The sequence below is a fragment of the Barbus barbus genome (genome assembly GCF_936440315.1).
Source record: "Barbus barbus genome assembly, chromosome: 6".
Classification (NCBI taxonomy): Eukaryota; Metazoa; Chordata; class Actinopteri; order Cypriniformes; family Cyprinidae; genus Barbus; species Barbus barbus.
In genome coordinates, this window is record NC_136734.1 from 6,068,040 (window position 1) to 6,212,218 (window position 144,179).

A 144,179-nucleotide genomic window follows, 5' to 3' on the forward strand; every position below is an offset into this window, starting at 1 on the left:
CAAAATATTAGAATATTTACATTTGAGTTTCAATGAATGGCCATCCCTACAGTATAAATCCTGGGTATCTCTTGTTCTTTGAAACCACAATAATGGAGAACACTGCTGACTTGGCAATGATTCAAAAGACGACACCCTCCACAAAGAGGGTAAGTCACAGAGGGTCATTACTGAAAGGTGTGGCTGTTCAAGGAGTGCTGTATCAAAGCATATTAAATGCAAAGTTGACTGGAAGGAAGAATTTGGGTGGGAAAAGGTGCACAAGCAACAGGGATGACCGCAAGCTTGAGAATACTGTCAAGCAAAGCTGATTCAAACACTTGGGAGAGCTTCACAAGGAGTGGACTGGACCACAAGCTGGAGTCAGTGCATCAAGAGTCACCACGCTCAGACGTCTTCAGGAAAAGGGCTACCAAGCCACTTCTGAACCAGAGACAACGTCAGAAGCGTCTTACCTGGGCTGTGGAGAAAAAGAACTGGACTGTTGCTCAGTGGTCCAAAGTCCTCTTTTCAGATGAAAGTAAATTTTGCATTTCAGTGTCAATACACATCAGTCAGTGATGATTTGGGCTGCCATGTCATCTGCTGGTGTTGGTCCACTGTGTTTTTTCTGAAGTCCATAGTCAACCGCAGCCATCTACCAGGAAATTTTAGAGCACTTCATGCTTCCTTCTGCTGACAAGCTTTATGGAGATGTTAATTTCATTTTCCAGCAGGACTTGGCACCTGCCCACACTGCCAAAGGTACCAAAAGCTGGTTCAATGACCATGGTGTTACTGTGCCTGATTGGCCAGCAAACTCGCCTGACCTGAACCCCATAGAGAATCTATGGGGTATTGTCAAGAGGAAGATGAGAGACACCAGACCTAACAATGTAGATGACCTGAAGGCCGTTATCAAAGCAACCTGGGCTTCCATTACACCTCAGCAGTGCCACAGGCTGATTGCCTTCATGCTACGCCGCATTGATGCAGTAATTCATGCAAAAGGAGGCCCAACCAAATATTGAGTGCATAGAAATGAACATACTTTTCAGAAGCCTGACATTTCTGTTTAAAATATCCTTTTTTTTATTGATCTTATATGATATTCTATTTTTCTGAGACAGTGAATTTTGGGTTTTCATTATCTGTAAGCCATAATCATCAAAATGTCAAGAAATAAAGGCTTGAAATATTTCACTCTACGTGTAATGAATCTATATAATATATGGGTTTCACTTTCTGAAATGAGTGACAAAAAATATTGACCTTTTTCACGATATTCTAATTTTTTTGAGATGTACCTGTGTGTGTGTGTGTGTGTGTGTGTGTGTGTGTGTATATATATATATATATATATATATATATATATATATATATATATATATATATATATGTATCTATGACAGGGCCTAAAACTAACTTTTTGCCACACCTGCCAATGGCCAAATTGTTTTTGCAAAAACAGGCAGTTATTACTACTACAGTGATAAATATATTTACAATGTTTTAAATTTGTCCTTTACTTTACTTACAAGAAAAAAAAACAACAAACAGATTTATTGATTTATCTTTTTTTTTTTTTTAAAACATTAAGATTCTTGTCCTTTGCATGTTTAGAGCAAGATATATATATATATATATATAGATATATATATATATATATATATATATATATATATATATACTTACAATACAAATTAATCTACAAATTAATACAAAATGCCGCTGCAAGATTAATATTTAATGAGCCGAAAAGAACGCACGTCACGCCTCTGTTCATCAGTTTGCACTGGCTACCTATAGCTGCTCGCATTAAATTCAAGGCATTAATGTTTGCCTACAGAACCACCACTGACTCTGCACCCCTTTACCTAAATTCATTACTTCAGACTTATGTGCCCTCCAGAAGCTTGCATTCTTCAAGTGAACGACACATTATTGTGCCATCCCAAAGACGCACAAAATCACTTTCACGGACTTTTGCATTAACTGTTCCCATCTGGTGGAATGACCTGCCCAACTCGATCCGAGCAGCCGAATCCTTACCCATCTTCAAGAAACGGCTAAAAACTCATCTATTCCATCTTTACTTGTCCCTCTAACTCTAGCACTCTCTATTCTAATTTTATTTAATCTATATGTCTTTTTATTTAAAAAAATTAATAAAATAAATAATAATAATAATAATTATCTGTACCGCGTTAGGCTAACCAAGACTTGTAATAGCACTTGCACGTTGCTGCTCTTTTGTTGGTTTTGATTGCTTCTTATGTCCTCATTTGTAAGTCGCTTTGGATAAGAGTCTGCTAAATAAAAATAAATAAAATATAAAATGTAACATTTACTCCATTTATATATTTATAACAATAGTGTTTTTATGGTTTTAATTTTAGTTATAGTTAACTATAATAACCTATAATTAAACATACATTTATTTATATATTTATAATTAAATTGGTATAGTTTTATAAATAATTATATCAATATTTTTATGCTTTGTGATGTGTTTGAGCTTATGTCTCTATATTAATATCTGAGTAATTTTGAGTCTTGAATGGTAAACTCAAAGTATAATAAAGTGTCAGCTCTGTTTAGTCAGAAGGACTCATGAAAAGCAGTCTGTTGTAATTTAGTCATATGTTCCAGTTTGCTAAATTCTTGAAAAGCAGATAAAGTAATGCAGATACTGTGCATGTGGACTAACATTTAAACACAAAAGGAATGTTTTATTTCTAAATATCTCTTGAATTTTCCAATCTATCAAATAATAAGAGATGAGTAAGCCATTAATTCCACAAGAAGCAAGTCATCGGGACAGAAATAGCAGCGTTTGCTGAGAATGAGTCACAAACTGCACTGCAGTTTATGAACTGTAAATAATAAAAGCATGAACATAAGACATTGAACCTGCTATGATTTTCAGCTAATGCTTTCCATTTAGACACTTCATGACAGTAGAAATAAGACATGTAGCTGCAGAGAGCGAGAGCTGCCGGACCTGTGTTTGCTTCACATGCTCTTGAATCTCTGCCATAATCAATTCATCAGCATCATACATTACATTACACGCATGTCGACCATACAAAGCCCCTGCCCAGTCATTGCCAAAAACAACATTCTCACATGGCAGAGAGTCCTGCAAAATCACCATAACAGGCTGGACAGGCAGCTCTGAAGTGTCCGGTGCTGATTCAGGCCTTTGGGTGACATTTACAGTGACCCAGGGTCACCCACATATAAACCAGCTCACTGGAGAACAGATCAGTGCATTACTTAACACTTGCAGTGTGTCAAGTGGAGTTCACTGCACAAAACAAAATGAGACGTGCTGCACTACCAGTTTTGGGAGGAGTGTAATTTTGCATCTTAAACAAACAGATGTACACTTGACCAGGAATGTGTCTGAAACCACTTCCTGAAGCACTTTAAGTGATCCGGCTGCAATGCGTTTCGGTCTGTCTTTTCCTGATTGCATAGTTTTCCTGTCAGTAAAGACACATGAAGTGCATGAAGTTCCAAAACTCAGCAGTGTTTGACTATATGGGAAAAATACAAATCAGTTTGTAAGACTTTGAACCCTATAATGTGAATTCTGGAATAGCTTTAATGTGCCTTGCATACCATAGTTATTATGCTGGCCTGACAAAGTCAACATTAGACAATGGAGGAAACGGGAGTGGCATGCTTTTGTATTATTTCATAATTTTAAACCTCATAATGGCCTCACATTTCCATATTTGAAAGGAAACATGGCCAGACTTGTTGCTTCAGCTCAAGTTTCATTTAGCTTCATTTACAACAGCCATATACATTTTGTTTGTAATACTAAAAACATAGATAGATAGACATATTTTTAGTATTATAAATATTTTGTGCTTTATGCAATGTTTGAGCTTATGTCTCTATATGTGATATGAATATTAATATCTGAGACATTTTGAGTCTTGAATAGTGCCTTCTAACACATGGCTGAAGGCCAGGGCAAAAACATCTAAAAATGGATATAGTCACCTTTGTTTGAGTAACCCTTACCATTAAAAACAGTCTGTAAAACCTCAGACACAGTCGGCTTAAAGCCGCAGCAAATGCTTAAACAGTGAGCAGAAATCTCTGACTGTCATTCATACAAGAATCTGCTCTCAAAGCTTCATCTTCATTAGGAGAGCTTACTATAGCACTGCTCTTTCAAAATAGCATTGCAGCTATAGCAAAGACCAGCAGGACCAGTCTTTTGAGAACTCTGCATTTGCATGCGAGGCATGGCGGGTCACATGACCAGCTGTGCCGTCACAAGAAAAAGGGATCTGTTTACACTTGCCATCCAGACGCTCCAAGACAGAGTATTTCAGCCTGATCGCAGAACTCCAGAACAGTAAGACACTCTTTATAAGCTTCTCTCTCTCTCTCTTTCTGCTGTAGTGTATAGAGTCTTTATGCTTTATGAATCCTGTCTGGAGACTCGGTCATAGTGGTGGGTGTGTCATCGGAGTGTCACTAACCTCTACACTTGAACAGATGAGTGACAGAGCTGTTTCAAACCATTTATAACGCAGGGAACATGCTCAGCTGTTAGGCTGCAGTCAACTGTAGGTCTATGCAAGCCATGAATGTGATTAATTATCTGAATTATTTGCATAAACACATGTGAAACTAACTCCAACTTGAGACCAAAAAAAAAAAAAAAAACACCTCTGCAGAAATAACTGATGGTATAAATATATGTAAATGAGTGTTTGAGAGTTTTGAATTCCAGTTAACTTTACACTGTTTACAATGTCAGGCAGTAATGGCTCTACACGTCTATAAGCAGTGGGTTCCTCTTTTGGTTTTGTGTTGAGGTGTGACTGCTAACATGCGTGACCGCTGTGAGGAACGTCAGCTCGTTTATGCTTTCATAACATCTCATATTGCATCTGAATCTAGTTTTTGCTGTAAAGATGGGCAGATTGATGTCTCTAATAGTGTCATTGGCCTCAGGGTTTTAATAATGTTCTTCACAGCTGTATTTGTATGCCAAAAACAGCTTTCATCTGATGCACAATGCAGAATATTTCATAAGATTGCATAGACAGTTTGATTTACATGAAAAGTTCCGTCTTTTTTGAGATTATTATAGTACAGAACATACTTACTGCAGCTTTCAAAACTTCTAAAAAAGAGCTTTTACTGAAACTGAACTGTAAAAATAAGGCGTTATTGTTATTGTTATGTTGTGAACATAAACATCAACACATGAACCCATTTGCACTGCTCAGCAGAAGCACTGGTGATAATGTGGTGAAGTGTGTGAAAGCTTGTGCTGTTCCTGTCTGCGTGGAGCAGCTGAAGAATCCCTGATCATTTCAGTCTGACCTGAGCTGAAAAATGCTACGCTATTCCTGCATCCCAGTCCGGCTACTAAGTACATACTTTTGAGTGTGTAGCTGAGTATTGCATCGGCAAGATTTGAAAGGAAAGGACGTGACGTGTGGCCAAGTATGGTGACCTATACTCGGAATTTGTGCTTTGCATTTAACCCATCCAAGTGCACACACTCAGCAGTGAGTACTGAACAAACATGCGCACACACACACAAACCATGAACACACACCTGGAGCAGTGGGCAGCCATTTATGCTGCGGCGTCTGGGGAGCCTTGCTCAAGGGTCTTACCTCAGTCGTGGTATTGAGGGTGGAGAGTGCTGGACATTCACTCCCCCCACTGACAACCCCTGCCGGACTTGAGAGTCGAACACGTGACCTTTGGGTTACAATTCCGACTCTCTATGGGACAAACTACTCCATATTGGTGTTGTCTTAAAAAGTAGTGGGGACTAGATTGTTGAGGGGTATGGTTGAACACTCATTCCCTTTATGGGATGCACTGAAAAGGTAGCTAGAAGCAGGTTCAATTGTACAAAACATCATCAGTCTCCAGTGTCAGTTCTCACTTATTTGTGCATATTTTACAGTTGCTGCATCCTGGACTTGATACTTAATTTACAGTAGACACACAACATCAACAGTGCATTTTAGCAAGCAGCAGCACTGTTAGTTAATAGCTCATTCATTAACTAATGCTAACAAATGTGACCTTTCTGTGAAGTGTTATAATTTTTTTTTTTTAATATATATAAAAACAACAAAATGGTATATACATAAGTGGGTGTAAAAAATATTCCAAACCATGTTTTTACTCAAATAACTGCTCGAAACAACAACGACAAAACTATAGGAATGATTTATATTTTAGAGCTGTCCGGATGGATTTTGTGGGAAATTGCAAACATACGCGTGCGTCATGATCTGTAGTCTCAGGGACGGATTAACGCACGGGCCTACTGGGCATGTGCCCAGGGCACTGGACCAGAGGGGGGCCCAGCCGAAATACTGCTACTTTCAACCGAGCCCCCTCAGATTTTTGAGGCAAGTGGATTTTGAATGCAGCTTCCAAAAGACAAAAAAAAAAAAAAAATAGCCGAAGAATATTTTTTATATTTAATAAACAATCACACTGGTGTGATTAGATCATTCAGTGCAGCACATCGTCAGCTGCTAAATTAAAATCTGCGTTCGCTCAACTTTGCTGGCTGGCACGGAGCCAGAGACTGCCGTGTGTTTCTACAGCACTGCGCATTATAACCAATCACAGATGATTCTGTTGAGCTTATGAGTACAATGGCCAATAAGAGGCGTCCAGATGAGTCATCGCTGAAACAGCTGTTTTGTTCAGTGCGCGCTCCCTGAATGAATTCTGCTCTCTGCCGATTTCTCTCATCAGAAACAACAAAGTACAGAAGTGCATAGGATGTAAGCAAGATATTAATTTCACAATGTAAGCAACTTCAGTGATTAATGGGAGTTTTTGAGAGTGCTTTAATTCTGGCTAAGTCAATGATAATGTTCTTTGATAATGTAAATGGAGTGTCTATTTACACTTAGTGAAAAAAGCCCACCTTTTGGCAGAGGCTATTTACACTAATTCCGCCCACCAAGTGTGATTGGGATTGTCAAGATTATAAAAAGCTGCTATAAACCAACCGCCTCAGTGGCACAGATGGTAAAGCGCGTACTGTTGTATCTTTGACGTGATTGACTAGGGTTCGAACTTGCCTTTTACCAAACTTTTTTTCTCCCTTTTCAAATCTCATATCACATCGTAAAGGCATTTATTTTTAATAAAAATTAAAGAAATAACCAAAAAGTTGAAAATTAAGTATCGGGTAGGGTTAGGGTAGGTGTCGGGAGGGCTTTATTGAATCCATTTAATAATCTGAATTAAAATGATAATTTACACTCAATATGTTATTATTGCATACTGTTTTATAAACCCCTTTCAAACAGAGATTCTGGAAAATACACGGGTAATGTGTTCCAGCAATTGTTCCCGGATCGTTAGATTTTGGTTCATTCACACTGCCAGTGATTTTCCGGAATCTGTGCGTTCACACACAACCCATAAAGATCCCGTAAAGACACGTGACATTTCATGTGACGTGCATAATGCGCCGCGCACCATTTCACTAAACTGGCGAATATAAAAAAACTAAAAACTAAACTGGCAAACGAAAAAAAACTAAAAACTAAACTGACGAAAAAAAAAAAACTAAAAAAACTAAACTGCCGAACGATTTCAGCTTCAGCGCGGATAGTGAGGAGTTCCGATCGCTGCTTCATTCCAGTTTACACATTTTTCGTCGTGTGAATGTTGATCTGCCTTCAAAACACCCGGTAAAAGAGTCGCATGATAACGCACGTCATCAGCCTTTACGGCATTGATCCGGCATTGTTCACACAGCGCTCGTTCCGGGACTGAACCCGGCAATGTTACTAGGTCCCCAACCTGGGATTGATCCCGGAATCAATCCCGGGACGTGGTTGCGTTCACACAGAAGGCACTCTGGCAATTTTCCGGGACCAACGTGCAGTGTGAAAGGGGCTATAATGTAATACAATACTGAAGTGCAATTGCCACTATTTTGCAACAAGTAGTATAAATAGCAGAAAATCCTGCTATTTTAACAGTGTAAATATAATCTATAGCTATTTGCACTTAGTGAAAAGTGAAGTGAAGTGAAGTGAAAGTGACTTACGGCCAAGTATGGTTAGCCATACTCGGAATTTGTGCTCTGCATTTAACCCATCCAAAGTGCACACACACAGCAGTGAACACACACACACCGTGAACACACACCCGGAGCAGCGGGCAGCCATGTATGCTGCAGCGCCCGGGGAGCAGTTGGGGGTTCAGTGCCTTGCTCAAGGGCACCTCAGTCGTGGTATTGAGGGTGGAGAGAGCGCTGGACATTCACTCCCCCACCTACAATTCCTGCCGGCCGGAGACTCGAACCCACAACCTTTGGATTACGAGTCCGACTCTCTAACCATTAGGCCACAACTTCCCCAGAGTCGGGGGAATTACATATCGCTGTAATGACATATGTATGACATATGACATAGACATATAGTTGATATTTTTTCCATGTCATATAGTGATAGTGTAAATAACATATCGCTAAAATACTGCTATTTTCACTTAGTGTAGATAGAATCCATTGCTATTTGAATTGCTATTTCAACTGAGGGGGGCCTTTAATCAGTCCGTGTCCAGGGCACCTGTGTCATAATCCGTCCCTCTGTAGCCTACACTGAGAAAAGCAGCTCGGTAAAGACAACGTTTGTCACTAGTATGAACACGACAATTTACATGATTGTTCAAAATGTTAAATCTCACGCGAATCGCTGGTTGTAAAAAACAAAACAAAGAAACAGTAACTTACTCTGTCCATCTGTTCTGCATCCGCCCAGAGAAACCGAGCCGAAGCACAACCAAAGCAATGTTCTGCCGCCAAACGCGTGCAGTTTTATTTTTAACCGCTAGAGGGACCGATTTATAATAGCTTTAAAGGCACTGCAGCATGAAACGGCTCGTTTATTTGTAAGGATCATAATAGATAAGGGGGCAATGGTCGTGAAATATTAAATGAGTGTAAAAGCCACTGGCCTTATATTACAAGTTGACCTCAGACGAAAAAAAAAAATGCAAGTAAGATTCATAAATTCATATCTGGAGCAAAATTTATTTTCCTCACTCTTGGTAAATGTTTAGTTCAGACAGTAGGAAATATTTAACTTCACATACAGAAGCAGACAATGAAACAATGACACAGGCAGAAAGGTAAATAGATAAAGATGTGTGTGTGTGTCTGAGAGGGAGGAGTGTATAAAGTGCTGCTGGGTCAGTGTGTGACAGTGTTACAGGACTCTGTTGGGAAACACTGATGCTTTGAGCAACATTTCTCCTGGGAATTAATTCGGAATCTGCTCATCTTGGCCCCATCAGAAATGATTGTGAACTTTGTGATCTGTTAACGAGAGTTCAAATGAGAATGAATGAGTGACAGACTTCAAATCAACAAGACTTTCAACTCTTTATCTGGACTAATCTTTGTCTTTTATTGCTCTTACAGGATAATCACTCACATAACAGACAACCATGGCAGGTGAGAATATTTTATGATTTGATATTTTTTCCATGTGACTGTTCATGAGATGTATAGGTATTTTATGGAGTCCCATGAATGAAACCGCGCTCAGTAAATGGTAGAGTTTGTTAAAGTAGACTGGTGCAGGACGTGTGATGAAACACAATGAGGGTTTACAAACATGGGCTTCCTAAAGAGGGACTGCAGACAGATTGAGACGAACACCAGCTCTGACCTTTACACACACTCACACACGGGACTGTCACTGGATCACTGTGAGAATTGGACTCAATGACAATCACAAACACAGAGAACTGAAGAGCAAGTAAACAGTGACAGTCGAGATGATTCACACAACTGAACGTCTTCATCAGTCATCATCCTCATCATTTGCTGGTCTCTGGTGACCTTATGTGGACACTCGCTGTAGTGCAAGAAATTCTTGACAGTATGTGTACAGCACATTTCATATCACATTGGTTACAGCCATTGTTCACATGTCATGAGTGGTTCAGGATCAAACCTGTTTTTTGAAGCTGAACCTGAATGATGCTGACACCAGTTGCCATGGTGACCTCAAGCATTCAGGAGTAACTGAAGGAAAGAGCAGAATCAGTGTGAAGCAGAAAGACTGCGGTCAGAAATGGGGTTAGGCTGCTTGAGTAAATCAGCAGTCGTTGCTCTGAAGACAGATGGTAAATGATGGGAAAACATCAGATTTCAGAATCCAAGAGAGTCAGATAGCACTGATAGATCTCAGAGAGCTTTAATAATAACACAGTCTATGTTTATTCACGTTACATTTGGACTGATTTGAATGTTTCATTGTGTCACAGATAAAATTAAAGATGCTAAGATCGTCTTTGTGGTGGGTAAGTTGAATTGCCTGTACTGTACATATTTCACAGCTCAACAGTGTAACTCATCTACTAACAACCATTCATCAAAATGAGGCATGTTTTTGTGAATGTAAACTCTGATCATAAGTAGTTTGGAGGGAAATGTGTTGTGAAACCAGATCAGCCCCCCCATGTTTAACAATAAATATACAATACTATTTCAGTTTTTATACTTCAAAATTTAATGTTTACTTCAGTTACATGTCATTTCTTTGTCATTTCTTTTTTTGTAAAATGTTTGAACAATTTCTGAGTGATTCTGAGCAATTTTTGTTTGCTGATAAGTCTAAACATCATGCAAACCCCTAGAAACGCATACACCGCTGAGCTGTCTCTCCTCCTCGTTTCAGAGCGAATAACATAATTAATTATTAAAAGAAACATAATTAAACACATTTTAATTAGGACTGTGATTAAAGCAATATTTCCCTTGTTAAAACATTTCAAAAGTCCATTATATTTCAGTGTCTTAAGGTGACTGCTGGTCATAAAAGTTTTGAAATAATTAAGATTTTTTTAATATTTTGAAAGAAGTCTCTTCTGCTCACCAAGACTGAATTTATTTGATCAAAAATACAGTAACAATTGTGAAATATTATAACAATGTAAAACAACAGTTTTCTATGTGAATTTATGTTAAAATTTAATTTATAGCTGTGATCAAATCTGAATTTTCAGCATCATCACTCCAGTCTCCAGTGTCACATGATCAGTCAAAAAGCATTGAAATATGCTGATTAGCTTATTGTCAATGTTGAAAACAGTTGTTCTGACAAATATTTGTGTGGAAACTGTGATGCATTTAATTTTTTAGGATTCATGGATGAATAGAAAGCGCAAAAGAACAGCAATTATTTGAAATAGATTTAGTTACATTAGATGTCTACTGTCATGTTTGATCAATTTAATGCATCCTTGATGAATAAAAGTCTTTTTATTCTTTAAAAATCTTATTTAGCATATGAGTTTCCACAAAAATATTTGGCAGCACAGCTGTTTTCAACATTGATTAAAATCAAAAATGTTTCTTGAGCAGCAAATCAGCATATTAGAAAGACTTCTGAAGGATCATGTGACACTGAAGCTTTGACTAATGATGCTGAAAATTCAGCTTTACAATCACATTTACATTTTAAGACATTTAAATAGAAACCAGTGATTTCAAAAATATTTCACATTATATTTTACTGTAGTTCTGATAAATAAATGAAGCCTTAGTGTGTAGATGACTTCTTTCAAAATCATTAACAAATGTTAATGGTTCACATCATGCTGCTTGCTGAAATCAAATCAAAGCAATATTATATTAGGATCTGACCAGTGTTCTTTTGTCAGGTGGCCCCGGCTCAGGAAAAGGCACCCAGTGTGAGAAGATCGTGGCAAAGTATGGCTACACTCACCTGTCTTCCGGTGACCTGCTGCGTGCGGAGGTGGCATCCGGCTCAGAGAGGGGCAAACAGCTGCAGGCCATCATGCAGAAGGGGGAACTCGTGCCTCTGGTCAGTCCAATCGCCCTTTTCCTGAGGGATAAAAGCAATTCTCAGATGTCACTGCCCGTTAGCATGAGCTGATAACTGAACTCTGACACACTGAGACACTGCTCTGGTTTCTGCAGGACACAGTTCTGGACATGATCAAAGATGCCATGATCGCCAAGGCTGACGTCTCGAAGGGCTACCTGATCGACGGATACCCTCGTGAGGTCAAACAGGGTGAAGAGTTTGAGAAGAAGGTAAAACAGCAACTCCACGCAAACCGAAATCTCAGGAAATGGGGTCATTTTTGGGTTTAAGGACTGAAATAATGTCATCAGAAGTGGTTACTGCTGAACTGTGAATTTCAGATGTCATATTTTCCCATCTCAAAGCAGCTGTAATCACCAATGGTCAGTTTCATTGATTGACTCCTGTTTACTATCCTAATATATGCATATGAAGTTATTTACGATTAATAACTTAAAGCCAAACCATATAGCACTACATTTACATCACAATACTTAAATATTTTGTTGTTTTGATTGCCTCTATTGCCCTAATTTGTAAGTAGCTTTGGATAAACTTGTCTGCAAATGATTCAATATAAAGTAAATGTACATTATTTCAGATTTGGAATTCATCTGCTTTAAAATTTTGAAATTATAACTTTGAAATTCTATTAGTTTCACTCAGTTTCGCAGGGTCTTCTAATAAACCCAACAATATAACGGAATAAAGCAGATTTATACGATGGCCGAGAGAGCTCAAAGCGCTGCAATAGAAAAAAACCCACCTGCAAATTAAGAAAACAACTTCATCAATTTGACAACACACGTGCTGCAAATGCTCACAACACAACCAAATAAAGAAACGCGCTGCAAATAAAATTCTTTATTTGGTGGTGTTGTGAGCATTTGCAGTGCATTTCTTTATTTGTTCGTGTTGTGAGCATTTGCAAATGTTTTGCTTGTGCTTTTTCTATTTGCATGTGTTTTCTGAAGTTGCAGTGTGTTGAGATCTCTCGGCCACCGTAGATTTATTTATTTAGAAAGTAAAAATACACCAGCATTCAAATTTTTGGGCTAAATAAGAGCTTTAAAAGAAAAGAAAAAAAAAAGAAAATGAATACTTTTATTCATCAAGGAAACATTAAATTGAGCAAAAGTGACAGTAAAGACACTTATAAAATCACTTTTGATCAATATGTTATAATGTTACAAAATGTTTCTATTTCAAATAAATGCTGTTCTTTTGAACTTTTTATTCTTCTGTGAATCCTGAAAAATGAAATGTATCACCTTTTCCACAAAAATATTCGGCAGCACAACTGTTTTCAACATTGATAATAATCAGAAATGTTTCTTGAGCTGCAAATCAGCATATTAGAATATTTCTGAAGGACCATGTGACACTGAAGACTGGGGTAATGTTACTGAAAATTCAGCTTTGACTGCAGCAATAAATTACATTTTAACATATATTCATGTAGAAAACAGATCTTTAAAATTTTACTGCATTTCTGATCAAACAAATGCAGTCTTGGTGAGATGAGACTTCTTTTAAAAATCATTGCACCTTATAATGAATTGTACAATCTCATACATAATTTACATAATTGTAACCACAGTTAATACATTATAACAATTATCAATTCAGTGTTACACTATGCATTTTAAATTTCATTTTTATCAAGTATTTATGACAAGATATAATCTATTACAATGCACATTATGAATAATTATAATGTATTATACCCTTTAATAACCCTTTATAATGCATACAGGCTTTAAGTAAAGTGTTACCAATAATTCTTACCAATTCCAAATTTTTAAGTGTATATAAAACAACTACATAGTTAAAGTATTCTTATTCGGAAGTCAATTCTATATAACCCATTAAAGAATGCTGAAAATTTCTGGTAAAACAAACAAAGAAACAAACAAATCATGGTTTTAATTCACATTTGTGTCCAGTGCAAATGAGTGATCAATGAAAACATATGAGTAACATATCAGTAGTAAATCATAAGGCAGAAATCTCCCGAGAATGACCCGTATAGACAAACACACATACAATCTGGTTTACGAAATTGTTCAGATTGAGCATGACGTCTCTCTCTTCTCTCTGTCAGATCGGCGCTCCAGCTCTGCTGCTGTACATTGACGCTAAAGGCGAGACCATGGTGAAGAGGCTGATGAAGCGCGGCGAGACCAGCGGCCGTGCCGACGACAACGAGGAGACCATTAAGAAGCGTCTAGATCTCTATTATAAAGCCACTGAGCCTGTCATCGCTTACTACGAGAAGCGTGGCATTGTTAGGAAGGTGAGCGGAAACACTGACTGAAATAAGATTGACTCAAGCATTACTCTTTAACTGACTGATTTCTCTCTCCTCCTCCAGATTAACTCTGAGCTGCCGGTGGATGAGGTATTTGCTATTGTTGTAAAAGCTATTGATGAGCTGAAGTAAACAGCACTTGACAACAAACTTGTTTGGGTTATTCTTTTGCCTTTTCTCTCACATATAGGCTACTCTTCAATGCTGCCTTAATGTCTTTATTACACATAAAATCCATCCCGAGACTAAATCTATCAGATCTCTCCATTGCATCGTGTGTTTGACTAGTAATACCTTAGCAACCGCCCAGAATACCTTAGTAACTGCCTCTCAACCAGCCTCCCACAGGCTGTATAAAACCTTCAAACTTAATAGCTCTCTTCAGCTACACAGGGATTCGGAAACCTTCAGACTTTTTAAAGCCGCTTTAAACTTTTATGTGCGTTTTTGTCGAGCTGACATTTAGAAATGCCTTTTCTCTGTGTGTGTTCATTGCTAATGGTCAGATAGATCCAGACTTTATTCAAACATTTCCTTCACAAGTTCTCCTACTTTAGTGCTCCAGACTGAAAATCATCTCTACACTTTATCCGTAATCATAAAACTAGTCCGGTCTTTGATTATGAGTGGCCGAAGTGCTTTCAAAGCCATTGTGAAATGCTCTGTGAAACATATGGAAGCCAACTTCTGCCACGTAAGAAAAAAAAAAAAAATGTTTTGGTAAGTCACAATTATTAAGTTATAATTATGAGATGAAAAGTCTAAATTATGATATAAAATGCCAAGATTATGACATAATAAATTGAAATTATAACACAAAGTCATAATTATGACATGCTAAATTTTAATTTTGAGATAAAAAAGGAAATAATATTTCATTTCAAATTTTTAATCCCATAATTATGACTTTTGATGACATAAATTTTGACTTTATCTCATAATTATATTTTTTTATGTGATATTTTGACTAAAAGTTGTAATTGTGACATACAGTAAAGTCATAATTTTGGCTTTTCATCTTATAATTACTTAGTATGTCATAATTATGAGATCAAAAGTCAAAATGATGACATACTAAATTGAAATTATTTTGAGTTAAAGGCAAAAAAGGCCATTATTTATATCATTTAGATTTTTTTTTTTATCTTATTATGACTTCAAAAGTCGAAATTATGACAAAGTCATAATTTTGGTTTTTTATATGTCACATTTTGACTTGGTTCTGTATGTCATAATTATGACCTTTTCTTATTCTTACGGTTTTTTTTCTTTTGTTTTCTTATTCTTACGTTTTTCTTACGAGGCAGAAATCGTCTTGGTTCCCTCAGTCCATAATTTTGTATCAGTCCACCTTCTCCATAATTTTTCTAACCCTTTAAAGTTGACAAATGAAGTTCTTAGCTATGCATATTACTAATCAAAAATTAAGTTTGATTTATTTACAGTAGGACATTTACAAAATATCTTCATGGAACATGATCTTTACTTAATATCCTAATGATTTTTGGCATAAAAGAAAAATCAATCATTTTGAGCCATACAATGCATTTTTGGCTATTGCTATAAATATACCCCAGCGACTTAAGACTGGTTTTGTGGTCCAGGGTCACATATAATCAACAACTTTAAATTAATAGTTTTATATTTCTCCACGGTGGGAAAAACAAATGGAAATACATACTTCCAGATCCTTAGCAATCATTCTGCTAAACATTGCTGAAGAACTTCATTGTTTGGTGGAAGGATTATTATATGTTCAATAAATGATACATTTTGTACTACTGTGTGTTTATTTGACTTTTCTGGCTATATGTACTAACCATTCTATAAAACCAGTATGCCCTGTGAAGCAGTGCTTTACAGTGATTTTTAGAGCAGCGCCGCTCCACATCATGCCTAACAATTACCCGTATCTTTTCTAAAGTAAGTGTACTAAAGCACGGCTTCATGGGCTCATTGCATTACTATCTCACCTGGCCAGAACACAGTCCTGGAGTGCAGTGCAGGTCTCCTGACCGCTGCAGATAACAAAGATGAAGTAGGCCTATACTTCAGGCTTTACAGTGCAGTTGTCGCCAGCTCACTCATCTAGACCAGTACACTACTGAGTGCATCATTCAAGGGCACAATGGTGATAAAAGCAGGAATTCTGGATGAGCCCTTGTCCTTCAGATCTGAACCTGTCGAGAGCTGGTTAGTACAGCAGAAACTTGTCACAAAGATGATGGGTCATATTTGATCCCCTGTTCAAAAGAAACCATGAGAAATTAAATTATATTTCCTAAGCAAAATGTATTAATCTGTATTGATGCAAATAAATAAATAAATGATTCTTACCAGTGTTGCCATTCTTAATTAAAGCTAAACATTTAAAGATAATTTTCATTAATTTAGATAAAGCTGAGATAAAGTATGAATATTGCAAACTTAAAAAATGTAACAAGTCTTTGCCTTGGCAACTGAAATACAATTTAAGTTGAAGTGCTAAATTACTAAGTACTAAATTAAAGTTAAATAAAAATACTAACATTTAACTTAAAATTAAAATGAACTAAAATAAAACTAAAGAACTAGCTAATAAAATAGTTAAATACTATAATAGTTTACAAATAATACTACAGTAACTGTTCTTCTTACATGCTCTACTAAATATACCTGCAAATCATTTATTATTATTATTATTATTTTTTTTTTTGCATAAACTAACTATTCAAAGATTCACCCACACACATAACCCCACTTTCAGTTCAGTTTTAGTTAAGTTAAACTGAATGGAAATGAGAAATGATTTTATGGCAACTAGCAGGAATTATTTTTTTTTATTTTGTTTAATTTGTTTCATTTCAGCTGAAGTTTAATCTATTTCAGATAATATTTTTAATGGTTTTTTACTAAGCTATAATATTCCTGAAGAGATCTGCTGTTGTTCTGGTATCAGCACTGCTCTCTAGTGGAAAAACCACTCACTGAACTCCCGACAACATCACTGATAATCAGAGACATACAGTAACTTTACACATGACACAGCGTTTTATTACATATTTTCTCAACTGATTTGACACATTTCTCCAAAATGATGTAATTGCTCTCAATAAACACAAGCCATCTGAACACACTCGTACTGCCAAACAGCTAAATGAAGCACTGTATTTACAATTTTTTTTTCCTGGTAATGATTTATTAAAAGTTAATACTAACATCAAAACTGTGTATTCTCTATTGATTTTAGAAGTTCACTCATGCATAGAATTTCACCACATTACATTGCAGAATATATTTTTGTCAGGAAAAAAAAAACTGCATGAATGTTGAATTCATGTTTGATAAACTCCTCAACATCTTTCACTGTCTCTGGTGGTGTTCTTCAATTCTGAAAAATGTTTAGCATTTACACAACCTGCCACTCTATAATATTCATAAGCACAATCCTCAGAAATATGGAAGTGGATTGAAATATTAACACTGGAGACGTCCATGATTTCTTACATGGTCAATTAGGGTAACTGATTTCAGTTGAAATTCATCTCCACCTTCCCTTCTCTTCCACCTTTCTGTCCCCTTCCTTTCTATCTGTCTTCTTACACTTTCTCCTCTTGCCATTTCCACTACACCAATACTCTCCACTCTATCTCTTTCTCCTCTCCTCAGTTTATCACATCCTCTTCTCTGCTCATGTCTTTCTACCTGTTCCACTCTTCTTCTCTCTCTCTCATTTTCTCTACACTCCTCCACATTTCACACTTACACCCCCCCCCCACATTTTATTTCTTCCTCTTTATATACTTCTCCTATTATCATTAAAGCAATTGTGATAAATGTGTAAACAATAAAACTGCATTTTTTTTGTGTCGTGTATATCAGTTTGAAAATACACCAAATTATAGAGTTTTGTTTCTCGTGTTTGGAAGAATGGTAGGCTACATAAATGTTTGTGATTTGCATAAAACCAATAAAAATGTCTGTAAATTGTTTTTATTTTCTCCCTGACGTATTTAAGTTTTAGTTGGCTGTATGAATAATGAAAACATTTGAGAATTTAGTGCACAGCGTTTTAAGAAAATGATTTGCATGATTTGAAATTTGTATGAAATGAATGATAACCTATTTGTTTAGGACAGTTACAAAGTGTAAACTGTAAACTGTTTTGAGAACAGTGGCCTGAGTTTTGAGAAATGTGTCTGTCTATTGCTGTGACTTAGATGAGGTTCAGATCACATTTTATGGCAAAGTAGCCTACTACAGAAACCCAATTCATTCCAAGGAGTTCACATACTTTTTCTTGCCACTGTACATTGAGTTTTGGTGGTGGTTGTGTCTGAGTGAGAAAAGAATTCTTGTCATTTGAAAATCATATTATTATTATTATTAAACATTTGAGAATTTTGGAGAAAATGAACCATGTGGTTTACAATTTGTATCAAATAAATGAAAATTGTTTAGGTTAATTACAAAGTGTTCTGAACTGTGTTGAGAACAGTGACCTGAGTTGAAATGAGGAAAAACTGTCATGTAATGATTGAATGTGTTTTTCCCCCAAACTGCCATATTCTAAGTGTATCTGGTTGCTGTAGACTCAAACGAACCAACTTTGATTTTAAAAGCACCGGATGAAGTTGTTTACCTCCAAAGCTACAAAACGAGCCAAGCCGAAAGTGGCTGAAACCATCACAGGCCACTCACACTTCATTGGCATGCTTCCCATGAGCAGAACGACACTTCTGCACAGGTATCCGGCGTATCCTCTGAGGAGCACTCGTCTGCTGCCAGGAGGAAGAGGAAAACTCGTTCGTCGAACAGGAGGATGTGTCCTTCTGAACAAATGCCTGTAAGCGTTTTCATAACAGCGCGGCAGGTTATGTGTGGAATGTCACATCCTCGCAGACGAATACCTGACTGATGTCTGAAACATCAGGAAGGAAATGTGTCAGGAGGATGTCAGGTGTGCCGATGAAGGTCAAATCAACAATAACAACATACTTCGCAAAACGTGCAGTTGGTTAACTCTTTCAACACAGTTCAAAAGTTGCTAGCCACTGCCAACATTTGATCATTTTCAGAATTTTTTTATGGCTCCTAGAATATTTTGATGTAGGTCTAGCCTATGAAAATCAGAATATGCAATATGCCAATAGAATGAACAGAGCATGCTTTTAAACAAAACAAAGCATTTTATTCTAGCTTCATGCATTTTTAATCACCACTTAAATGTGGGCAAGTTTTATAAAAAAGCAACCTTTTGAACAGAAGTTTTATAAAAGAGCAACATTTTGAACAGAATTATATTTTTGTCAAAGACTACATGACTCAGATCAATGATAAAACACAGTTGGAGTCAACTACTCAACAATTAAAGCTCATAGGCTCAAGTTTCATAGACAGGGCTTAGCCCAAACCTGGATTAGGCCATAGTTCAATTAGGACATTTAAGCATTTTTTAATAAACATGCCTTAGAAATAAAACATTACTGGTGGGAATCTTAAGACAAAACAAAGGCACTGACATGTTCTAAGATCAGTCAGTGCAAGTTTCTTTCATTTGAAAGAGCTCAGATTTACATTTTAGTCTAGGACTAGGTTTAAGCCTTGTCTGTGAAACCGGGGGTTAATGTCTCCACATTTGATTAGGCTATATACTGTTTAATATTCACGTTATTTTACATTTGTATTTTTTAACTTGTGCAATCGTTTGTTTCTGTTTCTTCTTTTACGTGTTTTGATCCAGACATTCAGTACAATATACAAAAGATGTGTAATAGAGCCCCCTACCGTATAACAGTGAAAACACAGAAAGACGGAAAATTCCATCAGTGGAGGGGAAAGAGTTAAAGTGGACAAATTTGTCACCATTTGCAAATGTTTTAGCAAAAGCAAGATTATTGAACATTTAAAAAAATTAACTATATACAGTTATTCAAATGATGCAAACTTATAAACCGTGTAAATCGTGTTATCAGGCTATCATGGTGGCCTTTATCCTCAACAACAAGGGGGCTTTATTCATGCAACCTTACTGAAAACACAAAATATGCAACACAAATTGTAGGTCAAGAAAACTGCATTTGCATGCAAAAGTCTTCAGTCTTAGAGTAAGTAAATCATAAATCAGCGTCAGTAAAGGGCTCAGTCTGAATGGACACATCGGGAGTGAGCTCTTGCCTGTCGCTCATGTCCTTGACCAGATCCACCGAGGGCCATAAGGAAATATAGGGCCTGCGCACAGACACTTTCCCTTTGTTGAACGTGTTGTTTGCTGATGACATGGAAACAAGTGGCACCATGCTGGAAGCCGCATTCAGACGGACAGACTGCACTTCCTGTGATTGACTGTGTGGACGGTATACGTGCAGAATAAGCTTCATGTTTTGTCCATGTACATCAGAAACCGCTTTGAAGACAAAAGACCACACAAACTCACTTTCATGTCTGTAAAACAACCACATGGTTGTCCATCATATCAAGCACTGAAGACAAATATTTATGACAAATGTGTGACAACACAACACACATAAAAACTTGTTTTCCTACAAGCCATTCATCACTGATGTGAAATAGAAAGTACAGTTTTTCTCAATCGATTAGATTCATTTATCCAAAGTAATGAAGTTGCTTTTTAAAACCATTAACACCTTAGCCAAACAATTCTCTATTTAATTTACAACATATTCATGTCAGTCCTGTCTTCCTGTGTCTTGTGTTTCCTCTCCTCACGTGCCCATATTTGGTTAGTCCCTGTTCCTGTCCTCGTTTTGCTTATCAGTTTATTAGTTCCCAGCCGTGTGTCATTAATTATCTAGTTTACTCCTAGTTTAGTTTTAGTACTTAAGCCCTGTGCTTCCCTGCCTCTGTGTCCGGTCTAATTGTCATTCTGTGTTTATCTGTGTCTCCAGTGATACCTAAGTTTTGATTAATAAAAATCTGAGTTTGTTGAAGAAGTTCCTCGCCTCCTTGTTCCCTGCTTCTACGTGGTTGTGACAATTCACATATAAATACACAAATACACTAACAATCTAATCAGGATTTTTGAGGCCGATCACAGAAAGCAGTATCTGCTGATACCATCACCTATACTGATCTTTTTAAAGCCTTCTTTTTATCATGTAGAATTATTTATAGTGATACTCCAATCAGGATTTTTAGATATTTATTTAGCCTGAATTTCATTTTTGAAAATGGGGGAATTCCCCTCTTAGGTGACTCTTGTGAGAGGGGATATTTAAAAAAAAAAAAAAAAAAAAAATGGGGGGGGGGGGGGGGGGGGGTAGATTCTATTTACACTGTTAAAATAGCAAGATTTTCTGCTATTTATACTACTTATTGAAAATAGTGGCAATTATCTGCACCTCAGTATTGTAGCACATTATAAAACAGTACGCAATAATAACGTATTGAGTGTAAATTATAGTTTTAATTCAAATTATTAAATGGATGCCACCTAATTGGGACAATAAAGCTCTCCCTACACCTACCCTAACCCTACCCGATACTTTTGTTTTCAACTTTTTGATTATTTTTATTGAAAATAAATGCCTTTCTGATGCGATATAAGATTTGAAAAGGGAGAAAAAAGTTTGGCAAAAGGTGGACTCGAACTCAGGACGATCGCATCAAAAAGCATACACCTTTCCATCTATGCCACTGATGCTGGATTTGCTTCTTTTTTTATTGTTGACTAACCCAATCACACGTTAGTGGGCTGAGTTAGTGTAAATAGCCTTTGCCAAAAAGGGGGGCTATTTGCACTTAGTATAAATAGACACTGGTTTTAAAAAATCACTGTATTCGTTCATATAGCTTACCTTAAGCATTTTCTATAGAGGAGAAAAAGCTTAATGTGCAGAGCATTGCATTCATATTCCGGGCTATTCTGCTTTATTAATAGTAATATTATTAATAAGGTTATTAATATTAGCCTAAATATTTTATTAGTATTTATTATTATTGAATTTGGTCCTCCAATGTCACTGTTTTAATACATTAAGCCACATTAAGTGTTTTAGAATGTCCCAAAACCGTGCCTTGAGCTAACCACTGACTATATTTCTTTATACTTGAGTCCAAGTTCAAAATAAACCACTCCATTGTGAACATACCAGCTGTATGAACCTTTCATTAGCCTACCTTAAGCGTTTTCTATGGGGGAGAAAAGGCTTAACGTGCAGGGCGTTGCGTTCCTATTCTGAACATGCATTCATATTCTGCTTTATTAAAGAGGTTATCGGATGCAAAATTCACTTTTCAAGTTGTTTGAACATAAATGTGTGTTGGAAGTGTGTGTACACATCCATCCTATAATGACAAAAAAATCCACCCATTGTTTTTTTTTTTAATCCCTATTTATCCCCTTTCTAGGGCAAGTTGTGGCCTAATGGTTAGAGAGTCGGACTTGTAATCCAAAGGTTGTGGGTTCGAGTCTCGGGCCGGCAGGAATTGTAGGTGGGGGGAGTGAATGTCCAGCGCTCTCTCCACCCTCAATACCACGACTGAGGTGCCCTTGAGCAAGGCACCAAACCCCCAACTGCTCCCTGGGCGCCGCAGCATAAATGGCTGCCCACCGCTCCGGGTGTGTGTTCACGGTGTGTGTTCACTGCTGTGTGTGTGCACTCTGCACGTCACTTTCACTTTCACTTACTCAAATCAGGCTGTTCTGAGATTCCTGTCAGAATGGCATAGATCTCTCCCACGATAGTTGATTGACAAGGCCGTCTTACCTTAGACCTGCCCTGAGTGAGCTGAGTGCTGTGTGACTCCAGTGCAGGGGAAGACAAGATGTCTCTGACTAAGCGATTGAGGTGTTTTGTTGTTGGATGTAATAATGAATAAAGCAGTCATCATTTACTCCCGACATCAGAGCTGCTGAAGACGCAGAAGATTAACATTACTTTCGCTTTGAAGTTAATGCGCCGATCCCCAATCAGCCTAAATGTGTCTATGTTCGTGTAAATCATTCGTGATCCAGCTTCATCTACAGAAGAAGTGAGTATAACGTTTTTTTATGAATCTTTGCAAATTGCCTTTCCTAATAATGTACTACTTAGCCAGTTTCCTGGCTAAAGTAAACAGTACTTTACAGTACAGTACAGTCACCCCATGGAAGAGAGGGTCAGGGTCAGCAGAGTCATGAGCATTTAAAGCAACATGTACTAAAAAAACGGCTTGATGAAAACAGAGCTGATTTTGACAGGGGATAAGTGAAGTGAAGTGAAGTGAAGTGACATTCAGCCAAGTATGGTGACCCATACTCGGAATTCGTGCTCTGCATTTAACCCATCCAACGTGCACACACACAGCAGTGAACACACACACACCATGAACATACACCCGGAGCCATTTTATGCTGCAGCGCCCGGGGAGCAGTTGGGGGTTCGGTGCCTCCATGTCCCTTAAGGGGTTCCATACTGCCTTGATTGTGCAAGTGACAATTCCTATGTCCAGTGTGCAGTGTGCAGCTCGTTTATAACGCAGACACGATGTGGTGATTTGAAGCCATTTGCGCATTTTGAGAGGGAAAGAGAGAGAGTGCGCGGTGATTCACTCACATTGTTTGTGAAATTGTCTCACATAAGGTTTTCAAATAACTTTATAAGTTATTTAATGAACAAATATGAATTGTACCTCACCTTTAGCATTATAATTAATTTATCTGCGCAGGCCAGAGATTGAGACTGTGCCGCTGCATGTCTTGCCGAACCTCTCACAGCAGGCCGGTTTATGAAATCGGCTTTTAGAGACAGCTAATCAAATTTCCCAAAGCGATTATCGGCCGATAACGATCGGTAGTCGATCAATCAGAGCACCCCTGGTTCTTCAGCAGGGAGTTATATTTTCAAAATAATGTCTGTCCACCTGAATGTTCTTCAATTCTGAAAAATGTTTAGACATTTAAAGAACAGAAGCTGTTCCAAGATGGCTATAAATGTGCACTATGAATAATAACCACAATACAATTAGAAATATAGAAGTGGATTGACATAGATAGATAGATAGATAGGTAGATTATTCAACATAACATTTTTCTTTTTCTTTTTACAGTCTGTTTCTGTTAGGTTATCTTCTGAACGATATCAGAATTTCAATGAGCAACAGATTTGAAACTCGCAGGTAAATGAGTCTCACTGACAGATAATCTGTTATTAATCGTGTTGCAGTAGAGGGCGCTGCGATCAGACTGTATTCAGGCCGTGAGAACTTCTATGCGTGTCCTATACCCTCTTCAGCATCAGTCAGTTCTTATGCTCATCCTTCATCAGTATATTATGCATGTGATCATCTATATCATGTACGTGTGTGAAAGCTGATTTGCGGCGTGTTTGTTGTGTGTGAGAGGGGCAGTGTTGTTGTGTGAAGTGGGAGGGTCAGTGCTGATGATGATGTCAGTGCTGAGGGTTCAGCTGGACTGGATAACTGACTGACCGCTGGAACTGATCTGCCGGAGCCGCGTTTCCAGCGTGAGGTAAAACTCTTTCTCATGTTTTCCAGCATCACGGCTTGAGGTTTGTGATATGTGACTGTGTTTAGTTAAAGTAACTCTCTCTCTCGCTCTTTGCTTTAATAATGACTTAATAGATGCGCTGTAACGCGGTTCTTATAACATTTGAACAACTTTTAAGTGAACGAAAGTGAATCAATCCAAAACGAGTAGTGTGTGTGAATTTGATGTGTGATATTTTACTGTTCAGCACTGTGATTATCTAAAAATTATGAATATCACAACTAAAAACTGCCTAAGTTAATTTTGTACGATTCAGCTCCACTAAAGATACAAATGTATGTATAAAGTAAATAATATAGACACACACACACACACATACTCAAATGTATGTATGCACACTAATGTTCAGTCACTGTTTTACAAACAGGTCTCTGCTGCAATCAAACTAATGTTGATTTCTCTCTCAGGAAGTGTTGAGTGTGGAATATTCTGGTCACTCCTCTGAAATATCAGCCACAGCTGTCGAGTCCATCAGAAGAGGCACATTGAGAGAAAACCATACGTCTGAACATGAGGAGCATCATATGTTTCATAGGTGTTTTTCTGTGTCTGAGAACCACAGCTTCAGGTAAGAGGACCATTAATACGTTTGAAGGGCAACACACAGTAAATGTGCTGACCTTTCAGTTAATTGCAAGTAATCTGTACATTTACTGACACGCTAATTTAATTAATGACAATGTGTTCAAATTGAAACAGTTTAAAAACATCTTAGAGATTATTCAGAAAGGATTTGATTTCTCTCAGTACATTGCATTAAAGAGCTATTTCTGCCTATAATAATGTGTATTGTTGGTATAAATTTATATATTTAGGTGATGTTTAATAATATTTTTGACTTAAAGCCAGTTAATTTGGATGATACTTTAGTGTGTATGGATTATCTGACAGTAAAAGATATCTGAATTTAATTATGAAGATGATATGTTAGGCTGTCTTCTACATATTAAGGAGAAATTTACAGTATTGCTGATTTAATGTAGGCCAAAATATGTAGTAAACTGTGTGACAGATTTTTGTGAAAACAAATAGTCGTTAGTTCTACATTACCATTAATTTAGCCTTTTTATTTTGGCCTATAGTTTAAAGGTCACATTTTTCAAATGAAATATAAGGCCCAGTGTGAAGGATGGATTCTTGATCTTGCTGTTTACTGAAAGCCGGCAGATTGAAAGTGCCACACGTGTTTTGATTTGGTCACTGATGTCTTGATGTCTGAGAATAAACATGAGATCCTGTTAGTGAGAAGACTTGAAGCTTTAGACACACCATTATCTGATTTCTCCTGCATGTTTGAATGATAGCCGATGACATTATTTGTACTTCTGCTTCCAGTGTGTACCATATGCCAGCGATTTGCTTTGCTTGTACTTTCACTTTGCATTTTACTGGAAATACTAACTCTGTTCAGCAGTTTCTCTTGCTTTTCTCACTCCTGAGAGGGTCTGTTGGTTTGTCCATCTTCAGAGAGGAAGACAGCGGCCCTTTAGTGTTTTTTAGGTGTAGGACAGAGCCTGAGATTGCTTGTGCGGTTGTTAGCGGCTGTAATCCGCAGAAAAGCAATGGATCTGACATCCTCAGGAAGAGGAACACGCAGGAGCCGTTATGTAACTACCTGATATTCCCACCACAGCACCATCATTACCGCACCACACAGACAGCATGAGAGAGAGAGAGAGATACGGTTCCTTAGTGAATTAAGCACAATGATGGTAACAGGAAAAAAACCCCAGTGTTAAATATGGCATGTAGCGTTTAAATGAGGCACTTCCGCCCGCTGAAGGACCGCCGGCTGGTCTGGGTGGCAGTGAGACCCAGTGACGCGACCGCATGGAGACCGATTTCTATCTCACACTCCCAATTAACAATCTGTTTTTTTCCTCTTCTGACTGCAAGCTTTTTTTTCTCATTCTCATTTTTTTTTTTTGAGTTCTGGTCGTACTATTTTGGCTGAGATTTGCTGGATAAATTGCTTGAATTTGTTTCTCTATATATCACATGATCAGATGAAATCAGTGGAAAAGGAAAATCTATGAAAGAAAAATTAGTTTTTATAAAAATATACTACCATTCAGATGTTCAAATATTTTTGAAAGAAGTCTTTTTTGCTTACCAAGATCACCAAAAATACAGTAAAACGGTGAAATAATATTACAATTCAAAATAGCTGTTTTCTATGTGAATATACAATAAAATGTAATTTATTCCTGTGATCAAAGCTGAATGTTCAGCATTATTTCTCCAGTCTTCAGTGTCACATGATCCTTCAGAAATCATTCGCATGTGCTAATTTGCCGCTCAAGAAACATTTGTGACCCTGTACCACAAAATTTCACAAATTTCATTATTATGTTGAAAAAGGTTCAGCTGGTGAACATTTCTGTGGAACAAAAAAGTTCCAAGATTAAATCTTTTGTAACATTATAAATGTCTTTCTTGTCACTTTTCATCAATTTTATGCATTTTTCCTGAATGAAATCATTAATTTTTCACTCAGGAATGTGTGTTCAATTAACATGTTTTTATACAAACTGGAACGTGGAAGCATGTGGAAGCCATCGGGAAGCTTCTTCTGTTGTGTGATTTCCCTTGATGTGAAGTGCGAACAAGAAGATCTTATTAAGACGAGACAAACATCAAAGAAACATTCACACAATCCTCAAATTAAGCCTTACACACACACACGTCTTCAAGTATTCCCTATGAAACTGGAATGAGCTCTGAACGTCTGCTGCACTCCTGTTCTCTACATATTATACTGATTTTTTTCTCTCAGACTTTAAACTCTACAGATTGATCTGTTCTTGACTCCTCACATCTGAAGAGTGTAAGTTCTGTGCCATTAGCATTAAGAAACAAAATTATTATATAATACATGTCTCCCAAACTCTCCTTGTTGTCCACTGGTTGGACTGAATGAGCTGCTCAAACAGAGACACTTTTTGGGGAATCAGAGTAGACCGAATTATGATATGAGGAAGCCTTTTAACACTAAAACACTTTAATGTCTTATTTTTATATTTTAATATTTGTGAGGTAATCAAGAGCTGAGATTGAGCAGCAGCTGAATATGATATCAGTAGTGACACATGCAATAAATATCACAAGTTACAGAAACCCTCAGAGACCATGCATTTTTATTTATTGTTTTTTTTTTAATTTAGGGGTTTGACACAATCCCTTACAAAATCTGTAGACTGCTTGCACTAATTTTGTAGGAAAGTTTCAGATTAACATGTAAAAAATGTGTTACTGGGAAATTGGTTGGACACTGTTGTTATTGTTATCTAAACTATTTAAAAAAAAAAGCTAATAAAAAAATTACAAATCTTTAAAAACAAAAATTATAAATGTTGCTTTGGCAACTAACTGAAATATAAGCTTAAGTTGAAATACTAAAATTACTAGAACCAATACTGAATTAAATATGAATTAAAACGAAATAGATATAATTTAATGAAAATGATGAAAGCGCATGACAAAATTACTAAAACTTTACCTAAAATGAAAACGCCTTTTCAGTGGATTTTTTAAGGGTTTTGAAAGCCTCTGCTCACCAAGACTGCATTTTTTTGACCAAAAATACAGTAAAAATTGTAATATTTTGAACTATTATTACGATTCAGCTGTTTTCTGTTTTCGAACAACTTTTTTCTATGTGAATATTTTTGTGGAAACCGTTATACATTTATTTTTCAGGATTTACAGAAGAATAGAAAGTTCTAAAGAACAGCAATTATTTCAAACAGAAATCTTCTGTAACATTATAAATGTCTTTACTGACACATTTGGTCAATTCTGTCAGGACCACTATTGTCAAAGATGATTGACAATTAGCATCAGTATGGATTGGCGGAATGGATAAGAGCAGGGAGAGCAGCGATAACGAGATCATATTCCTATAGGTAGACATGGATCAGCTGAGAGTCAGCTGATGCAAACTTGACTAACGTGACTTGCCAGAACTAACACTACGCTTGATTTTATTGAGTCCTTGATGAATAAAAGCATTCATTTCTTAAAACAACAACAAAAATCTTACTGGCTCAAAACATTTGAACTGTATATTTTAAGAAAATAAATTATGTCAGTTTTGATATTCATGTTGATTTTATGTTCCTTCTAACAATGTAACTCTTATCACGGCTGTAAGCTTTGAAGTGCTACAAATAAACTCTGGACTAGAACACAGAAGACTCTTTGTGGGTGGCTGTCGCTCCCCTCCCAGTGTCTCTGTGATTGTCTGTGTCTCTGTCTGTCCCGAGTCCCTCAGGACGCATCCTGTCTCTGGAGCGTCAGGTCTCTCGAGCCATAGCCTGACTCATTAGCGTCAGACAGAGAGCGCTTATCAAAGCCGTCTGGCCAACACACTGATCTAGAATCAGTTGCTAAACTTCACCACAGTAAACGGGCCATGAACCTCTGGCCTTAAAGCCAGCATTCAATCAAAAGGGAAAATTCAATTGTCCTCTATATTCCTCTTAAAAGAGAAAAACAAAAGTAGAAATTCTGAAGAATTTTTGGTAGCACTTTACAATAAGGTTCCATTTGTTAATGGTATTTAATGCATTAGCTAAAGTTAATTACCAATGAACATTGTGTTAATTATTTGTTAACATTAGTTATTAAAAATACAGCTGTTGTTAGTCCATGTAAGCTGCAGGTCCTTTAAATAACATTAATAGATACAACTTTTGATTTTAATTATGTGTTAGTAAATGCTGGAATAAGTTTTAACTAAGAGTGATGAATGGTTTAGAAGTATTTTTCATTGTTAGTTTATGTTAACTAAGGTGGTTAACTAATGTTAACAAATGGAACCTTATTGTAAAGTGTTACCATACCCTGAAAATTACCAAAAAGGGCACCCCCCCAAAAAAAACAAACAAACTTGAAAGTAGTTTGTACATGCACTAAGTTGTACTGTATGATTCTTTGTGTGAGAGACTTTCACTGAAAATGATGATTCCCTTAAGGTCACCCAAAAATCTAATTTACTCTCCTTCATGTCACTCTGTCAACCTGTATGCATTTATTTCTTCTGCTGAATGCAGACTAAATGAAAATGAATTCTAATTTACTTTTATATTAAATGCAAGCTCAAACTTCAGAGTGTTTATGGAAAAATACCATGGAAGTCAATGGCTACTGTCAACTGTTTGGTTACCCATGGACTTCCATGGTATTTTTACATAAACACTCTGAAGTCTGAGCTTGCATTTAATATAAAAGTAAATTAGAATTAATTTTCATTTATTTGCAATTAACATGCAATCGCATGTCTGAAAACATTACATTCAGTTCATACTTAAGTATTCATGTAACTCTTTTTCACAAGGGAATGCGTCTTAACATCTCAACAGACTGAATAACAAGTTGTTATCAAAAGATGAGCTTTCATCTGATATTATCGTGCTGTGCTTATTAAAGTCTTTCTTACAGAAGGACCAAAACACACACTCAAACATCAGTTATCGTACCCTGCATTTTTCACATCCGCTGCTAATTATCTTATCATTTACTGCCAAGATGGCTGGCGGTGATGCTAACGATGCAGTGACGCGACCAGTAAGCCAGTCCATGAATCTGAGTCAGGTCAGAGTCATTAGCACTTCTGCAGGAGCGCTGGAGGGAGATGTCTGCTCTCTACTGATGCTTCGGGAAGCATATGTTGTGTGAAGCTACATCAGATTTGAGTGATTAGAAGCTCCTCCTGTGCACTGAGACCCGGTTGCTTCCATCTGCTTAGAGGAACCAGCTAACAGCCTCCACTAAATGAGTCTTTCCTCCCCGAGTCGCCACACTAATTACGGTAGAGAAGATAGATTGGCTGTCTGTGAGGTGCATCAGAAATATCTCATTATTTGCTTATGTATGTGCGTGTTGTTTGCATGACTTTAGCGTGGAATACAGCTGCTAGAAACCTTGTGATAAATGTGTTTTGTGTTGTTGTGCGTGTGCATTGCTGGATCATCTAATATCTTTTTGCCGAGAACCTGAATAAGAGAAAGCATGAAACTTGCTTTCGAAAAGAAAATTGCAAGAAAATGCAGTAAAATCTGCAAGCAATTGCAAGTATTTAAATAGCATTTAGAGAGGGCTGAGGCAGCTTTTATTTTTCAAAAGAGGAAGAAAGCACGTGTCATGCTGCTATTGTGCTGCAGCCGCACTGAGAGAATATGACTAAATAGAAAAAAAATGGCTTGCTTGTCTGTGTCAAGAAACAACTTTCTTGACACGGATTTGCCTGGAACTTTAAAACACTTTGAAGGTTCGTTTGAAGTCTGAAGGTCTGTCGGTTGAATACATGAGCAAGCTGAAAAGAGACTTGAAGTCTGAAGGGTGTTTAGGCCTCGTGTAGATTGAGCACTTGGACAGTTTGAAGACAGATTTCAGGTTTGAGGTGGCAATCTGAAGAAAGAAAAACCTCTAAACCAACAGAAAGCAGCAGTGAGGAGAAGCAGTTTGGCAAAAGCATCAGATCATGTCAACTTCAATGTAGTTCAGTATTTATATCAAACATGTTGACCATGTCGAGATCACTTGGGATTCTTCTGGAAGGATAAAGAAACTTACATTCAGGATGTTTGAAAAACATTTGTGTATTTGATGTATTTTTTTTCATTTAAACACATGCATATATAATTAGGAATAAATATAAACATACTATGTAAAGGTATAACGTATTAAAATGTGATATACAGTTTATCATTTTGATAAAAAACCGACTGTGTAAACTATATAGACTTACTATAATCAAGTAATTCGTAAAACAGAAATTACATGGTGTCTGAGTAGCTACTACACATGAATTTGAACTCACTTCAAAACAATTTTTACCGTTTTTTCACTATCATGTGACCTACCTCATCATGGGATACTAAAGTGTCCATCAAAAGTAGTCGGGTACTTTTCCTCTACTGTTCATATACTATGAGTATTTTATTTCAGACGCAACACTTCTCTTCTCGCAATTTCAATATTTACGCTAATTCAGAAAATCTTTAGATATTTAAGTTTTCCTGCCATGAAACATATTAACAGATATCTAACCGTAATAATTTAATTTAATTTTTTGTTTAAATAATTTAAACAATATAACCTTCCTTTTAAGTAACATATTTTATGTACATTCAAATATAACAAATGCAATGCATATTTGAAATTATATGCATATTTATTATTTATATTATACATTTATACTGTACTTTCATTATAATACAAATGCTGTTATTTATTTGCTTTTACTTTACTTTTAGTCATTTAGCAAACGCTTTTATCCAAAACGACTTACAAATAAGAAAAAGTAACTAAAACTAAAAGTTAACACTCTGTAAATACTCTATACACACCCATTTAAGAAAAGACAGAAATTAAATAAAATTGACAAATGCATACAACAACAACATTTCAATAGTAAACATATAAAGGAAAAAAAATAAATAAAATAAAAATAAAAAGTGATACTTATATCCTTTGCCGGTGTCCTAGCCCGGTAGAGTCGATGGTCTTTACACTAAGAGGGCTTCACACGAGGGTTGCCGCGGTATAATAACCTTTTTTATACCTATCTAACAAATCACTGCTAGAATTCAGCTGAACCCACTTTCCTATTAATCACTAAGAATGGCCAAGCAAGTGCACACACTGACAAGATACACGATACAGTATGAGACCAAACGCGATTTCAGCAACTCTCTACTACTATATCTCTACTATTTATTTATTTTTAGCACCCAATAAAATATACCAGACCAAGTACGTCAACTTATTCTACTGACCCTAACCTAACAGTCTACTAATACTCTAATGACTGCTAGTTGACATGTAGTTGCAAAGCTACAGTTGGTAGAATGTCTAAAGTGGACTAGTGAAATAAAGTTGTGTTTTACTCTTAGTGTAACTGTGACATAGTGTGAAGCTGTTTTACATAGGATTGATGAGTAGTTTCCAGTAGTACAGTATTGAATTCATCACCATATGGTTGTTTATGATGTAAAATAGCTATATTAGTGTGTGTATATAAATATATATGACAGGCTAAAATGACTCTGGCACTGCTATCCTCCTCTAGTTTGAGGTCAGCATGTTCACGATCTGCCCCACAGTCAGTTTGTTGCTCTGTTTATTTCCGACGCGATGAGACGGCCGACAGTCGGCTCCCAGAGGCTTAAACAGACCTATACAAAGACAGGCCGTCTCCACGGGCCCCAGCCATGGCGTCTGGGTGAAGGACACGGCAAACCCATCCATGACGACCCGTGCCGCTGATGATACGCAGGTTAATCTGGGGGGATTGGTGATGTGGCGGGGCGGGCGCAGGGGTTAGAGGCCAGGGGACACCGCAGGGCTCTGTGCGCCACTGATAAGAGTTTGTTTGTCTTCCTGTGGATGGTTAGGCCTCAGTCTGCAGCCGAGGAAACGCTGGGACAATAGGTGTGCAGAGCAGCCTGTGACCTCCCTCTCTCCCGCTCTTCCTCTCCCTGTCTCTCCCCCCGTCCCCACCTTACCGTTTCTCTTCCGTCCTCGCCTGCAAAACACTTTCATCACCCTCCCACCCGGCCGGCGTCTGACCACTTCACTAGCAGGATTACAACTACAACAGAGATTACAAATTATGGATTAAAAATGAGAACTTCAAGCATAAAATAACAATTTCATTACTCATAAATAATACTCTTTATAAATAATTAAGTACTTTTATAATTTAGTGAACTATTAGCTGAAATTAAATATAAAAGTAGTTTTAATAATTTTATTTCAGCTAGTTGCCAAGTCAACAGTCACTTACTAAAATGAAATAAATTAAAACTTAATAAAACTGTATACATTAAAAAAAAGAATTAGAAAATGTTCTCTAGTTGGCATCTAAAATAACTAGACATAAATTAAGCAAAATGTAATTTAAATAAATAAATAAATAAAAATGACAAACATGTATTTTTTATTTTGTTTGGTTTACATTTAAGTGCTAAAATGAATAAAACTAAATAAAAAATAACTAAATAATCTAAAACTAGAAATTTTATAGACATACTTAAAATGACAAAAAAACCACAACAAATGTATTTTATTTTAGTGAGTTGGCAAGGCAAAATTTCTCATTTTAATTTAGTTTAAGTATTAAAAGAAATACAACTAAATCTAAAAACTACAACTTCATTCATAAATAAATAAGTAAATACATACAAAAAAATAATTTTTGTTTTTTGTTTAGTTGAAACGTAAGTACATAAAATAGATCAAATAAACAAATAATTAAATAATCAAAGACTAATCAAATAAAAACACACAACATATTTACTAAAACTTTACTTAAACTATAATTCTAATATTAAATATTTAACTAAAATATACAAGTATAAATTATAAAAGGATACAATTTTAAAGGATATCGATAATAAATGATACTAAAATAACACTGTTCAACTTCAACTACTTCCTGTTAAATGGCCTGAATGCAGTGATTCAGAGTCAACAGTGTAGACTGACTTTCTGAATGAACTGTTTGACTGACAAACAAACAAGAGATCACTTCTCATTCACACATGCAGTTCGTTTAGCTCCAGATCTGCCTAAAATTAGTTCATTTTTAGAAAAACTGGGAGCTCTGAGTATATATACTGCAAAGTGCTTGAAACTGCTGAGGAAACCAATCAGGAGGGTGAAATACACTTCCTGCAGATCTATTTTTGTACCGGAAATGTCAGTGAAGGTGTTTTCCACAAAATCCGTAGCACGTTTTCTGTTTCACCATAGTCTTAAACGAACTTGAGCCGCTATCACACATAACATATCACACATCGTTCGCGTCACTGCTGCTCCTCAGACGTTCCTCCCGGTCTCTTATTATATTCTTGACAGGAAACAGACAGGTTTACTGGTAAAGGAGTTATTCAGAAGACGGAAACTGGCTGCAAGTTAAAGAGTTAGGGTTAGGGTTAGGATTCTGGCACCTTTGACCTGTGACGTGACTCAGTGCCGGACATGAGCGTTTCCAGAATGCCAGTTCATCATTCTTTCTTAAAAACATCAGCTTTATCTGAGATGCTCTTGAGGTGACTCAGTGCTTTCGGACAACGTCTACTGTTCTTATGACCTTTAAAAATAAGAAATTGTTATGTGAGGAAAAGCTGACACATGGACTTGAGCAAGATCAGTTTTAAAATTCCCTGTCAGTCATCGATTCAGTCATTTATTTGCCATGAGCGGCAGTAGATGGAATTGTAAAGTAGTGTTCTCAAATTTTCCCAAGAATTTCCCAACTCCTCAAATGCGAGGTCTACTGTATATGAACAGACAAAATCAATCCCACAGAAGTACATTTGAAATCCGCCATCATCAAGTCAACAAATTACTAATAGCAGGGCTTCTCATTATTTTTGAACCAATAGCTCCTTTAATGACCCCAGAAGTTTGAGACCCGCCAGTCAGAGAAGTTGGTATTACCATATGGGAATTTCCCAGACATCTCTTTAGATTATGATATGTTTTACTAGTAGGGTGATAAATCAATAGGGATAAATGGAAGAAAAAAAAAGAAAAAGTTTACAATATTGATGATAAACTTTTGAGTATTTTTCGATAGGGTTGCCACTTTTTTTCCTGAACTAGTCTGATACTTTTATTTTTGGTACTTGTTAATACCGAAACCTGTACTTTCATTGAATTTGTAATTTTTTAAATATTGTGTACAGAAACCAGTTGGGTGCAGAAATAAAATATGAATCGTGCTGGCTTCATTTAGCAAACACTTATTTCCTTCTGTTATTTTCACACTTAATTATACGCATTAAAATGTACTGTACAAGCTTTTGTTACTTTCACTGTTCATTTTATTGCTCTTTGGTATTTCATCATTAATTTTCCTGTAATAATGCAGGGAAAGGGAACCACTTGTAATAAATAAATACACACAATCTATAAATATACATCAATCTTGTTTTATTAGTAGGGCGATAAATCAGTATTGATAAATAAAAAAATAAGTTCACAATATTGATGATAAGCTCATACTTGTATTTTTGGTACTTGCCGATACCGATACTTGTACCTTCATTGCATTTGCAATTTTTAAAATATTGGGTACAGAACCCCCCCCCCCCCCAAAAAAAATTTATCATGTTAGCTGGCTTCATTTATTTCTGTCTGTTATTTTCACACTTAATTATGCTCTTTAAAATGTACCATATGTGGCGTTCGGGCTCAGGAACAGGGACACCAAATAAATAAACCAACTACGCCACCCTGGGGGCTTATTACCAGGGAATCGCCCTAAGCAAATTAGGAGCACACAAGGCTCACAGGCTCATATTGGTTGGAGTCAGGCATGAGACATGGGTGAAGAATACAAACAATAAAATCACTTTATTGATTAAAATGATACCAACAAGAAAAGTCATCAGAAAAAGGATGTTCAAAATTGGACAATCCTGGCAACGGAAATTGGGAACGGCAGCCGTATTACTCCACCTAAGGGGCCTCCCTATTCTCCTAAAAGAAAAGAAACAAAGAAAACCACAAACACACGTGCACTCACACTGCACTCCGTCAAACACCTCCAAGTGGCACAGCAATCACTCCAAAATACCACCACCAAGATGAGGAGGGCTGCCGCCCTTAGTTTCCTTGCCGCCCAGGCCTACAATAAAGAACACACAGACTCATACACTACAAAAATAAAAAAAACAAAAAAAGGAAACAAGAAATACACAAAAACAATTATTTGACCCAAATGCACAATGTTCATCTCAAACCAATATGATACGCGCTCTCATCCCAGAAAGATACATTCCAGATGATCGTCACCTCACAACATTGTTGAATAGTACACATTCACCACTTAAATCCAGGGTACTCTTATGAGAACAATTGGATAACCGGGTATTCTAGACAGCATCAAGAAAATACAGACCAGGTGGTTGTTTACCTCGTACCGGGCCACACAGACCGCACTTGAGCCAAAAAAGACAGAATTAAGCAAAACAAACAGTCACATAATAATAATAATAATAATAATAATAATAATAAATAAACCAAAAACAAAAAGAAAACTTAAATCAAAACAATAAACAGTGATGACTAAGAATAATGAGCATCAAAAGCCACTTTAAATACAGCTCCTTATATTCTGAGTACCCAATATCAAATCCCGGCAATGAAAACATCCACACCAGTTCTCATAGAATGACAGAAGAATTAACATTAATGGTGCCGTTAAAGTCAGAGATGTCGCAGTGACGCTAGTCAGTAAGGCTACACAGCAGCGCAGCACGTGGTAATTGGGGTCGCTCAACAGCCATATATTCGTGAAATCAAGCCAAACAGCAGCGCGTAGTAATTTCGTAGTCGCTCAGCAGTTTATGTTGAACCGGACTTCTGATTAAAGCGTCCAGTGGACGACAATGATGACGAAACAACCCACCATAACCTTAAACAGGCATATGAAACACACCTGGATTAAAACAAAAAGAAAACTCACCAAGCGGACTTGAGTCGGACTGAGGCATTAACTATAAAAGGTTGAAAACATACCTGAACAGCCCGTCATTAAAGAACCATGAAACTCATCTGCTTTTCCGGAAGTTCACGCAACAGCGAGCGCCGCCAAGTGTACGCCGATTAGTTCCCCTGTCCACTACAACAAAAGAAGTCCATATCACCCGGTGCCACAGGAATCATTTGCAACAGAGTCGCTAACCGGCAGCTCTTACCTCTCTAGCTCTGGCACACCGCGCCGGAACAACAATGACATGACGTCACGTGTAATGCCCTCACAGGTAACGTACACCAACCACATTTATAGTCCTCATAACGAACACTAAATCACCATCCAGCCGAGCGTTAATAGGCGGGGCGAGTGCCTACTGCTACACATACAAGCTTTTGTTACTTTCACTGTTCATTTTATTGCTCTAATTGTTCTGTTGTCGGTGTATCTTTGTCTGGACACAGCATTGTTCACATGCTGTGTGTTATCAGCTTTTGGTATCAGAGCATTTTAATGAGTACAAGTAAGCCTGCAGGAGTGCAGTTTTGGGCCTGATATCAATACCAATATCGGTATCGGTGTATCCCGATAGAAAATCAGTTGTATGTCCATAAAAATTAAGTTTAACAGAAATTCAAAGTTCTTCACTATAACTCACCAAAATAAAAGTTCAGTTAAACTAAAAAATGTCACAGAAATATATTACTGAAATAATAATAATAATAATAATGATAATACAATTTACTATATAAAATAATACATCCATTATTACTATTTTAAGGAATATCATACAACCAATATATTTTTATTGATGCTTTAATTTATACATTATTTAAGTTCTGTTGTGCAACATCTTATTTAACAGAAATATGCAAAGTAATTATGTTTTATTTTTATTATATTTTAAAGATTAATTAAATTGTACAAGTTTTATGAATTCATTTGATTAGACAGCCTTTTTGATGATTGTTTCAAAGTAGCTTTACAGTGATAAACAAGAAAATAGTGATTCGGTGATGCTTATTCTATGGAGTTTATTCGAGTTATGTTTACATTCATTCTCAAGATCTAACAAACGTGGGCATACATTTCCATCCCTATTAACAGTAAGAAATGAAAACTGTGATAAATATTGATATTTTGTGATACAGAACACACACTGAGCTATTATTTTTGTTCATATGACCCAGTATCGGCATTGTATCCCGTGGCCAGCAATTTCCCATCTTCACCTGACTTGAGGAAATAAATGATTGTGGGTTCTCAGTATGATGGTGCTTTTCACTGATGTCTGGACCAGTGCCCTGACAGATACTTAGATTGATTTGAAGCGTTTTCCCAAAAATTGAAAACCTGAAGCCTTCATTGGAAACCCACGAGCGTGTTTGAGCGCCGTGTGACCTTCTCTCCGCTCATAATGCTGGAAATGAAACTCATCTGTTGGTGCCTTACTGTTGCTTGTGTTTTTCAGTCTGAAGCGATTCCTCTGTGAACCGCTCTGATATTCGCCCAGTCGTTTGAGACACACACTTGTGTTTGTTGCTTCAGATGAAGGCCCGGGGGTCAAAATGTAAAATTCCCTCGCACATACAAGGGCAGGGAAAATAATAAACAAGCTGCCGTGAAGGCGCTGTGATGGATGGCGGGGCATTATTTGTGTCTTGGCTCAGAGTAATAGGCCCGATTGGATGTCCGCAGACTTAAACATTTGGTTGCATGGGAAAGAGCCATAGATGAAATGAGATTAAGCTGCGGCTTATAGCTCATTTAACACAGAAGTGCTTAAGGAAAGCTTTGGCATTTCCGGGTCATCTCTGCGGGTCAGCGTTTACGTCCCATGAGTCTGACTGATGTATGTAACGCTGCTGGGAGAAATAATTCATCTGCTGCTCATCATTATGAACGTCAGCACTGGCGCTCTTTCTGACATCCCATCAGAACAATATAACGAAGATATATGAGGAGAAATGTGTGTGTTTCATTAGCAGTTTGATGTGGTTGGATTTCTCTGCTGAAAACTAGTATTCTTTGATAGGTATGTGATTTTTTATGGCATAAATTAAAGGGATAGTTCACCCAAAAATGTTTCAAACTTGTATGAGTTTCTTTCTTGTGTTGAGCACAAAAGAAGATATTTTGATCAATGTTAATGAAGATGATAAGCAATCAGTTGTCGGTAGCCATTGACTTTCATAGTATGGGATAAAAATACTATGGGAGTCAATGGCTACCGTCAGCTATTTGGTTACCAACATTCTTCAGAACATCTTCTTTTGTGTTTGACAGAAGAAAGAAACTCATACAGGTTTGGAATGGCATCGGGGTGAGTAAATGATGACAAATTTTTCATTTTTGCGTGTCTTTCTAAGTGTTCAGTAATAGAAGGATGGTAATAAGATGGTAAGTCATAAAACAAGCAGCAGTGTATACAATACACATATATACAAATACATTCTAAGGTCAAATCAATCGTGTGCAGTTAGCTGGTTCATGTGTTTGTTTCGAATATGTTTAGATATGTTTGCCATAAGTCAAGACAAAGATGGTCATTAAGAATATGTAGTGTATTTACAGTGTTTCTCCATTCAAACTGTGCATACATCCTTGATAAGTCTCGACTTGCTAAGACAAAGCCTGGACTGCCGTCACCATCAGCTTGACGTCTAAACATGACATTTCCTGTTGTCCTTATAGTTGTTGTAGCTTCCTGTATTTCCTCCCACTCTGTACTTTGTGAACGAGCTGAAAGTGTCTGCAGAGTGTCTGCAGTGTTTTGTTCACCTGGAACACTAGCTACAGATGATTCAAATGTTTGGGGTTGGTTAGATTTAAAAAAAAAAAAAAAAATGTTTTTGCAGCATTGTCTCTTTTGCTCTCCAATGCTGCACTTATTTGATCAAAAATACAGTAAAAATTGTGAAATATTATTACAATTTAAAATATCTTTTTTCTATGTGAATATATGTTAAAATTAGTGCTGGGCAACGATTAATCGCGATTAATCGCATCCAAAATAAACGTTTTTGTGAACATAATATATGTGTGTACTGTGTATATTTATCATGTATAAATAAAGGCACACATATACAGTATATATATTTAGAAAATATTTACATGTATTTACTTATATTCATATAATTTATTTGATATATAAATATATTTAATATACAAACATAACATTTTTCTTGAATATATACATGCATGTGTGTATATACATAATAAATATACACAGTACACGCACATATATTATGTACACAAAAACTTTTGCGATTAATTGTTGCCCAGCACTAGTTAAAATGTAATTTATTGCTGTGATCAAAGCTGAATTTTCAGCATTATCACTCCAGTGTCACATGATCTCTAGAAATCATTCTGAAGAAACAGTTCTGATTATTACTTTAAATCTACTTGAAACTTTATCGAAGTATTTTAAGCTTCAGAGAACAACAAGAACACAAGCATTTACTGGAGTCATGAGGTGGAATCTGAATCAAAATATTCAGATTTACCGTTTGTCATCGTTCTGTTAAATGGTGAAAGCCATGACTTCAATAGAGCAAAACAAGACAATATCTGTGTTTCAGCATCCTATTGTGTCTCTGGTTTACAACCCATGATATTACTGCTGATCTGAGATCAGGAGACGGCTCTGATGCTTCAGGACTGTCTGCTGCTAACATGAGCCTGATTGGGCCTGATTCAGTTTTGCTGCTCAGGAAGTGACACCTGACCCGTGTCTTCCAGAGGAAGGACATGCTTTATTCTGGAGATGATTTATGAGCTGCTGGCAGGATATTATTATTCTCCAGGGCTGCAGATGAAGAACATAAATGATTCAATAACTCACTGGCTTTATTCTTTATTCTAGATTCCAGTGAGATCTGTGAGCTGAAGGATATTCCCGGAAACAAAAATGATTGGATCGTCCTGCAGGAAATGTCTCTGGGATGCTGGACGGACTTCACCAGCCAGGATGGGAAAGAAGTCCACATCCTCAAGCTGGTGTCCTCACCTGTAAGTCAGCATGAGCAGTGTTGTGCAACTTCATCAACGTGTGCTTTGGTTCTATGAAATGTTTAATTTTGATTTTACTTCTTCAGGATTCCATTTTTGTGGAATAAAAAATTGGAGTAATCAAAAAGCATGTTTAATTAATTAAACCATTTATTAAAAGTTTAACAAAAAATTATTTGTCAGGGCCCTATTTAATCTGTTTTATCTTTTCCCAAGTTATTTTTATTCCAAATTTTCCTCGCCTATATAAATGTTTTGATTCAAAAAGCATGTCTAATTAATTAAACACTTTATATATAAGAATGTATTGAAAGTTTAACTACGTTTTAATGACATTTTAGGGCCTTATGAAATCCATTTTATTTAAAAAAAAATCATAATTTTTTCCCAATTAAATTTTTTTGGATTGCTTATATGTGTGGATTCTAATTCAATTGTTAATTTAAATTGTAGAAATCAAAAAGCATGTCTAATAATTGAAATAATGAAAGTTATCCAGCAAGTTTAACAGCAATTTAAGAATAGTTTAATAGTTTAAATACATTCTAATTTAAATTCTAATTTAATAGTTTAATTACACTTTAATTATTTGAACTTTAGAAATTTAATAGTTTATTAATTTTGACATGAATAGGACATTATGAAATGTTTTTTTTTTTTTTTTTTTTTTTAAAGTGCTGCCTTTTATTTTTCTGAATTTATGATTTAATACAAATTGTGATTAAATGAAGGCATAAAACATTGACATTTCAAATGAACTTTTAAAAATGTAATAAAGAAAATTAAACAGTTCCTTTTATTTTTTTTTGGTAGACAAAGTGGTGTACAACAGAAGGTAACCTTTAAAAATAAAACATACATATTTTTTTTTTACAAATTATTTATATATTTGTTATTACAACTGTATAACAATACAGTCTTTTGTACAATAATAATATATTTCTGTCACAATTTTTTTTTCACGTTAAACCACACTTTTTTTGTTGTTCTTGTGAAGATCTTTGAGTTGTTGGCTTACCAAGATAGTCTTATTGGTGATCGAGAAGCTTTGTTGAAACACCAAAAGACTGTAAAGTCATAGTTTAATCATAGTTTGCTCAAGTCCACCAGCACAATGAGTACCAGATGACTGGCTCTCTGGGATTTCCCATGTTACAGTCGATCCGTCTGATTTGAGCAGAAACGCATCAGTCAGCTGGAGGTCCGTCTGGTTTCTCCACATGTAGTTGAGAAAGACCAACTCAGACCATTAGTGATGACGCGACACTCACCCGTCCCGGCCGAAGCAGAGCGGGTTTGTGCGTCAGCGTCAGGTTTTTTGTGCTTGTTTACTCTTTAAAGCCACTCGTGTCGATTACATGATTAATTATCAGCATCTGGCAGCTTGAGAGTAAATGCTTCACAGCGTGAGTATGCTGAGAGTGATTTTAGGATGATTACACTGGAGACGTAGATGTTTCTTCATCTGTGCTGGATGAGTGAATGGGTCCATTATTTTTCCTCTTGAGGAATTTCGCAGAAAGCTGGTCCAGAGTGCAGAAAGAGTGTGCGTCGCTTTTGTGTTTTCAGTGATGAAAGCAGGCCGTTTTATTAAAGAAAATGCTTGGTTCAGATATACTGCATTACAAACCAACTGATAATGGATCTGCAAACCAGAAAGCTAAAACTGACTGAAACAGGTTTTTTAGATAAAGTAGGCCAAACCTTGTACTTAGTGTACTTCAGATTCTAAAAGTATATATTTATATATTAAAACTGTGCTCATACAGTACTTGTCAAAAGTTTGGATTTCTGAAGTATCATGTGACACTGAAGGCTGAAGTAATGATGCTGATACAATAAACACAAAAATAAATAATAAAATACATTTTAACTTGTAGTCATAGAGCATCGCTATTTTAAATTGTAATAATATTTAACTTTTTTTTTAATACTGTATTTATGACTAAAAAATGCAACCTTGGTGATCAGAAGAGACTCCTTTCAAAAACATTTAAAAATCATAATGTTTCCAAACTTTTTACAAGTAGTATGTTGGTACAGAATCCATTTTCACAAAATTAAACAATTAACAACAATTAAACCATTTCAGAAAATTAAACAAAAAAAGTGACAAAGCAACAAAGTAACGCACTGAAAAATGGAAAAAAAATATTTATTTTATTAACAGTTTTTATTCTCATTTTATTGTAAAACACACTCCAATAATCTTTTTTTCACAACTTTTAAAAAATAAATACATAAATTCCTTTAAAAAGTGCACTTTGGAATTTTGTCAATTTAAGTACATTTTAAATAATTGTTTTATTAATATTTTGTCCTGCTTCAAATAAGTACACTTATTTTGATGTGTTGACTTACTGTTACAACTCTGCCCGGGAGTACGGAGACACGGAGACCAGGAGACGAGGAATTCACAAACACGAGAATCTTTAATCCAACTAGGAGCATGGGAGGCACAGGAAACACATCACGGACAGGGAAGACAATTCAACGACCGACAAAACTAACTGAAAGGACTGGGGCTTATAAACACAGGATAACGAGGGACCTAAGGAGACACACCTGGGATCAAATTAACAATTAACATGAGGGAGAAACTGGGTCACAGAACACATGGGGAGCAAAACACAACAAAAACAGGTCCAAGATCCTGACATATCGCCCCCCTCCCGGAAGGTGCGTCCTCGCACCAAGGAAACATCCAAAGGGGAGGGGCGGGTGGGAACTTGGGAGGCGGTTCAGGAGGAGGACGGATACCCGGGAGGGGGCCGGCAGACAGAGGCCAAGGCGGTGACGAAGGAGGGAGGAGCCAGGGAAGAGACAGGAGGGACCCGGAGCAGGAGGCGCTCAGCTGGACCCAGACCACAGCCGTGAAAATGGCCCAAGGTGGAGCCGACGGAGGGAGGAGCCATGGAGGAGGGATGGCCGCCGACTCCAGGGGGCCGACCAACGGCGGCGGAGCAGGTGGTGGAGGAGCCCGAGGCGGAGACGGAGAGCCAACGAGCCAGGGTGATGCCGAGGATCCGGGGGGACAGGGTGGAGCCGAGGGCTCTGGTGACCGAGGTGGAGGCGGAGACCCGGAGATCCGCGGCGGAGCCGGAGCGACTGAGGACCAAGGTGGAGCTGGAGGGAGGAAGGAGCCCAACGGAGCCGGTGGGACGGAGCGACGAGGCGCAGCCAGAGGAGAGGAGTCCAGAGGCGATGGCGGGTCGACGCCCGACCAAGGCGGAGCCGGAGGGACGAGGGAGCCCGGTGGAGCTGGTGGATCGAGGAGTGACGGTGGAGGCGAGGGAGCTAGGAGCCGAGGTGGAGCCACTGGGTCTACGGACCGAGGCAGAGTCCGGGCCTCGGAGGCTGGAGGTGGAGGTAAGGGATACTCCAGCCCCGGCAACGCTGGAGGATGGCAGACCCACGGGGCTCGCACCGTACCGATAGAGGGCTGAGGGCGAGCGGGGGGGCTGCCAGACGACAGCGGTGGAGGAGGCAGGAGTGGGTGGGAGGGTGGGGATCTTCGAGGAGCAGGCACTGGAGGGCACGTGCGTGGAGCCGGCACTGGAGGGCACGTGCGTGGAGCCGGCACTGGAGGGCACGTGCGTGGAGCCGGCACTGGAGGGCGCTCTGGAAGCGCGGACACTTGGGGGCGCTCGGGAAGAGCTGAGCTGGACGGGACCAGTGGAGACGCAGGAGAGCTGGGCGGGACCAGCGGGAACTCAGGAGAGCTGGGCGGGACCAGCGGGAACTCAGGAGGCCTGGGCGGAACCAGCGGGACTTCAGGACGGCTGGGTGGAGCCAGCGGGACTTCAGGACGGCTGGGCGGAACCAGCGGGACTTCAGGACGGCTGGGCGGAACCAGCGGGACTTCAGGACGGCTGGGCGGAACCAGCGGGACTTCAGGACGGCTGGGCGGAACCAGCGGGAACTCAGGAGGGCTGGACGGGACCCTCTTGCGAGGTGCAGGGATAGGAGGGCACAGACGAGGAGCAGGCACTGGATGGCACTGGCGAGGAGCTGGCACTGGATGGCACTGGCGAGGAGCTGGCACTGGAGGGACTGACATGCCCTCAAACTCAATCAAAATCCCTACTGGCACCTGTCTTTCCTTCCTCGGTGGTTCGGGGTGAACCGTTATAGGCGGCGGGATCCTCTTCAGCGCGGACGGCGCAACGTTCATCGCCCCTTGCGGCGGAATCCTCCTCGCCGCGGGCGGAACATTCATCGCCGTCTCAGGCGGGACGAATTTCTTTTGGGCGGTGGGTAAGGGCGAGCGGCGAATGGCGACCCGTTCTCCCCAAAACGGGTGGCCTGGGTAAGCCGCGACAGGCAGCCCAACAGCCCACGCAGAACGGGCAGGGGCGAGCCGCGAACGGCGGCGTGAACCCCCGCAAACGACGGGCACAAGCTCAAGCATCCTGAGCGGTGAACTCGTCTTCGGTATGAGGTCGGTCGTTCTGTTACAACTCTGCCCGGGAGTACGGAGACACGGAGACCAGGAGACGAGCAATTCACAAACACGAGAATCTTTAATCCAACTAGGAGCATGGGAGGCACAGGAAACACATCACGGACAGGGAAGACAATTCAACGACCGACAAAACTAACTGAAAGGACTGGGGCTTATAAACACAGGATAACGAGGGACCTAAGGAGACACACCTGGGATCAAATTAACAATTAACATGAGGGAGAAACTGGGTCACAGAACACATGGGGAGCAAAACACAACAAAAACAGGTCCAAGATCCTGACACTTACATACTGAAGAACATGTAAAGTACTTGATTATAATGTACTGACAGGCATTTATGATAAACTAAAATATACTTTAATGTCATTTCTACTGAAACTTATATGTCATGTATTTAAAAATATTTGCAGTTACTTGAAATTGCAATTTAGTACATTTAAAATGTTTTAACTTAAGTGTAATATTGAATAACCATACTTCAATAGAAGTATGACAATAGAAATACAAGTAAGACAATAGAAATAATTATGAAATAACTTATACAAATGTACTTAAGTTCTGTTTGGTTCAGCTAATTGCATTTAGTAAGTAAACTATAATACATTTTTATTTAATTGCAATTAAGTGTCTGAAAAGATTACTTTCATTTCACACTTAAGTATATTCGTTTAAAGTTTATTATTTCCATAACAAGAACTCTTTTTAAAACCATGCTAAAGTGTACATCTTTTTCGCATATCAGCTTCTCCTTATGCCTGGTTCCTCTCTGGTCCTCTTCTTATAGGCAGATGCGTTTCATTAAAACAAACACAGTTTAAAATTGTGTCACTGATATTATAGTGCTCAGTTTATAGGCCAGGAATCATTTACTCTCCCTAATGTTCTTTCAAACCCATACAGTTTCTTAGTAAAGTTTGACAGAATTGTCATTTTTGTATCCCATTAACTATCCCTTTAAAGCTCACACACACACAGAAACAGGGGGCGGAGTTAAGCGGGTTGAGCTGCAGTGGGCGGAGCTTCAGGCTTCATTGATGTCACTGTCTGGCAGCGCCCCTGTCACGCTGGCTGAGAGCCGAGTCTGGGATCCTGGAGCCGACCCTGGTCGAGAGCAGAGCCGAAGAATAACGGGAAGCTGTTATGCATCAGCACAGCCCTGAAAAAAGTGCTCTTGAGAAAAAAAAAATGAGCAAAAGGAAAACAATTGTATCTTGAAAGTACAGGAACAAAAATAGCAGGGGCGAGTGATCAGGCACCGCGGTGGACATTGTTTGACCCAAACAGAGTGAGGTGGACACCGATGGATTATGGGAGGTCTGCGTTTCTGTAAACACCATTGAGGATTGCTGCAAATTATTAACATGACTGGATTGTTTCCTTCAGCACGCAGTTTCCATATTAAATATAGAAGGCGCGTCAGCGGATGCCAACACGAGACGCGGAAATCAAAATAAAGCCGTTTGCAGTGAAAATGCACCTCACAACACAGAGTCACAATCATGATTTATGTGTGAGTCACACAGAGCACCAATTAACCATTATTAGAAATACACATTGTACCATTCAAAGGCTTTATTGAATGGTGCAATGTGTGTGTTTTTTAAAATAAGTTTGTTAATTTTTAATAGAGGCCAGTGACAGTGACAGTAAAGACATTTACAATGTTACAAAAGATTTCTCTACTAAATAAATGCTGTTCTTTTGAACATTCTTAAAATAAAATGTATCAATTTCCATGGCAACACAAATGTTTTCAACACTGATAATAAATGAGAAATTTTTCTTTATCAGCATATTAAAGGATCATGTGACACTGAAGACATTTATATATACTGTATATTCACATAGGAAACAGATTTTACTGTATTTTTGAGCACAGAAATGCAGCTTTGGTGAGAGAAGAGATTTGTTTATAAATTTGTATTTAATATACATTTATACTGAGAAAACTAACAGAAACAGATACTTGTTTGCATATATTTATTATCAAGTTGACACTGCATTTACTGTATTTAGATCAGAGTACTTTTAGATGTTTAAAACCTCAAGAGACAAAGCTACATCTGTCAATAGAGTAACATAATTAATCTGTTGTTGTTATTTGTAAATTCAGTAAATTTAAACTTTTTTTGGTCACACTTTATATTAAGTGACCTTAACTACTATGTACTTGCATCAATAAATAAGTACAATGTACTTATTGTGGTCATATTGTATTGCAAAACACTTTTGCTGTTGTTGAGGTGGGATACGGGTAAGGTAAGGGACAGGTTTGGTAGTATGGGTAGGTTTAAGGGTGGGTTAAAGTGTAAGGGATGGGTCAACAGTGTAATTATAAATGTAATTACATAAATTAATTAAGATGTAATTACATATAGGTATTTTTTTTTAAAATATAAGTACAATGTAAAAACATGTTTGTACACAATAAGTGCATTTTACCAAATTATTAAATGTAAGTACACAGTAGTTAAGGCCATCTAATATTAAGTGGGACCTTTTTTAAACTGAACTTTTCCACAGACCACCTAGAATTGTCTAGTGACGCCTATCTAGGAGATACATTTGAGCTAGTAAGAGTGATGGAGATCATAATTGGTAATCATATGGGCATTTACCCAAACAAATTGTGATTCTTACTCCTCTTCTGAAAGCCTACAGACGCTCACAGACACTGGTCTCTGATCAGCAGAGGAAATAACAGCCTTTCTTTTGTATTTGCTTCTTTGTGCTCATGGACGTCTGACAACTCGCCTCCAGTGAGACTAATTAATGTTTGTCAATCTCACACTCACTGATGATGTTTCGCAGACACACTCCACATTCAGTAGATAAAACCTGGCTAGGAAAAACTGGGATATTCTGGGAGCATTTGAAGATAAATCTTGTGCTGTTAAACTAAAGCGATCACTGCTTACTTTATTCTGAAGAGACTTTAAAACATTGTACATATTTGTAATATTTAACACATTTCACAAAAGTGTCAAACAATTTGTTTAGTTTTTGTGTTAATACACTGTACATTTCTAGTAAAAAAAGGGCAGCTGTTCTGGCCAGAATAGAAAGATATGTCAGCAATATCTTAGATTTTGCAGATCAAACTTAAATTTAAATTAAAACTTTTTTTATTTTTATTAACTGATATATTATACCAACCAACTGAATCTATACAATCTATTTTGTAGCTTTATAATATAATCACAACAATTAAAAATACACAGATTGTAGTTAGAAAGACATATGATGAACAGTAGATTAGAAGATTAGATTAGATTAGATTCAACTTTATTGTCATTTATGCAGAGTACAAGTACAGAGCTAATGAAATGCAGTTCTGGTTAGATGCTAACTGCATTTCATTAGCTCTGTACTTGTACTCTGCATAAATGACAATAAAGTTGAATCTAATCTAATCTAATCTAATTAGTAATATTGCATTTCTTCACAAAACATTTGCATTCTCTCACACGATTGCTTTTGTTTGTAAAACTTTTTAGTTTCTTTAAAATAAAGTGTTACAAAGACATTTTTTTTTACAAAGTATTACAAAGAAATAAAATAAGAAAGATTATTTCAATGAAAAACCTTTAAATGTAAAGTGCCACACAGAATTCTGGAAATATCAGTTTACATTTTTTTCAGATGATTGCGTCTTGTTTTTCTTTTACTTCCAAAATCCAATACAATATTTTACTGTAAAATCTTCACACATGCAAAGACAAGAGAGAAGAACCAAACCGAGGGCTTGATGAGGAGCCAAACAAGACACAGGTGAACTTAATCAGTAAACCAATGGGCAACCATACACAATCTAGCTATGTGAACAAAGTGAACAGGAACTAAACAAGAGGAAGAAAACTTGGGAACCAAAGTAAACACAACATAAGAGACCACAAACAATACAAAACCATTACCAGTTACTTTTAAAAGTAATGCATTAAAATATTTTATTATTGCATAAAAAATAACTAATTGCATTACTTTTTTATAGAAATTACTTGATTACTTTTTATAGAAAGTAATCCAATATGTTACTTTTGCGCTACATTTTGTCATCTGGGCTTTAAAAAAAACAAAAAAACAAAACAAAAAACCAACAGTTGTGTTTTTGGCAGCTATAAAGGCCCTTTCACACCAAAAGTGAAATTAATAAACCTAAATGTAAAATAAATGTGAAAACAAAGTAACTGGCATTGCTTGCTTGAAAAAGCAACTCAGATTCTTGTTGTAAATTTAAAAGTTACACATTACTTTACTAGTTACTTTGAAAAGTTGTATGATTTCGAAACTTGCACTACTTGTAATTCTACCACCAATGCTGACCATTATCTCTTATATCAGTTTAGTACCAGCATGGCATTTCACATGCACACACACACACACACACAGTTTGTCCTTTATTAGCCGCATGCTGTCGCCTCCCTAACGGCCTGCTGACAGCGGCCACCATATTTGACAGCGTGTGTTGAGTCGAGCGCAGCGGAGAGAGTGTGTTGAACATAAAACACCACTGGACTGACCGCCGAGAGCCTTGATTAGCTCAGCAGTGGGACGGTGTGGTGCCAAGCTCTTTCTGAACCTCTGCGACCAGCAGGGGGCGAATCCTTGTGGAAACCCTGCAGGCAAACATGGCACGTCGGCGACTGATCAATTGAATAAAAGCCATGAAGAAACAATGTGTGGCTGTGCTTCGCTTTGGCCGGTTGCTTCAAGCAGAGCACTGAGATGCTGAAAGTCCAGATGACAGGCGGGTCAACATATTATGATCTGAAAGCTTCACGTTTAACTGCACGTCTGTCTTAATTATGCTTTGAAACAGGTATGGTCTCTCTGAAGTGTTAGAAGATCAGTAGAAGCCAGCATGAGCCTCCTATCAGCAATTGCACTTGTCAGAGGAACACACACTTCTTTGTCTTTTATGATTAGTTTTATTGGTCTCTATTCTTAATTGAGATACTACAGAGATACTTGCAATGCATTTGCGTTCGCTCGAGGAATTTAGTATTTTTAATGCATATTTTAATGCATTTGCATTGCATCACTTTATATTCAATGCATATAAATAGCATTCAGACACTCTTAATGCATTATTTTTAATGCATTCATTCAACCCATCAAATACTTGACAAATACACATAAAACATCCAGACATTTAACTCAATAAAGTAAGGAAATAAAAAATAATTGCTATACTAACAATGGTGTAATAATTGCCCATGCACCATTAAACTGGATGTGGACCATTGAACAGTCATTTTCAAATCAATATCCAGGTTGTTCATTGATTGTGGTCCCTGTTTGTGTTCTGAATGAAATACTAGCATACTGCTTACTGCATGCAAACATTTTTACCTTTCAATGGTAGTATGTTGCGTCAGTGTAACATGACCTCATTATGTTGTGCACCGTTTTATTCAGACAGTGGCGTCCAGTTATCACCTCACAAATAAGCAGGTTCTTTGGCATTGTTAATGCATTTTTGTGTAAAAATGTCAGTATGAGTCGTATGCTGTTCTGACCCAACCTAGGTTCGATTGCAGGTAATTTTTGTCGACCTGTCTGTTCTGCTGGGTGTTTCAGGTCAGTGGCCTGTTGGAAGTGATTTTGTGCATTGCATCACATTCCGCCGCAGGGTTTAGCTGTAATTAGCTCATATTTTCCTGTGCTCATGAATCTTCAGAGCTTGACACTCCCATCATGCTCCACTGTAAGGATGGTTCTCAGCACTCAGGGTGTTTGGTTTGCACCACACATGACATGTTGCACTGGGGTTCAGTTCAGGTCTCATCAATCCTCTTCTATAGGGTCTCATGTGGTCACTGTGTCCAGCTTGCTGTTGGAAAACTCCAGCTGAAATGTGTGTCAGATTTATGAATTGTGAGTGTGTGTGTGTGTGTGTGCTGCTGGTGTCTCACGCAGTTTCTCCATCTCTGTCACCGAGGACTGCAGGTCTTGCTGAGGTCTCATACTGTGGATCTTGTTGACTGGAGTCTCAGTTTTAGACCAGCTTAAGTTCTGGGCATGTTTTTTTCTACTTTTCAGCTTTTTCCATGTGAAATCTAAGTGCACTTAATTGTAATCAGTGTGCACTTGTAGTGTACTTGAAATCTTGAAATTCTATTTAAAAAACTGTACTTATATATAACATTCAATTATTGAAATAAAAGGCAACTAAAGATAAACACACTTAAGTACACATTTTAAAAGTGCACGGTGATGCTATTAAAATAAAAGTTTCACTTAAAAGATTACTAAAACATACTTTAAGTCCACTTATTTTGAGGTGTTAACTTACATACTAAAGAACATGTAAGGTGTTTGGTTATAATTTTAATTGTATGTGTTACTCGATATTAAAATTACTGTATTTTAATAAATTGCAAATTCATCATTACAAATGTCTAATTACAAATATATTTAAATAATACATGATATACAGGTTTCTGTAGAAATTACATTATCATAAATACTTGTCAGTACATTCATTAGTACACTTAAATCATATTTCAAAGACAATAGAAGTATTTATAAAATGACATATAAAGATGTATTTAAGTCCCTCTTAAATGGGTCAAACAAATTACTCCAAAATTCAGCTAATTGCATTTAATACAAATTACAAATATTATAAACGTTCAGGTAACACTATTTTAAGGTGTCATGGTTACACGTTACATGTACTTACTATTATAATAACAATAAATTATGCATAATTACCTGCAAGTAACCCTAAGCCAAACCCTAATATTAGCCCTAACCATATAGTAAGTACATGTAGTTAATTAATATTACTCAGTGTTTAAATGTATAATTACACTGTAACAAGGAAACCTTAAAATAAAATGTAACCCACTTTCATTTAATTGCAATTAACATGCAATTAAGTGTCCAAAAGTATTGCATTCAGTTTGCACTTAAATATTCTTAAAAAGTTGATGTCTGTGATAAGTACTCTTTTAAAAAGTATGCTAAAGTGTACTTATTTTTTATGGCTGATTCAGCTACAGTGTTTTTTTCCCCAACAGAGGCTTTTCTTGTGTTGCCCTTTCAAACAGGTCAGATTTATGAAGCGTGTATTATTGATGTTTCATACACAGTTTCTCCATCTCCGTCAGGAGACTGGAGCTCTTTAACACTGCCGCAGGTCTCATGGTGAGGACTCTCAGTTGTGGAGAAGTTCTGGGTAAATTCACAGTATTTCTCAAACTCTGCATTTGGAGGAAGACTTGCACATTTTCCTTTTATATTTGAAAAGTTTCTTGGTGGTGTGCAACAGATGGTGTTTATTATAGCATGCTCTCTGAACACATGTTGATGCTAATCTACTAATGACGGTAAAGTAGGTGGTCCAAAGCAACAAGGTCATTTCCAGCATTGCTGTTCTTCTTTGTAAATGACTTTTAGAAATGTCTGGCTTTTTTAAAATTTGACGTTTTAGATGAACTCACCTTCTCCAGGGAGCAGTTTGTAGTTCTCATTTACTCAGACTTCGATCCAGCTCTGCTCTGATCTAGTGATGAGGAAGGATACAGGTGGGAATTTTGACATTGTGTGAGATTACGAGTGGATTTGCTCCCAGCACGAGCTGGTCTGGATTTGGCTCGTCCCTCTGATTTACTCCAGATGGAAGCTCTTTCTCTAGATTCACACAGTAGTTGCTCTGAAATCCCGGGACACAGATTTCACCATCTGAGTGTTGCTCAATTCAAAATATATTGTTTCGAGGATGCATTAATATGATCTGATTGATCAAATGGTGATACTTGCTGGACAGCATGTATATGTAGCATGCACAACATGCAATAAAGGAATAGTTCACCCAAAAATGAAAATGTCCTGAACATGTCCTCACCCTCAGGCCATCCAAGATGTAGATGAGTTTGTTTCTTCATCAGATTTGGAGAAATGTAGCATTCCATCATTTGCTCGCCAATGGATCCTCTGCAGTGAATGGGTGCCATGAGAGCCAAACAGCTGATAAAAACATCACAATAATCCACAAGTAATCCACACCACTCCAGTCCATCAATTAACGTATTGTGAAGCCAAAAGCTGCATGTCTGTAAGAAGCAAAACCATCAAGACGTTTTTAACTTCAAATGAGTCTTCTATCCATGCTTCCTCCAGTGAAAAAGTTGTCTGGTCTGAATCAGGAGAGAAATATGAACAGATCAAGCACCGTTTACAAACCAAAACAGTTCTAAACAAATATATGTGGGTGGATTTGAGGACAACAGGAGATTGACTTTTTCACTGGAGGAAGCGTTATCATGGATAATGTACTTGTATTTTAGCAATGGTTTAAAGTTATGAGTGTGGATTGCTTGTGGATTATTGTGACGTTTTTCTCAGCTGTTTGGACTCTCATTCTGACGCCACCCATTCACTGCAGAGGATCCATTGGCGAGCAAATGATCTTGGATGACCTGAGGGTTAGCACATTTTCATTTTTGGGTGGACTATTCCTTTAAGGAGTGATAAAGTTCACAATAGACAGAGGCTCTGTCTTGTAGAGTCAGATGTCGATGGTATAGACACCAAACACACGTTACTCTGTTTATTCCTCCATGAAACATTCATGGTTGCCCTCCTCTCATGGTCTTGTCGATATACTTGTTGTAGGAGTGCGTGATAGAGATTTTTGCAGAAAGTTTCTCTCAAACCTCACTGAAGTGCCGGCAGCAGTCGATGTGCTGTGAGATCTCTGTGTTCGCTGGGTCACTTGTGCTGGGATTTATTTCAGCCTTTCTTTACCCTGCTGCACCTTATGAAGTTTTAGCCATGACACATCAGGGTGAACTAAAACGCAAACTTAAAAAAGCTTCTTTAATAATAATAATAATATATGCTAAAAATGTGTATCCAAATTGTGGATAGTTCTGGAAAATGAAATGTTAATTTATAAATTTAATACAAATGTCTATTTCAATCTCTGATTAGTTGTATCATATAATGATTCATCATACTGAATGTGAGGGAGATTTTATTATTATTTGCTTTACTGTACTAAAGAGTGTTGTTTAAACTGTCTAACTGCTTCATTAGAATGCTTGAGTTATTTTGATGTGCTAAAAGACCAACAGGAAATGTGACTGGTCTCACACTTGTCTGCACACACACACACACACACACACACACACACACACACACACACACACACACACACACACACACACACATACACACACACAAAATGTTGTTTCAGCTTCTTAGACATCCTAGCTTCTTAGAAATTAATTGGAATGAATACTTAGAAAACACATCTAGGGGATATAGTTGTATACATTAAATGGACACATTTTTTGAATATGCATTATGATTGGATGAGATAGAAGCATCCTGATTTGATTGAGGTATGCTGAGTCAATGTATTTTCCTGTTTGTCGCACTCTGAAGGAGCATGAATGACTGAAGACCTTTTCTTGCAAGAAAATTAATATTGAAAAGACTTTTGTCTCATACCTTCATCGAAATGGAAAAGATGAAATAATATGAATTAAAACTACACTACATCAGTCATGTCTTCCACGTTATTTCATTTTAATTCTACTTCATTAAATTCTAATTATAATTGAAAATTTCCATCCTGTTTGCCAATTTTAAAAGTATTCTCAATCCAGTCCTGAGCACCAGCTGCAGGGTGCAAAATAATAAAAACATGTCATTGTGACATTTCCAGTATTTTGAAAACATATATGCATATATTAATTCAAACGTATAATTAATCCTAATTTGCCTCTTATTAGTAGTTAGTGAGGTAGTTGTTAAATTTTGGCACTGGGTAGGATTAGGGATGTGTGTGATTTGTGCACAACTTTAGTTCAGTTGTAAACTGTGTTACTGCAGTAAAGCAAGAAGCATGAGGTAAAACACGGGCAGGACCAGCAGCTGGACTTCCACACCACACTCCAGCGCGTCTGTATGTCTGCAAAACAACAGCGGCACTGCCAGACCAGCACAAATGTTTAGGGTGCGGGATTTCTGTGCTTCCTAATCACAGGAAAAGTGCCTGTGGGAATTTCTGCCGCCTGGATCAGATTGTGTCTCATTTACTCCAGCTATATGCTGCTGTACTCCAGCAGATTTCAAATCTACCACTCTGCGCATTCTCTACGTCTTCCTTATTTACACACCCGATCCTGATCATCAGCTTGTTAAGAACGAGCTGCATGAACTGAACCGGATAAAAAACTTATGAAATGTGCAGTGCTGTGGATCACTGGATTGAATTGCTGAATTGTGCTTTTCTCTGTGGCTGTAGTTTGAGTGATGCTCTTTCCTATTCACAATCACCCAGTGCACTCAAGATTAGTGTAGTATACTAGCATTTTCTGAAATGTGTTGTTTGTCCATGCAGAAGTCATCGTCACAGTGCTATGGTGTTGTGAGTGGGAATTTAAACCTGGCTCATGGGGACTCGTGTCACTGTGGGGACCTAAATTGAGGTCCCCAAGTGTAAACAAGCTTATAAATTATATAGAAAGTTTCCTTTGGTAGGTTTAGGTGTAGGTTTGGTGTAGGATGATACAATATACAGTATGTAAGTAGAAAAACCATTACGCCTATGGAAAGTCCCCACTCTTACTCTGAAAGTGTGCTGCAAAATGTGGATGCTAACCAGCCATTAAAATTTAAAGCAGCATGTTCATTGGCTGTGTATGCAACATGAACCAATCAGCTTGTGCCAAGTCGCTTAACACTGAGAATATCATCAGTTACGTTAAGAACCCATCAGCCTGCGCCATTTAGAGTTTCATGAAAGAACTAGGCATTTGTTCTTTTCCCATTGACATACATTTTATGTTTATGTATTATATATTTAAAGCTATAAACATATGCTATTTTTAATTTATACTGTGAAGATAGACTGTGCTGTTTACAAAATAAAGCCTATTTGCAATTGGTAACAAAATGTTTTACCAAATGGGCTCAAACATTAAATTCAAAAACTCCCGTTCTTGTATTTTCACAGGAAAAAGAGACAATGTTAAATCTCTTCTTAACTGCGGCAAACCCATCAGTGGTGATCATCACCTCCAGCAGCACAGGAACCATCCTGCTTCATGACAATCCCGCAGTCAACATCTACGTAAGTACTGATCCATTCAGTGTTTTCATTTGTAAATCCCGCCAGAGTTTTCTAAAAATAACACATGTTGCGAATGCAAAGGAGTCATCCAGATCTACATTTGTTGACGAGCTGCCAGCACAAAGATGCTTGCATCCACATCTTTATATTTAACAGTGGAACAAATGGTGTGTCGCGTGGGAGCCTTTGGCAGGTGTCTGACAATAAAAGCAGCTACAGCTGCACACTTTCAGCTCTGTTTTGAGAGGCAATTAACCTTGTTTGTTTAGCCCATGACCCCATGAGAATTTGCAAACAGACTTAACTAGTGTCGAATATGGATGTGCCAGAGCTCTCGAAAACAAAACAGCCCAGTATGACACAAGCAGTGCTGCACCACAATTTGTTTTCTTCAATTTGTTCTTTCCACCGCTGAACCTTGTTAACCTTTATTAGATTGCTGTGGAACAATGCGCATTGGAATTGCAGCACAAACCAAAAGGGAGTGAACGTCTATTTCCTTGCAAGGAGGGGAAATTCATCTCCGCCCCAATTGTGACTGAATCCAGACTATGAGATATTAAAAATGCAGTGTGTTATGATGGGAGAATCTGATGGCCTGGGGGAGACGTGATGTCTTGAATCTGGAAAAACAGCATGTGTTGTTCTTGAGCACTCTTATCAATAGATGCGGTCAGGCAGAAAAACACTCCCGAACATTTCCAACACCAGCCTGAATCCATCACAACCTGTTCGCTCAGCGTCTGAAACAACTCGACAGGCAGAGAATGAAGTCTGCTTTTCAGTGTAGGTTGTACTATTTACATACATAGAATATCAACACTGCTGTTCAATGTTTAATTAAAGCGATAGTTCACCCCAAAATGAAAATTCTGTTATTAATTACTCACCCTCATGTTGTTCAAAACCTGTAAGACCTTTGTTCACCCTTGGGACATGAATTAAGATTAGGTTTAAGCACTATCCCTTTAAGCACAAATTATTTTCCAGTAGAATCAGTATCACATTCATGAGACACTGAATACTGTCATCATTTATTGCTTTTGTTATTCATACTGTATATCACAAAAATACTACTGTATTTTCTTGTAACAGTTCACAACCAAAGCAAAAATTCTGACAGACTGTGCCCAAAAATGAAATTACTTTAAAATATAACTATTGCTTATGACATCGGAATTAGAGCTATTTTTGCATTGTCTATACACCACTGTTCAAAAGTTGTATTTTTCTCTCTTCTGCTCACAAAGGCTGCATTTATTTGATCAAAAATACTGTAAAAATTGTGATATATTATTATAATGCATAATAGATGATTTCTACATAAATACTGTTAAAATGTAATTTTTTGCTGTGATCAAAACTGAATTTTCAGCATCATTACTCCAGTCTTCAGTGTCACATGATAAAATGCTGATTTGCTGCTCAAGAAACATTTCTGGTTATTATCAATGTTGAAAACAGCTGAGCTACCCAATATTCTTTTGTGGAAACCATGTTACATTCTATTTTTCAGGATACACAGAAAAATAGAAAGTTCAAAAGAACAGCATTTATTTTAAATATAAATCCTTTGTAACCTTATAAATGTATTTACTGTCACTTCATCAATTTAATGATTCATTGCTAAATATATACATTTAATTTAAATGAAATGTTACTGACCCCAAATTTTTCTCATAAGACTGTGAGGGTCAAACTGTAGTTCTTATTTTTCATTCCATATATTATGCTGGAGTTATACAGTTTTGTCTATGTACTTGAATTTGCTCACTTGATGAATGTTAATTTTGGACCTTGGCGTCACGTTTCAATATTACATCCAAAGCAAGGCAGAATTAAATATTATTCCCTCTTCTTCAAGCATATGAAGTGAAATATTTATTCCAGGCCTGACGCATTCTTACGTGCGTTCACTGTGTCATACGCATCTGCCACGTGAGAGAAGCTCTTTTGATGGAGATAGTCATTGCATGCTATTGTTCTCCATTTCTCCGTAAATTTCATGCTACTGAAAACTTTGCTTAGGGTGCAAATAACAATGCAAAAAAATCATAATCGTCTTCATTTTCTTTATGCAGAACATTGTTTCTTATTTTTTTCTATTGATTTATGGGTGAAGTGTGACCTGATGGTCTATTCTGGAGATTCATCATCACATCACATGTTTCTGTCATCTCTTGATTTTGGTTACTCACGGTCAAGCAGCTTCCTGAGGGTTTGATGCCTCACATCACTCATCCAAGACAAATGACCATCAATTTACAGGCGCCTTATTGTGCTTCAGATGAGCTCGTGTCTGCATCCCTTCCTGTCTCTGTATTTCCATCCAATACACATGAAAAAGTTCAATCGGCCAGAGGTCTCGCTTCAGTAAAGTCCACTGACTCCCTCCCACTTCATAAACACAGAGACGGTCATTTGTATGTTGCACGCTGTACGTACTGCATAGTTTTGATGAATTAAATGCGATCAGTTGTGTATATATTGGCTATTTCACAACGGCTGGGAATGTGGCTTATCTTCATCAGAATTTAGATAACTGTGTGATGTTCTGATTGGGCTGCAAGTAGTCACATGATATTCAGACCAGCAGCATGACTGTAAACATGATTTAAATTGAGAAATTTCATTTCTGACATAAATTCACCAAAACCTGCAGATTTTACTGAAGTTGTTTTTGCACTGATGCCAGACATGTCAATTATTTGTTATGAATAATCCTTGGTTAATATCTGTGTCGATCAAATTCCAAATGAACAGAAAAAATAATCAAATAAGACAAAAATCACCCTTATTTGAACACTTTGAAGGTGACTTTTTCTTTGCACGGAAGGTTCATCAATTATGTGACGATTTGAAAACTTGAGCAATGCTAAAGGTACGACTGTCCTAGAATATAGAGCTCTGGCTATAAATCATGCTACATAAATATAGCAATATATTCCATTGTATTGCTGTACTTTGCATTTAATATGCTGTGCTTATGCTGCGTGCGCACACACACACACATCAAAAGTTCAGAATAATCAAGATTGTTTATGTTTTTGAAAGATGTCTCTTCTGCTCACCAAGGCTGCATTTATTTGATAAAAAATACAGTAAAAACTGTGAAATATTATTGCAACATAAAATAGCTGTTCTTTAATGCAAATGTATGTTAAAATGTAATTTATTGCTTTGAACAAAGCTGCATTTTCAGCATCATTACTCCAGTCTTCAGTGCATGATCCTTCAGAAATCGTTCTAATATGCTGATTTCAAGAAACATTTCTGATTATTATCAGTGTTGAAAATAGAAAAGAATATTTTGTGAACTCCAGGGGAAGGCTGTCAAAAGTCAGACACTGCCATCTAGGATCTCTGCGAGAAACTGCCTGACTGTAAATAACAGGCAGATATTGCTATGAAAGATTTGAGATCAAGGAATCATTCCATGTAGTGTCGTTTTCTCTGTTGTCTGCAAACAGAACTGTCCTTCTGGTTCCAGGCCTGCATGTGGAGGCTGAAGTTAATTCTCTTGATGTGCTTTTATACTGTATATCTATCTTATATCTTATCCTAAAAGCAAACTCGTTTCCATCCAACTTGCAGGTGACAAACAAGACTTCAATAAGGTTTTTCCGACCAACTGACGGACCTCCACAAACACACACTGCCCCGTTCGCAGACAGCGATTCTGAAGTTCTTAAATGGGCAACAGAGACGTTTGGTGGAGTGACGTCCTTCACCACAGCACGAGATCCCATGACCATCACTTTCACCAGGATGAAGGGTAAGATCACGCTCTGCATCGATATAGTCGCCTCTTAAGATACGTGCATTATCAGTGATCTGGTCATTTGTGAAACACTGAATTCTTTCAGGTGCACAGCGACCATCAACGTGTGTCTTGCAGCCGGAAACACCAGCAGATAAACAGTTCATTGATCTGGAATCTTCATCATTGATCACACCTTCATCTGATGAGCTCAAATCATGTTACACAAAGCATTCTGAGGAACCACTGCACGTGATCAATATTCCTGATGACATCAAAATACGGTAATGGCACCTTGCAACTTCACAGTAGAAATGGGATGTTGCTGGAGGATGTTTATAGATGCTTATATGCCAAAATCTGCAGATTCATTTATTTCCATATCACCTATGATTGGTCCAAAATGCAGCTTCTACTCTGACTGGGACAGTGCTTCATTTCTTCTGGTCTCTTTACTCATTATCTGTAAAGTACAGAATTGAAGTTGAGGTTTCATTTGTTTGTTTGTAAACATTTAAACTAAAGGTTTAGTTTTATTTCTCCTCTTTTGTCATTGCTTCCCTCACATCTTCTAATGAATCTCTTCTATCTGAAGTTGAAATGTGATCACCCCGTTTTGTAACTCAGGTCATGTATTAATATTGCATTAATGTGGCTTTTTTTCTTTTCAGGAAAGTTTCTTTGCATTTATCATCCAAGTCTAAAGTGTTCCTGAGAGGTCCAGCAGGCACTGAGTGGACCATCGACAACAATAAAGATGTCAAGTTGATGGTGAGAATGACACGTGGAAGCTTATTTCCACCACAGAATACAAATATAAAAAGGGACTTTTTATCTAACATTTTTTTTCTTATTATTGCAATCCATAGTATATTCTGACTTTTCAAATTCATAAGTCACAAGTCATAAGTGAGAAAATCCATAGTGCAAGTTAACTCATAACAATAAAGGTCATTGCACACTGAGTCCGAAATTTTTGCATGCATTTTTCCGTTTTTTCGTATTAGTCATCCTTTTCTATCAAAATGCATGCTACGGTTGCGAAAAACGCAGAAATTTTAACTTGATCTGAATTTTTTTATGACGGACGAAAGTTTCGGAGGCAGTGTGTAAACGTGATTGACAACGTGAGGTCGTCTTTATTTTTTAACGTTCGAAAATTTTGGACGAAAATTTCGGACTCAGTGTGCAATGGCCTTAACTTTACATAACTCACATTTACAAGTTACATAATTCAGTTCTGACTTTTACATCTCACAATTCTGAAAACGTTCTCATCCCAATTCTGAGTTCACATCTTGCAATTAGTAATTACCAAATTTTTTTCCAAATCGTGAAAAAAGATCCAAACTGTGAATTTATAACTTGCAATTACACATTTATATCTTGCAACTCTGGCTTTTTATTTACATCTTGTAATTAATAACTCATAATTTTGAGAAAAATGTTCCAAACTAGCCTGCAATTATGAGTTTGCATCTCGGAATTCTGATTTATATTCTTTGCAACTTGTAATTAAGAGACATAAACTTAACTGAGGAAAAAAAAGATCCAAACTGTGTAATTCAGATTTTTTTTTTGGTCAGAATTCTGAATTTACTCAAAATTGTGAATGTATAGCTCACAATTATGAGTTTACGTCTCACAATTCGGACTTTTTTCTCATAATTCTGAGTTGCGTATGTTCTGTAAACTCACAATTTCTAGAAAAAATTAAGAATTGAGAGATAATGACTTTATATTTTTTTTATAAGCTTCCACATTTTCACGACCTTAAATCATCATAAAAAATAACTGCATTTTACTTTAATAAATTAAATAAGCATTCTGTATGACTAGGTATTTACGGTTCTCTCTTACAGTCAAACAATCATGTATTCTTAAATGGGTTCAGTGTGCCTCCGAAGGGGATATTCTCTGATGACCCTAGAGAAATCAGTCAGAAAGTGTTGTCATACTACAACAACACCTCAATCACCAGCTACTCTGAGATCCGTCTGAACGTGTCACACATCCAGCTTTGGATTAGGGACAGCACGAGCTCCTCAGGTAATATGCTGTGGATATTCTTTCTCTCTTGTTAGCCTGGACATTCAGTTTGGTCAGGAATCAGGCCTCATTGTGTAGTTCTAAGCTGATTTTCCTGCTCAGCTCTACAGGAAGACAGGCAGACCAATTTGTCCATCAAAATACCAGAAATCATCATATAAATAACTTTTTTCCCAGATATATGCGTTTCATTTTATTATCAATTGTTTTTTTTTTTAGAAGGGAGATGATTGTTTTCATGCACTGCAGAGCTATGAAATTATGAGGGCAGCTCAATTAATTTGATCTGGGAATGTCTGTTCATTTTGAGTCTGTTTCTCAGGAGAAAAACAAAGTAACTAAAGTAAAATCATCCGTTTTGCTCTCTGTTTAATCTCATTTCTATCTAAGAGAAACAGCTGAGATATTACATATGTAATCTCATTTGATGTTTTTCTTTCATGCGGATTCTCTGCTCTTCCAATAAAACCAGTGCTTGAGTTTCCTCATGGGATGCTCAAAAGCATTTAGGGTCAATCTTTTGAATTCTTATTAACATGCATGAAAACATTAGCTCATTCATTTGCTCCTGTCATCTGTAAGACCCGTCACACACACACACACACGTGTTCCACAAGTGTTCCTGATGTGCTCTGATTCCAGAAAAATGAGTTTACGTCGCTCATAGCCTCAAGCTGCAGAAACATTGCTTTTCAATTATTGTAAACCTTTATGAAATGTATTATTGAGACTGTTTGTCTGCTGTCCTGTTTCTTCACCTGAAGTATCAGCAAAAGTGGAGCAGACCACACCAGCACCCAGCTCTTCTTCGGTTCCTCTTCAGATGGAGCTGTTCTCATCTCCAGACTACAGGTTGCCTCTGGATCCTAGCAGCAAAGTTCAGAGTGACAAAAGGGTCTATGCGCAGGTATATGATTCTCAGGGTTCATATAGTCTACATTTATTATAATTATTCTGTGGAGATTTCTGCATGACCCACATTTGCAGCTTTCAGTAACAAGCATGTAATCAGCTACGAACAAAATAATAGTAATATTAACAACAGTAATTATTACGACTATTTTATTAGTATTCAAAAGAATAATTATGTTTTTGTTCTTCATATTATTATTGTTAATATTACTATTATTATTAAATCCTTGTTTTTTTATTTGACAGTACAATATTAATATAGTAATATTGACAGTGAAATAATTATATATTTATTCATTTATTTTGTTTAAATTGATAATTTAATAAAAATAAAACAGGTTTTAATAATAATAACACTCATTTTACAGAACAACGCTAAAATTACAATACTAATATTTATGGTTGTTTTAATTAAATTGCTTTTAAACTATAGAGCTTTTATTTTGGTGGAAAACAGCTGGGAGACAAGCTTATTTGGAAATTGAGATTCTGATATACCACAATCCAAATGCAAACACCTCAATTTGTTAAAGCATTTATTCTTTCTCTCTACCAGATCTCAAGTGAAAGATACGGAGAGATTTCCTTAAGCATTAAGGTCAGCAGCTGTTGGGTTCGCTCCATGCCAGTGGTGAGGAAAATGCCGTTCATAGAGGAGGCGTGCTACATTGAGGACTGTCCTAAGAGACTCAGCTTCTCCTTCGAGATGCTTCAGGACCTGCCGTCCAGCTCGTGGGATCTCGAATGTGCAGTTAAACTTTGTTATGACATTAAAAAGGTTAGTGGAGTTCTGTTTTTCAGACAGTGTAAAAACACTCTTTGCAAAGCCCATATTACCCAATCATCTATTGTTGGTTTCTTTTGTGATTTTAGTTTTGTACAAATGAAACGCAAGTCAAGAGGAGCTTGCAGGTCAAGCCATATATCCCAAACCCCAGTGAGTATGAACTAATTTTATCTTAGTGCAGCAAGAAGATCATAATAAAAGTCTACTTAAAAGTGTTAAATCGATATGGGGTTGACAATGCCAATAACCACAGAGCAGTGTGGCTGATGGCAAAATGTAATACTAGTGGTTGCCATATATATATATATATATATATATATATATATATATATATATATATATATATATATATATATATATGGCACCAGCTGATATTTTTTTCTGTTTGGCTGATAAGTGTCAGACTTTTATTTTATTTATATTATTAAGACCAACTTCTTAATTCGTGAAAAATACTATAGTAGGATTTGCTAAATCAAGAAATCACTATTTAAATAATAAATCTTTTTTTTTTTGCCTATCAGTGACTTATTTTTAATTTAGTAAAAATAAAAATTTTACTGCAGTATGTTACTTACACTCTAAAAAATGCTGGGTTAAATACAACCCAGTGCTGGGTAAAATATGGACGAACCCAGCGGTTGGGTTACTGCCCAGAAGGTTGGGTTAAACATTTAACCCCATTTAACCAGCATGTGTTCCTCAGCACTGGGTGGTATTTAACCCAGCATTTTTTAGAGTGTACCATCTTCAAATCAAATACCGTGATATCATACATATCAGCTTTATATAAAAAAAATCCATATCAGTCAACCACTAAATGGCCACACAATGAGCTGCCTACAGAATTTCTGAAATATTTTAATTGATATGAAATTTGCCTCTAATCATCACTCAAAATAGTCTAAAAGCAACTATCAACCAATGACAATAATATCAAAATTCTCAAATATTGTCCAGATAATCATTGCTTTTTGTGTTAATTACAGCAATAAACCAAGGTAGAACATCCTTCACACATTTTCATAAAGCTGGTATGGGTTTCCCCCGGTTGCTCCCACAATCTGTGTAAAATGGCAATGATAAATTTACAAACGTGGATGAAATGGCCAGAAACATTTATCTGGTTGGGTCATCTGTGTGCGTCAGCTGCCACAAATTGATATCTCAGAGATTCAGGAAACTTGTGATACCCTTTAACCTTGAACCCTGTGATGCTGGATAACCTTTGAGTCCTAACTTGGAAACACACAGGAAATAAATCCTCCCATTCGATACACCATTCAGCAATGTTCATTTCAGAGCACAACAATGGGACGACACGCCATTGTCCCAGATTCAAACTACTCCCATTTCGCCTCAGCAAAAGTTGTGCTATTCTGGTGGCACTGGAGCCGGTGTCGCCCCCCACATCTGGCTGACGTCATCAGTCGTCATGTAGATGAGGTCAGGATATGAGGATGAGGACGACGGGAAGGGGTGTTTATAGGAAGGCCTGCTCACTGACCTTGTGGCTGCAATCAGAAATAATGAGCCAGTGGGGGATTTATTGTGTCCAATGTCTGGTATGCTCGGCCTTCCCGTACACGGGGCCTGGGTCTCTATTGTCAGCCGCGCACCCAAAGAAAGGAAGATGTTGTTCTTCAAAAGGGGAGACAGTTCCCGGGAAGATGAGTCAAAAACAAACTCTTGCATTCCTCGCTGCTGGCCCCAGCGAAGGCCTGCTGCTCTTGGCACAAACACTGACGGGTCATGTTTCTGCAGGACACTACGTGCTTCGATCAGTCTCCATCCATGTTGTTTTTTCCTCCACTGTTGTCCATTTGGGACAACAGACAAGGCTTCTGCAGTTTGGTGTGATTCTTGATGTTGACTTTTCTTTGGAGGTGTTTTTCCTGCAGGGCATCTCTGAAGGTCCAGAGATCAGCATTGAGACACGGTCAGTTTGAAAACTCTAAGTAGAAAACAGGTCGTAGGATCTGTTAGGATTCGCCTCTGTTTTGGAGGATGCGGGCCCTCGGGCCTGTCCTTCCTGTTTGAGGGGCCGAAGTTCATCCCCTCCTGACCACCTGCTTGGCTGTTTCCTGCCTCTGTTTGCTCAGCTCAGACTTTCTGACCAAACACACAAATAAAAGCTGATATTTGGTGGAAGCTCTGCTGCTGACTTGGAGAAGAAAGCAAATAAAAATGGACATAAAACAGACTGTTCCTGTGGCTCCAAACCAAAAGTTCCTCAAGCCTCTTGGGAACCATTATTTGAGCAGCTGAGGTGTTTTTGGTAAACACGCATGACTTTGCAGAAGTGCCTGGCCTTTAGCAAATAACTCGCTATCAAAGCGTGCGATTACACAGACACGCACAACTTGAGCAAAAACAAGCAGCTGCCATTGACCTTCCTGCTTCCCGTCATTGTCATGGAGAGGAAGATGAGAGCGTGTGTGTAGAGCGGCATATATGAACACCGGGACATGGAGGTCATATGGTGGAGATGTAAATAGAGAAGATGCAGAGTGGATGCCACAGGATACAAATGATGAGCCTTTAACCCACTCGCAGACATGCTTGGCCCACTGATGAACTCGAGGACTGCTGCTGTGTCTGTGTTTGCTCCACTTTTGACATGAGCAACCTGAGCTTTGTGTTAAATAACGTTTGAGAAGTTATGCTCTTGATTTCATCCAGTGTTGGCGAGTAGTGATGCTACTAGCTCAGCTACATTTTTCAGTAGCGTAACAGTAGTTTAGATGTATTCAAACCAAAATTTTACAAAATTTATGTATTACTTATTTTACAAAAAAAAGTTGAATGTGTAATTGACTTTTTAGCTGTGTAATGTTTTATGATGGCACAGGAATCTCTTTCATCCCTCTTGCAGAATATATTTCACTGGTTGAGCTAAGATGAAATAAAAATTTCACCATAATAAGAACACTTTAATTTTAAGCAACCTATAAGGGTTTGAGTTATAAATAAGTAACAAATGTCTTTTGCTGAGAATCATGTGGATGACCATAATCTTCAGTGTGTGCAGCTCTGATCGTCTCAGAATGTTCAGATCAATTTTGCAATAAATTGTCAAATAAATCCATTAAAAGGTTTATTAGATACATATGAATAAACATATTTGATTAACTGCATGTGTTAAGTATTTTGACAGCCTTGATATATACTGTAAACCAGGGCTCTTCAATTCCAGTGCTGGAGGGCAGATTTCTTGCTGATTTTAACTCTAACCTTAACCAAACACACCCAAACAAGCTAATAAAGGTGTTCAGAGTTGCTATCAAATGACAGACACCTAGGTGGGTTAAATTGGGATTGGAACTACAGTCTGTGGCCAATCAGGGTTTTTCTGTGAAGCTGCTTATGTGGTATGTATTATGAAAAAAAATTATATTAATACAATTGATTTAAATTGATGGTCTCAGTAACTTTCTTGCAGTTAGCTAGAAGCTTTTAGTGTAGCTAGCTACTTTTAAAGGTGGGGTAAGCGATTTCTGGTAGCCAATGTTGATATTTGATGTCTCGCCCCTATTTTGATAGCTCCACCCCACACATACTTACATAACACAGGCAACGATTAGTTCTGTGAAACAAAGCAAAACCAATGTAACACCGTGTCTACACCGGACGTGAGCGGCACGATAAAATACTATTTTATCTACTATAGAAGTCATTATAATTAGTGATGCTGTCTACACTGGATGCTGCGCGGCGCGACAAATCTCGACAGAAAACTGCTGCCGCTTTCTATTTATGACGTCCTGACACAATTTTCAAATGATTTTGAACGGTCGCTTTATCGTGTCCAGTGTTGGCACACTTTAGCTGCTGCGCGTCTGGTGTAGACACGGTGTTACTCACCTATTGAGAGCAAACAAAGCAACCTTGGCATCCGATCGCAGGCCTTCCACTCCTTGAGTTCTCTCCAGTGCTGGAAAGCTTATCCGATATGCAGTGGTGGAGGAAGTACTTAAGTTTAGTACTTAAGTAAAAGTACAACTACCCTGCAAAATATATACTTAAGTAAAAGTATAATTACTACATCAACATCTTACTTAAGTAAAAGTCCTAAGTACATACTTTTAAATTTACTTTAAAGTATTTTTTTAAGTAAAAGTACACAATCGGTTGTCTCAATGTCTGGGCTGTTCAATTGTAATAATCACAAACAATTTCTATTGTGTACTGGAAAGGGTAGTTGAGCAAGCTCTCTGCAATACTGACACACTGTAAAAATCTGGTTATTTACTAATTATTACTCATTAAATAATAATTAAGCTAATCCAATTATGACATACAATTTATTTTATTTTTAAAATTGGTTTGATATTCACATATACTTCGCGCTAAATTGCTAAATATATATATATATATATATATATATATATATATATATATATATATATATATATATATATAAATGTAAATATAAATATAATATATATATATTTGCAAATTCTAAAAAATGTCATGATATTGACGAAAAACAACTGTCATAGTGCAAAATTGTTCACAATCGAATCAAACCTAGATATAGTTTTAACTGCATGCTTGCGAATGTCAACTAAATACCCAATGTTGAATGGTAAAGAAGCTAGGGGCCGTATAAAAAGTTTGAAAAAATTTTCATCGAGTCAAAACAAGCAGCTATTTTAGCCAACTACGAATGTACAGATATAGCAGTAGTTTGCTCATCTCCAAAAATGTAACGTACTAGCAAGCTATCGTCCCTGCTGTGCTAATAACCAGCTAATGAAGTTGCCCTGTTAGGGTACCACTAACTTACGTCAAACAAATATTATACTGGTGTGATATTTTTGTTATGTTGACATCCGTTTTTCTATAACAGTCATAGCACCATGTCATAGCAAGTTAGTAACTTAAATATTAATAGCTACCATTGCATGTCTTACCTCTATATGTTTCTTCAAATTTGAAGGGGAGTTTTTAAACGCCAACAGTTCTTTGCGTTGAGGTAGGCACTTGACACATTGAAAACGCCAGGAGTCATTCTTTGAACCTTTAAATTCAAATAACTTGCTTAAATAAGGCCAGGGGTGTCTCTCAGAATCAGAGCTGCAGGGCACAGGCTCAAGCTCAGTCGACGTTGTTGGCTCTTCGTCCATGTTTGATATTTGGTGTCCTTTTCTTCGATTTACATCAGTTCCGCTTGTGTTGTTTCAAAACGCGCGCTCACTATTTTCGGCGTGAGTTCTTTGACCAATCAGATCTCTGATCTGTTTCAACGTGCATTGGCCAGCAACGCCAAAACGTCAGTCGACCAAAAAATTTTTATGCAAGATTTGGAAGGATGTAACGACACGCATTTTAATAATGTAGTGGAGTACAAAGTACAGATAATTGCTGAAAAATCTACTTGAGTAAAAGTATAAGTATGCATTTTTTTTTTTACTGAAGTAAAGTATAGATACGTAAAAATTTACTTAAGTACAGTAACGAAGTACAAATACTTCGTTACATTCCACCACTGCCGATATGTACACGGGTGCTACTTCTTGCCTTATCGTTCAGCAGACATTTTCCTCTTTTGTTTTTTATCCGCCGTCTCTATCTTTCTGCACTGAACGCTCTCTCCTCCACTTCATGAGTAGACACACCCCTTACTGCTCATTGGCTACAAGTTTGTTTTGGTACTCGGCCCTGAAAAATTACATACCCCACCTTTAAGGTAGCTTCTTTCGGAATAATTTCTACTCTATGCTATCACTAGCTTGAAGCACAGATTCACAATAACTTCCCCGACACTGATGTCATCTAATGCTAACTGGCATACTGTGCCTATAGAACACTGATATCGAAATTAAGTAGAGCTAAGTCTGGGGGTATAATTCTCACTTTGGGGTGCAAGAGGTCCTGGGTTCAAATCCCGGATGAGCCCCCAATTTCTTACCGCTGTGGTCTGACCTAGTTATCATTTTCAACTGAACCATGGGGAAAATCACTTTACAAAAGCATGTCAACAATTATCTTTCACTGAATGAGGGAAAGCAGTGGTTTCTGAACTGAATATTTGCTCTGTTTCAGATCCGTGTTTTCAGTTTGGACTCTTGGCTGTTCTGGGAATCGTGTTCGGAGGATTTCTGATCGGAGTTCTCTTCACCGGCGCTTTATGGTTCATTAAGATACGAACAGGTGAGTTACAGGCATTTGGAATGAGTTATGTTTAGCGGAGCTTATGACTTATTTAAATACTGAAGCATAGAAGATGTATTTGGTAGAGTTTTCTCTGCTTCTTTAGCTTATGAGGGAAGAGGTGGCGAAAGCAGCTCTAACAAGCCTGATGATTTCCCACTAGAAATAAGATGAAGCAGTTAAGTAAGGCCGTTGCCGCAGTACCTCCAGACTGATGATCTGTTCTTATCTTAAAGGGACTTTTCGAAATGTTCTGAATATAAGTGATCCAATTGTTTATAATAAATGATAACGTCCAGATCTCATGTGTGCATGTGTTTCAGGGCATCCTGTGGCTCTGGGAATGAGATCAACGGCGGCCGAGCTCTCAGGTAAACTGAACAGTAAACGAGTCAATCTTTTCCTCAGCATACATCCTCTACTCCTTTCCTGTCGCATTTCCTTTTCACAGTATGATCGCCTCACTCGATAGTTGCCGTGGAAATCTGTTTTTGTTTATTTCACTCAATATTCCCTGTGTCTTTTGTCCAGTCCTCTCTATATCCGGATGCCCATGTGGTTTGACCAAACGGCAGCCAGTGCCCACCCACCCATCTCCCTCCGAGAACAGCAGCGCCAATGCCAGCATTGGCAGCACCCAGAGCACGCCCACCAGCAGCATGGCATAACGCCGTCACCATGCATCCCTCCGCTCCTAACGCTCTCTCCCTCTTGAAGCTATCTCGCTCCACGTGTCCCATCGTTCTGAGCAAGAGAAAAAGAGAGGCAGTAGCAAACCTGAAACGTTCCCTGTACCTCACAATACTCCATTTGCTTTCCCGGCTACGGGAAGTCAGTGGGGACGAAGAACAAAAAAAGAAAAAGCTTGGCTCCCAGAGACAGGAAAAACAATGCATAACCCCCAGGAACTAACAGGAAATTCGTCGCATTCTTGCGCCGGTGCCTCTCTGATGGAGGCGAACTAAGATTTCACAGACAAACAATGGTCTGATGCATGAGTTCGCTTTCAGATGCGGCTAAACGTGGCTCAAAGAGGCGACCGAACAAACGTCAGACCGCCCCATATCCAAACACTCGGCTGTGGACTGACCTGATGAAATATTCCAACAAATCAAACTATTGGACATGAACATAAAAGGAAGCCCTTTTTTAGTTTTAGAGTTCTTACTGAAAAGGTTGTCTCACATGGGACAGATTGGGAAATGGCTACCTCGGAGTCTCTGTGGATGTAGATTTGTTTAATATTTGTTTGACCATAACTAAAAAGTTGCTGAGTCTCATGAAATCTGTCAAAACGTGTCCTATTTAACCCCCAAATCAATAGAAATACAGAAGCAGTACCTTTTTTGACAATGTGACATTTTCTAATGCAATGAGACATTATCTCATTCTTATTACTGATATGTTAAATAAAATTAAAGATATATATATATATATATATATATATACACACACACAGTATATGAAGAGTTCAAAAGCCTAAAAGCCTCTAAGTGCCATCTGAAATTTTCTTCTAAAATTAGCATTTTTATCAGGCTCCTATATTTATGTTCAGTTATTTCACTTTAATTGCAAAGAAAAGGACCTATGCATTGCCATTAAAGTAAAATGACTGAACCCAAGCATAGGAGCCTGATACAAATGCTTATTTTAGATGAATGTTTCAGACTGCACCTAGTGGCTTTTGCATCTGAACGCTTATAAATAACTTTTTCCTTTTGATTATGGAGTGAAATATGACCCAAAATGTTTTCATGAGATTCATATGGATGTATTTGTTTTCTTTTTGTTTTTCATTCAAATCCTTTTTATTTTTATTTTGTAACTCTGTCTTCATTGAGTGACAAAATGTATTTTATTAATTACTTTAAAGATGTTTTTTGTGTGTTCGTGACTATAATATATAGATGCTTTAAGCAGTGAAATCAGTATAAAGTAGATTCATAACTTAAGATGTTGGCCTAAAATTCATAAAAATCATAAATTGAGAACTCGCCTTTCCCCCCAATGATTTTAAATATTGCAAGTCAAACAAAATGTCCAGTGAAAATGAGCCCAACAGAACCAAAACCTCTCTTGTGATTAGCTTAATATACAACAGTATACTGTATATTACACATTTCTTGTGTATTCATTCATGTATTTGTTTATATGAAAAAAGAGCAAGAGAATATATAAACCGGCTAGTTCAGAAAAATCATTGGTTGTCAACCCTCATATCTTTCCAAGCTTGTATGACTTTCTTTTATTTGTGGATCACAAAAGGAGATGTTTAGCACAATGTTCACGCTGCTCTTTTTCATACAGTGAAAGCAGACAATGACCAGGAGCTGTCAAGCTTCAAAGAGGACCAAAACACCATAAAAGTATTAATTATAAACACATCCCAAGTCTTCTGAAGCCATGTTTTGAGAAACGAGCCAAATTTAAATCCCTTTTAAGCCAGAGAGGTGTGCAACAGCTTAGATTGGGGTGTATTGCTGAAGTGTATATGAATTGTACTGCTGTGAACTGTTCCTTTAACATCAGGTGGATGTGAAAAGCAGGAAAATGCCACTTGAGCATTTGTGCAATATCTGCGGTATTACTTTGTTCATATAATTGTTTGTGTCTGTATGTTATTTTTTTTATACTGGATTTGTATATTAACTCAGCATTTGTACTGCATGTTCTGTTTTCTCTGGAACGTTTCCATTTAAAGCAATTACAGTATGGTCATTATCTGAACTCATATCTCTTCTGTTCTACCCATTCTGAAGAATAATTTTATTCCAATTGGACATACTTTAAATTAAATCATGAAAAAATTGAATCCTTATGTCTTTACAGTTTAGTTACTGCTCTTCCATTTATTTATTGATGTTCTGGGAATTGCATAACTGCCCAAAGAAGTAGAAGCAGAAGTTGCCCCATGCAAAGTTTGGTCCAGCTTCACTCTGTTGTCCCCTCTGACCCCCAGTCTCAGTATGCACTCTTTTTGTGGAGAAAAAGTACATACAGTACTTGTGAGTGTGGAGCAGAATAGTAAGCAAGTCTTTAAAGCTGCACGCATCCTGTCACAGTTTACCTACCAGTCACCACTGTTCTTCACATTTAGTTTGATTTAATTTCCTACTGTATTGGACATAAATGAAGAGGCACATTAATCTGACGGTCACGGTTCTTTCATGCCAAGGATTCAAAAATTGTAAAACTCAATTGTTTAACTCTTGGGGAGTTGGAAAATGAGCCTATTTTAAAAAAAAAGTGGAGTTTCACTGGAAAGATGTATTAAAAAGGCCAAACATATTTTTAAAGTTCAAAATGTTGCATATTGTTGTTGCAAACCCCTTTATCTAAAACTCTCCACATAACTGTCGGTCTAACACAGCCACCATGTTTGTAGTTTAACATTTTTTGTATTTGTGTCTGTAGTTCTAATAGAATCCTCATCTGATGGGTTGTGGGCTATATTAGCCGTTAGCGTGTGCACAGATCTGCACTTTAAAGGCTAAATGCATTCGAAAACGGTAAAATTAAACTGTTTAACTCTTGGGGAGTTGGAAAATTAGCCTATTTTCAAAAAATTTGGAGTGTTCCTTTAAAGTTTCACTGGAAAGTAGTAAACCATCCGGGTACCTTTGGGGTACACATATCAACATACTACGATGTGGGACACACTAATACTTTAATACTACTTTTCAAATATTATTTAGGACAGATAGTAGGCTATGCAAATTTATCAATCAGTCCAAACAAATGTGAGGGTAAACTGTCTAATATTGTATCTTGGGAAATAATGTTTATGGCATTGTATTAGAGTTTTTCTGCTTAGTTCCAGGAACAACTCACCATTTTCTCAAATCTTTTCACAGAATTTGAAAAACTCACTCAGCTAACCTCTGGATCCCAATTCAAGATAAATCACACAAGCTGTCTAAAACACTGACTGCATGACTGTTCATTACACACAGGAGGGATTCATTCAAAAACATTGCTACCAAAAGCTTTAGAATAGGTTTTCAGAGAAATCATGTGGGACTTTGTGAAATCACAGCACTGAGTGATAACTACTGTTAATGCTGTTCTGGACCCAACCTGACTGTTGAAATGTCACTCTGACATTATTTGTATTTTCAATTTTCAAAAGCTTTATTAAATGTACAGGTTACTCAGCATGATCTTGTCTCAGGTCTGGGTCAGACCATAATATATCATCAACATCACACATTATTTTTGCTCTTGTCAGTCAGCGTGGGGAAAATACCCTTATACAACCCTGAATAGGAGGAGGCTTTGCTGCGCATAGGGGTTGCGTTCATACACTCTCAATTGCCATTGCTTAAAAAAAAAAAAGGAACTGGTGATGCCACAGTGAATGTTAGTCAGCCACGTGGGTCAGCCAAGGCATACAGCTCAAAGATCCTCTACAGAAGTAAAACCTAATTGGAAAATACCTTCTTCTTCTTCTTTTTTTAAATAATCAAGTTGAGGTAAGAGTTTTTAAGTATATATTTCACATGGCAGCACTGTGAGTCGCAGACAGGTCCAGATGTTTAGCAAGCCAAATAACTCGCAGGCATTGGCGATATGCCTGCCACTTCATTCAGATCGCATCTTTGATAACATAACATGATTTTAGCCCTGATTTTCGGTGCTCGTTGACTTAAGTAACAATCGTGGAGTGTCGGAATTAGGTTGGGTTGCACTACTTGTTCAGCTTCTCTCAGCTGTCCTGTGTGTGATCACATCAACTAGGGTTGCACAGGATTCATTTGAGATTCCTTGTCCTTGTCTTTCTTTTCCTTGTCCTCTCTGTTATCTTGGCATTGTTAGAATGCATTGTTCCAAAAAACATGGACATTCCTCTAGGCCCTGTTTATTGACCCTGCAATTCTGACTGGTATGTTAAATGGATAGCTCAATCAAAAATTATAATTTGCTGTTAATTTACTCACCCTATATTTTTATTTCAGTGAACTGGACGATTCAATCACTCTGACTGGAAATGAGACAAAATAGTGGTGTATCTGATCCTATGATGATTGAAGTCATTCAGTGCTCCAGTTCATCCAACACTCACTGAACTGAGGAAACAGTCCAACAGACCGAAAGATCAATATACACATGTGTGAACCAAGCTCTTGAGCTGACTTTATATGCTTTGTACATGTTAAACATCCACATTTCACATCATTTGCTTTAATAATATAATTATATATTATATCATTGCGTGATTATGTAGACAAGCTGGTAAATTGATTATATGTTATTTATTACATAAGGATTCAGTACTCAGTTGAACCACCTTTGGCAGCAATTACAGCCTTGAGTCTTTTTTGGGTATGACGCAACAAGCTTTGCACACCTGGATTCGGGGATTTTCTGCCATTCTTCTCAAATCCTCTCAAGCTTGGTCAGGTAGGATGGGGACCGTCGGTGGGCAGCCATTTTCAGGTCTCTCCTGAGATGTTCGATAGGGTTCAAGTCAGGGCTCTGATTGGGCCATTCTAGGACATTCACAGAGTTGTCCCTAAGCCAATCCTATGTTGCCTTAGCTGTGTGCTTAGGGTCATTGTCATGTTGGAAGGTGAACCCTCGGCCCAGCCTGAGGTCCTGAGTGCTGTGGAACAGGTTTTCATTAAGGATGTCTCTGTGCTCCATATAGCTTTCCCTCAACCCTGACCAGCCTCCCAGTCCCTGTCCCTGAAAAACAGCTCCACAGCATGAGGCTGCTACCAGCACACTTTACTTTTGGGATGGTACTCTGCAGGTGATGAGCAGAGCTGGGCAGTGATGGCAAAGGCCCAACAGCAAAACTTAAATAATAAATAAGTAGAGAGCTGATTAAAACTTTAGTCATGCACTCTCATGCAGAGAATAGGGACAAGGTATATGCATTTTTCAAAAGATATTTTGTGTTATTTCCACATTTCATTATTATTTATTTCACATGTTACCAGATAAAATCCAGAATTAAATTAAAATGGCCCTCTCCTGATACAGGGTTGACAACACAGCTGTTTTTAACATTTAATGAGAGCAGAAAGGACACAGTCACAAATAATGAGCCAAAGAGTTTCTTCACAGAGATGCATTTGCTGTGAGCGTCTTCATCATGTGAACACATTATCACAGTGATACTGCATCTGTAAATAAATAAATATTGTTTCTCTCAGAGATAAAGACGCAAAGTTTGTTTTGTGAGTGGACATGGAGGAAAGTCAGACAGAGATATTAGACATGTTTCACACTTGAAATCAGATAGAAATGAAGAGTTCAGGAGTTTCTCTCTCTGAGACGTCATGTGTTTCTTCATCTGCGGACACTCTGATGTCCAAGGGGCTGATTTTATTAAAACAAAACATCTGTTTCACCATCCATCGTAAAGATATCACCTACTGCATGATTACAATATTACACAATATTTGTGTGACAATAATTTACTCAAGTGATTCCGAAATCAGCCATCCTAGCCAAAATATATGTTTTAAACAGTAAAGTTCAATGAGAGTTATTATTGAAATTGAAAACATATTTAGTTTCAACCTTCACATAACATAACATGACCCATTTCTAATCTTACAATAACTAAGATAGCCCATAACCAAGAAACAAGACTACAACACTGGCACAGGAAACAGGAAATCAAGAGAACAAACTAAAAGACACAGGTCACAACACAAGACACAGAGGATTACAACAATAGCCATTATATATTTTGGACTTTCTTTCTTTTTTTTTTTTTTTACAACAAAATATTGCTTTTAATAAAACTTTTTAATAACGTGTATTTGGTTATCAGTGTGGTTGAAGCGCTTGCTATGACATCGACAAGGGGAAAAAAATCCAGTCAAGCTGTTGACAGATGAATAAAAATAAATAAATAAAATTGATCTGTAAAATGCACTTCCATCACAGAATGTTAGGCTAGGCTACTAATCACTTAAGATGTGATGAATGACTTTATGAAATAAAGAAAATGGTCATATCTGTGATCATATTTGTCTGCTGCTGATGTTAATAGACAAATGAAGGGTCTAGTGAGAGAGTGAAAGTATATTTTAAAAGTTTGTTTTTGTCCACAAAAGAGTCGTTATGAAGAAACACTGCTGTGACTTTTGCTGGTCACAGAACCAAACGCTCTAGCTATAATTCATAAGCAGCTTATTTCCCCTTTCAGTCTAGTTCTGTAATTGAAAATATTTCCTTTTCACATATATATATCAGCAGAGTGCAGAGAAACAAATAAAGCCCATTTTCATCAACCCCGTGTGGCGTCTGTGATATTCATAATGCATTATTTCTTATTAATGAACTTCATTTCACATGCAAGAGACGGTGGAGGGAAACAAAATATGATGCTGCAGCAAATCCAGGCCTTTCTTACTCTGGGAATAAAGCAGCATTTACGGTGTTTAGGCGAGAGAGGGAATATTAATCACAGAGCCCTTATAAAGTGCACACTGTTTAATTAGAGATGAAAAGCTGCTGTTGAACTCCTGAGACACGTGGATGATTTTTTTCTGCCCTCCTGTGGTGGATGAATATATGTCTGTTTGTCAATGTCCAGTCTCCAAAGCTCTATAGAGTTAGCTCATTTCATTATTAAACCAATAATCAATATTGTGGTATAACACGTTTAGTAATGGAAATTTTAATTATAATATTGGTAAGTAAAACTGGGAATTATTGACAAAATATGTATTAGGTAGGCTATATTTATTTTAATATATTGATATTTGTAATATACATATATATGTATTAAGAAAAAAATATTTAAATGTTGTTAAACATATTTATACAATTATGAGGACACGTGGACATTATATAACATCTTATTTATCTCTTAATGACTTAAATCTTTTTTTTATGTGTGACAAATAAACCTAAATATCAAGTAAACGTTTAATAAAATTACATCGTTCATTAATTACAATGAATTCTATTTTACATAATTTCTGAGAATACAAATATGAGAATATAAACTGACATTACAAAAAGTCCATGCATGTCTGGCCTACATGTTCTGCAGTCTTTCAATCTATCAATCGGGATTCTGATTGATAAACATTTTACAACTCTGACATGTGTCACATACACATCTGCTCTGTAGCTTTTGGAACATTCCCTCAAATATTCATGTTTGTTCATAAATCTGTTGCAAGTACAGTGCTTGTTTGTAGAACACAGAAGCATTTTCTTTGGAGTTCAGCACAATCGTTTCATCTCATTAGAAGAGGTTCATGCTTTACTTTCAAGAGGTGAAATTACACTCACAAAGTATCAGCAGTGTAAAAAGCTCGAACTCCTAAATATATTAAGATCAGAGGTCAACAAATAGTTTTTCAATGGCTGATTCTTAAAGAGACAGTTCACCCAAAGATTATCACACGGTCATAATTTACTCACTTTCACATCATTCCAAAACCATATGACTGTCTTCCTAGTTAGGAAGTGACAATATTGTTCTCTTGAACACATGAGATGGAGACAGTGATTTATGCACAGATGTTTTATGCAATATTCTAATTTTCCACAGCTAAATTCACAACATTGGATGGATACATAGATTATGTCACTTTTTCAACCAAAACTATTTCACATAAATTAATGTAGGAGAGAAGGAATTGTACCCTTGCACTATTCCTGGGAAAAGGAAACACGTGTCACCCGGCTGTCATGTGTATGACATTGAACAGCAAACTAGGTCAAAGCTATAGAGAAGATAATAACCTTCCCTTTAGGGAATGTGTGAGCGTATGTATGTTTTGAGTGTGTGTGTGGGCAGCAGTGTGTGTATTAATTGTGTATTACAGTGCTCTCAGCCTGAAGTGGTGTATAATGATGTTCTTCTATGCATCTGATCAGCCTACAAACAACCTTCACACGGTCTGTTTTCAGCAAACAACTGCAAGCGAATATAAAAACAGATATGCTGTGAAAGTGCCAAAAAGTAAACCTTTATGATTACACTAAATTTTGTGCTTGGATCCCACAGTAAAACAGGTTGTATGGCAAAGGAACAAGTCCTGCCAAATATTGCAAATTTTATTTTTTTGCTCAGGTCATCTAGGTCAGTGGTTTTAAAACCTTGGGTCACAGATGGATATACAGAGGGAAAAAATGAGATGCAAAGTTGAGGTCAGCAGCATGTCACACTTATAAGCAGAAATCATACAATGGGATTTTGTATTTTGACAATTGTGAGAAAATCAAAGGTACAAGCACTGAACCTTGTGGTACCTCGGTAGTTTGGGCACAGATCAGGAGAGTAAGACTTCCTGACTTGGTTGTTATCCAGATAATGCACATCGCTGCATATTTGGAGATCAAAAGTATGCGATTGACAGTGTTGAAGACTCCTGCAGAACTGAGCAAGGATACTCAGTTCTGGTAGTAGTAAAAAGAAGGTTATGCAACATAAAGAAGGTTGAAGAAAGAAGGTTATTCAACGTAACCGTGAAAGTTTACAGATAAATAAATGGATAACCTTTGAAACTTTTAGTTCCAAAAAGTTGGGTAACTTTCAGGGTAAATAAGTAGCCATAGCAACCTTTTCTCTTAGTCACCATTCAGATGGCACTTGGTTGGGTTGAGGATGTGATGCCAGACTTTGCAATGCAAGTTTTAATTTGCTCAGATTCAGTGACATTACTTTCAAACCTTTAAACTTTCCAATCATGTTGAAGTGACATATTGAGAAAAGAAATATTGGCTTGTTTCACAGACAAAGGCGTATAGGAGTTTTAGTACAGTGGGTGCCATGTACTAACCGTGCCACGTGCTTAGTTTGTGCTTGCCGTTTAATAATCATTTGAAACTGAACTGGCATCTCCAGTAGTAATGAAAAGATTTATCTCTGTCATGGAACTTGCAAGTATAAACCTTAAATAAACAATTTAATTGTCAATTAAAAATAACCTATATCGGTATGATTTTACACTGTGAACATTGGACTAGCGATTTGGAAAAATGGATGGATGGTTCAGCTGCAGGCACATCTTCTGGCAGGACACATGAATTCATTCGGCACAACCCTCACAATGCATTATGAGTATTATCTAGCCATTGAGCATACATCGCTTGTACACTTGTTACTGCAGTGCATTATGGGATTGAATGAGTGCACTTGATAACATCTTGATAACATCCATGGTTTCGAACACCACCACAAATGGATCAAATAAAGTATGTGGCTGATTTCGGACATAGCCTCTGTGTTGACTAAACTTACTACCGGCCATATTTTTGGAACTAAGAAATATTAAAGTCGATTTCATATTAAAGGTGATGGAAGACCTGTTGAACTTTTGACTTTAATTTGGAAAACGCAATACCACAGTGCACAGCTCTGATGTTAAAGGTATGAAGTTATCTTGGTGTGCTGGTGAGCAAATCACTCATGTGTGTCATGAGTGCCAGTCAGGTCTGTCTGAAATGGGTGGAGAGATTTCTGCATTTTTATCCAAAACAATACTTACTGCACTTCATCAGTTCATGCATTCCCTGGGAAATTAACCAGCGACCTTGCAGCTGCTAATGACATCCTTTACCAACCAACTGAGCTGAACGAACAGATATGTTCTTCAGGTGGACACTAACACATGGACTTGCTGGCCATCACACCACTTACAGAAGATCTACATTTCACCACTAAACAAAACAGAATAAAGAAAAAAAAAAAAAACAACAACAAAAAAAAAAAAAACATGAAAATCCGAATAGCACATATCCTCCCTTCCCCAAAATGAGAACAGTCAAGTATCAATGTACTGTCTTCACCTCTGACGTGTAGACAGCTGTGCAATCCTCTAATGCTAGATTGGTGTCTGGGGTAGATTTGATTGACTGAGATGGAGACAGATATATCTGAATTAATAGATACAGATGACATCTTTCAAAATAATTTTAAACTGGACGCTCAGCATATGACAGACAATGCTTTATTAATAGCATCAGTCCATTAAGCTTCAACAGAACGGCATTCCAGTAGTGCAGTGAAGCACGTTGTATTTTTATTCTGCTCAGTCTTACTGGTAAATTACTTCTTAAGCCTCTGTTGCACTTGATGGAGGGCAGGAATGTGTCAATAGCACAGAAAAATCAGAAGAAAACCCATCCTAAAGGAATGAGAGAGTAAATGAACTTGAGGGAGAGTAAAACTTCTGGAACCAAAGTGATTACTTTTGCCATTGCTTCAGATGGCTTGGTCACACTTTGTGCTTCATTCACTTCTATTCTCATGCATGAGAGCATTTGGAACACAAATATGTTGCACAGATGTTTTTGTTTATGTGCACCATGGTTTTAGTTGAACTCTGATCTCTGAGTCTATTAAGTGAACAGGCATGCATTTCCATTTAAAGGCCTGTTTTGACCCAAACTTTGGTTGCTTCATGGATTGATTGTCGTCCATATTTGTTGTGCACTCTTAAGATTGTATATGTGCCATTGCATCTGCCACTGAGATGAGTGAGAATACACACTCTGCCCTATTATATGTGAACTGGTTCTTGCATTTCTCTTCATCTTATATGCAGTGGATCTAAATGTTGATTTGGCACAGCAGTTCTGCTGAAGTGGCTTGTTTTGTCTCTCGAGTCTGCAATTGCATCAGCAGATCCATCATATAGTTTTCTCCACAACCCACCCAACCCAAACCTTTATTATTTGGTCCAGAGAAGCAAAAATGTTCTGTTACATCAACGACTCATTATTCATAGTAAAGAGCCGTTCTGCCCACTGACACACTGCACATTTATCTCTCTGTCTGTGAGTTTCCAGCGGTATCAGAGACACATCTGAAAATAAACGACATCCATATTCAGGATTTGCTCAGAGCGAGGAATATATATATTTCATATGCCCCTCAGCAAAGATTAAAATGAAACAGGAGCAAAGCATTCACCTCAATGCCAACGTACTGCTGTAAATATTCCCTTTTTCAGCATGTTCTCTCCTAGTCTGATACCAGTTTGAAGTCGATGGAAGAGGCAACAGTTATTCTTATTATAATGACGATTAGTGTAGGTGTTCTCTGTCTACATACTAAATTGAAACACCACATACACAATAAATAAAAGAAATGAACTAGTGTGGAATGCATTTAAAAATCAAGGATACAAATGTTGAATTAGAAATACACAAAAAAGGTGATTTCCATTGCATTTATTAAAGCGTGAAGGTCAGTCTATGCAATAATAATCCCACACACACACACACACACACACACACACACACACACACACACACACACACACTATTGCCCTGCACCAACCCTACCTAAACTTGGCCCTTACAGAAAACTGTGAAAATTTGAAAAATGGGGACATGGGGCAATGTCCTCATAAGTCACTTTCTCCTTGTAATTCGTATGTCATACCCAAGTCATTATACAAATTTGTGTCCTCATTTGTCACAAAAATGGACGCACAGACACACGCACGCACATGCAAAACGAACACACAGTCCCACAGTATTAGCAGAATTTACACGATAACCAATGATTTTTTTCCACTCAGGTTGTCAGATTTATTTATATAGCTCTTTATAAAAAAAAACGATTTAGTGTACTTGGTTACCAAGGTGACAACAGTGTCAGCTGAAGAGCTTGAGGTGAAACATGAGGCTTGTGAAAATATAAAATTCAGGCTAAACACTTAAACACATATAATGTATGATTTCCAAGCTGTGGTTTTTCTGAAAGTATGCAGAAAAGTGAAAATACTTTTTATTTATTTATTTATTAATTATTATTATTATTATTTTTTTTTCAAAAATTAAATTTCACCTCCACTGCAGAATGAGTGATGGAAATGAGATTGGCTCCAACACTCTCGTGGCAATTTTGTAACTATTTTACATTTACATATTTACAAATTGGTGGCTAATTTATGGAAGCCCGTCTCTGCTATTCACTTGAAAAAATAAATAAATAAATAAAATAAAAATAAATAAAGATAAATAAATATATAAAAAGGTAATTGCAATTTTTTTTTTCTCGCAATTGTGAGTTTGCATCTCACAATTCTGACTTTTTCTTAGAATATAAACTAGCAATTGCAAGAAATAAAGTCAGAATTGTGAGATATAAACTCGCAGTTCTGAGAAAAAAAGAAATGTGAGTTAAAAAGCTGCAATTAAATATATATATTATTTATTCAATATGCTTTATTCAGTAGGCCTACTAATTCACACGAATGCATAATTCTGTGTTTCCTGATCAGCAGATTATGAGGAAACACACATCAGTTTTAAGGATTTAATTCATTATTTAATTATTATTATTTTTTTCAAAAAATTATACATTAAGGTACGAATCTCATCCTAAAAATTCATACAAATTTGACTTCATTGGATAGTTAAGCTTTCTCGCATCAGGTTTTTTGATGATCATATACGTCCATGTTAGATATTGTTCAGAGACAAACTGCTGAAAGTATGAGATGTGCAGCTCAAGTTCACTTTCCTAAAGTCCACAGGGCCAGAAGCGCCCATAGCTGAAGAAACACTCTCCTACAGACTGAAGACAGTAATGAATACGCCTCTGAACGTAAACGCCATGACATGCTGCCGAATAATTAGGTTATTCCAGACGCTGCTTCCAGACTCTCCCACATCTCAACTTACTCGGGTGATTTCCAACGCTTCTATCCATCCTCTCCTATTTTCAGTCAGCAAACCTTATTACGGTGAGAGAAAAACACGATTGATGTCCCACACCCCCCCATCCACATCCCTCGCAGCAGATATGGAAATAACAAGGCAAAACATCAATGTAAATTAGTGGGAGTTGCTTTAGGTAAACCTTGAGCTCTATGTGAAGACGACTGGTTTCACTCTCAGAATGCTAAGCAGTCACAGCCGCTCATAAACAAACCGGCCTCTATTCAATTTCAATGGTCATAATTAGAATGAATGAGACGCGCTTCATGCCGAGAACAAGAGTTCGTCAGGAGAAGAGAGCAACAGAAGGAGGCATGAACGGAGAGATAAAGGCCCTAAAAGTGATCGCCACAGCTCACACACACGATAACGGCCACCAGAAAGGATAACAGTGCTTTTTGATGGACTTTCAGTCTCGTAACTGGATCACAGTGTGGAGTTAGCAGATTCGCTCGCTGTATGGCTGAGATACTGTTTGCAAACAATGTGACAAATTCATTTAAACTGTCCATGTGCATTCACAACAACATGTGCCCTAAAATGTGATATGCATCATGCATTACAGAAATAATGCATACGAATAATGAAGGGCTGGGAGGAGGAAAGGTGCATCGACGGGGAAGATAATATAACTTAATTTGACATCATTTGCATCATACACTGTAATGCTTCTACTGTACTTGCTGGTGACAGTAAACTACAGTATATGTGTGTTTGGCTGGTCTAAAAAGAATCCTTTTCCACTAATGGCCCTTAAGTTTTACAAATACAAGTAGTCATATTAAATGGCATGAATAAGTGTCATGTTCTTTGTTAAAGGAATAGTTAACCCAAAAATTAAAATGTGCTGAACATGTCCTCACCCCCAGGCCATCCAAGATGTACTGTATATGAGTTTGTTTGTTCATCAGATTTGGAGAAATGTAGCATTCCATCATTTGCTCACCAATGGATCCACTGCAGTGAATGGGTGCCGTCAGCTTCGGTGTGCATGTGTGCAATTGTGTGAACGGTGCAACCTGTTAATACAAGTGCCAAAATAAACATCTGCTTATGTGAGATATATACAGTAGAAGCGAGTAGAAGCATCATATTGGCTTGATACAAATGACATTTTGTTGACACGTTGCATTGCAGAATCATTTCTCTGTTAACAAGAAAACAATGCATCTAAATCTTTTTAAAGAAGTTTTGAGATTTGATGGAGTAACATTATTTTACTGAAACAAGATGCTCTTGAAGAACGCAGTCAATATGAGTTCACAGACTTTTCTTTCTGTTAATGAATGCCCTCTTGTGGTCTGTTCAGGCACATTTGTGTTCAGGTCTGGGAATGAGCTGAACAAAAAAACACCCAATCATCTCCAAGCTCACGCTTCTGTTTGACATGACAGGCACATCTGATGGGGTTTAAGCCAGTTGTAGCTCTGGAGTTAAAATGCAAACGATGAAGATGCACATAATTCCTTATGTATTGTTAATTTGGCAGAAGAATGTATGGTGTCTCTAAAGCCCTCCAGTGTATTTAAGTGTTGGAGAGCCTCATTAGACAGTATGGTAAAATAACACTGAATCCTGATTGCTCTGAAATGCATTATACAGTGTGGACGACTCTGTTGTCAAAGAAGGGTGTGAACTTTCTTTTCTGTTAAAGCAAGGGTGTCAAACTCATTTCAATTTCAGAGCTGGACTGAAAAACACTGATTCTTTTATTGGTTACAACTGGTGCCTGTGCAAAGATACAATTAACATAATGGGCCACAATCACTTTCTGCTGCTTTTTTAAATATTGATCTGATGGACAGGAAACAGGGAACGCATTTAAATCACCTGAGACTGAGATTACATATACAGTACATATAAATCTGGCAGTTAGGGAATATTTATAGATAAAAAATAACTTTAGATTTGTCTAAATTATGTAAGTGGGCATTTTTAACATTGTATGTGGCCAGATTGTTTTGTGGACGTAAACTGAGTCTGGTGGTAATAGTCTGGTATATCTTTCATTTCTTTGGCGTTAAATTATGTATGTATGTATGTATGTATGTATGTATGTATTTATTTATTTATTTAATTAATTATGTGTTTCTTTGCCATCCAAATGGAGAAAGTTTGGAGTTGATAATCTTCCAGCTGGAATTTTCAGCATCATTACTCCAGTCTTCAGTGTCACATGAGCCTTAAGAAATAATTCTAATATGCTGATTTACTGCTTGATTATTATTGGTGCTCAATTATAATGTATCTTATTATTATCAATGTTTCTGGAAATCTTTTGTAACATTAATGTCTTTACTGTCAGTTTACTGTTCAATTTAATGTGTCCTTCTTTTTTTCTTTCTTTCTTAAATCTTAGTTTGTTCCAGACTTTTGAATGGTAATGTACCACAGTTTTTATAATAATATAAAGCAGCAAAAATGATTTTCAACATTGATAATAATCAGAAATGTTTCTTGAGCAGAAAATCAGCATATTAGAAGGATTTCTGAAGGATCGTGTGACACTAAAGACTGGAGTTATAATGCTAAAAATTCAGCTTTGATCACAGCAATAAATTACATTATAACAAATATTCATATACAACCCATATTCATATACAACACATTTTTTAAATTTTAATAAAATGAAAACGAAAAGACTTTCAAATCATATGAGCCACTAATGCATTGACAATAGAGCATAGAGAACATAACAAATGTTTAAACTGATAAATTTTACACTTTTTTCCACAAAATGATCCATTTCAAATGTGATGCCTGCTACAGGTCTCCAAATAGTTGGCACAGGGACAACAAATGCTGAAAAAGCAAGAAACTTTGAAAAGATTCAGCTGGGAGATCATCTACCAACTAATTAAGTTAATTGCATTCAGGTCTGTAACATGATTAGCTATAAAAGTGATGTCTTAGAGTGGCAGAAGAAGTAAAGATGGGCAGAGGCTCTTCAATCTGTGAAAGAGTGCTTAGAAAGTTTGTGGAATACTTTAAAAACAACGTTCCTCAACGTCAAATTGCAAAGGCTTTGCAAATCTCATCATCTACAGTGCATAACATCATCAAAAGATTCAGAGAAACTGGAGAAATCTCTGTGCGTAAGGAACAAGTCTGAAGACCTTTGTTGAATGCTCGTGGTCTTCTAGCCCTCAGATTACACTGCATCACTCATCGGCATGATTCTGTCATTGACATTACTAAATGGGCCCAGGAATACTTCCAGAAACCACTGTTGGTAAACAAAATCCGCCGTGCCATCTGCAGATGCCAACTAAAGCTCTATCATGCAAAAAGGATGCCATATGTGAACATGGTTCAGACGCGCCGTCGTGTCCTGTGGGCCAAGGCTCATTTAAAATGGACTGTTTCAAAGTGGAAAAGTGTTCTATGGTCAGTCGAGTCCAAATCTGACATTCTCGTTGGAAATCACGAACGCTGTGTCCTCCGGGCTAAAGAGGAAGGAGACCTTCCAGCGTGTTATCAGCGTTCAGTTCAAAAGCCAGCATCTCTGATTGTATGGGGGTACATAAGTGCATATGGTGCATATTGACCCCAAATACCAGATTAGTAAAAAAAAAAAAAAAAACATACCTTCAGAACAACGAATCAAGCCCAGTTGTTTATGTGAATATAGATAGAAAATGTAGAAAAGTCACAATCTTATTCCACTGAGATGAAGGGAACTTTTTTTTTTAACTAAGAAAAACTTGATTGGGGTCATATTGACCCCAAAGACAGATTGATTACACATTTGTTATGTTATCTATGTTCTATTGTGAACAAAATATTGACTCGTGATTTGAAATTCTTTGTTTTCATTTTATTCAAATTTAAAAAAACGTCCCAACATTTCCGGAATTTGGGTTGTAGAAAATAATTATTTTAAGCTGTAATAATATTTCACAGTATACTGTATGTTTCATGTTTTTTTTTTAAATGCTCCTTACAATATATTTCCCTCCTGTAGAGATGCAATGGCATCTAGAGCCCAACCAACCACAAATGTTATTGGTATACAATGTCACACAATACAATATTTGCACGTTTTAATTCGAATCATCCCGTGTGTCATGTCTTTGACGCCTCTCTGTATTTTATAGTGAAGCATTCACATGTCTTTTGTGTTTTTCTCCAGAGAGCTGGACCGACCACAACAAAACCCAAAGCCTCTCCATCCTCACACTCTTACGGCCACCTTCATTCAAAGTGTAAACAAAGAGGTCACCTGACAATACGCTCAAATACCGCTGTGTCTTCCCTATTGATTTTGTGTCAGGCCGCCAATTGCCCTTTTGTTTCAGAGGCAAGTCTGCCGGAGCTGTGAGACGCGAGGACGAGCCGAATCAAGCAAAGGTCAATGTGAATGAGAGGCGCTTTTAATGCTGACCACCTCGACACACTCTGAGGGGATATCAAAGCCGATGCGACTGGCTGCGGAGAGGAGGAAAAGTCAAGCTTCTGTCTCACGTGTGCTGCTGTTCCTCAGAGAGATCCTCAGAAGCCAGATATCTACTGTGAAGTGGTAAATGGAGAAGGTGTTGGTCTGCGACACGCTTCTTTCATGCTCTCAGTGCTTTGAAATCGCCAAAGGCCCATGATTGCGCGTTAAAGACAGAAATAAAGCTCTGCTCTGCCTTAAGGGAGCACATCATTAGAATCGCTTCAGTGTGCTAGAAGTACTTCTTTTGTAATAGCCTCTTTTAGTGTAATTTCTTGACAAATTAATGAAATGAAAAACTAGTTCATTCATATTTAATTTAGAAACTGATCAGATAATTTAAGATATTATTATGCTCATGAAACCAAGATTAAAGGCTTTTTACAAAAATGTGTTTTGTATGTTTGGATAGACGCTGAAATCGATGTATAGACAGCATTGTTATGTATTTGAAGATTGATTTTTATAGATATTTAACTATTTCTTAGATTTAAAGAAAAACATCACAGATTTTTATTTACACAAGCATAGTTCAAACGATGAGGTCTTGATGATGTCAGTTAGGCAATGTCCAAATGGAACACTTCATGTGCACTTGCAGTCTTACGGACCGTTTGTGCGTGCCTGTTAAGTCCACGAGACCGTAGGGTGTCCCATTCGTCATTTTAGCATTCAGAAGGGTGCTCGCGAGCGCCCCCTTTGCACCAGTTATGCGCCCTCGATCCGCACTTCTGCTGAGCCTGCACTGGGGCAAGCTCCGCAGCAGACTTCTACCTGACGGTAAAAGTGGCATTATGTCATGAAAGTGCGGACCTCAGAGGAAGACCGCGAGGGTTTACAGTGCCATTTGGGACAGGGCCTTAATCATTAGTTTCTAGTAATTATTATTATTATTATTAATTATGAAATGGTTTTAGTTTCAGTTAACAATACTAACTGTTTCCAATCACTATACAATCAGCATTATGTGTCTTTATCTGGTGCGAGATGCAAAAATATCAGCAAATGTTTCTGATTTCAAAAACAATCTAAACTTTAGGAGGGGGGGGGGGGGTCTACAGTACTGCCTTTGATGGCATAATGCAGTACTCATCTCATTAAGCTTTATGAATCGAATCACAACAATGGTACAATTAAAAATTATTGATTTCTTCTTAAACACAATGTATCTGATGTCTATACAAATATAAGTTGTTTAACAGTGTTGAAAGTCGTGCTCCATTATATTTTTTGCAATGCTTGATTGGATGATGAGCTCTTTTGATGCAGTTCCTGTTTCCATGGTAACAGCAATTTCTCTGATTGGTGAATCCAAAGAACTGGCTTCTTCAGGATTACGGCTAATTCTTCGCCAGCTATTAAACACAATTAAAAAAGTTGAAATCACTCGGAGTTGTGGTTTCTACAGAAGCATCTATCATCACTAAACCCCAGAGTTTATGTCTGTCTTAAAAGGTTTATGTTATTGCTAAATATCAATTTTTTTGTGGAGAAAATGAATAGATTTTTGACTTCTGGAGCCCAACTGTTGTGCTCTATTGGCCTGTCACTCATAGTTACTACCAGCCCTTATTCTGCTGCTGCTGCCATCAAACATGAAGAGAGAAGCATTCAGAGTCGCAGAGCGAATTACCGCATTAAATAACATCTGGATCAAAATAATAAAATGAAAGATTTTCAAATGTTTGTAGATAAAGATTAAAATAGATGTTGAATAACATGCTTGAATAATATACTTGCTAAACAGCATGTTTATTACTACTGCACACTTCAGAATTAATAAGTCTAATTAGATAGATTGTACTAAATTAGGCAAAAAAGCATGTTTAGTGTTGTAAAATACACTGTTAATTTAAATTAAACAGATTAAATGTTTTAAATTAAGGCCATTTAAAATTCATTAAATCAAAATTAATTTCATTTAAATTCAGTTAAAATAAATGTAATTTTAATCAGACTATTAAATAAAAATACAGTACAGTGTGTTGAACTAAAATACACTTTAACAGATTGATGAAATATATTTTAAATATACTATATTGCAACCTTTCTGATAAAAAAAACTAATTAAATTAATTGTATTGTATAATAGTGTAAATGTAACAAAGTAAAAGTATGTTTTAGTTTAATTGTTTGTCAGTACATTCAGCAGTAACCATATTTCAAAGATAAGCAATTATGAAATTACATATAAAGATGCATAAGCCCCACTCAAGTGGGTCAAAATCACTCTTAAGTTCAGCTAATTGGATTTAATGTAAATTTAAACTGTAAGGCATTTGAAATTAATAACAAATAATATGCAGTTTGGTTTTTGAAAAAGAAAACAGAAAAACATTACATTTAAATCATACTTAAGTGTTTACTTTTAAAGTATATTATTTGTGTAATAAGGGCACCTTATAAAAGTATGCTAAAGTTCACCCCATTTTCACAAGGGGCATTATAGTATACATACTATATTTTTACACGGTTTTTAATTGCATTTGTCAATAAATAAACACAAGTACTTTTATATGCAAAAGGTAACTTGGCAATCACTTCTCTTGACTGAAGGAAATGACGTAACCTTTCATTCTGCAGATGCTTTTATTCAAAGCTACATGCCAACGAGGAATAGTACACCACCACACATGCTATGTTTTTAATTGTTGGTTTAAGTATGTAATTGTGTACTAGACAAATGTATTTGGTCTTTGAGCAGTTTATCATCACGGATAAATGTTGTGCTGAGAAACGTATCTCCAGTGCATTTAACGCTTACATTAGCAACAGTGTATGGGGCTTAATGCATCCATAGTGATTCCTATTGGTGCTAAATGTGTCATGTGATGAAGACAAACACATGAATACATGGAAATATACAGTAGCCGCAAGCAACAATCATCAGGATCCAAGCAGAGATGGCTCATGTGCCATATATCATTTCAACTATTATGTGTTTTTACTAGAAAAAAACACAACAAAACAGTCTGGAATCTCCACTGATGCTGTAAGTTCGGGTTTAATCAATCAACTTACAAAAATACATCATACTTCCATAAGAGACGACTGACTGAAAAAAATAAAAATAAATAATTCCTAAATTCTTATCAGGAGGGTTTTGCACTGATGCATGTCAAGTTGTTTGCAAATTGGACCAACGGTCTAGGAGTTCAAAAGAGCTGGTTTTACAGAAAAGTCAAGCGTCATCAACTACAATGTACTATAATTTAATTAATCATTAATCACAATGCACTTTGTGCAGTTACTGTATATGTATTTACACTTTACTTGTTTAAAATTACATGCATGTAATTACATCTTTAATCAATATTTTAATCAAGCAGATGAGGCCGGAGTATGAACGCAATCCGCTTAATGGTTCAGTGTTTTCCTTCTAATGGTTTTCTGTGGGAAACCATTTAACGTGAAACTTTGCACATTGCGTTGATTTTTACTACATTACTACATTAGCATCTTTATATTTTTATTGCAAACTGTGTAAAAATAACTGGCGGTCAGTGGAGCAAACCTTCGTTTTACCCTCCAGGTGGGCATTCCTATAAGGGTGTGACGTCACGTAAAAACTATCAATAAAGTTCAATGGAACTAATGACCATAGTTAGCTAACGATGCTTTTGGGAAACGCACCCTAGATCATCTAACCTGTGCCTAACTTTAACCATATCCCACCTCAATAGCACCAAAAGTGTACAACTGAACAATAACAGATAATTAATCTTTTTTTTGACACAGTAGTTAAAGACATAAAGTGGGACCACAATTCAAAATGGTCAAATTTAAATATTTCTCAGGGGTAAACAAATCATATACAGATTCATGTAGTGCTTGATTCAAGGATTCAGATTGTTTATGATTCCAGAGTTATTAACTAAAACGCAAATGTAATCATCATATTGCCACCTAATGTCTGACGCACATGTGTGGGGACGTCTGAATAATCAAGGGGATTTGGAAACATCCCATCAAGTTTGAGACGTATACTGCCCTACAAAGGCAAAAGACCTTAACTCGCTAGAGTGTGAAATTGAGAAAAATGACTTTAACGTTTTTTTACTTGTCCAGCCAAATTAATTATAGGTAGGACAGTGGAAATTTGGCAATTAGATGTTTTAGTAATGAAAATTATCTACATTAAAAAATTGTGAGCTCAAACTTGATTTTTACCACTATTTGGAAAGTTACCGTACTCTGCATTTGCATTGTCTGAAAAAAGTGAGAAGTCACACCAAGGCAAAAGGCAGTAACTTCCACATTATCACTATTTTGTCGCTGATCACCATTTACAAATTCGTTATAGTAACACCTGTATAAAGTCTAGTTATCATGGGCTATATCATCTCATATAGGCTATTGCATATAGTAATGTGACTATTAATTTTAGAATTACAGACACACTGCTCCCTTGCGCTGCGCTGCACATGCTCTATGCATGCGCTGATTTGTGACTGCGTGTTTTGAGTTTGAGCTCTATCAAATTGATTCTTTATCATCTATTTCCTATCTTAAAAACAATTTTATAGACTATCATTTTCGTTTCTATAACGTGTGACTATATCCCCTATAGCATTCTAAAACAAAACCAATCAGAGCGCCTTGTTATCACTAGTTTTATTTTGATTTCTCGAGTCTGCTATTAGCTTATAGCCCGTTAGCATCAGCAGCATGGCTGCTGCTAATCTCGCTTACACTGCTAATACTCTATTCACACACATTACCATTGTTTCACTGTTATTTGCTTAAATGGCGGATTTGTGTCTACCTTTGAGTGCAGGTGAGGACACATTCGAACTGCATTCGGTGCAGCTGGAGCTGGAGGTCATGGAGAAGCAGATCCGCGACCTGGTGGAGAAGCAGGCCCAGCTGAGAGAGCGGAGAGCCGCGTTGGAAACATCCTGGGCTGACGCTCACAAGTCCGGGGTAAGTATACAGCACGCTGCTAACACTCCCACCACCTCTACTCCGTGTGTTTCTCTGCACAGATCCTGTGCACCCAGGACGCGATCTTCCAAGATGTCCTTCACTCCGGCGTCGGGACGCCACGGACCCTGGGTGCACCAGCAGCGGAAGACGCGAGCCAGGCCCCGGGCGACAACCTCTTCCCCTCCACCGCCTCCATATCGACGAGGACACGAAAGGTTCAGTAGACTGTTTGCTTTAAACGAATGGTTATTGTCATGGTGTAAAGAACAGAAACTTTTTAAAGCTTGTGCTCCTAAACATTAGATTACTCGCACCCAAAGCAGTTATTGTAAATGAAATGATCACAGATAATAATTTTGATGTACTCTGCCTGACTGAAACCTGGCTTAAACCAAATGAATATTTTGGGCTAAATGACCACAAATAACCTGCCTGATTTATCTCAACTGCTCTGTGTACCCATAAATACACATGAACTCGATGAAATGACTAGCAACATGGGCACTATCTTCTCTAATACATTAGAAGCTGTTGCCCTCCTCAAATTGAAAAAGGTTAGAGAAAAACATACTGCGCCATGGTACAACAGTTATACCCATTCTCTCAAGAAATAAACTCGTAATCTTGAGCGCAAATGGAGAAAAACTAACTTGGAAGTTTTTAGAATTGTGTGGAAAAACAGTATGTCCAGCTATAGACAGGCTCTAAAAGCTGCCAGGGCAGAGCATATCCGCAAACTCATAGATAATAACCAAAACAATCCAAGGTTCTTATTTAGCACAGTGGCTAGATTGACAAATAAACTGACGCCACCCGATCTAAATATTCCCTCACAGTTTAATAGTAATGACTTTATGAATTTCTTTACTGATAAAATAAATAACATATGAAATACAATAACAAATGTATATTCTACTGCATCTAGTATTTCAGCTTCATTCATCGCACCCATTCAACTGCAGTGCTTTACAACTATAGGACTGGAAGAGCTAAATAAACTTATCAGTGCATCTAAACCAACAATGTGTTTATTAGATCCTGTACCCACTAAACTACTGAAAGAGTTGTTACCTGTAGCAGAAGAACCGATTCTCAATATTATTAACTCATCGTTATCTTTAGGTCACATCCCAAAACCATTCAAGCTGGCGATTATTAAGCCTCTTATTAAGAAACCACAACTAGATGCTAATGAACTGGCAAATTACAGACCCATTTCAAATCTTCTGTTTATGTCTAAAATTTTAGAAAATGTTGTGTCTGCTCAATTGTGCTCCTTCTTGCAAAAAAATTATCTCTATGAAGAATTTCAGTCAGGTTTCAGGCCTCACCATAGTACAGAAACTGCACTTGTTAAAATGACAAATTACTTACTTCTTGCTTCAGACCAAGGCTGCATCTCATTGCTAGTATTACTTGATCTTAGTGCTGCGTACGACACTACAGACCATGACATACTCATAGATCGATTACAAAACTATACTGGTATTCAAGGGCAGGCTTTAAGATGGTTTAGATCCTACCTGTCCGATCGCTACCACTTTGTTCATTTAAATGGGGAGTCATCTCAATTATCACCAGTAAAGTATGGAGTACCACAAGGATCTTTCCTAGGTCCTCTGGTATTTTCAATATACATGTTGCCCCTTGGTAATATTATTAGAAAATATGGGATTAGTTTTCATTGTTATACTGATGATACTCAACTATATATCTCAACAAGACCAGATGAAACTTCTAAACTATCTAAGCTAATAGATTGTGTAAAAAATTTAAAAGATTGGATGACCAATAATTTCCTCCTATTAAATTCAGATAAGACAGAGATATTACTTATTGGACCAAAAAACACTACACTAAATCTCTTGGATTACAATTTGCAACTAGACGGATGTACTGTTACGTCCTCTAAAGTCACAAATCTGGGTGTTATATTAGACAGCAACTTGTCCTTTGAAAATCATATTTCCCCAGCATTCTTCCATTTTAGAAACATTGACAAGCTTCGAAACATGCTACCTGTTTCTGATGCAGAAAAGCTAGTCATGCATTCATGACCTCTAGACTGGACTATTGTATCTATCTATCTCTTTAGCCAAGCATTCACATAATGCATTTTATAATCTTGTACTGAAGTTATATCTGATCAAATGTACATTATTATTATTCTTTAGCTTGGGTTGAACAAAAAATGTTTGCTTAGATGGAACAGCAGCTACGCTAATTATGTCTCTATTTGTTTCTCTGTTTCTGCCACGGAATTAACATCCCATGGTAACTAGAAATTACATTACCCTTAAATGATCTGAGATGACCAAACACCTGAGAAAAGATGATGCCAACCCCTCAGAGGACCTTAGAAGATGCCAAAGCTCAGACAACATACAGAATTACCATATTTTGCCATAAGTTAAATATATTAAAGTAATGCAAATATTAAGGTATTTTACGAGGTGGCTAATTCTGATTTTATGATTGATCATGCTACATCCCATGGCATTCGAGTCCACACGCATCCAACTAGAAGTGACAGCTTGGTGAATAACTACAAACAGGAAAAAAAAATATTTTTAAAGGTTATTTACGATTATGTATTGCTGTCAAGGTATCTAGTCTTTACAGTGCTTTGTTATATGGAGCTGTTTGGTAGATCACAATCTAATTAGTTTGTCTACACCGTAATTAAAATGCGTCAGACTTTAATAGACAGTAAAAAAAAAGGCAGAACACCGTATAACTCCAAGCTGGCACCGTAACTTCATATTGACGCACTGGTAAACAAAGGCAGAACGCCGTAACCCATTTTGAGCGTTCCAAACTAAGTGATTCCAGACAAAGTGCTTTCTCTGAGGCTTTTTGAAGTTACGGTTGAGACGACCCATTATTTTCTCGAAAAAACAATGAAACTGACTCAAGATATTTATGTACATGATAAAGGATGTCTTGAATGTCCCAAAAATATCAATAACTAATTTTTGACAAAAATCTAAGTTACGGTCTTTTGCCTTTGCACGGCAGTGGTACGAATTACGCCCTGACACTTTTAGGGCAGGAGAAGAATAATTGGCAAAACAGTACAAGTACAATGGGGTTCCAGCACCTTATGTGAACTGTGTAAGTTAGTCTCTCTTACAAACCTTTGTAAGTTTGAGACAGGGCTAGTTATCATCCCGTTTCGGTACATGACTGTCATCTCATTTCACAGCAAACGTCTGATATATCAACCAACATTATCATTGAGATCTCTAAGACTGATGGTCTCTGACACCCAGACACTTTTAGGGCAGAAAAAGAAAAGCAAAACAGCACAAATACAATAGGCTTCCTATGCTTGGACCCCTAATAACACCAGTTCTGCACACCAGGCAGCATGAATAATTTGTATTATTGTAATTTCACTACTGCAATCTGCAATTTAACTGTGATTTGTCTGTTATGGCCCTCAACTGAAATATATTTCTGCCACCTTCCTGTAGCTCAAACAATAAAACGTTGTGCCAACCAAGCAAAGGTCTGGGTTTCGAATCTCAAGGGAATCAAAGGGCTGATAAAAATGTGTATCTTGAATACAACGGAAGTTCCAAATGCAATGTAAATGTAAATACTGTCTGGGCATGACCCTGATGCTATTACGGTGCAAATTTAAAAAGTGATTAATTACTTAAAAAAAAAAAAAATCATCTGATTATGGATTGTGCATTGCATTTCAAACACTGATGCTCTTTATCAACCAACATTATCATTGAGATCTGTACAACTGACGGTCTCTGACAGTGAGTCACTTTTAGAGCCGAAAAAATAAAAATACAAATTTTGCAAATACAATAGAGTTCCAGCATCTTCAGTGCTTGGACAATAATAATAACCAATTCTGCACACCAGACAGTATAAATAGTTTCTATTACTGTAACTGCATTACTGCAATCTGCTAGTTAAATGTGATTTGTCTGTTATGGCACTTCTCTGAAACATGGAGCCACTGCCTTCCTGTAGCTCAAACAATGGCGCATTGCACTAACAATACAATGGTCATGAGTTCAAGCAAAAATTGCAAGAATAGCTAAAATGCGTATCTCAAATCCAATCTAAAGTGCTTCCAATAAAAGCATCTGCCAAATGCAGTGTAAATACTTTCTGTGCACAGCCCTGATGGCTATTATGGTGTACATTTAAAAAGTGATGTTTTACTTTAATTAGTATTTTAAAAATGATTATGCAATGGGGATTACATTTAAAACACTGACAATAAAACTAATCTGACATAAAATTGTTATCAACCAACTCTAGCCTAATATGTGAGCAAATTAGAGATCTCTTAGACTGACGTTCTCTTACATCCTGACACTTTTAGGGCAGAAAAATAAATATTGGCAAAATAGTAAATACAATAGAGTTCCAGCATCTCCAGAGCTTGGACTCACAATAACACCAGTTCTGCACAGCAGGCAGCACAAATAGTTTATATTATTGTAATTGCACTACTGCAGTCTGCTAGTTAAATCCAGTTTGTCTATTATGGCACTTTATCTGGAATAAAGTATGAACTGTGTAGGACAGAATCCTTCTTTCAAACTTTCACGAGTTTCATAAAAGCCACTGCATTCCTGTATCTCAACCAGTAGAGCATTGCACAAACAATGCAATGGTCATGGCTTCAATTCCCAGGGAGACCAAGGATTGACAAATGTGTAATCAGTCCAAGTCACTTTGAATACAATCATCTGCCAATTGCAATGCAATGTAAATATCTGTGCACAGCCTTGATGTGTGTACATTTGAAAAAAGCCATCTGATTATGCAAAGTGCATTGCTATTCCAACACTTATGTTACATAAGATGTTATATGATTGCTATCAACCAACATTATCATGTCAGCAAATTCTAAAACACAAGCAGAGAACACAGATGAGCTGGTATCTCCATAGATCTCTCTTTCACCTCCGGCCCCTCTGAAAACGAGCCCTGTTGTTTTGATGGTGGAAATGTTGGCTAAGGATCTTGGCCCGGCAGTTTACAGTTGCTCAGCTCCCCCAGGATTGGCATTGCCAGTCCATTAAGTGTGAAGTGGGATCAGGTTTTCCACCAGGCTGGGTCCAAACATCCATCTTGTCACACTTTAACAATGCACTTTACTGAAAGGCCCAGTGCCTTAGGATGTCCGCTTCTTGTGTGAATGTGAATGTGATGTGAAATGATCAGAAAAGTGTCAAAAGAGCACTGACCAGTGTCCATATATGGCTGGACGAGGCCACAGTTCAACATGCTCATCCCTGGCAGCAAGCAATGCGCGCCGTTGTGATGTGCGATTCCTACAGTGTTGGTGTGAAACTTAATTTGGTCCGTGCTCGATAAAGTGCAGCTGTCTTAACGGATGGCATCAACAAGAAAAGCAATGCCTCAAAGATGTAGCAGAGTGATAATTGCTACACTGCACTTATTTAGGTTGACTGAAAGGCATCATCTATTTTTAGCGCATGTAGACGTTATAGGTAGGTGCTTGGTGTGAGTATGCTGATGCATACTGCAAAACCTCCTTAACTAGTCATTCATCAGAAAATCATTGCACCACAAGATCTAATTGTGTCTGAGTTGCCGCTGGCCGACAGTGGGTTTCTGGGCTTGATTCGGAGGGAATTGCAGGCACTCATTAAATTCAAGCCAGCTGTTATATGAGACAGCAGGACAGCATCCAACACGATGTGTGCTTTCCTCTCTTTTTGCTTGTCATCTGCGCGGGTGTTTGCACATGCATGCTCGCCGAAACATGAAAAGTGGGGCAGGGGATTTTGAAGTGGCCACTCCGACCAGCAGGACATGGCTTGTTTGTCACAAATTCTTCTATGCTGGGTGACCAAACTAGTCTGTTCATTCTTTCCCTTGTGAGCAAGGTGGGAATAGATGCATCCGATTAATCTGACCAACGCAGATGCACTGACAAAGGTGGAATAGTCTGCTTTATCCCTCATGCAACATTCAACCCGGTCCTCTATCAATCAGGCACGTGCAAGAAAGACTCATTAGGGATGCTCTCGGCCCGGAGCAGCGAGGGTCTTATCGGCGGGAAACACAAACGAGGATTCTTTAGCATGCCACTAATGGTCACTAATGGATTTAGAGCTCGCCTGCCAGGCTGGGAGAAAGCTCCGTTTCCCATATGTCCGTTTACACAAACAAGTCTGATAAAGTGGGCCTGAAATGCTCCCTGACCATGATGCATACTGTAGGAGTCACGAGCGGGAACATCTACAGCCATTACGACACGGGGCGCCTTTATCAACGGCACAAATTTAGCTCAAACACCCAAGATGCGCTGCTGCCATTATGAAGCAACACAAAGCCAGTGCCATTAATTTACAGCATCTATGTTAGAAAAAAAGCCGGCTACTTTGACAGCTAGCAGTTTCTTTGGCATTGCAAACAGAATTAAATCGATTTTAAGTGGTGCATTCTGGAAGAATATCTGCAGCGGATGCCATTCAGACAACAATTGCGGTGCATCTGCAGATGCACTCACCATTGATTGCACAGATGACTTTAGCATCTGAAAAGCTTCCTTAAGTGTAAGCGTGTACGTGCCTTTCCTGAGTTATGGCATGTGTGCTGGATACCGTTTCCATCTGTCTGCTTTGCACCTTCGCCTGAGTGTTGGGAATTATGCTCCCTCTTGAGCGTGAAGCCAGCATGTCAGCCCTAATCGAGAAATTGTAATGTAAAAGCTATTCTTTCTCAAGTGCTGCACTGTCAAAAAATCAGAACAAGGAGAATGATGGAGGGCCATAAAGCAGAGAAACATCTGATTACCGTAGCCAGCTGCAGTGTGGAGATGCATGACTTATCAGACGAGATTGCACTGCCAACGCAAAACACTCCAAACAAGATGGGCACTTTCTGGTGAAAGCCATTCCTCAGCATTATTGATTAATTCCTTGTGAGAACTGAATTAGATTCGATCCAATTTGCTTCACCACACGCTCACCCTGCAGGAGAACACACTTTTATTTGCATGAGGAGGTTCAGGTGGAGAGACAAGTGTGAAGCACATGAACAATCGCTGTGCTGTGAGCTAACAATGATCCGGAGGAGACTGATGTGCCAGGGACCCTAGCCGTATGGATGCCAGTACAATTCTGCTTTCATTTCATAGATCTGTGGTTATGTCTCGAAGAAAAACGCATTGGAAGCATGCATACCATGATTTATTCTGGCATAAATGTAACTTTAAAGGTTAATTGTTGCGCACGCAAGTCAACACTCTGACAGACAGCACCAAGCTGGCTGCCAGATTTAACCTTTTTATATGATAGAAATTATAACATATAATGGACAGACTGACTATTTCCAACAGCTTCACTATAGCACCTTTTCTGCAAACATCCATGCATGACATATAAAGCTTCATCTTCTCAAGTTTTGCCAGGACAGCCTCACAGATTTATGGTCTGTCACAGTAAAAATATGAATGGAACATAAACTATTTTTGAGATTTCTGGTTGTAAAAAGCTTGTTGCTGTTTATTTAGTCATTTGCTACAAGATTTGGAAGTTACTTCCCTCAGAAGGGTGTCACAAATGATAACAGGCAGAGGTCAAAGGTTTGGGGTGAGTAAAATGTTCAAGATTCAAGATTTTTATTTGTCACATACACAATTATACAGGGTATAACCAGCAGTGAAATGTAGGCCAGGTCCGCTCCAAGGACAGTGCAATTATAAAGTATACAGATATTAAGGAAAAGAAAAGTAGAAAAAATAAGAGAATAAAATAAAATAAAAGATAAAAAATATAAATATAAATATGAATGTTCAGGTCAGTATGTTGTTGACTTAAATAGTAATAAGAGGAATGTGCAAAAAGAATGTGCAAAAAGTTGTACAGGGTATTTAAATAGCAGCAATATGAGGTAAAAAAATATGAATAATTATGAATAGCTTATTGATATGGTGATATTTACATGGAGTCATGTGATGTTATGACACGGAGTTAGAGTAGGAGCCTGATGGCCTGGGGAAAGAAGCTCCTCCTAAGTCTCTCAGTTTTTGCCATCAGGCTACGGAAGCGCTTACCAGATGGAAGCAAAGTGAATAGACGGTTACCAGGGTGATTTGAGTCCTTGAATATTTTGACAGCTCTACTTTTGCAGCGTTTGAGGTAGATGTCCTGCAGAGAGGGGAGAGCAGACCCTGAGATGTGCTCAGCTAAGCGCACAACTCTCTGTAGTGCTTTACAGTCCCGATTTGAGCTGTTTCCATACCACACTGAGATGCACTGAGTCAATACACTTTCCATGGTCCCTGAATAGAAAGTTTTCAGGATTGCTGGTGAGACCCTGAATTTCCTCAGCTGTCGCAGATGGTACAGTCTTTGCCTGGCTTTCTTAACCTGTGTTTGGATGTGTGTAGTCCAAGTCAGGTTCTCGGAGATGTTTACACCGAGGTACTTGAAGCTACTCACCCTCTCCACAGGGGTCCCACTGATCATAAGAGGAGTGTAGGGCTGCTGCTGTCTCTTCCTAAATTCCATGATCAGTTTTGCTCACATTCAGCAAGAGACAGTTGTCCTGGCACCATGATGTGAGTCTCTCTACCTCGTCCAAGTAAGCGGTCTCATCGTTGTTGGAGATGAGGCCCAGAACCACAATATCATCAGCAAATTTGACAATAGATGTGGAGCTGTGAGAGGACACACAGTCATGCGTTTAGAGACAGTAAAGCAGGGGACTCAGGACACAGCCCTGTGGGGCTCCTATGTTCAGAGTGATGCAGTTTGAGGTGAACTGGTCAACTTTCACCACTTGAGGTCTGCCGGTGAGGAAGTCTTGAATCCAGTCACAGAGTGAGGAGTTTAGGCTGAGGTCTGTGAGTTTAGAAGCCAGCTTGATGGGGACTATAGTGTTGAAAGCTGAGCTATAGTCAATGAATAGCAGCCTTACATAATTCCCATTGTTGCTGTCCAAGTGTGTGAGGGAAGAGTGGAGAACGTGAGAGATGGCATCGTCAGTGGATCTGTTTGGGCGATAGGCAAACTGAAGAGGGTCCAAAGTATCAGGTATGGAGGAGCAGATGTGGCTCTTTACAAGTCTCTCAAAAACCTTTACTTGTTTGAAAAGTAAATAATACTTTTATTTATCAGGGACACATAAAATTGATCAAAATAAAAAAAAATTATCTTCTGCTCACGAAGGCTGCATTGATTTGATAAAAAAAAAACAAACAACAACAACAACAACCCCCCCCCCCCAGTAAAAACAGTGAAATAGTTTTATTTCAATTTAAAATAGCTGTTTTCTAAGTGAATAAATGTATTCCTGTAATCAGAGCTGAATTTTCAGCAGTGTCCCATGATGCTTCAGAAATTGAAAACTGTGATAGATTACCATGGAAAAGTTCAGTCAGTAGGGTAAATATGATTTCTGTATTTATTTATTTTAAGAAATTAACACTTTTATTCATCAAGGACACATTAAATTGATCATAAGTGACAATAAAGATAATTTATAATGTTACAAAATATTCCTATTCCAAATAAATTTTGTTCTGTTGAACTTTCTAGTCATCAAAGAATCCTGGAAAATACAATTTATCATGATTTCCACAAAAATATTTGGCAGCATAACTATTTTCAACATTTATAATAATCAGAAATATTTCTTGAGAGGCAAATCAGCATATTAGAATGATTTCCAAAGGATCGTGTGACACTGAAGACTGGAGTAAGGATGCTGAAAATTAAGCTTTGATCATAGGAATTACATTTTAACATATTAACGTAGAAAACAGCTGTTTGAAATTATAATAATATTTTACTGTTTTACTGTATTTTGGATGAAATGTTTTAATGAGCATAATTATTCAGCTAAACATCTACTTTGGCTTTTAATATGAACTGTAATAAATGACACGAAGACAAAGCTGAATTACTTCTTTATCTTGAAACCTGATTAACCTTTAATCATTAATTACGGCACAGAACATTTATCATAGCTGCTTGTGCAATAAGGTTACAAATAATAGAGTCTGAGTTTAATAACAAAAGGTGAAGAGTTTGAGGTGGTGTCATTAAACGTCTCCGGCGTTGTCTGGACATGTCTAATGACTGGAGGTATTAAATGACAAGTTGAGATCAGTTCCAGCCAATAACATTAAAATGTTCTCAACGGATGGACGGCAGAACTGTCTCAAGCTAAAATCTCCAGATCTTTCTTTGTTTGGGCTCTTTAGACGCCCACCACACCTTCTGTGCCCAGTATGAGACATGTGACAGAACGAGTGCATCTGACTTAATACTGGCCAGCTGTTGTACATGCGTGCTGCCAGAGTGGGTGGTCCATTAAGCATCATCTGCAGCAGGACTGGATCTATCTCCATATCCCTCGACCTTTACCTCTGGAGGGGAAAGTCAATGACTTGCACAGCGCACCGTCAAGCTTCAAACAGGCCAAGCGGAACTGCCGAACCAACGTCGATATCATTGTGATTTGTTTCCTTAAAGCAGGATATCATTCATTTGCTTTAATGTACTGAGTGCGGAGACACCAACTCAACTCCAAGAAGAGCAGTGATGGAGAAACATATTTATTATTGTGTTTAGGAACAGCCACCAATGAATATGGACACTGCATACTTTCAATAATTCAATAGGTTTTCATGAACTACATTTTTTTTTTTCAGAGACCATTGCATGATTCCATAATTATTTTAGGCTACTGAGAAACTAAAACATTTTTATTTTTTGGAAACTGCAAAATGACTACATTTATCAAATCTCAAACTATAGCATTCAATTTAATAAAATATCCTGTCTATGTTTGAGAGTGAAGCGCAGCACTGTGTTCATTTACACGGAAATCTCACAAAATTTACACAAGCATGATTTGGTATTTTCAGTAAATCGGAGCGACTTGGTTCACAGTAAATGGTGCTCCACACAAATTAATCTCTACATAATTATGCTCTGAGTTTGAGTAACTTTAAAATGCATTCTCACACCATCCTCCCACAATGTGAAGAGCTTATAAACAAGCTTTCCGTGAAGAGAAACTTTAAGGATTCCCTGTTGTTTCCCATTAAAATAAAAACTTGAAAGTTTAACGCTTGAAACATAATGAAATAATAATAATGTCCGTTGTACTGTAGAATAAGATACAAATATATCATTATTATTATTTTAAAAATATTTACTAATATTACATATTACTACTATTTGTTTTGTTATGCAAACACTTTTTAAATGTTCATTTAATAATATTTCTAATTAAATATTATTACCCCACTTATTATCATTTTCATTGTCATCCAGCAGTGACTTCAAACTAGCTGTGCATTAATGCACACCATCCAGCCAATCAGAATCAAGTATTCAGACAGACCATGGTGTGTGTTTTTTTCTCATAGTTTTTTTTTCTTCAGGAAAATTACAATGACATTTTTACCTCAAATTGTGCAGCTTGAGAGGCTATTATGACTTAATTTAAAACAGTTTATAGAGTTTCTGAAGAATGCATACTTGCAAGCAAATATATGAAACATTCCCAATGTAAATTTAGTATCTTTGAGATACTATTGCTAATTATTATTAGTTTTATTCTTATTTAAATTTAGTTTTCATTTTTATATTTTACTTTTCCTTTTTTATTACAGTCGTAGTAAATTTGTTTAGTCATTTTAATTAGATTTTTAAATGAAACCGTTTAATTTTTTTTATTTAATATATGTATAATAGCCTAACCCTGTGCTCACCGATCACAATTCCTAAAGGACTCTTTGTTATTCCCTGACCACAACCTGTATCCTTTATCCTGTAATATGCTATATCCATATTAACAGACAAGATTTTGCTCTTTTCAAATGAATCAATATCTAAAAATACAATAACATGTTACATTGGCACTTATTATAGTGACACAGGGATTTCCAAATCTTTAAATACAGAGAAGTGAATGATGTGGTCGAAAGTACAGGACAGTAGCTGTGTTTCCTTCATTTTCAGCTGAACATGTACAGTAGAACATTAGTAAGAACACACACATTTGCTGCAAAGTAAATACATGTAACTAATATAATGTCATTGCATTTACTGTATGTATCGATTGAGATGATTGGAGTGTAACGAAAGGCTTGACAGTAGTAAATGTGTTAATGAAATATTAGGAATAGTCCTGTTCACTTACACTAATGTTATCAGCTGTAATCACTTTGAAATGAAGCTTTTCTCTTTTCAGTGACTGTAAAAAGTGTCTGTCTCCATGCTGATTCAGTCTGCACACTTTTTAATCATGTTACTGTGTAATTTAACAATTTGTTTGAGAAAAATGGCTTTGCAAATCTTCACAATGTCACACTTCATTCCAGCCCATGTTAGAATAATATTTTTTTTCCACTTTATGTGCACAGCTGAGTGAAAATTGCACTGTTTATGGAAATTTCAATTCATATGGGTTGGACTGTAAAGCTTGTCTAAGCGAGAAATAGTAATGGAGTGGGTGGGGCTTTGCAAAGCATCAAGAGAAAAGTCTGGAGCAAAACCAGCAGCAAGTGAAGCGACCTGCAAATATTTGCCTAAAACATTCATTAGTACAATATGCAAAAGTCACGAGAACAATATACGGTAGATAAATCATAATATTGCACCGCTTTCAACCCGTTGTGCATTATTTTGCTCACTAATCATACTCAACAGAACAGTATGTTTCAGGCTTTTTAATGTCAGCTCTGAGACCAGCATGCACTGTATCGTAGCATTTTATAATTACCCGTCTGAGAATACATTACCGTGGCTGCGCCACCGAACAGAACCATTTATTTATATGACTAAAATAACTCTTTTTCTTTCTATTTCATAACAGCTAATGACCAGTGACTAATTGCCACAACAATACAAGTGCAGGGGTTCACAATCACTGCTGTCCTTATCAGAAACATGCACTACAGTACATACACTCAGAAGGAGAAATCAAAGGCCCAGGATCGAGGGCCTACTGGCGATTCTAGGAATCTCAGCAAAATACCATTAACAGAAAAATGCCGCCTCAGTGTCTTTATGGAGTTTTTCACTGAATGAGACAATGTGAAGAGAGTCATATGGCTCATTATTCATGTGACTTGTCAGCTGTGAAATTAAGGTATAACGAGTACCTGTTGTTGTCAACAGAACTCCATTGGTATAAAAATATATTTTCCATGTTATTTTAGAATACCACACATAATGTTAGTGTTGCAAAAACTGTGAATACATGAGCTAATAAGCAAGACAGTTTACAAAAGACAAGAGACACAAAAATTGTGAGCTCGCTGTGACCTAATGATCCAAAGTTATTAAAGTGCTGTGGAGACGCGTCACAAGTGTCCGGAGAAGACAGTGTGAATCCTGTGGCGTCTTTATTAGAAAGAAAGGGGGGGGGAGCGGAGCACAAAAACATTGTTTTATTTTAACACAGAAAACAGTAATGTTTGCATCACATCTCAAGTACACTGACTAAAAATAAAATGGCTTCAAGTTTGAGCTGCAGCCACGGAACAATCACTCATGTACAACTATGTTTATAATACTTTCATGAATGTATATACGAAATGAGTCAATTTACAAAAGTATCATTTCCACCATTGTACATGTAGGAGCAGTTTTGCACGTGAGAGCAGAAAAGCATAAACATACTGGTCAAAATTGATTTATTTTATTAAGTAATAACATTTTTGTTTTTTAATGTAAATGTTGTCTTTTCTGCTCACTGCATTTATTGCATTTATTTGTTCATAAATCAGTAAAATCAGCAATATTGTGAAATATTTAAAATAACTCTTTCCTATGTGAATGTATTGTAAAATGTAATTTATTACTGTGAATAAATTATGAATTTTCAGCATCATTACTCAAGTCTCCAGTGTTACATGATCCTTCAGAAATCATTCTAATATACCAATTAGCTATTATTGGTGCTCAATATTTATAATGGTTCTTATTAATGTAATTTTTTTTTTCAGGATTCCCTGATGAATAGAAAGTTCAACATAACTTTTACAGTATTTATTTGAATCCAAACTAAATCCATACTTGATAAATAAAAACAGTCTTTTTTTTTGTTTTAATTCAGCTTTGACCACAGTAATAAATTACATTTTACTACATACTGAATTAACAGAAAACAGTTATTTTAATTGTAATAATATTTCACTGTTTTACTGTATTTATAAACATATAAATGCAGTCTTGGTGAGCAGAAGAGACTTTTTTCAAAAACATAAATAAATCTTAATTGTTCCAAACTTTTGACCAGTGGTGTACATATAGCATTCGCTTGAACAAAAGGAATAAGTCAGAGTAAGTCAGTCAAGCACAAACATACACAACATTAGCAAGCAGATTGAATGTCCAGTTCATGTTGAGCAGAAACATGCACACCAGGAGATCTGAAGAGGAACAAGCGGATGGCTTGCAAACTGAGCTGTAGATTAATGGAAGTGAGGCTCGTTCTGGAACGCATGCTGCCAGCAGCCACCCAAAAGAGCATCTGAACGATGAAGCCTTTTAGTCAAATCAGATTTAGAGCAATTACGTCCATGACGCGCCGCTATCATCCATGTCCCAGCGGACAGCAATGGATACAGACAGCACATGTCTGGCAACTTGACTGTAATGGGACAGCTATTTAAGACATATTACATCATTTCCCCACTGTAATCTAAAAGAAAATGGCTGGAGGAGGTCGTCCAGGGGCGGAATGGTGAAATCTATGGGCATAAATGCTCGGTTTGGGCATGTCATCACTAATCATTCACACTGCAAGGAGTTCAATTGGAGTTTTACAACAATCAGATGCTGTACGGAAGATATATTTTACATTTATGGAGATACTTCATATCTGAAAGCTTCCAGAACTTGTGTATTTATGAACACTTTAGCTTTTTGGTAATCTGCAGCAGTGAAGAGCATCGTTTCTTTGTTATGTGCTAACAACACCATAAAGCAGCATTTTATTGATCTGCTGCGGGTTGGACAAATTATACTAACATCTATATTAAAGAATGTTCTGGGATCAAAACAAGTTAAGCTCTATTGACAGCATCTGTGACAGTAATTTCATTTACAGAACTGAACTTATATTGGGAGTCTATGGGGCAGAGCATTCTGGCGATGTTACAGTTGCTATTATTAACCCTTCACACAATGTGTAGCTAGTGATTTACTGTTGTTTATTGTCATTGTGGTTGCATTGCTTAACTTTCTTCTGCCTCAGGTTCAAACACAAACAGCTCCATCACAGCGCTTACCATCTGGAGTATCAAATCACATGACATGCTGTAACAGAGGGTGTGGCTACAGTTAGACAGAGCCAGCCAATCACAGCAGTGCATGTACTGTTTCTTCTGTTTCTGCAAGAGGACATGCCCCTTCAAATTGAGCGTTTTTTCACAGAAAGTGAAAATGAGCATTGGATATGATCGTTTTCACAAATATTGGGACTTTTTTGATAAAAAAAAAAACATTGCATACTTTATGACCTTGAGCAACATAATATAAAAATCTGAAACTGCATTTAATGACCCCTTTAACACTTTCCAGTTTTTCCAGTTGAAAAATATAATAGACTATGATATCTAAGCTGTAAATTGTTCTTGTGGCAGTCAAACTACATACTTTTTTTGGTTGTTACGATTTTTTTATTTCTGTGGCAGTAAATAACAGACGGTATTGCAATGAATGGAAGAGTTTGGAACTGCCAATATGAAGTCTTGCCTGCAAAATAATCACTCACATGAAAGAGTCACAGCAATGAGCAGTTATTAAACAACAGAACTTCCTATGATCCAATCAATTCTAGATGAAGAAAATCAAGACCTGTCATAAATTTTTGTCTAATTTCGTAAGCCGTTTCGCTTGGATATATGTCATAATAGGTAGGTTTCTTCAAGTGTCTTGAAGACGTTGTCATGGCTCTTCTGGATTTAGTTTGACTCCGTTTTTTTCTGATTCTTCATGTTTTGCTATCACAAAAGATATAAATTACTGGCTTAAAGGGATAGTTCACCCAAAATTAAAATTCCATTATGTCGTTCCAACCCTTTAAGACCTTTGTTTATCTTCGGAACACAAATTATGATATTTTTGATGAAATGCCTTTCTGGCCCTCCATAGACAGCAAGGGAACTACCACATCCAGAAAGGTAGTAGGGACTAATGCTGGCTTCTTTTTTTTGTCTTTGGTGAAAATATGAATGAATGAATGATGCATTTATATAGAGCTTTATTGTGTATTGCTGTACACCCAAAGCGCTTTACAATCATGTGGGGGGGGGGGGGGGGGGGGGGGGGGGGTCTCTCCTCAACCACCACCAGTGTGCAGCATCCACTTGGATGATGCGACGGCAACCACAGCACAACGGCGCCAGTGCGCTCACCACACACCAGATACAGGTGGAGAGGAGAGAGAGTCATAGAGCCAATCAAGTGTATGGGCATTATTAGGAGGCCATGATAGACAAGGGCCAGTAGAGGGAATTTGGCCAGGAAACCGGGGTTACACCCCTACTCTTTACGAGAAGTGCCATGGGATTTTTAATGACCACAGAGAGTCAGGACCTCGGTTTAACATCTCATCCGAAAGACGGTGCTTTTTGACAGTATAGTGTCCCTGTCACTATACCGGGGCGTTAGGACCCACACAGACCACAGGGTGAGCACCCCTTGCTGGCCTCACTAACACCTCTTCCAACAGCAACCTAGTTTTCACCGGAGGTCTCCCATCCAAGTACTGACCAGGCTCAACCCTGCTTAGCTTCAGTGGGCAACCGGTCTTGGGCTGCAGGGTGATATGGCTGTGGTATATATGGCCTAAGATTATGCACAGTACTCTGTATATATATTAGTGCTGTCAAAATTAGCACGTTAACGCAGGCGATTCATTTTTTTCAGTTTAATGGCATTAAAAAATATTTTACGCAGTTAACGCAGAGGCTGGGCTAGGGTTGGCCAACCCACTCACAACTGCTCACAACCGAGCAGTGTAGAGTAGTGCTTGTTTGGCGTTTCTACGATCGCAAATGCAGACATTGTGCTATGTTTACGCGGCACAACGCGTAAAAAGACCATATGAGTCATTATAATCAGTAATTATGTCCTCACTGAATGTAACAAATGTCTTGTTTATAATGGGTTTTATTGTTTTAGTCTCGTCGCGCCGGGACACGTCTCCACAACATGGTAAGGGGCATAACCTTTCCGTCACACGCTTGAGGTATTCGGCCAATCACAATGCACTGGATAGCTGGCCAATCAGAGCACACCTCGCTTCTCAGAACGATGAACTTTGTAAAAAAACTATGCGTTTCAGAAAGGTGGAGCATAGAGGAGGAACAATAACGTACAGTATGTGGAAAATCATGTAAATAAAGGTGATTAGAGCTGCCTTAAAACCGTGCATGTATGTATTTGTTGCATGAGTCACATTTCCAAACTGTCCTGGAGCAGCCCAGCACTGTCTCCCTCCTCTAACACAGCCGATTCAACTTATTAGTAGAGACTTTAAGACCATAAGTGGGTCAGAATAGCTAAAGAGATGCCTGTCAGATCCACATCGTGTAAGCAGCGGCAGCTCTTAAAGTGATAGCAGACAAAAAACCTAATAACCCAGTCGCTGTGATGTCTGATCAAAGATCAAAAGAAAAAAGAGGAAATAAATAACTTTTGTAGCTTTAAGAAGTCATCTATATTTACTTTAGAATTCAGTGTATGATTACTTTATTCAGTTTCTGTATATTTCCTACTTGCTGGGCATGGGTAACTAAATATTGCATTTATTATAATGGGTTATATGAAGATTGTTTTAAGTTCACTTAAATTAGAAGTTATTTCAAGTAGTCTAATAAATGTTAAAACTGATAGCTCTTGTAATGTTGAATGGCTATAGAATTATGAAACGGAAACGGAATTATACATTTTTCTAGGTTTATTTGAGGGAAGTATTACTATTCATGATGCATACATGTCATGTTGTATTGTGAGTGCTCTTCACATCCATCAGGGAGGTCATTGCTGGAACAGCATGTTCCTGTGCTGGTGCTCTACAAACTCACCAATGCACGTCTGCTGCATTGCTTTGCTTTTGTGCTGTGCTGCTCTTGACGGCTTGATTATAAGGTGCAGGTGTCTGTCTCCAGGCAGGATCTGATGCTGTAAGCAAGGCACACAGAGTGTGATACTGTGTTTACCGAGCACTCCATTGCTCATAATTGCTGGATTTGATTGGACTGGGCTTATAGCAAAGCAAATGCCAAGGCCCAGCTTTTGAGAATCGTTCTGTAGCGGAAGAAGGAACATTGAAAATGGTTTAATATTCTGTTGGAAATTACATGGACTTATTCAAGGCTGCTGATTTTCACAAGCTCTTTATACGTGGGAAAGAAGATTCTGTAAAGATTCTACAGAAGAGGTAAAAGATTGATAAACCTCAAGGCATTTCATTGTGAACAGGCTCATTGAGCGCAAACTCACCCACACACCAGAGCTTTTTCACTTTGTGTCACGCAAAGCTTGGAGCAGATGTGCTCGAGCATGAGTTATAACATGGTGGACACAGGTGACCTTTCAACATTACTGTTACATGACGTGCAAGAAATGCCACATATTACCTGCCTTTAAGTCTTTTCACTATTTCTTTGAGGGCTGCAAACTAAATGATGGAATGCAATTTTCTTTCCTGTGCCGGCAAAGCATGTCTGTAATACCCGGTGTTGTTATCCATCTGTTATCCAATTTTAAATTTTTGCTTATGGAAACACAGGACATTTTTAGTCATAAATGTCATGTAGCTAATGACCTGTCAGCACTGATTTGCTGATGGCACCACAGTCTCAAACTGTTTACTGATGATCCTGAGCTGGTATGCCACAGACAGCACAAATATATAGCCCTAAACACACTGCATGATTTGTGGCTGTCCCAGACAAAAGATTGGCATCGTGAAACAATCGTGGCCAACCAGAAATCGCCACGATTGTTTCATGATGCCAGTCTTTCCTCTGGGACAGCCGAAAATCGTGCAGTGTGTCTCGGGCTTAAGACACACACTTACAAAATAATCACTTTTATAACATTTATTGCAATAATATATTTGCAATGCATTTCTAACTAAAGTGCTATTCAGTCAGAATACACGGCTACTGTTGAATGGCTGTCAACAGAGAAAGATGCTGTGTAAAGACAGATGACGTCTCAGCAAACAAACATTTTAAGAACTTTCTGGCAAGGTTCTCTCAAATTTATGAACAAACATTCTTCCCGGTACATTAAAAGAACAAGCTGTCTGGCCAAAATGTTACAAAAATGTCATTTATGCACTGCTCATGAAACACTGGACATTCATCTTGTTTCAGAATATTCACACATTAAAAATAACATATCCGTAATGTTTGCAAAATTATGTGATGTTTGCATAACCAAGAGGGAAAGAAAAGTAAAAAGTAAAAAAAAAATAAAAAAAATATTCACATTTGGGACATTAAAGGAACATGTCACTATTTCTGAACTCCCCAAGAGTTAAAATCCCCAACTGCCCAAGAGTTAAACAGCTGAGTTTTACCGTTTTTGAATCCATTCAGCCGATCTCCGGATCTGGCGGTAGCACTTTTAGCATAGCTTAGCATAGATCATTGAATCTGATTAGACTGTCAGCATCTCGCTCAAAAATGACCAAAGAGTTTCGATATTTTTCCTATATAAAAGTTGACTGGTGTACTAAGGCTGACGGAAAATGAAAAGTTGTGATTATCTAGTCCGATATGGCTAGGAACTATACTCTCATTCCGGCGTAATAATCTAGGAACTTTGCTGCCGTACCATTGGTGCAGCAGGCGCAGTGATATCATGCAGCACCTGAAAATAGGCCAACTTCCATCAACATAACCAACGTGACCACCTGCTTGCACAGGGAGCATGTCTTGCAACCATTCAGATTCAGAAGATATTTACTTTGATACAGATCCTGCACCATATCTATTTGAATCAGAATACACTGAAGATGGAAGTTCCCTAGCTGGGGACTATTTTCAGCAGCTGTGTAATATCATGAATGGATTACAAAACGGTAAAACGCAACTGTTTAACTCTTGGGGAGTTGGAAAATATTTTCAAAAATAGTGGTGTGTTCCTTTAAGAAACAATTATTTTTTTTATAACTTCATGAGAACATTAGCAAAACATAGCTTTTATTTTAACAGACCATGTTAACCAGACAAACCATGACCCACCAATAGCTAGATTACATGCACCCCAATAATCTGTTTATAATCGTATTGATGGCTCAATCGGACAGAGAAGCCTTCATGTAAGCAACTCAGTTGATTAGAATGAGCTGAATTCAAGTGTAAACTCAATTTATTTAATTGGAGGGGGTTCTGAAATAATAATAATCCAACAGGAAAAATGTTCTTTTTTTCTGAAAATATTCTCACATTCCTTGCACTCATGTGTATTGCTGTGATGTCAATGTTCACATACATTTTATGCGTTTGTTAAATTATGCCTCATGTCTTATGAATGTGTCACAAACTTATGAATATTTACTACTGTAAATGTGTGCTCTCCTGCCATATATGTCAGCAAGGCAAAAATTACAGTTATGCTCATAGTTGCTCTGGTGACATTATCACAATGTCTTTCTCTAGTTCTGAATGCAGTGCCAAGTTTATTTGGAATACATGTAATGCACATGTAAACTACGATGTAAATCGGATTGGGTTCATTTAAACAGCACAGTATCTGAAAACAAATTGGATACATTCCAACTGATGAAAATTAGTGCACCTAGGGTTTTATATTCCCTATTGAAGCATACAAAATGAAGGGCTTGTTATTTCCTGTTCTTCTTCTACTTCTTTTTCAGTAACCTGAAACCTTTAGTTTGTCTCAGACCACACTTGACAGCTCGTATCGTAGACTTTGGCTTCATTTGCACACGCTCTTTGCGTTGTTTTATCACCTGATTCACTAAAGGAATTATGCAGATCAGGTAATTATGCAATTTGCAAAGCGCAAATCCACATCTTCCAGGCCTGTCAGTAGTGTTAGTTTGTGGAGGCTGAACCAGATTACCGCAGGGATTCTACAGCATTTTACCACCTCAATCCACTGTTTAAAAGACAGAAGGTGCATTTTAAAAGTTGTTAAACCATTGTCATTATGCATGATTATATAGTTATTTTTTATTTTTCTCTCCATTGTTTCCCCCGTTGTCTGTGTCCCCATCACAACAGACCTGTAACCTGTTTTCAGGTAAGCACTGCTTTGAAGGACACATTTTTGATCTAGGTGAAGTGATGTCTTTTTACAGATAGAGTAAGAGGCAGCTGTAAGTTTAACCCCATAAAGCCTGACACTTTAAATAATAGTAATAAAAAAACATTTTTTGAACCTTTAGGCAAAATCTAAAAAAAAAAAAAACTTTGTGTCGATGCTGATGTTTATATGATGCCATTTTGATGCCTGTAATGTAAATCAATGATATTTTTATGACAGTATAGCAGATACTTACATAAAATGATATAAACATCAGTCGTCACTCCATATCTCCAATAATATGCCTTAGAAAAATTAAATTTAAATGATCAAAACATATAATACAATGAAATACAATGATGACTGAGTGATGAACAAATAGATGTTCCTCAAAAGATCTGAGATGTTTTGGAGGCTTGGGAAGATAATTTCTTCACTGAGGAACTGGGAAAGTAAAGCGTTCCTCAAAAGCCTTATCTTTATGTCTGGATAATCAAGTAAAGCCAAGCTGCTTCAGCCCAGTAAGTGTTCATTTGGAAATATTACAAAAAAAATTCTTACGTTTACTTGTTAAAAACGAGTCAAGTTTTGACAGCAAAAAGACTGAAGGTGGTTGTTTATACAATTATACTAAAATACCTCTAACTTGATAAAGTCTAAACTATCAATCAAACAACAGAAGGCATGGGGTAGATTGTGTGCAACAGTTTGATTATTTGGAGGCCTTATAAATTTGCATGTCAAATATGATACAGTAGCCTGTGGTTAAGAACAAAGAAGGACAAATGTATGTGATCAGCATTGACTATTAACTCTTTAATTGAAGTCAGAGTCTCCTTGAGGCGACTGAAGAGTCAGCAAAAAGAAGCCAAGCGAAAAGTCGACTTTGAAATTATAGGGCATTAACATAGATGTGAAATATATGAACAGGAGATAGATGAGGGCAGCTGAGACTGTGGCCGGCCCAGCATTCCCATGAAACTGAAAAGATACTTTATGAGTTTATTTATATTTCATGAGAGCTGTGTGAGAATCAGAATAGGAAAGATCCACAAAAAAGGGAAATAAGAGGGCATCAAAAAATTCCTTGTACTAAATTATGCAAGACTACATTACAAATTGGTAGTCCAATTCAAATCTAATATGAAATATTATCCTGGGAAGTCTACGGGCCAATGTAAATCCACCTGAGGAACAACAAAAGGCCAGTTTGATTTGGATCAAAGCAGCACCCGTGAGACAAACAGAATAAAGGATGATGAAAAAGTGTCTGTCAAAACATTGTTTACATGTTTATTCTTACCACAGCAATATTGGGCAGCTGATAAAGACAACATGCCAAAAAGCTTTGCTTCATTAAGGTCTTGATAAATCAAAGTATTCCAATATGCTTTCTTGCTACAACACCTTCCTCTAACGAACGCCACACGCCATCTGTTTCCCCACACCAGCAAGAGTGTTGTGTATTTTTAAAATCACCATAGTAACGTACTTTTTCACCATTCAGAATCAATGATTCAGAGATACAATGTTCTGTAAAACAATACACATCACAAACACATTGGATTATTACAACAGAGGTCCTAAAAGGCCTCTAAGTTTCTCATGATCACAGCAATGTGTTCTTGTGATGTCGACATCTCATCATCAAAAAACAACAACAACAACAACAAAAACCTGTATATAATAAAGTATTTCAGCCCCCGGTCAGTCCCTGATCAAAAATGATGCAATGAAGTATAAACATTACAGTTCACAAAATGTTTTTCTTCTGCTCACCAAGGCTGCATTTACTTGATCAAAAATACAGTAAAATTGCAATTAAATATTATTACAACTTAAAGTAGCTGTTTTCTACGGAGCCCCTTAGAGCTCATGGTGGTGGAAAAATTTCGGCGTGGGTGAAAAAAAATCGGGGTGGGAGGAAAAAATATTTTTCAAATCTTTTGCGTAAAACTTTCCGTTCCCTCGCAAAACTTTTGCATTCTCTCGCAAAGATGTTTGCGTTCTCTCGCAAAGATGTTTGTGTTCCCTCGCAAAACTTTTGCGTTCTCTCGCAAAGATGTTTGCGTTCCCTCGCAAATCTTTGCGTTCTCTCGCAAAGATGTTTGCGTTCCCTCGCAAAACTTTTGCATTCTCTCGCAAAGATGTTTGCGTTCCCTCGCAAAACTTTTGCATTCTCTCGCAAAGATGTTTGCGTTCTCTCGCAAAGATGTTTGCGTTCCCTCGCAAAACTTTGCGTTCTCTCGCAAACATCTTTGTTTGTCAAACAAAGATGTTTGCGAGAGAACGCAAAGTTTTGCGAGAGAACGCAAAAGATTTGAAAAATATTTTTTCCTCCCACCCCGAATTTTTTTCACCCACCCCGAAATCTTTCCACCACCATGAGCTCTAAGGGGCTCCGTAGTTTTCTATGTGAATTTGTTAAAATGTAATTTATTACTGTAATCAAAGCTGAAATTTCAGAATCATTATTCCAGTCTTCAGTGTCACATGATTCTTCAGAAATCATCCTAATATGCTGATTTGCTGTTCAAGAAACATTTCTGATTCTTATGAAAAAAAGTTGTGTTGCCGAATATTTTTGTATTATTTTTACAAACTGTGATACATTTTATGTTTCAGGATATGAAATAGAATATTGTTGAATATTATTATATATTATAATAAAAGTTCAAAAGAACAACATTTATTTGAAACTGAAATATTTAGTTACATTATACATGTTTTTACTGCCATTTTTAATCAGTTTAACGCATCCTTGATGAATATAAAACATTTAAAATAAAAATCTGACCCCAAACTTTGCAAAAAAATTCAAGATCACAAGAAAATATGAATAAATAAATAAATGCCTCTTTCATATTAATCTTTTTTTTTTCAGTTATCACACTCTTAACAATAAAGGTGCTTCACGATGCCATAGAATAACCTTTTTTTTGTCTAAATGGTTCTATAAAGAACCTTTAACATCTGAAGAACGTTTCTGTTTCACAAAAGGTTCTTTGTGGCAAAACAAGGTTCTGCAGATTACTAAAAGGTAAGAAAGAGAAGGTTCTTTAAAGAATCTTTGAGTGAATGGTTCTTTGTGGAACCAAAAATGCTTCTTCTATGGCATCGCTGTGAAGAAGCACCTTTATTTTTAAGAGTGCAGTAATTTCTGCAGCGTATGCACCATCTTCTCACTGCACCGTCTTCCCTGGAAATCAATGCTCAGCACCAAACGAAGGGATTATAGCCATGGAAACAGAGCAGGCCACCGAGGAACCATGCCGATAACAGTGGATCTGAACACATGCCAGAAGCCCAGCTGAAGCTTGACATATGCCCTCATATTTTACTGGCCCTTCAAGAGCGACCAGCACAAGACATTAATCAAGAGGCACGTGACGGCCAGCGGCGCCACTGCCAGACGAGTGGCCCATTCATTCTCCCTCATTACGCCTTACTTCCATTTCTGCATTAGATATTGCATGCTCAGTGTTTTGGCGTGTTTGCTGTGCCTGAATCGCAGAAGTCCAGGAAGATACAGATGGAGAAGCCGTCTGATTGGCTCTGGCCTTTACTCTCCCATGAGGCTGTTCTGTGGGCATAGCGTCTTCAGGTCTCTGCATGGCTCACATTGAGATTAATTTTGTGCTGGAACGGAGATGCCTATTGTTCAGCTCCTGTGAGGTTGCGTTTCTGAAACCATTTAAGGCTAAACTGTCAGAGATGTTTGAAAGTCATGTCCTGGTACTGGATGGCTTGTGGTGCAACAGGGTTAAAAGCTCCCTGGGGAAACAAAAGTCCACTAAATAACAACAGTCCTGTAGTGTCTAAGAGGGTGTTTACATGACACCATTTTCAACTGAAACTGGAAAAATATTTATGAGTTTTGGTGGCCTGAAAACACACCTTTGAAAACAGATTTCAAAATGAAGTTTTTTGAAAATGATCATGGTCATGGTCATGTCCATGTAAAATACAAAAATGTATAAGAGTAAAGACAGTCAGCAGTAAAGACTCTTACTTTGAAAAATAAAGACAATAAATAAAGTTATTTTTAGTTTCAACAACAGCTTGACACAGCGAACAAATGCACTGAGCAGCAAAATCATATATTGATATATTCATATATCAATATTTAAATATTGAGTATCTGCCGATATTGAGTCCCCAAGTTTACTAGTGCTTGGTGCACACTAGTGATATGTTGTTCATGAATGATTCGTTCAATTTGAACTAATCTTTAATATATCTTGGGAATGATTTGTTCATTTCGTTGCGCAAGCGCAAATCCTACTGGTTCTTTACAGGAAACAGCAATGATTAGGTTTGAGGCTTTTGTTCATCCCATGACAGCCCCGTAGATGTCTATACTGGAAGGAGAAATGATTATTCATTTCAATGATTCAATGATCGTTCATTATTTTACACGTGACGTGACTATTGGAGAATTTAGTTAATAATTCCCAACCTTCCTTAAATATACGTTTACAGTCATGTGATACGTTTCTGGTCTCAAATTGTAGCTTTTTTATTTCTCACAATTTATACATTTGTGAATTTCTGTCATGTTATCATCGAATGTGCTATTAAAGAGGCTTTAAACTTTATGAGGAAAAATAACTTTGATAAAGAAATATACCTACATATAATAACAGCATACAGTTAATAATATGTAATTAAATAAATAAAATTGTTGTAAGATACTGAGTCGCGACGTGGGCACGTGACAAATAAATGAATGACTCGAATCTGAAGACTCGAGAGATGAACTAATCAATTCTGTTTCCGGTACAGACTGCATAGCATTAGTTTATAGGGATGTGACATGATAAAACAACGAATTATACAGATCAGGAGGTGTAGGAAACTAAAAGACTGCATAACCTGAAACAATGAATTGATCGTTTCTGTTTCTCATAATTTGGCCTTGGTTGCACTGTAGCTTTATTGTATTAACAGGCTTAAACAAAATGTTGTGGAAGTACATGTGGTGTGGAATTTGGCTATTAACATGTAACATTTTAATTATATTGAAACATTTTAATTATATGAATGGAAAAAAAAGATTTGTTAATTTTTATGAATGATATTCAATATATTCCGTAAACAGAATTGATTAGTTGTTCTCTCGAGTCTTCAGGTTTGAGTCTGAATACTGGATTCTGATTGGCTGGCAGGTATGCACAGGTAGGTAATGGCAGGTAGTGCACAGGTAGTTCCAAGCCAGTTTAATCAACGTTCCATATTAATGTGCTGCTTCAAATGATGCACACAAACACACACACACACACACACACATACACAGAGAGAGAGTGGTTGGAGTTCGCAGATTGCGCTGCGCACACTCATAAACTTGTTGTCATTGCTTCCCCGTGATTTTATAGCTTAGATACTAGATCGCTACATTATATTCCTCAACAACGAGGTGGTAAAATCACTGTTTTTGAAGTAATTAATTGCACACACAACTGTCATCTCTCTCTCTCTCTCTTTCTCTCTCTCTCGATTTATAATTAATTGGAATAAATGGTATAATTCATTCAAATAAATGTGGTCTTACCATTCTATTTCATCTCTGTCTGATTTGAAGCTGGCAGAATGCTAGAGCTAAAATAACTTAAATAAAATTAAAATAACTGTCATTTTTACCCTTCCGGTCAAATATTGCGCTGCAAAGAGCAATACTAGTTTTAACTCGTCTATAACTTGGCAAATGACCATGGAATAAGTGGGATAATCAATGGTTTGCCGTGCATTAAAGGATTTTAAATGCACAACGTGGAGGCCAAGAACCACCCGACGTGAAGAGGACATACTGTATATGTAAGCAATATCACACGAGCAGACGTGATATTTGGCTGCATATTGGCACGGCTGTGATTCGACCATAGGGACGAGTTCGCAGGCAGAGTGCCTTAGGTAATCACAACCTGCCGATATACAGCCATATCTAAAGTCTACTTGTGTGATATTGCGTTTATACAACAGTTCGACTGCACGAGTGTGTCAATACATAAACAAAATAACAGAGGAGTGTCTTTAAAAGCCCTCTTTTGTGCAAACTACTTCCTTCTGCCACGGATTCAAATCAAAGTTTGACAGTTGAATAGCTGAGCCCAAGCCTCTGTTACTAATTCCAAAATGTCACTTTAGAGCTAGTAATGAAGGAATGTTGAGGTGCTTCAATGAAAGCTGTATTACTGTATTAAAAGCAGTGTGTCATGTATAGTACATACTGTGAGAGAGAGATGGACTGAGCGAGTATGATTACCTGCATCTGATACAGTATTCATTTTCCAGATCTCATATCTGCATCATATAAATCTCATATCACAATAAACATTAGTTTGAATATCTGCTGAAGAAAGTGTTATCTTTGTCGTGTATACACACACACACACACACACACACACACACACACAAATATATACATATATGTACACAAAAACCTGCCCTCTTTAGTTACTGTTACTGTATCCGACAAGTCATGCTGCACTACACATGTTCTCAGGCAATGAAAAATACAATCGCAGAGCAAAGAGGAAACTGGCAACATGCCGAGAGACAAGACAGACCCACCCAGATGAGAAAACGCAAACATATCATACATTACTTTCCATAAAAAGTAACTAGTTATAGTTATCATTCTAGGTGTGAACAGGCCTTTAATCTAACTACACAATATGTTTAATCTTAACTCACATTTATATCCACATAAACCCACTCCGCACTTTCAAGGTCACTAGATGATGCATTCGTGCCTTAGACATGTGGAGGAAACCTTGGTTCTTGTCCCAGGGCCCGGTGCTGGGAGCTCCTTGTCGCTATGTAGCACTAGCGACGGACGCGTCCCTCACCGGTTGGGGAGCAGTCATGAGTGGCCACCCTGTCCGCGGTCTGTGGACTAGCAGCCATCTGACTGCATCAATTGGCTGGAGATGCTGGCTGTGTTTCGAGCACTCAAACACTTCCTCCCAGACCTAAGAGATCACCACGTGTTGGTGCGTACCGACAGCACGTCAGTGGTCTCGTACATAAACCACCAAGGAGGTCTGTGGTCGCGACCCTTTTACAAGCTGGCGCACCAGATCCTTGTGTGGTCCCAGGGCAAACTCCTCTCACTGAGAGCAGTGCACATTCCTGGGCATCTCAATGTGGGAGCAGATGTTCTGTCAAGACAGGGGCAGAGGCCCGGGGAATGGATGCTTCACCCCGAAGTGATGAAGCAGATATGGAGAGTGTTTGGACAGGCAGAGGTGGACCTGTTTGCGACTCCGGAGTCAGCTCAATGTCTCCTCTGGTTCTCTCTGACTCCTCCAGCTCCTCTGGGACTGGATGCTATGGTGCAGACTTGGCCGAGGCTTCGTCTGTACGCTTTTCCCCCTATCGCTCTGCTCCCGAGAGTTCTGGCTAGAGTGCGCTGGGACGAGGTCAGTCTACTACTGGTAGCGCCATTCTGGCCGGGCCGAGTATGACACTTCATGGGAGATTTCTGTCAGGAGAGTTCTCCTCTCACAGGCGAGGGGGCACTATCGTACACCCTCGCCCGGAGCTGTGGAAGCTGTGGGTGTAGCCACTGAGGGGGCACAGCTCATAGCTCCGGTCTCTCAACCGAGGTCGTCAAGACCATCCTCCAATCCAGAGCTCCCTCTACGAAGAAACTGTACGCTCCGCAAAGTGGAGACTATTCACTTCATGGTGCAGAGACCGCCAGGTCGACCCAGTTATCTGCCCGATTGGTACAGTGCTGGAGTTCCTGCAGGACCATTTCTCCACAGGGTTAACCGACTCCACCATTAAAGTTTACGTGGCGGTCATTGCGGCCTACCACGCTCCTGTCAGTGGTCAGTCGGTGGGTAGACACTCCCTTGTTACACGTTTCCTCCGCAGTGCGCTGAGGCTGAGGCCGCCGGTAAGTTCACGTGTCCCCACGTGGGACTTGGCTGTGGTGCTAGAGTCTCTTTGCAAGGCTCCCTTTGAGCCCATCGAGGAGATGTCTGACAGACTCCTCGCTATCAAGACTACCTTCCTTTTGGCTATTTCCTCTCTCAAGAGAGTTGGTGATCTTCAGGCTCTATCAGTGGCCCCTGCCTATCTTGACTTCAAGATTTTTATTTGTCACATACACAATTATACAGGGTATAACCAGCAGTGAAATGTAGGTCAGGTCCGCTCCAAGGACAGTGCAATTATATAGAATACAAATATTAATAAAAAGAAAAGTAGAAAAAATAAGAGGAAAAAAAATAAATAAAAGATTAAAAAATATAAATATAAATGTGCAGGTCAGTACAGGTCAGTATGTTGTTGACTTAAATAGTAAGGCATGGCGCCCGGCATGGCCAAAGTTCTTTTCTTCCCTCAAGCAGGGTATGTACCTAAAGTTTCCTCCGTTACACCACAGCCCATCGTACTTCAGGCCTTCTGTCCTCCTCCCTTAAGGGAGCCAGACCAGCAGAAGCTTAATTGCGAGCACTGGGCACGTACATCCACAGAGCTGCCCTGCGGAGAAAGGCGGACCAACTGCTTGTGGACTATGGTCCCCCTAAGAGGGGTCTTCCTGCTACGAAGCAGACCCTCTGTAGGTGGATAGTGGATGCAATTAACACTGCCTATGAGTCCTCTCAGCTCCCCTTGCCGATGGGAGTCAGAACTCACTCAACCCGAGGTGTTGCGGTGTCCAAGGCCTTTTTAGCAGGCGTGTCGATGCAGGACATCTGCAATGCAGCTGGGTGGTTCACGCCCCTCACTTTCGTGAGATTCTATGACCTGGTGCCCCAAAACAGCCTGGTTACAAATTTTCTTCAAAATATCTTCCTTTGTGTTCGGCAGAACAAAGAAATACAGGTTTGGAACTACTTGATGATGAGTAAATGATGACAGAATTTTTGGGTGAACTATGCCTTTAACAAAGATGAAAAAATACTGTAACAAATATATTGCTCATTGTTAGTTTATGTTATAGTTAAGACATTAAAAACATGAACTAATTTGAACTTATTGTAAGTGTTACCAAATAATTATACATGCAGTTTCATAATCATTGAGACAGATTGCATTTGCAAATTTTTGCACTTCTAGAATGACTGGTGTTTGTTGGCACAGTGTGAACCAGCATATAAAATATTGCAAATCCTTAAATCTAGCCTGTCCAGTCGTCAACTATATATTTAGTTTCTTTGTGTTCTTTATGCAAAACTGTGATTTTCATTATTTATTTGAACATATGCTATAGTTCTGCTGTTACAAAAGAAAAGAGTCACTGAAATGCAGTGTTGCCAAGTCTGCATTTTTCACACTGAATTGAACTACTGTTGAATAGCATTTGGGCTTGTTTAATTTCACAGACCTGGCAGCCCTGCTGAAATGGTGGTGAATATTCAGGAGCATCAGCTTGTTCTGCAGTGGTTTGTCTGTGTGTAATGAGATGGCAGTGACAGTTGTGCTAACAGTGTGACCTCTCCTCCTCTATGAGACAGCCACCTTCTGCTCTCTTGATTTCTCCACATTCCCACAACCTCTCTCTGACAGCTTCCTCTGGACTGTCAATTTACATTTAAGATAAAAGCTTTTGTCCTCTTGCTTGTCAGTCTGTCACCTGACCCACTACAGAGACAAACAGTGCAGCGCCCCATCAGCATCTCTCATCCGCTCGCCACTAACTGGAGATCAGTGCTCAAAACTCGTTCCAAGGAGGTCTATAATATCTGTTTAATGCTTTTCAATTGTTCTGGCCCTTATTTTCTGCAGATTTCTTTCGTTTTTATGTGTGCACTGCATCAATTGTAATCGCAATGGCAATTGGGATGATTTAATGTGCAATGGCAGTATTTTAACAATGTGAGTAATAGCAAGTTCACACTGCAAGATTTTTTTAAGTCATCAGATCACTGTTGTTTTCACACTGCACAACTATCTGGGGTAGAATTCAGTTGCTGCTGTGTTCACATTCGATTGGCAACAGGAGATTACACACTGCATGACTTTACAATAGGAAAAATAGTCAGCAACTCTGTCTAGTCCACAAACTACATTTCACAACCAAATGTACGCGAGAAGTGATAAGGAAATAACGCAAGATCACAAGTGAGATCGGAGTTCTTGTGCAAGACTGGAAATGTTATTAAAATGGTAGCCATCAAGAACTTTGCGATACAAATGGTCTGTGCGTTGATTTGCAGCAAAATGGCAAGACGCGGGGAGCAAGGATTGCTGATGTTGTGGTTTATAACTCCCCCCTGAACTTCCCGCTGCCCTGTATCTTACTCTTTCATTGGGTGTAGGTCATCGTATATATTGTACAGTCAGAACTCATTTCACACAGCAGGATTTTGAATCACCAACAAGTCCAAATATTTAGCATGCCAAATATTTCACGGGCGTTGGTGACGTGTTGGCGATTCTCTCAGATCACGTCTTTGATCATTCACACTGCATGTCAGTCACATAAACGAGCACTGATTTGCCTCCGAATTCAGGCATTTGTCTGCGATTTTGCAAAACCTGTCAGTGAGTGAAAATCAGGGCTAAAATTGTGTGAACTCAAGGTTTTTTTAACCTAATGAGTGTTTGCTGGTGTGTGTATTGAACTGCTGCTGCATGAATTGTGAAGTGGATCCTATTATTCAATCTGTATGCTTTATATAGCCACAAAAACAAATGATAAACTCACTCAGGTGCTGCATGTTAGAGCTTTCATTTTAAAAGATAAGATATGATAAGATTTTTGATAAAAGTCATGATAAGATTTTTATCCTTGAGGTCCACTTTAAGTTTTTAAAATATGCTATATAATATATAAACAAACTAATTGTTAATGGTGTCTTTTTCAGTTGTTACACTCAATTGTTAAAATGAGTTTGCATTGTATATGCTGGTGAGAGTAATGTCTTTATGGAATGCCCATGCGAGAGAGAGATATGAACTTTATTCATGTTAATCCACAGATGGAGTGAAGTTAATGCTGGGCGTGGCTGTCAATAAATCCCCTTTTGGTGAACAGAAATGAAAGTGTCCTGAGCCTTCTTACACACAACGCAGATGATGGTAGCAGCGGTCAGCAAAGGACCGTTACATTGGTGCCGTGACCCAGATGAAGATTTGCTTCAGCATCTACATCAGTCGGGTCACAGAGGGAAGCTGCTTTGAGGTTCACGGTTTTGTGAGTGAAGAACTGTGAGAGTACAACATTTTTTTTTTTCATATTGACTGGTGCATTTCCTCATAAAGTGATTATTATTCTCGGACTGATATTTTCTGACAGAGTTTATTTTATTTGGACATTTATCTTCTGTTGGATTTATTTTGTGTATGAAACTGAACATGGCATTTAGTTTAAACGGAGATGAATTTGATGAAAACAATGACTGGGTTGGGTCTTAGTAGGGCGAGAATATTTGGTGAAACTCTCCAATTGAAAGTCGCTCCAATTGAAAGGGAGAGTAGAGTGAACAGAATGCCTCGTGTGTTGTGCTCCACACGTGTAGCTGATAATGTTCCCAATCCAACAGCTGACACTTTGCCCTAAGCTGTTCCAGACATAAATGATCCAAACTGGGAAGTAGTGTTGCTTTCATCAACGAAAATTGTGACTAAATATCATCGTCAATGAACCTTTATCACGTGACGAAAACAAGACGAGATGCAACGTAAATGCTGGTCATGTGATGATGACTATAATTAAATGTATAATGCAATATTGTTGACGAATAAAAACAAGACTAAATGTGGTTTACAAAATAAAAACTATGCTAAAATGTCTCTTCATTTTCGTTGACCAAAACGAGATGAAATTAAATGTTATAACGTTATTTCGTCTCGTTTAGTCGTGTTATTATTATTATTTTGCAGCACTTCTGTTTCCGGTGTATCACTTCAGAGGCTGCATCAGGTCGCACTGCGCAGACGCAGACAACGTCACTTCCTTAAGCCCTACTCGCGCCATTATTTAGAAGACGACAACAAATAAAGTTAAGTCTAACACAGTGAAAGGGACCGATGGCCGGCCAGCCATCGGTCCCTTTCGTCTTTGGGAGATGTGTGTGTAGGCTACTTCTAACATGTTTGGTTGGTAAAATAAATGTTGTAAATTCAAATCAGAGCGTCTTCCTTGTCTGGAATGGATGTATTCTTAAGTCTATAAGGTAACAATAATATAATAAGATAACCTTGTTTGAAATGGGTTTGGCTAAAATAAAATTTTGGTTTCGTCTATACTACTAGGTACTTATATTATATTGACTGGGTTAAATTGAATTTTATTACTAAAAAGAGACTAAAATAAAATTTTCATTGACGAAAACTAGACTAAATGTCATGGATAATTCTGACTAAAATAAAACTAAAATGCTCAGACTTTTAGTTGACTGAAACTTGACTAGACTAAAAAGAGTATAAACATGACTAAAACTAATAACAACTAAAATGACAGCTTCACACAAAGACTAGACTAAAGCTAAAATTAAAACAGGCTGCCAAAAACAACACTACTGGCAAGGGCTGATAGCACATATCACTCAACAAGTTGGTCAGACAATGTTAGCATCTCGAAGGGAAGCTAGTTATGGGGAAGGAGAGAATAGAGGTGCACAAACACAGGGGCTAGATACATTTTCTGACATACTTGACTGGAGTGAGGTTGGTCATGCAGTCAGACACAAAAGAGCCCCCAGTCTACCGTGGTGATTCATCGGACAAGCTTGCAGTGGATGAATGGGAGGAGCTGATGGACACATATCTGCGAAAGAGAGGAATACCATTAGCAGAGCAACATCAAGAGATTTTAAGCAGATTGATGGGTAAAGTTACTCTTCGCTGTAATTCAGCTTTAAACCCAGATGAGAACCCAAAGATTATCATGGACATTCTGAAACAACATTTCAGTGATGTCAATTATTCTTGTATGCCCTTGGCTGACTTCTATGGCACTGTTCCATTAACAGGAGAACGTCCTGTTGAGTACTGGGTGCGGTTGAATAAAGCAGTGGATCTTGCGGAAGAAGCATAAAGAGACTTGGAAGACGAATGGAGGATCCGTGTCAAGAAGCGGCCATGATGTTCGTGAAGTACTGCCCTGACTCCACTCTAGCTTCAGTGATCCGTTTCAAAGCTCCAGAAAAATGGACTGCACAGGAGATACAAGAACAGCTTGACAGTTACCAAACAGAGTTGAAAGAGCAGATGTTGATGAAGTCGAAGCGTCATACTACTTCAAGACATGTCACTGCTCATGTTCAGATGTCACACGAGGTTGATGAAGTGGATGTTGGCTCTCCAATAGAGCCACGTGAGTGTAGTCGAATCAGCACTGCAGACACTATAGATAGTGATGACAATTGTATGAGAACTCTGATTAATCTTCTTGATCGTGCACTGTCTCAAAATGTCCAAATACCATCTCACCAGCCCCAAGGCAAGCTCTGTAGAGTATGCAGATCACTCCACTGTAACGCATTGTCGGCGAGAACATCTGTGCTTTGCATGCTTTCAGCCTGGGCATAGTAAGAGAAACTGTACAAGTGACAGATCAAGACCTGGTCCGGCACCATTCAGGGTTTTCAGGTTTAAACTAGATGGCTCACGTTTGGAAGGGGGATGCATGGGCACAAGCGAAGAACCCCTAGAGAGTGTTGATCTCCATCACTTTTATGAAAATGCATGTGCACAGGCTCCCATTGGAACCAATGTGATAGCACAAAACGTCCAGGCAGTTGTGGCATTTGATTAATTATTCTATGCGCCAGTCAGTGTAAATAATTTGTTTTCAATGAAGGGAATGCTTGATACGGGGTCCATGGCCTGCACCTTTAGTGACAAAGCAGAAAAGAGGATGTTAAGTGAGAATGTATTGCCTCCACCCACACCTCTTCACCAGGAAGTCATTCTAGTAGGGTGTGGGTGCAAAGTTACAAGGCCAAAGTGTATGTATGAGGTTGAATTGAAAATTCATGGAGAAAGCTGCCTAGTGCCTATTCTCGTTGTACCCGGCCAGCGGGACGATCTAATCATTGGCACAAATGTGATCAAATTCCTTGCACATCACATGAAAGGGGACAGTGATTATTGGCGACTTGTTTCTAATCAGACAGTGGAGCCGATGGCAGGATGTGAGCAGTTCCTTGATGTTATGGCCAACACGTGTCGGTGGAAGGGCTCAGAGTTGCCAGACAAGGTGGGAACCATCAAGCTACAGCAGTGTGTCACCCTCTTAGCAAGACAGGAGCACCTTGTTTGGGGAAAGTTGCCAAAAAATGTCCCCATGTCACCAGGAAGTACAGTTGTAGTGGAACCAACAAATTTGAGGTCTGTGTCACAAGACATCATGATCAGGCAAGTTGTTACACCATTATGGGGTGACCGCTGGGTTCCCGTAAAAGTCACCAAGCATGCTTTGGACTGTGGAGAAGTAAAGGGCTTTGTTCACCGCATTCGGTTAACGGATGAACGTCCATTCAAACTCCCTTATCGTAGAGTGCCACCTGCACACTATCGAAAGTTGTGTCAGGTTCTGTCCCAGATGGAAGAACAAGGCATAATTAGGAAGTTTGTAAGTGAATATGCTTCTCCGTTAGTCCTAGTGTGGAGGAAGGATGGCAGTCTGAGGATATGCACAGATTTTAGATGGTTAAATGCAAGAGCAATAAAGGCTGCTCACCCACTTCCACACCAGTCTGACAGCTTAGCTGCTCTGGGTGGAAACACACTTTTTAGCACCATGGACCTGACATCAGGATTTTATAACATACCCATGGCCGAAGTGGACAAGAAATATACTGTGTTCACGACTTTATGTGGATGATAGTAAGCATCTTTGGAGACTTAAATTTCAGCAGTTTGTTATGTTATCTTGATGATCTGCTGGTGTTCGCTCCAAGTGAGCAAGGGGCATTGGAAAGTCTGGAGATCGTGTTCAGCCGTCTAAGGCAGTACAACCTTAAGTTGAGCCCTAAGAAATGTCATCTATTGAGAACCTCTGTAAAGTTCCTAGGTCACATCATAGACAGGGATGGAGTTTCTGTAGATCCTGCTAAAGTTGAGGTAATCTCGAAGCTCTCCAAATTTGATCTGATGGAAGATGTACCCCATTAGAGCAAATAATTAAATCAGTCCTTGGTACGATCCTTTATTACCAACATTTAATTCCTTGATGTTCTTCTTTGATAAAGCCACTCTTTGCTCTCACGGCTGGGCAGAGAAGGAAGAGAGGAATTAAGGGAGATATTAAAGCAGGAACATATAGGAAGCTCAAACCCACGGATTGGACGAAGGAATGCGATCATGCACTATTTAGTCTCAAGGAGAGTCTGCTACAAAGTGTGGTTCTGGCACATCCTGACTTCACTTGACCTCTGATTCTTGCAATCGACGCTTCATTGGATGGTTTGGGATCTGTGTTATCTCAAGTGCCTGCAGGCGAAGAGCAAGCTCGTCCAATCGCATTCGCGAGCAAAACCCTGAGTAAATCACAGAGGAACTATCCAGTTCATAAGCTCAAGTTTCTGGCACTTAAATAGAGTGTGTGTGAGAAATTAAGCCATTGGTTGAAAGGCCAAACTTTTACTGTCTGGAGAGACAACAACATGCTCACGTATGTTATATCCAAGGCAAAACTCAATGCTTTTGAGCAATGTTGGGTGTCCAGACTGGCAGCTTACACTTTTGAGCTGAAGCATATAGCAGGGATGAAAAACATAGTGGTGGATGCTCTGAGTAGAGACCCTTTTGTAAAGACTGTGAGCAGCAGGCTAATGAGAGAGCATTATCGTGATTTGCTTGTGGAGGCTGAAGAGGTTGATGGAGATGCTTTTCGTCAAGGAGCTCAGAACTTACAGATCTGCCCTTTCCCTTTGACAGCACCATTGTCAAAGCCTGCTTAAGTTTACATGATCAGTGGGAAGAAACATTAAAAGCAAGAGCTGTACAGCTAATTCAGTCTTATCAAGATCTAGTACCAGCTGGTGTTGATACCCTTCCTACGATAGTTGCAGATGAAATTCGCGAAATGCAGGACGCTGATTCAGTCATTTCAAGAGTGATCTTCTTTGTGAACTTAAAGCATCAACCATTAAGGCGGGAAAAGGCCAACATGAGTTCCAGGACCCTAACTCTCTTCAAACAATGGGGCAAACCTAAGATTAAGGATGGAATACTGTACCGAGTAACCCAGGATCCACACAGTAAACAAAAGCGGTGTCAACTGGTCTTACCCTCTAGCCTCAAGGGCCAAGCTTTAAAGGTGTGCATGATTTAGCGGGCCATCAAGGGCAAGCGAGAACCATTCATCTAGCCCGCCAATGGTTCTTCTGGCCGGGAATGGGGAAAGATGTTTGTGAATACATCAAGTGCTGTCAAAGATACATCCTAGCTAAGGCTCCAGAACCATCTGCACGAACCCCACTTGAAAGTATTAAGACCTCTATGCCCATGGAGCTGGTATGTCTGGATTTCAGGACTGCGGAGGATGGGAAGAAACGCTCTGTGGACGTGCTTGTTGTGACGGACCATTTCACAAAGTTGGCTCATGCCTTCCCTTGTGTGAATCAGTCGGCAAAACAGGAGCTGACTTGTATAGACACTATAAGGACAAAAGTGTTGGGACACCCCCTTCTTTAGAACAGAAAAAGGCACTAACAAAACTGTGGCAACAAAGATGGAAACATAATTCATGTATTTAAAAATTGTATTTCCATCTCTGTTGCAACAGTTTTGGACGCGGCTAAAATGACAGTACCCTTATGTACAAGTCATTGGTGTTTGGTGATGAGTTTTTGGCTCAAGGTCTGCATATAAAGTCACACCAGAGGAGTTCAGCTGGGATCAGGACTTGGCTTTCTGCAGACCAGTCAAGTTCGTCCACACTGACTGAATCAATCATGTCTTTTTGAACCGTGCCTTATACACAGAGCCACTGTCATGTTAGAATAGAAAAGGGTCCCGTCCAAACTGTTGCTATAAAATTAGAAGCACATTATTCCCTAGAATATCATTATATGCTTAAACATTAAGATTTTTACTCATAGAAATTACTAAAGTAATCAAACATGTTCATTAGAAGGGGGTGACCCAATACTTTTGGCAATATAGTGTGTGTGTGTGTGTGTGTGTGTGTGTGTGTGTATGTATATATATATACACACATATATACATATATACACGTATATACATATATACACACACACACACACACACACACACACAATATATATATATACACACACACACATATACACACACACACACACATATATATATATAAATATACACACACACATACATACATACATATATATACTGTATATACAGTCCCCTCCATAAGTATTGGAACAGTAAAGACAAAATTGCTCTGTTGGCTGTGGAGTCAAGACATTTGCAAATATGATTAAAAGATGAATATGACACAAAACTACAGAATGTCACATTTTATTATTAGCCATTTCAACATATACTGTACATGTTTTACCAAATAAAAATAACAGCACTTTTAGAGTTCATCCCACTCATTGATGTGAGGATAAGTATTGGGACAGTTGAACATAAGGCTGATATAAAAGATTAAAAGCTATTATTTAGTTGCAGATACCTTGCCCTTGAGCACAATCACAGCAGTGAGTTGCCCTTATAAATTCCTTGACTGAACTGGTAGGGTGCTTTGGGTCATAGTCCTAATGCAATATGATATTTCTTGAATATTGGTAGGCAAGATGGTTTTGTACCCTTCCAAATTCATTCTGCTACTGTCATCATACATTAAGTCATCAGTAAAGTTGAGAGGGCCTGTTCCAGAGAGACATGCATGCCCATGCCATGACACCATGCTTTACAGATGAGGCTGTATGCTTGGGATCATTTGCGGTTCCCTTTTTTTCCTCCACATTTTTGCTTTCCCATCACTTAGATAAAGGTTCATCTTTGTCTCATTGGTCCATAAACACAGTTCCAAAACTCTTCTGGCTAACCTTTGTGTTTTTTTTTTTGCAAACTCTAATCTTGCCTTTCTATTTTTGGTGCTGGTCAGAGGTTTGAATCTTGCTGTGTAGCATCTGTAATTCTGTGTCAAAGTCTCCTGAGGACAGTAGATTGTCAGAGCATCACCCCAGCTTTCTGACACGTCTTTTATGGTCCATTTTCACAGCTTTTATGATTTGTCTGTCATCAACTACTGTTGTTTTCTCAGCCGATCAGGTAGTTGTTGGTGTCGCTGGTGGTTTCCAAACTCTTGATTTCTCCATGCCCTTTGTTTTTGCTATAGCTCTAATTGACTTCCTCTTTTCTTTTAGCATCAAAATTGCTTGCTTTTCTCTCAATGTCAGCTCCCTCATCTTCATCCTGGTTTGTGTGTGTCATCATCGAATGCAAGATTGAGAATGCAGAAGTAATGGATATAACTGATAGGACACATTCCCTGCTTTTAATATCTGAAGAATTAATGCAACAGGACAAAGCTGATCACTTAGAAAGACCTATGAGGCAACTGTTCCAATACTTATTCTTACATCAGATAGGGGGATGAAACTCTAAAAGTGCTGATCTTCCTAGCTGGTAAAACATCTGTGTTGAATCACCCAATATTAAAATGTGACATTCTGTAGTTTTGTCTCATATTCATCTTTGAATCATATTTGTAAATGTCTTGACTCCACAGCCAACAGAGCAATTTTATGGGTATTTTTCTTATGAACAGGAGGCCTTTATTCATGCCCCGGAGCCGTGTTGGGCACATTTTATTATGGATGCACGCACTTTATTTGACGACTTGTGGACACTTGAACAGAAACGACTGCATTGATAATTGACCATTTTTTGACGAATTTATATAAAAAAATTTGACAGTTTTTAATATAACTTCGATTGGATTCTTCTAAAAGAAGAAAGTCATATACACCTAGGATGCCTCGAGGGTGAGTAAAACACAGGCTAATTTTCATTTTTGGGTGAACTAACCCTTTAATAGTGAATAGTGTTACCTAACCTAAAGTGTTCCCTAAACATTTATTCGAAGCAAACATGAATTTGAAAAGAGCTACAATCCCTTGAAGCACTGCAAATTACACAGTTATAGAATTAAAACTTAACCAAATTTAAGTTTATTGCAATACAGTACTGTATATATAAATATTTAAGCATTTTGAGAGTGAAGGGAGACTGACACAAATGTCTTTTGCGGAGCTTCATAGGTGTAGATGCTCCTTAAATGTTGTTTTGGTGTGGTTTGGTTGTTGCGACCCCCAATTGGTGGAATTTTCTCCACAGTTTTTCTGCCACAAATTCTGCTGTTAATCACTTTTTAATAATGTGCAATAATGCGAACAGATGGCCTCGACACAAGTATAAACCACTAACTGGGTTAATACTAACCCAGACATGCAACTGCAATTTCACATTAGAAGTTGTTTGACTTGTTTATATTAGCCCACGTCTCTGCTCGCTAGGCAGTAGGTCAGTCTGTATTACACAAAAATCATTAAAATTATATAGATTCAACATAGACACAAGGTAGTCAAAGATGTCCGGCCACTGTAATTCTGGCCATTCAGCTATATCCTTGACCCATAGACCTGAGAGTGAGTACAGGTCAGGAAACCTCACTCCACTGCTAAAGGTTTGCTTATTAGTGTAATACAGCCTTTCTTCTGCTGAGAAAGCATTCAAATCATTGGAGAAGGCGACCAGATGATGCATTTTGAGAATATTTTTTGCACTCACATCTGACTGCTGCAGAACTGAGATGGATTTATTGGAATCTTTGATTATTATATTTTAACATTTCATTTATTTTATATTTTCTAGTGAAACTCAAATGTACTGATCATAAAAACAATACAAGCACATTTAAATAACTAGAAGAACAATGCAAAAAGTAGCGATGACTCACAATAATAGCCGAGATCATTATAGGGAAATATCTGACACTGATGTCATTATTCATGCTGGATCTCCCAAATGCAGGCTGCCAACTATAAGCACAATAAATGAATGTCAGTCTAGAGAAGAGCTAATGACTTCACAGTGCAGCCATGCAAAAGAAAGAGAACTTAAATCTCAACTGGGTTCAGTCTTAGAGCTAAAACCTTTTATTGTTCATCTAGTCTTCTCAAAACACATTTAACACATTGCTAGCACATCACTCCACAGATTTTCCAATTCACTGGCAAACAGAAGAGTTTTTCCATTTCTTAAAATAACTGAGAACAAGAATATAATGAGGGGAAAACAGTAGCGAATTATATAATCTGGATAAAGTTTACACATATTTTAAACATCAGAAAGACACTGATACCTACGATATCCATGTATTGACTAAAATCTAAACCCCTTTTCCTGTATGTGTTTGTATGGGTGGATAGTGGGTTTTGGTTTGACTGGTTAGTTTAAGCACTTCTTTATAAGACACGGGGGCGTTTCGAGAGGAACATTTGTTGGCTTAAATGTGAGAGGTCAAGAGAAATGGAGCGTGTATCTGTGACATTGCTCCCTATGGACTGGGTCCGTCGCTGACCAGAGGGAAGGATAATATTGAATGCAGAAAATTTGAACATTTGTAGTGACTGGTATGATTCAGAGAGAAATAAGCTCAGATATCTTGAGTATGTGTGAATGGAGATTACAAAATCACAGACTTTTGAGGGTGATGTGAATGCAGATTTTTAGTAGACCCTTTTCAATGTTCAGTGTTTTTAGAAGCTGAAGTCATCATATAAACTTCTATAGTGGTGGATGGAAACTATTATCTGAAATCAATTGGTCAATCAATAAATTATTCCTTTACAATTTGCTCCAATAGCAAAAAACAAACAAAAAAAACATCACACACACACACACACACACACGTTGGTTTTTGTGGTTTATGGGGACTCTCCATAGGCGTAATGGTTTTTATACTGAACAAACTGTGTGTGCTATTGCCCTACACCAACCCTACACCTAAACTTAGCCCTCACAGGAGACTTTGTGCATTTTTAGATTTTCAAAAAAACACCATTTAGTATGTTTTTTAAGCCTTTTGAATTACGGGGACATAGGCAGTGTCCTCATAAACCACCTTCATATTGTAATACCTCTGTCATAACCATGTCATTATACAAATTTGTGTCCTCATAAACCACATAAACATGCACACGCACACACACACACACACACACACACACACACACTTTCTATGACTTTCCAAGAGATGACAAAGAAGAAGAAAGTCAAGTCACCTTTATTTATATAGCGCTTTTAACAATACATAGTGTCAACGCAACTTTACAGTATCAAATAGGAAAATAGTATATCAATAATGTAAAATGACTAGATTAAACACTCAATTTTCAGTTAAAGTATAGAAGGGAATATATAATAATAATAACCTGATTAAAAATTATTAAAATGAAATTAGGAACCTCTTGATGTAATGATTTTTTATATCTAGTTGTTAATGCAATTAGATATACAAATGTAATGTTAATGCTTTAATGCTGTCAGTATATTGATATGTATGGTTCAGAAATGTATGTGTGCTAGAACTGCACTTTGCTTATAAATACGTATGCATATAATCATAATGAAAGAAACTAAAACAAACACTGACTCTCCTGGGCAGATCTTATTTTACTCTATGCAACTATGTAACAAGATAAAACTTGACTATTTATCTTTCAGATCTTTAATTTGTTAGATCACTGAATCAGACCTGATGCAACTTGTTGATGTTGCAAAGCAAAATAAAAACTGGCTCAATAAAACTCTGTTTTGATCTGATCGAATGATGATAAACTGCTGACAAAAACAGATGTATTTTTCATAATTCCCCTGGAAATCAATTCTGGTGAGTTTTAATAAAGTTGCATGCAGGATCGGCTTAAATGGCATATAGTGTGTCTGAATGAAAGAACAACAGCTGTTACACTGACATTTCTTTTGACATAGACAAATTATTTCCCTTTATGTTTTCTTACAGTATTTAAAGAAATGCTGTGTATTTAATACATTCTGTGACATGTTGTCAATTACCACTGAGTCCTTTATTGATTTTCTTTATTGAATATTGATTTCTCCAGTCAAAGTGTTGTCTTGTCTGCAGAGAAATCTGCACAGATCAAGCACTGTTTATAAGACAAAACAACTGTATATTGATTTGAGAGTATCAGGATTATTATGGATTATGGACCTATTTGAAGTAAAGAAATATTAATGATGGATTTGTTTCTTACAAACATGCATCTTTTGGCTTCACAAGACGTTAGCTTGTGGATTATTGTGATGTTTTTTAATCAGCTGTTTGGACTCTCATTCTGACGGCACCCATTCACTGCAGAGGATATATTGGTGAGCAAGTCATGTAATGCTACATTCCTCCAAACCTGATGAAAAACAAATTCATCTACATCTTGGATGGCCTGAATGTAAGTTTTGTTTTTTCTTCACAAATGAGATTTGAGAGCTATAACAGAGAGGAAGATTTTCAGTGTATAACACCTTATTGCATGACTTCAGAAGATCAAGGATATTGTATAGAGTTGTACATTTCTTTTTTATGGTGAATTAAATTAAGCCAGAATATTCCTTCACCTTTCTCATCCAGTCTTCAAGTGCCCTGTCCTGTTCATTACATCATACTGCAACATTACCGCTAATACATCTGCAATTTATTAACACTTCACTCATAAAATCCTGGATCCACAGTGTATGGCGCATTAATAACACATTACATCTCAGCTGGCGTGTGGCCAACCGGAGGAGGATTTGTGCTGCCCCTGCGCTAAAGTGATCGCTTCATTGTCTCATGCAGCTCGTTAGGGCCATACCGAGCATTATTAAAGAGATTTGCAGCCTGCGTTTTAAATAGTGAAGGCTCATTTTTACAATATTTAATGATGTATCAGGAGACTAGAGAAGCCATTACTCCACTGTAAGTGTGTGTGAGCCCAGAGGAATCACCCAGATGCTCCTCAAATGTGTTTTTATATGGCGCTAACCAACATTGAGCCTAACGACTTTATTCCGATAAATCACTCAGATCTGAAGCAGATCAGATCTAGCGGTGAATTTTGCACCAACTTTTCTTCTTCCGAACAAATTAAAATTTGCTTTATCATGATAATTTCAGAAATATTGTTCAAGTTCACCTCTCTTCGAACTGCCTCGCTCAACATGAAAGCTTCATGTGGACAAAAAGAGTTGAGAAAAGCTGGAGAGTGCACATTGTACGGTTGCTTTTGTGTAGAAATCATGTGTTCCTGTGTTAGAGGAAGGGCAACATTGACACAGACCTCTGAATGAACGTGAATAGGTTTCCTGTTCTGAAAGCTTTCTTTAATGGCTCTCTCGTTCGATACCGCAAAATAGCAAGAGATAAAACACAGCTCTGCCATCATTGGAGAAATGCAGGATGTGAGGACCATGTTCACAAGAAAATTACACTTCCTCCACGAAAGAAGGATGCTTTCTATACCCTATGCCCTCCTGCTGGTTATGTGCTGACCAACTCTGTGTTCTTTATCATACAACAACATCACTGTAGTCCAACACTGAAGAGTATTATCATGAACTGCAACACTTAAGTACATCTTTAATTAAAATGTTGTATATGTTAGAATGGTTACCTAATAAATTTATTTGATACAAATAGCATTTTCTTATTGGTCACATGTCCCTGAATGTATTTAACATGGTTTTGTAGTTCCTATAAGAAATATAAGCAACTTTTCGGTCAACTGTAGTACACAAAAATCACAGAATACCCACCAGGCACTCATATAGTTGTAACAAACTACCTTTACATAGGATATTTTTACAAAAATATAGCAGTGTATATTTACCCCCACCTTCATCTACACAGCTAAAGAGATTAATTCATCAATATTTCCTCAAATAGTACATTTTTATATCATAATTTCCTGTGTGACAGGACTGACATTGGCATGACAGGGCTGACGGTGCTGTGACAGGACTGACTTTATGGATTTCTTTGATGCAGAAAAATATAAGTTTTGCGTTCTTAAGTTTTGATAAGCATTCCTATTTTAAGTTATTATAATCTTAATGTAAATGTAATATTAGACCGGTTACTGTCACACAACCTTTTAACAGTCATTAAAAGGTTACACTACTCTATTCGATTACTGTGTAGTTCTATGGAAATATAACTTCATAATTTATAAAGTACATTTTACTATGATACAGCAAATGTAACCAATAGACAATAACTGAATAGCACAATGTAAAGTAACTGTGGTGCCACATCATATTATGGATCAGTAACAACAGGGTTATACTATAGTAATATCTACATTATTACTTAGGAAATTACATGGTAATAGCGGAAATTGCATGTCATTTCCTAGGTAATAATGTAGATATTACCATGGTATCACTCTGTTATTACCAAGCTGTAATATGAAGTGAAACTGTGATGGTAGCCCTTTCTAACCTTGAAGGACTGGCCCTGGGACTGTGGCCTTCCTCTTAAGCCTAGATTTTTTCTGTTGCTCTCTCCATAATTTGCACCTATGTCTTTGGTCTCACTCATTGAACTCGTATAAATACTTTTCCTTCTTTCCTTTTTCTTCCTCCATCTCTCCCTTTCTTTCTGAAGATGTTTTCCCTTTCTCTCAGGGTCTGCATTTAGTCGTTCTCTCAGCTGCACTAACTGGAGCCATCTAACTGCCACCTGTATGAATTGGAATAATTACAGTCATCAACTAAAAGCTAATATAGATGACAATTATATCTATATATCTATATAGGTCTAGGTAAAAGAGGTAGAACATTTAAAAGATTTGTCGATGAGCATAACAAACTTCAAATTTACAGTGTTATGTCTATTTATTCAAATAATGTTTTACAATGTCATGCGTAAATACATATCATATGCAATAAAGGTAATAAAAAAGAACAATGCCATTCATTTGTAAGGCTGTGTGACAGGACTGTGATGCTCCGTCACAGGGATGTGACAGGGCCTGACAGTCAGTGCTTTAAACTGCTATTACTCAGCCTGCTAGCATGCTAGCATAAAAACTGTTAACATGCCATCAAGGAATTTCAGTAACCTTTTTAGACATGTTTTGGATTTAAAACTGATATACCTGCCTTAACAATGTACAATGGTTAGTTCAGCTGCAATGTATAATTTGCATGTAGCACTCTTTGCTGGCCGTGACCCTTCAGATCAGACCAGTTGTGAAGCACTGCCTTACGCTGGCCAATAAACCATGAAAGGCTGATTAATTAAACTCAATTAAACCCAGTAATAGATGCAGATCTGTCTTCAGGTCTTGACAGTGGGATGCTCAGGGAAGCGCGGCTTGTGAAGCACCATTGACAAGCCCCAGCCTCTCTGCTAATTTTACTAATTTATCCTCATTCTTTAAATGCAGCCGTGAGGCAGCTAAGCCTTTGGATCTCTCCACTAAAGGGTTGGGGTTAGAATAGCGGGTCTCCATTAAAGCGTTTTACATATCCACTGATCCTTAATTTGATCTCCGCCTTGAGGCTGAACTCTGCGCTCGGCCTCTCGCTAGTGTTACGCTTGTAATTGACAGGCAGATAATGAGAGAGTTTGGCCTGTGGGAGAGCGCTGAATGTTTTACGCTGATTTGTGCTTTATCTGATGAGTTTTGCCTCGTGTCATTCAGCAACTCTTGTTCTTATTGCTGTAAATCACAGTGATTGCGCAACTTTGGAAGACGGTGGCGATGCTGCGGGTTTTGAAACTCATGTGACATGTTTTACTTCTCATCGAATTCACTGTTGCATATTAAATTTGAGGTTTGAGCAGATGAGTTATGAGTAGGGCTTATTTGTTAATCAAAATATAGCTGAAGTGAACAAAATCACAAAGACTGAAATGTAATAAAATAAGCGCTCTGCATGTTTCAGAATGAAGCACTGTGTTCAACTTCACGTGAGCGGCTCATGATCCAGTGTTTTCAGTCTCTCAGTTCATGGTCAAAGACCTACATGAACATTTAAATATGAGTCGCTTTAACATGAATTTGGCAACATGCGGCAACCATTTACAGAAACTGGTAAAGAGAAGCTTATTGTTAAAAGTCCCTGTGGTTTTCTATCAAAATAAAAGTTTGGTGGTTTAACATTTAAAAATGAAGAAATTAAGACAGCCATAAATATCAGTATCGTAATTTTAAACTTGCAATTTGAAAAAATTATTATGTTAATTATATATATATATATATATATATATATTAGTGAAATATTACAAAAGTATTACAACTGTAACGAGGAGTCAGTGACGCTAGGATCCATGTGCAGCTTTATTAAAACAGAATGAAAGTCAAACAGGCTGAGTTCAATCACAGGCTTCAAACATAACGTAGATAAGGCAGAATCAAAGTCAGAGTTCAGGCTTGAGATCAGGGCAAGCGGCAAACACACAGGATAATCAAATGACAAGGAAGGCATCAAATTACAAGGTATGTGGGAAATGGAGTCCAATGATGGTGAATACTCAGGTGATGGCGCCCTCTGGTGGTGATCGGAGGGAGCCACAGAGGCTGAGTTCGTGACAGAGCCCCTCCCCTGTGAGCGACTCCTGACGCGATGAGGCAAACAACGCCGGGGTCTTCCTCGAGGTCTTGGGGCAGGTCTGTCCGGGTGGTCTCTATGAAAATCAGTAGTGAGTGAAGGGTCTAGAATGTCATCAGCATTGATCCAGGACCGCTCCTCCGGACCGTATCCCTCGCAGTCCACGAGATACTGGAGGAACCGGCCCCGACGACGAGAGTCCAGGATTTCATGGATCTGGTATGCCTCCTGGCCGTCGATGATGAGGGGAGGAGCCCTCTGGTCACCAGCCTCGTCTAGGACCTCCTCTCCTCTCGGACCACCAGCGGGCTTGAGCAAAGAGATATGAAAAGTGGGTGAGATACGATAATGGACAGGTAATGCTAATCTAAATGAAACTGGGGTGATTTGTCTGATTATTTTGAAAGGACCCACGTACCTGGGATTGAGCTTCTTGCAGGGTAACCGGAGCCATATGTCACGGGTGGAGAGCCAAACCCATTGCCCTGGCTGGTAGTTGGGATTGGCTCGTCGATGACGATTGGCCTGTTCTCTGGTGCAACGAACTGCTATTTGTAGATGGACAGGAGCATTGTTCCACGTCTCCTCACTGCGTTGTAACCATGAGTTAACTGTAGGTAAGTCTGAGGGTTCGCCTGACCACGGAAACAATGGGGGTTGGAAGCCTAGGATGCATTGGAAGGGGGTGAGACCTGTAGATGGCTTGCGGAGTGAATTTTGGGCATAATCCACCACCAAACCCTTTCCTTGCCGGAGAGATAGCAGTTGCTCACCCACTTCCTTTCCTCCAGCGGAGTGCTCGAACACCTCCATGAAGCGTTGAATAAATGCTCTGAACGAAGGGAAGGTTGGTCTATCCTCTCTCCATACTCCCCGTGAGAAGCGAACACACGAATGATATGCGGCTCTCGTCTGTAGGGTACAACATGGGTTGTTTATTGACAAACATAGAACATTGAAGTAAGAAGCCCTTACATTTGTCTGGGGATCCATCAAACTTCTCTGGAAAGGCAAGACGAGGGCTGGAGGTGTTGGGAATAGCATGTGCCTGAGGTGAATTGGGGGATGGAGCAGGATCGTTGTGTGCTTGGAGACAAAGCGTTTGTAAAGACTTTACCAGTTCTTCGGTAATCAAGGTCAATCGTTTGAGCTGCTGCTGGTGTGTGGCCAGGACCTATGCTTGAGCAGAGACCTCAGTGGTGAAGTGGTAGAATGCTGCTGGATCGAGATCTGGCGAAGTCTTCTGTAACGATTATTATATATGCTTTGGCAACATTGTGTTACACAGTCATGCTAATAAAGCAGAAGTTAATTGAATTGAATTATTATCCTTGTGGAGACAATTCGTTACCATAACATGATAAATATATATATAATAAATTTATTATATAATATAAATTTATTAATAATAATTAAACCATAATAAATACTTATAAATAATAATAATAATAAGCCACAATCACAAAATTTTGTGCAGCCCTGCAAACAAGCTCAGCAAACCTGCAATCTTTTTAAAACATTGCATATTAATTTTTTTTTTCTTTTTTTTGGTAAAAATAATTGTCAAAATAATTAATTAATAATAATAATAATAAAAAAGAATACAATTAACATCCCCCCCACCCCCAAAAGACAGATGACCTAGATATGAGTGCTATAGGCGACTGGAAGAAGATAAATTAATAACAGTTAAAATTTTGGTCTGTTTTTCACACAAAGCATTATATGAGTTCAAAGGATGTGTAATGTAGCCCTTTGGCATTTGATGCATGTAGCTATTAGTGTCAGCTACGTAACTGGTTTGTGTTTTTGTATTCATAGATGTGTCTGGAGCATCCAGCACATGTATCGCTGTACACTCACTGCGTGAAGCAGCAAACAGACCATTAATGTAGAGGAACAAACGATCGCAGATGGTCCCTCAACGAGCCCCTCCAGACTCTCAGCGCAGCATCTGTTGACTCTTCACAGAGAATGACTAAAGTGTCCACAAATTTTGTCTGAACTCACACTCAAACTGCAACCGCCTGCATTTCAATGTGCAGTCAAGCCGACCTTCTAAATCCATTCAGGACAGTTGCTGAGCACTTGCATGAATTCCACGTATTGTCAGCATGGCTTTAATCCTCATGTTCCCATGTTCCACAACTTGATACGGAAGAAAAAAATCCAGTAATGTCCAAAGGCAGCTAAATTATTAATTTTATTATTTATATTTCATAACATGTACACAAATGCATGTACACTCTAAAAAGACCTTTGCATAGGACTGGATAAGAAGAAAAATTAAGAGTTGAAATTAACTCTTGAAATTAAGAGTTATTTTATGTGTGTGTGTGTGTGTGTTTGTAAAATGAAAGACCTGTTAGTGTTTAATGCTATTGTGTTTGACATTTAAAATATTTTCTGTTAGTTTTAGTTGTGCTCATGGTTCAGTTGTGTTTGGCTACATGGTCATGTACACTACACTGTCCATACAGTATCTCACAGAAGTGAGTACACCCCTCACATTTTTGTTAATATTTTATTATATCTTTTCATGTGACAGTACTGAAGAAATGACACTTTGCTACAATGCAAAGTAGTGAGTGTACAGCTTGTATAACAGTGTAAATTTGCTGTCCCCTCAAAATAACTCAACACACAGCCATTAATGTCTAAACCACTGACCACAAAAGTAAGTACATCCCTAAGTGAAAATGTCCAAATTGGGCCCAACGTGTCAATATTTTGTATGGCCACCATTATTTTCCAGCACTGCCTTAACCCTCTTGGGCATGGAGTTCAACAGAGCCACTGGAGTCCTCTTCCACCCCTCCATGACGACATCACAGAACTGGTGGATGTTAGAGACCTTGCGGTCCTCCACCTTCCGTTTGAGGATGCCCCACAGATGCTCAATAGGGTTTAGGTCTGGATACATGCTTGGCCAGTCCATCACCTTTGCCCTCAGCTTCTTTAGCAAGGCAGTGGTTGTCTTGGAGGTGTTTGGGGTCGTTATCATGTTGGAATACTGC

At 37.9% G+C, this 144,179-nt stretch overlaps 2 protein-coding genes across 7 annotated transcripts in view; both read left to right on the forward strand.

Annotated features, from left to right (window-relative positions):
• Nucleotides 1–15,937, forward strand: part of LOC306870636 (adenylate kinase isoenzyme 1-like) — an 18,913-nt gene extending 2,976 nt beyond the window's left edge. The window contains exons 1-7 of one of the 2 annotated variants that reach the window (XM_079418025.1): nt 4,050–4,357; nt 9,434–9,466; nt 10,285–10,320; nt 11,683–11,846; nt 11,963–12,079; nt 13,954–14,145; nt 14,224–15,937. In XM_079418025.1, the coding sequence (XP_079274151.1) occupies nt 9,460–9,466; nt 10,285–10,320; nt 11,683–11,846; nt 11,963–12,079; nt 13,954–14,145; nt 14,224–14,292 (585 nt within the window). In that variant the 5' untranslated portion in view covers nt 4,050–4,357; nt 9,434–9,459 and the 3' untranslated portion in view covers nt 14,293–15,937. Of the gene's footprint in view, nt 1–4,049; nt 4,358–9,433; nt 9,467–10,284; nt 10,321–11,682; nt 11,847–11,962; nt 12,080–13,953; nt 14,146–14,223 lie in introns of those variants that run through there. The other variant, XM_079418024.1, reaches the window with a different exon arrangement.
• Nucleotides 15,938–24,378: 8,441 nt separating this feature from the next.
• Nucleotides 24,379–71,688, forward strand: LOC306871048 (endoglin-like). 5 transcript variants are annotated; one of them, XR_013784305.1, is made up of 15 exons: nt 24,477–24,610; nt 25,057–25,217; nt 41,008–41,153; nt 56,594–56,710; nt 60,305–60,485; nt 60,577–60,754; nt 61,142–61,241; nt 62,333–62,519; nt 63,284–63,426; nt 63,988–64,209; nt 64,305–64,368; nt 70,267–70,374; nt 70,481–70,552; nt 70,698–70,745; nt 70,906–71,218. XR_013784305.1 is itself a non-coding variant. In XM_079418720.1 (14 exons), the coding sequence occupies exons 2-14, from the start codon at nt 25,160–25,162 to the stop codon at nt 71,040–71,042; spliced, it is 1,689 nt and encodes a 562-aa protein (XP_079274846.1). In that variant the 5' UTR covers nt 24,379–24,610; nt 25,057–25,159; the 3' UTR covers nt 71,043–71,688. The 5 variants fall into 5 exon arrangements, 4 of the variants coding, with proteins under 4 accessions (XP_079274846.1, XP_079274848.1, XP_079274847.1 ...); XM_079418720.1 differs by lacking the exon at nt 70,481–70,552 and having other exon boundaries at nt 24,379–24,610; nt 70,906–71,688; XM_079418722.1 differs by lacking the exon at nt 70,481–70,552 and having other exon boundaries at nt 24,564–24,610; nt 25,061–25,217.
• The last annotated feature ends 72,491 nt before the right edge of the window (nt 71,689–144,179 follow it).

Excerpts from the sequence above, each read along its gene's own strand:
- LOC306871048 (XM_079418720.1), top strand. The coding sequence starts at position 25,160 with ATGAGGAGCATCATATGTTTCATAGGTGTTTTTCTGTGTCTGAGAACC. Across the intron at positions 25,218-41,007 it reads TCTGAGAACCACAGCTTCAG|ATTCCAGTGAGATCTGTGAG; the intron begins GTAAGAGGACCA and ends TCTTTATTCTAG. Across the intron at positions 62,520-63,283 it reads GGACAGCACGAGCTCCTCAG|TATCAGCAAAAGTGGAGCAG; the intron begins GTAATATGCTGT and ends CTTCACCTGAAG.